We start from the raw sequence: 144,179 nt of genomic DNA, 5'->3' as shown, positions 1-144,179 counted from the left end.
AACCCAGGAGATTCTGGAACGGGGAACTGAGATGTCTAAAACCAATGGAAAGGTGCATTACAATTACAGTATATTGTTGTTTTTCTGAATCTGTTAGTCCATTTGTTTAAAAATAGTTGTATTGTTAACATAGTAATTCTTTTGCTGTAGCTACACACTTAAGTAAGTATGATACAACACCAGAAATTGCTACCTAAATATCACAGCACTCTCCAAACTATCAAGCTGCAACAAGGTCTTTTACCCTCTCATACCAACACACTCTTCATGCCAGTCCCTCTGCTGCCTTCTCCTCATCTCAACTCACCCAGGGCCCACTCTCTCTTCCCTTGCTTCTTCCTCGGCTGCTTCATTGGCTCTCAACCACTTAACAGAACCAGCCACAGCTGCACTTTATCTACATCGGCCAACCCGCCACCCCTGAAGCCAACCCACAGTTGTATATTATCAATGCTAATTAATCCAGCTTCATTCCTCTACACCTAGAGATACAGTATTTTGTACACAGTATGATTTCTAATTGCTTGAATAATACTGTACAATGGAATAATTTCTTATTCACAGCTCTGTGAGAGTTATTTCTCTCTGCCTGAGATATAATAACCTCTTGGGAAGCCAGGGAGCTGCAAACTATAATGAACTATATAGAGCATTTTTGCTCAGTCTGTACTCTTAAAATGCTCAGCATTCAGAAAAAAATGAATCAGGAGAAACTGGTAAAGTAAGTTGCAGCAGCTGAATGAGATGGCTCTTCAGAATTATATATAGAACCCTTTCTAGACGCCCACAGTCCCTATATTAAAAACAGTGATTCAGAAAATCAGCCAGCAGATTCCTGAACCGAAGTATTGTGTGTAATTTTTGCAGTCCACATTTAAAAAGATGCCTTGTTTACAAGAATGAAATGAGCATTACAAGACACTTTTTCAATAAAACTGTTTTGTAGTGTAGTCTCTTTACTTGGATAAGAGCTCTTTTGATGTTGCTATTTTTAATATACAAGTTTATTTTGTTATATGCATCCATGCATTTATAAAAACAAATTTTCTTCTCAGAAATATATATGAAACAATTCACCCACAAATGTACACAGTAATATTAAAAAGAACCCCACAGACTGAGCCTGAAAAGAGTAGCAAAGTCACATATCCAATGCCTACAGCAAAGAACCTGGAGCTGGGAAGCTATTGTGGTTAAGCCTACCCTCAAGTCAAGTATCTGCCATCCAAATCCAGAATCACCTTTTGCTTCTTAAAAGATGCATACCACACTCGCTGAGCAGGACTGAAGGGGCTGACTGCAGCCCAGACTCCATGCATCACTCTTCCAATCCTCCTTACAGGTGATGGGCCACTTGAAACATTTCAGTTTATCAGTCAAACCACAGTAGGCAAAAGTTAGTTAAACTCCCTGGAGGGACAAAGCTGGTTTTTCTCATCAGCTGAGTTTAGCTAAAGGGGAAGCCTCTCTGAAGTGATAGCAGCTACTCCCCTAGCACAGGGCATCCCAAGGCCAGGGAGGTACCTTAAGAGAGTGCCAAAGACCTCACTGGCATCAGAACCTGGTATAGGGGCAGCAGCTGCCCTGGTCCCATCCCCCAGCAAGGTTTAGGATGCAGTCCAGTATAGGAGCTGTAACAGTGTTTAGAAAGCTGCAGCTTTTCTGTATGAAGGCATTCTTGCTCTTTACTAAGCAGTGAGACAGGTCAGAGTAAGAAGTCTCTTGCTGCGATATACAGCAAACCATAATGGACAGGAGCCCCATCAGGGAAGACCCACAGATCCAGTCCTGAATGCCAGGACTCAGGCTGACACTGCTTTTTGCACAAGGAGCCAAGGAGACTGTGTGTCCTTTCCCTTTCCTTCTCCATTCATGGCAGGGTGAGAGGTTGCCAGTCCAGTACAAGCAACAGCAATAGTGGCTCTGCATGTTATGTAAGCACCTCAGTAGACTGGAAGCTAAGGCAGTCCCAGATACAAGCTAATACATTTTAAAAGGTCATGTGCTCTGAAAAAAATTTATATTGGTGGATATTGATGAGCCTAGATCTATTTTTAATAAAGTTCTTGCTGTTATTGACCCACCTGCCTAGGAACATGAGCCCAGACTGCAAAGCTCCGAGCAGACTGATAGCTCAGTACCAATGGCAGCCACTCTGCTTGCCCAGACTGAGAAGCCATTGTGCAAGAGCTGCCAGCCCTGATGGGGATGGCTCCTTGCTCAAACCCTGCTCAAAAGCCACAAAAGAGAGGAACTACCTACCACAGAAGGTTCTTCTCCACCAGAGAAGAACAGTATATGACCTTTTTGAATGCCCTTGCCCAGCTGAGTATTTAATTTTTGTTCTGAATTATAGTCTACACTCAGTACAGAGCAACACTGATGGTGGCTGTGCATATCATATAGTATGTAAGGAGACTGCAAGCTGAGTAACAATTCAAAAAAAGATCACCTTAAGAACTGTTTGGGCAATTAGGGCTACTAGCTGTACTGAAGAATGTAGCTGTTTATTCTCTTCCTGGCTTCTCTGCTCGAACAGCAGCAGAGGAACTTTCTAAAATATCAGTCAGTGTTGCAGCCACTGCTATCTATGATCTTTCTCTGGACAGAATAAGTGGTGGGAAGGGCTTTTTGTAGATGGAAACTCAGAGTAACTCCAGTACTTCAGAGAAACAACAAGCCTTTGTTTCCCTTCTAGTGTTAGCAAGGAAGAGAGGTCTGCCATATAGGATATGACATAACTAAAAATTAGCTGTCATATAGGATAAAACTATGGTCAAGAATAAGGTACATACAATAGCTTTGTTTGCTCTTTCAGACTAGAAATCAGTGCTGTGCCATCTTCTGAGTTAATGTGGAGATCAGGCTTTGCTGGACGCTAATATAAAGGGAGAAACCATAGTGCAAGGGCAATTACTGGCAGAGTTCCCACAGACGTTAAGGAAAGGCAGAACTCATACAGAAGGAATTTAAAGCAGTCAGTTATATTTTGAGTGTGGCCTCTTGTGTACTGTTTCTCCAGTGCTTTTCAAAATGAAGCTGGTGCTCACAAAGAGCTGTCTTGCAGGCCTCCACTCCTCTGCAGAACATCCCCCAGCTATGCATTAGCTTCCTACACAGTCCCCTTCTAGCCTGTCTCAGGACTGTGCTGGAGCAACCTGCTTTTAAATCGAGTGTTAGATCCAGCCAGTGCTTGACCTCTCTGCAGAAATTGTCAGCAAATGGAACAGCAGCTTAGACGATTTGTCCCAGTGGAAGTAACTCAGCGAAGATCTGAGGTGGTTGCCTGTGCATGAACAGTCCAGGGTGGTTTTAGGAGGCACTGGGTTAAGTCCACGCTGGTGATGAAGACAGGAGATGGCGAGGTTTAGTCTATTGCCATCACTTGGGGAATTAGAGCCCTTGGAGGTGGCACCAGGAAGAAATGAAGCGTCAGCCCCCAGGGAAAGCTGTGCACAAGGAGGAGATTCCCCTAATAAATCTTTCACTTGCTGTCTCTGAGATTGTGTCAGCCTGCCACAAGTCTGCGATACTTTTCTCTAAAACTCCACGTAACCCAGAGCTAGACAAATGAACAGCACTTCTACAAAATGCATGAGGTCCTATCAAGTGACAATTGTCTCATTCATCCTATAGATAATATATCAGAGGTATCCGGCCTGTGTGTTGATTTGTGGGAAGGGTTGCATTTAAAACTGAGCTCTGACTGTATTAGCTGACCGGTGTGGGGCATTGTGCAGGGTTGTATAATCTGAATGAAAGACCTTATTGTAATGAGTGCTGCTTATGGCATAGAAAATTGTTGTGAGATTTTCAGGCTGAAGTCTCCTGTTAACACTATCGCAACACTATGCTATTTGTGCAAACATTGTGCTATGTTCCCTTAAGGAGCTTTTGGAAGACAATCCAAATGAAAGATGAGTATTCTGGAAAGGAAAAAAGAAAAGAAAACCAGTGTATGGACTGTGAAAGTAGAGGTATACTGGAAACCCCACCATCTTTTACTCTAGCCTTTCGACAATGCAGGGTTACATCCACTGAGTGTAGCATTTTTCTTTCTTCTAATATACATTCTTATCCAGCAATTTTGTATTTAATAGTAAGTGTGTGAAGAATATTAATGCATACATAAATTAGGACAAAACTCCAAAGTTGATAAAGCCCATTGTAGACAGACTGGAGCATTAAAGAAGAAACCACAGGAATAAACATAAAAGATCAAGACCTGAGTTGAGCTAAATACGGTTTAAACCTATGTCTGGACTACCAAAATATCTACAGTCACGTTAGATCACTTCTCAGATATTTGGAAGCAATACAAAGTTTCCTCTGTTAGTAAATTATTCCTTTAACTGTCCACTACAGACTTTCTTTCATTTCCTCTCCCAAACATCTGGCAGTAGATGCTGCAGAAGCCCACAGTCAGCAAGATACACAAGCAGGGCCTAACTTTAGTTCATGAGTCATCTCCGTGGCTCCAGTGGGACAGTTCAGGTGGTTAAAGTTAAGTATGTACTTAAGTACTTTGCTGAAACAAAATGAATCTGTGCCAGCAAGAGGTTACTGCCTAGGTGGAGAACCGGTTGGCTGCCTAACAGCGTGTCCTTAACCATTTATAAAAGGGAGTAATTTGAAACATAATTAAAAGAGACACCTCTGCTGTGAGAGCAGCGATTCCTAAAGACTTTAAAAAAGCAGACCACTGTCAGCCTTTACAGTCCCTCGCAGGCCCCCTGTTACTATTGAGCTGTTAATTGGAAACACTTTAATCAGGTTCAGCAGAGCAGGGAGCGATTGCTCACCGTCACCTTACAGGGCTCAGTGAGCTTCGGGTCATGGGTGGAAAACCCCTGCTCCAGAAGTGGGATACCTGCTCTGTTACAAAAGTGCTGCTTTTCTGTTAATAACAGTTCAGGTACTGATCAATAACTACGTCTCTGGGCAAAAATTTCAGTCAATGGAGTCATCATTCACAAGCAGCCGTTTCCACACAGAGGTGCAAAACCAGCGCTTCCTCACTGCCACCCAAATGTTCGTGGGGTTTAAAAATCCTTACTTTCAAATGTATCCAGGCCATTGGTGAGTGCATTCTCGGAAGCCCCCATCACCACAAGGCCTGCAATTAATTCTTCTCAGGCTGTGGTCCTGTCTCCACTGCAACCGGAGTGTTTGTTTCCCCCCCAGCTCTAGTGCTACAAGCCCAACCACAGGTAACCAGTTGGTGGGTTAGTTGGGCTTTGGGCTTTGCAGTAGGCACATCTGAGCAGCGCTCGCTCAGATTACAAGACTTGTATTATCATGCCTATATAGGAGCTGTATGATGATTCCAAATAACCCTTTAAATAAAATCAGGTAATTTTTTGTAGCTGAAAGAATGGTTTCAAAACTCTTTAAGAGTATCTGTGTCACCAGAAATTCCTTTTTTTCTGAATATAAAAAAGAAATCCAACTTTTGCCAAACAGAGCAATTTTTCCTAAGCCCTTGTATCTGTATAGTGTTTCTCCTTGCACATTTTTCCCAACCTGCCAAAATCATAAGACTGAAAATTATAAAGCCAGCAGCTTTTCTAGAAAATGTCAGGCAGTCACACATTTTTCAGAACAACAGAGTCTATTTTATGCTGGGCAGCACTGTTTAAAATTGAGTTTCAAAAGTCCCCAATTTTTCATTTCCAAGACAAGGCTAATGGAGAAATTTCACTTCCAAAGGTAAGATGTGGAGCAACTGAAAACAGGGATTTAGAAGAGAACTGCCATCTCAGCAATCATTTTGAACATTAGTATCTTTTGACATTTTAATACTGGTGGCAGTGATTCACCTAGCAGAGAGACTTAACTAGGATTTGTTTATGTCTTTCAAATACTAAGTGTCAATCAGCAGTCTTTCAAGTCTCTGTTTTTACCTCCGTGGGGTCTCTATAAGCTCTCAGGGTTTCTCTCATCCATTGAATCATCATGTGGTATGGACTTTATTATTTACTCCCCATTCAGCATTAAGCAAACTTTTCCTTCCTTCAGTGGTTTTAATCTGTGCCTATCGAGCACTGCCTGAATTGGAGGCATGTTCCTGGGGTGTGGGAATACAGCTAATGCCACGTGGCGGTGTCCCCATTTCTACCTGGCTGTAAACTGCACTGCTCAGAGGCTGAGTTTGTGCACAGCCAAGGCAGATAATTGCAAATGATTTAAGAAAATTAATATGAAGGTAAGTAACAGCACTAAAGGAAACTACAGAAGGAAGTTTTGAGTTGTCATCTTTAAGAGAAATTAACTCAGGGGACTTTTTTCCATACAGTGCATGGAAAGGTTGCTCTGGCCAGATCCTGCAAGACAGCATTGTCACACACTAATGCTCTCCTGCTGTTAAGCAAATATCATGGCCTTTATTTGAATACACATGCATAATAAATCTTTGGCAAGCAACCCACAAAAACTGCCAACAGTTTCCTTGAAATTAAGAACATTCAAGTATTTCTCCCCTGCAAGAAATTTTTACTGCAATGCCTCTGCTCCAGCTGAAGAGCCTTTTCCAGCCCCACCACACAATGAATTGCCCATCTTCCTTTTAAATCACCGCTCGCAAAACCTGAGCAGCAGCTTGTCATCCTGGGCTGGAGAGCTGCCCGACTTCGTTTCAAGCCAGGCAGGGGGAACATGATTCATGCTATGGGAGAGGAGCAGCATTGAAACAGCAAATGGAAATGACCTACTATGGCAGAGGAGTGGATTGGTGGAGCCAAGAAACAAGGACATTCTCTCCATGAGATTATCATTTGCACCATTTAAATACATATATAGTCCTTGCAGGTGTGTTTCCTACTTTGTTTGGCTAAAGGAAATAAAGTAGGAGGGAATACAAAAGGGTCAGGCAAAGGACCTTTGTGAAATTGCAGCTTGTATGGCTGTCCCTACAGCAAGACTAGGCTGCCCAAAGAAGACAACAGAGGAGAGGAAGGTTAGTCTAGTAGAAGAAATTCTTCTCTCTGCTCCCTTTCCCTCAGCATCTCTTTTCTCTTCCCATACTTTTCCTCTGACTCTTCTGTCCTGCTTCTATTCCTTATATTAACTTCAATAAGGTTCCTGTAGTTTGTCACCAATCTTGTCACTCTTTCCTGAGCAACTGATTAGAGAACACACCTGAGCATGAACGCTGAGCGTGTTGCAGCACAGTCTGGAATTAGTCTTGTACATCCCTGATTTCCCCTCCTGTCCCCACCTTGCCCCCACTCAGGTGCTTCAGGCTGAATGTATCTATATCATGGTCTCACAAGCTGCTGCTGAGAGCTGTCAATGAGCTTTTCTTCTAGCAGTCATTTGTCTGTCATCCAACAGGCATATAGACTTAATAAAACTTCTTTAAGAGCAGTTTCCTTTACATTATCCAAAGTGATTGTTGAATAGTATCCTAAATTTACTCTCGTGAAATGCATACCCAAACTTCAGCATCTATCACATCTGCCACAGACAGAGTCACACCAATCTGCTGGATATCTGATCTCTGGAGACACAGTTTATCACTCCAAACACTTGAAAATGCTTCTGCGGGGCAAAGGCTTATATCAAGGCCAATTACTTATCTAATACAAAATTTTCTGAGGATTACTTCCATTTAGGGAAGAGGTCAAACCCATCCCCCCAACCCTTTCAAAAAATTCAATTTTCAATTGCACTGTGCTAAAGGAATGCAAGAGTGTTTGTTTGACACAGTAGTCATATTAATGTGCTTCGTAAGTCTGTCTGGAATAGGAAAGGAATATAAACAAATTATTTCATACAGTGTACTTCTGTCTCTGATGAAGAGGAATTGAAACTGTGCAATGGCACTGTTTAACCCTTGGAGGATCAAATATTAGCAGCCTGGCTTAAATTACAGCATTGTTTCACATGTTTTCTTGTCCCAAGCAGAGGCAAGGGGTTATGCACTCTTCTTAAGGAGAAAGAAGCTGTCAGAGTGTATACCTGCCTCCTTTCAGAAATGTTACAGGAGTGCATGTTTTTTTACAAAACCAGATAAATGTTATTAAGCCATGGCCAGTTGTGCCCCCTCATTTAAATAAAACAGCAGATGAAGGCCAAATTTAAGGGGGACAAGAACTTGTTCTTAAACATATGTTTTATGCTTACATAAGTGTCTCAAACATATTAAGAATAAATGTGATTTGAATAGACTGCATACTATTTCATAAAATAATGCAAGGGAAGTTTAGCAATCTGTGATGAAGTGTGACTGTTTAAAAAGCTCTCTGAAGAGTATTTGTTGACATGAATATGCTAAATAGCCCATCACCAATAGCCCCAGAATAAACAAGTTGAAATCAACAGTCAAAACCTTCACTGAAAGAAAGAAAATGTACAGACATCAAGGTCAAGCACAATAGGTACTACCTCTGGTACTGCAGCTGTACAAAAATCTAACCTGTGCACTCTGTTGATAAAACATCCCTATTGTGGATATTGATAAACTGACAAACCTTGGTTTCTCACTATATATATTTCTCACGCTATAGCAGAACCACCGCCCCTTGGAGGAGACGAGTGCTATCAGTGGAAGGGCTGTGTTGCTAGTGTAACTGTCTGCACAAGGGCTTGCTGCTGGCAGCAAAGAATACTTTGCCTCTTTATACCCCCAGGAGATGTAGGTGTGTTGGCAGTTTCTTGTAGCTGGTAAAACACTGTAACAGAGGCCTGGGCTTCCACGCTGAACAGTACAGTGCTATTTCTGAACAATTATCGCTTTGAGGGTTTACACAGCCCTAAATGTAGATTAATGTTCGGAATAAAAATCGAGTAGCATCTACCTTTGGCTTTAAAGGGAGCCATATAACACTTTTCTAAATAAAAAATACATCTTAAGATGCTAATAGCAAACCAAACCAAACCAAACTTCATTACAGGTGTCAAGGCTCAGCTGCAAAGAAGCAGCTGTGTGGTCAGCATCTCACTGCATAGAAGTATCTGCGTCAGTCCAGAACAAAGCTGAATTTGTGGCAATTTTCTTCTTCTTTCAAAAGCTTTTTTGTTCTTTGTCCTTCGGAGAATGGAATGCAGTCCCTTCTTTCATCACTACCTTTCCCTCCAAGTCTGATGCAATTTTTGGTTATTGCTTTGCGATGAGAATATGTTTATGATTCTGTAAACATGGAGAAATAACGTTGCTTGCATTTCCTCATCCTTCAGGTCCTGGGAGAGAAATGGTGCGATTCCTCTGGCCAAGTGTGTGCTCCAGCAAGCCACTGAAGGCTCTCTGCAGAGTCAGCTGGAAAGAAACAGGCCCTGGTAGGGCACAACTCTTTGATTTAAAAATAATTGCCTGTGGATAATTTAGCCCCTTTTAAAATTTCAGGGGAGTATTTATCACCTTTAGATGTGTGTATCTACACCAGGATAGGATGAACTGCATCCTAAAAGGGCTTGTTTTTCTCCCTTGACTCCAAAGGGAGCCTTGCCAGCTGCATCAGTGTAACTGTCTACACTGTAGAGAGAGGTCTGAAGTTAGAACAGACCAGTCTTGTCCCAAAATGTCCTTCTACCTCACCCTCCACTGTAACAGCACTGCACAGGCATGCATGCTTAGCATGTGCCTTATATTTCTGTAATTCTAGTTTAGCATCCCTGACTGCATTTGACAAGAATCCAGCTGCAGGCTGGCCTGGGCACAGAGGTCTAAGCTCTTCAGGTCTACCCCTGCAGCTAATGGGGCTCACCCGAGTAATGGGAATGCTTCCTTTAAGGCTGCAGGTAATGCTGGCCTTGAATGAGAAGGCAATTGCACAAACAGTACGACAATAAAACAGAGCAATGGCAGAAGGCCATGTTACCGCCTGTCAGGCTGCCGCTGGTAACCCATCCCACACACTCACATCGCCAGGCTCAACGGTGGCACGGTGTAACTAACTCAAGGTGTGGTTTGACATTACAGCGAAGCCTGTCTAACAACTCCGTGCAGCTGAAAAGGCAGCCCCGCTCTTCCTCTGCTGTGCCCAGCTCCCGTTGCCACCCTTCCTCCTCCTCCTCAGTGATGATGGGACTCCTCTAGCGCTGCTGGGAGTCAGCTAAAACTTGCCCTTCAGAAGAAGGGATTTTCTTTCTACCATTTTGGCTCCCTGGTCTGGCTCACATCAGCATCGCTCACATCTGGCTCACATCAAGGAGCACCGATGGGGAGGGCAGGAAGGCACAGATGAGGCCAGGAGGACGGGAAAGGGCAGGCACTGCCCTAGCTGAACCTCCAGGGAGAGTTTTTCTATCAAGGCACAATACCTTTCAGCTGAAGCAGGCTCAGAACAGGCTACCTCACCTCAGGTGATGGGAAGTAACATGTCAACTACAGTAACTTCATTGCTTACCTTGAACCTCTGCTTCCCAGCCTCCTAAAACATTAGAAAATTTCCTCTGAAGGAGGCCAGTGCTGCTCTGTAACGTGCTGGATGTGCTCCCATCAAGCATGGGAAGCCTTCTTCTCTAGGACAGAAATAACAGGTAGAGTTCAAAGCCCTGAGACTGTTACATGCTAGTCTGCTGCCTTTTCTACTTCAGAGCTTGTGCTGACAGGAGATGGATGCCTACAAACCCTGCCTGGGCCTTCATCTCATATTCCAGCTGCCTTCAAAATGGTGATTTAGTAGAGCTACCAGGTGAGCCACGACAGCATTGATGACGAGACCTTTCTTCCACCAAAACGGGTTGTGGGTTTCTGAGTGCCCTTAATGCTACTTTACCATTAATACGTAATCTTTTCAAGTAACTGTTGCTTTATCACCACTTCTGCATTCTTGGCATTATAAAAGGAGATTGTAATTTGAAACAGTCGCCAGCCTGTGGTCCCTTTTCTGTCCTGTTACTTTAGTATCTGGAACCGATAATGGACCAGCAAAGCAGCTGGTGAGAAAACTACATGCAGGAGCAAGAGCTTAATTGAGTCAAGCCTAAACCCTATTCCAGGGACCTCAACTAACATTTCAACAAAAAGGCAGGTATGGGAACAAAGACCATGCTGAGTCAGAGAGGCTTCTGTTGTCACGGTCTTTTTCATGACCATCATGACTTCTCTGCCCTGATCCAAAGAGCACTGACACCAAGCCAGGAGCTGGGGCCTTTTTTTTGTTAAATGAGGTGGCCTGATTTCTCTTGTATCTATGCACGTGATAAAGCCAGGCTGAAAGACTTTTAACCAAATTTGCTGTAGAAGTCATTTGCCAACACTTGGTTCTCTGGCAGCCCTGAGGAAAAGACCACATGGCCCTGCTCTGCTTCTCGAGGGGCTGCCCTGTCCGTGCTCAGAGCAGATGGTGGTGGGGAAGCCTTCTCAAATCTATTCTCCCTTTGGAAGGACATGAGATTAGGTAGGTCATGCCCCTCATACCAGAAGGTTCCCTCAGGTCCCAGGTTGCCTGGTAGCAGGTTCCGATCAGCTCCACTCCTAAGCAACACATTCATATCCTTCTCAGGAGCAGTTATCATCCCCAAATCCTCCAGGCTGCCCTGATTTTCCTATACCACTTATTAATGTTTATAATCACAAACTGAGTGGGCCTACTGAGTTCATAATGAAGGCACACTTTTAAACACTGTAATCAAACAGCTTTCAATTGGATTAAGACTTCAGTGTGCTAGTGTCTTAATTACAGGAACATGTAAGCACAAATAAGCTTTTGGTTTACTCCTGTCTTTCAGATAGGCCATGGCAAAGTCTTTCTGCCCATTTGTTATTGCTGAATATTTGATGCTAACGGTGAGTTGAACCCCAGTGGCCAGAACTCCTGCATGGCATCCCAGGCAATAAAAGTCAGCCCCAGGGTGACTCAGGTGCTCAGGTCCCAGGGTGAGATGGCACTAGATGCACTTAGTCAGCATGGCAAATATTAGTGATTGTGAAGAATTCCTTAGGAGGAGGCATCACGTGAAATAAAACGTTGAACTAAAGGGTGTACTGTTTGACAAACAATCCAAGTCAGCACAGCCACTGAAGGGTGTTGTTGTCCTCTCCTCTTGCCTCCAACCATCGTACTCAACCATGCTACCTCCTCCGCTCTGCTGGCAAAATGAGTTCAATATCCACATGACAAAGTAGCATCAGGAGACCGATATGGTTGAAAGCAACCTTTTTTCTTTTTTTTTCCTCCCAACTATATCAGTTCCTTGAGCAACTGCACAAATATTTACAATAGCATGAAGAAAGAGGGAGCCCAGGGACCAGGACAGGATGCTGGGGGTGAGCAGAACCACTCAGTGCGATGGGAGTGCCCAGCATCTGCCTGCCTAAATGTTGGTCAAGCTGAATCCTTGGAGAAAAGCAAGAATGACTGTCAGCAGTAGAGGTGGTTATTAGGCTCAACTCTTACAAAGACAAATTGTGCTAGAATTTGGTAAATGTTAATTGTTTCTGCACTGCAGCTCTAGAAAGGGCAATGTATTTAAACAGCATTAGAAAATGTGGTCTATCAAACTGGCTTCAACCAGTCCTTGTCAGCAAGCCTCCTAATTTGGGGCACAGTGAGACGTCACACTGCAAAGGAGGTCTGAGCAATAAGCAAAACACATTGGGACTTTAGTTTCAGTTCTGCTTTGTGTTATTTGCAGCCCAGTCCTTTTCTAGTTACAGTCTTTGAACTTCTCCCAAGCCCACAAAAGGACTGGTTGGTAGGCAGGGCGTGCTGCAGCTGTCAGAGAGATTAATTGAAAGAGAAGCGTAGATGAACACCATCAGCTGCACACACACACACACGTATCAATTTAACTACTTCAATTTAGAAAAGATTGAGATAAATTGGTACAATCTTCTTTTTGGACAAGATCAGAATGTATATGCCTTTGGCTTGTCAGATGCAAAACCAGAGAGCTTTTGAACTACACCACCATCAAGAAAAGGAAAATGCGGCTGTGGCTCTATACCAGTTATAAGACATTGTTACAATCAAATAGGTATAAAAATAGCTAGGAGCTGCCTGTATTTTTGCAGAAATTAACTCTACATATGGCATGCTAAGTCTAATTGCTGTTCATAGCATTTTTCTCATAGCAAAGCAATTGTTTTATTTTACTGTGGGGTGTTTTGCTTCATCTGTCTGGGATGTATTTGCGCTGATGCCCTAGCCCCACTGAAACTCCTAAAAAGCTGTCAATTATTTCAGGATGACCAGAAATTCACATTAAATGATTAAACACAGTGCAAAAAGATGCATTTAACAAATGCACTCTGTAGTCATTGAATTTTGTCTGTTATGTAATTCCCGAGATTTCATGGACTCATTATGTATGGACGTATTATGCATGGACGTATTACGTTTACTCAGTGTACAGGTAAGATGTAAAAACAGAAATGTGTTACTATTTCAAACAGAAAAACAAATAGCCTTAACCAAGCTGAAACATCTATGAATGCATCTAAATGCAATTTATCTTCATTATAAAGACTAGGCATTGAAACATGGGTTCTCTGCTGATGAACATACTAGAAATTATTCGAGCTCCATTTTCAGATACTGAGAATAACAATACTAAATTGTATTTTATAATTATATAGATTAATTTATGTAGTATTAGAACATATTATATTAAACATTAAAATTATAATAGAATCTTAATAGCAAACTAACAATAATAATAATGATGATGATGATGATCGTCATCTATCTTTGAAAGGGCAAATGGAATAAAAGCTAAAGGGTGAGAGTCATCCTCCAAATGTAGATGGTAGAATATGTGTTGCCTTCGGAGGGAGGCCCTGTGGAGCGCAGACAGGTGCCATGGGAGCGATTGCCCTCAGTCTAGAACAGCTCAAACAAACCTACTTTGCCACTTTCTACAGTCCTAAATGTCCACAGGGACAACACCCAATGTTTTATTTACTTAGTAAATCTGAGCAGAGGTCAGACGTTGGTCTTTCCAAGAGGAGAGAAAACCACAGTTTTGTCAAGTGTGACTGAAAATAGGAAATTATGATGGAGACAGCTACTTGGCCTGACCTCTGTAAGTGCTGCCACAGGCATCCATGGACACCTTTAGGGGAAAAGGGAAAAGCAGTGTTTGTTAAGTTGATTTATTTGTGTTAGCTATGCCATATAAAATTCCTGGCAGTCAGATCACCTCTCTTAACAGGGCGGTGAGAGTGCACATCCCCTGAGGTCCTGAACCAAAATCATCACCTTCACCAGGAGCCCCTGAGGGGAGGTGGGGAAGTTTCAAACCCATCAACAGCTGCTGGAGGGGAAGTTTAAATAAACTGTGTGCTTCCTCAGCACTAAATCCTCCTGCTCATGAAACGCTTGCAGACAATAGCAAAGCTGATTTTTCATGAGGTTAACGTCACTTGAAGGATTCATGTGAATCCTTCATGGGTTTTGCTTTCATTTTCACTATGACTGAATTTTATGGTATAATCACATCAACTCTTATTTTAAATTCATTTTCAAGTCTTGCACCAAGGGATTGTTTCTGTCACTACATCTATAGTTAGTAAAAGCCAAGTTTACCCTCTGAACTGCACAATAAACTGATCCAGCACTTCATAGATCCCATTTTCCTTTTCACCGTATTTAGTTCCTCAGTCAATAAACAAATACATTACTTGTCTAGAGAGGAGTTTCATTTCCTTTTTATGTACGTTACCTCAAGAATAAGGCTTTTTGGGCTTATTTTGCAAAATGCAATTTCTGCTTTACCCAGCAGCTCTCGGCAGCTTGTTTACAGGGTTGTGTGGTACAGAGTCAGCGCTGGCAGTGCTGCCCACCTGTGAGGATGCCCCTGCCACAGCCCAGGGCACGCAAGGAAGAAACATTCTCCTTTGCCTTTCTCAGAAGGACATGGCAGGAAAGAGGGGGCTCGGAGCTACCCTCTTTGGAAGAGCAAACAAGACACCAGCTGCTCTCTGAGGTCTCCCTGGGAAACGCACAGCTCATAGGAGCTCTGGTTATTGTGGTTCCTCTCCATAAATGCTGCTTAAAAATAGAGCTGAAATGTGACTGTTCAAGATACAGCCTTGCAGTAAACAAGGAAATTGAACAACATGCAAAGCTTTGTTTATTTTTCTATAGTGGTGTGTAAACTGAAAAAAATCTATTGATTCTGGCTTCTTATTTCAGGGCCAATTACTAGTAAGTTTAAGAAACCCTTCTGTTGTTCCGGTGGTCTAGCTTGCTGCAGATCTCATAGGCTACTTGTATGTTTACAAGCTTTTTTCCAATAGGCACTTTGATTCACTTAGCTTACAATGTAAATAAATATATTTTTAGATATATGCCAAGTAGTATAAGCATTTAGATTATGATTGCCTAAAATTGTCCATTATAACTTATTTTTCAGTTGCCTATAACTTGGGTAAACATTTTCCAGTTTTTACAGCAGATTAAAAGTAGAAGTCCATTTTCAAGGCAAAACGAACCCCAGCAAAACCAACCAAAAACCCCACAAACAGCTCAGTCATTTCAAAATACTGAAACTCAAGCAGTCTAATATTAATAATTTCCCTCTCAAAATTTCTGTTGCTTAAACATTTCTAAAGATAATAGGGAATCAGCAACTGTGGACTTAACAAAAATATCTTTTGCTTTCCAGGCAGACTTGACAGACTTAAGTCTTTGATAAGTCTTTTGTCCATGTATGATGGACTCATTCAGAACCACCAGAAACATCACACACTGGACCTGCCACAAAGAACTGAGTCTCTCAGGGAGGACATAGGCAAAATTGATGATACTTTTCCAGGCTTGCATTGACAAGGGGCAACCATGATTCTGACATTTCCAAACCCTTGAGCAGCATCTGAATTTGCAGCATGAAGAATCCTTTAGCTCAGCTTGCAGCATAGGCAAAACCTGGTGTGTTTGCATGCATGCATGCCCATAGCTGTTTGCCATCCATACCTAAAGCTTTCCTACGACATCTTGGAGAAAGGCTGCTCCGGAGGGACTGTCAAGGCAGATTCTTGAGGGCCTGGCAACAAGGGATCTATAAAGCCTAATGATTAACCTCTTTCCTTTCCCAGCCTCCTCCAGATGAGCACAGCTGTGTCTTTCTTAGGACACAGGAGTGGGAGGAGGGGTGAGCAGAGATGTGTGAGACAGTTGACCCCAGCTATCAAAAACACTGCTGCCCTCCCTTGTTTAAAGATGAACACAAGCTGAACTTGCAAGCCTTGCTTTAATGATGACTACATATCCACTGTAACCTGCTTTCCCACTTATCTATTGTATACTGTGAAAGTAGAATAGACTCAAATGCAGCTGAACCTTCTTAGCTCAACTCCGTCTGCTGTACACTCCTCCTTAGCCTCCACTTCTTGGGAGCTGGGATACTTTGTCTTTAACTCTGGTGACTGTTCCCCATGATTCACTTGTGCTCTGTCAAGCACACGCAGGTAGCTGGTCAGGAAACCATGCAGAGATTCTTTAGAGCGCATGGACGAAAGACTCCAGCGACCCGATCTTTTGCCACACCACCACAGTTCACCATTATTGTGCCATTTCTGGCACCTCTGGCTATTGGTGGGACTGTCACACTGGTAGCAGATTAAACATGTTGAGCAGCAATACTGCAAGGTGGAAGTCATAAACTGGGCTGTATTCCTTCTCTAACACCAAGGCATCACAGATAGCCCAGAAAAGATAGAAAGATGGAGACTTGATCAATGAGGATTCAGCAGTGTCTACTGTTGAAGGATTGTAAAAGGTCACGTAAGCCTTTATAGACAAGCAATGTCTTAGGCAACTGTTTTTATGGGGCTTGCATCCTGTGTCTTGCTGTCCTGCCTCGTCTCAGCACATCTGACATGTTTCCCACGTAGTGTAGTAAGTATCCTTGGTATCTTTGGTAAGTATCACCACCACTTCCCTTATGGATATCTATCAGTAGCTCAGACCCTTCCATAAAGGAGGGGTTTATTTCCTAAATCCTTCCATCTTGCTCTTGGTTTCATCTAATTTCTCCCACATTCTTGCTGTTTCTCCTCCCAGCTTGTGAAGATGATGCCCACACATTTGTCATGCAGCAGGAATGTCAGCCAGTCCATAAAGCTAACCAGGAGGGCAAACTTTGTGGGTTTTTTCCCCTGCAACTGACTCACCCTTCACCTCACCAATCTGTCTTGCTTTCATCTGTCTCTGAAAAATCCTGTTTGAGTATTACGGTGGAACTGCACACTAGCCTGAGATGCCTCTTCTTCTCCTTTCAGAAACTTCAGGGGTATTTGTCTTTAGTGTCTCACCTGGAAAAGGATCGAGGAACCCAACGTTAAAATGAAAGCCTTGCTAGGTACCACCCAAAACCTGTGATATGGACAGCCAACTTTGCTTTACGTTTTAAAAGTCATGGTGCTAAGCGCAGTAATGTTTCCAGATGTCTTTTTACTAAATTTACACCTACAGTTTTTGCACAGCCAATTTAACAAATGACAAACACAGGCCTACTAAAAATAAGCTGAAAACTGCAGAGTAACAAGGCTGGGATGGAAAGGATTTTATTGTTGCTGTTAAGGATGGCGTGAACAAGGGGAAGCAATGAAGGCACCATCTTTCATTGCTTCAGCAGGAGAGGAGCCGTGAAGGGACTTACGCTCAGTGCAACAGAAGAGAAAATGAGAGGAATGCAGATACCATGCTCTCTGACATGCAAAAGAGGAACAGAGACCACAAGAAGATGCCACAGGGAAGGAAGAAGTAAACACAGAGACAGCTGGAGAGTCCCTGGAACAGGGGAGGAGTGGGAAGGTGTGAGGCTGGGAACTCACTGGATCCTCTGTGCAGTCACTCTGGTCACAGCTTTGTCTCTCTTCTCCCTGGGGTGGACAGCAGGAAACTGGGTTATGTTCACACAACTTCTAGCTGCATGTGTACATGCCCAGGGAGAGATTGCAGCTAGGCCAGGCAGGGAACATATGGGATGATGCAATGTGGATAAATGGAAGTTCTGCCCAGTTCAAGCTGTCAGGGCAGAGGACAAGGTATGAGTGCGTAATGGGGTTAGATGTGCTCCTGACTATAGACAATATTTTGTATATTTTAAATATAGTATATTTTAAATGCCTCATTCCTAAGAGTATAACATTCTTAAAGCATGCTGTAAGGCAGGAGTCAGAACAGCTATGTCCTTTCAAACAGGCAGACTTTTTCCGTAAAGTTCCTCCCTCAGCAAGGGAGGCCAGAAGGACATGAAAAACTAAAGATCCAGGGCAGTTGAAGTGAAGAAAGGGAAACCAAAGAGAGAAAAGGCATCCCCTAAGTGAACCACATGTAGTGGAGGCAGAAGGGTGCAAGGGATGGGGCAGAGGGGAGAAAGGGAAATAAAGTCATGATGAATGGCACGGGAGATATAACTGTGTCCTTGAAGGTCAGAGGAGAAAAGGGCAAGTGCAAAAACAAGTCCACAGGACTGGAGGAGGGGGAGAAAGTGCAGGGAGATTTGGGCAATGAGCTCTCCTTGGAAAGATGAGTGGCAGTGGTGTACTGGCTTTCACAGCACTCTGGGTAGGGAAGTTTGATTTACAGCTCTATGACTTATATCCAGTGGTTGACACTGCCTTATAAGGGCAAACCTCTGTCTCCCAAGTAGCAATTATTTCTTCTGGGCAATAAAAAAGCTCAGAAGATGTTACTGTTTGTGCTTAAAATTCAGCACTGGCAGTAGTCGTTACCGTGTTCTTTTATAAAGGTCCCCATCACCAACAATACCCGAGCACGCAAGGAAGTTGATAGAGTCAAGGCAGCCAGGTGCAAACCTGCCTAAGGCATGTAATGTTCATCGCTAACAATTCTGTAGCTCATTTGAGACAGCCTCTGCCCAGTCTGCTGTATGTGATGTACTGAAAAGAAAGCTTCTGGCACACACATTTAATTCACATTCGTAATGGGAGATTATAATTTTAAAGTATTTGTCAAGAATTATCAAGAGCTATGCCAGAAATTGTTTGTACATAAAAAGCATTTATAAAGTGCAGGAGGCTGCCTGCAAAAGCTGATTTTTTTGATTGCAAATACCGTGGTATCATGACAGCTTTTCACTGAGAGTTGTAGCACGTGCGTTCGCACTTTTATTATATATCCTCATTCAGCTGCTGAAGGAGCTAAAACCATTCTTAGGTTCTCTAAAAGATCTTTTTAATTCTCAGCTCTCCCTGTGGAAGACTGGAGGCCAGCTATTCTTTCCACTTGAAGAGTAGGTACCTAGAATTCTTGACAAGTATAGCTCTTTGTAAGCAGAAAAAAAGTAGGCTAAAAGCAAAGACACTTGTAGGAGTTATTTCACTACATACAAAACCTGAGAATTGTTGGTTCTTATCCTAACTTGTCACCCTATTTCTAACATATGTTAAGGACTGTTAGTCTTTTTGTATAAGCAAAACCAATCATATTTATATTGTTCATAAGAAAGAATATAAAACATCACTAATAAAATTATTCAACAAAGCCAAATAATGTATTTAAGTGCTCACTTATGAAAATGTAAAATATTCACTCATTTTATGTGTCAGTGGATGAGAAGCAACCCTTTTAGTAACCCCTGTAAAGTTTATAAAAGTCTTTCCCTGTTCTTGTGTACAGGATGTTCTCAGGTGTGTTCTGGACGTGGCTGGTAAATGTGACGGGCAGCGTGGTCCTAATGCGGAACCCAAACCTTTATCCTCAAAACTCTACCCAAGAAGTCACATCTGCAGGCTATGACAGATCAGAGGAGTTGCAAAGAACTCCTGAAGAGCCAGTAACCTACCTCAGTCATCGTTGCAGTGCTAAGCTTCCTACAAAGATTTCCAAAACAACCAGCCTCCGCACAGAATAAAAAATATATCAGTAAAGGGGCAGAAAACAACCATTCTAAATCCTTAACACAAGCACTATTAAGCTTTTAAATACATCTGATTTTGGTTTTTAGCCAGTGTTTCTCAGTGCCTAATTTTATCTCAGGAGACTTTGTTGCCTAAATCAGTATTTACTGCAATGATTCAGTAGAACTGCTAAATAAAATGTGTCTATAGAATCACACATCTTAATTTTTTTGTTTAAAAAGAAGTCAATTCTAAGAATTGGGATGTAAGAAATATAAGGCTGAAATTTTCCACCCTAATTTATCTGTACTGGAGAAAGTTCACTACCATAATGACAGCCTGTAAAGCAACACAATCGCACTATATTTATCATTCCTTTAAATCACATTAGATTAACAACAGTTTAGGAATCATTCACCACTTGTCATCTAATAATAAGGGGTGTAGGTTATATGAAAAAGAGGAGAAATATCACCAACATCATCCACATGACATATTCTTTATGTCATCAGCTCTCCATTATCCAGGACAATCTCAGCCTGAGAGACACCATGGACAGGAAAACCTGGTGGCAGTACTGTTGCAGACCCAAGATTCACTCTGGCATCTCTGTACCACATTCCAGCTTCTGCAAATGCTCATTAGTTGAGCTGGCTTTTCACAGATAAGATATGGAAATATGGCTGTACCAGTGACAGTCTACTCATGGCTGAATAATCTTCCCACAGGCTTTGGGGAGTGAATGATCTTAGAAGTTAGACTCTCAGAAACTTAAAAAAAAGATTTTTTAAGTCTTAGTCAATGCTCTTGATACAGTGTCCTCCTTGTTAACAGAGAAAAAAGAAGCGAACCCTTTATTTTCTAATATTTTTATTTATTTTGCTGCTTTTCCCAATGTTACACTTTAAACTAGCTTTTAAGTTAAGGATGAGAAAGAGCTGCATGTATGTAACAGCCATCCTAGAGGCAATTAATGAATCCAGTGTGTGATTTTTACAATTTTAATTATTGTTTGATTCTTATTTTCATGATCTGTTTTTTGTATATTTGTTGAGGATCATTTAAATTATTGTTTGAGCTGGAAGGCACTCCTAACATGGCATAAAACCCTAAACATTTATATTTTCATACCGTAATACAATTCTCCTTTCCAAGCCAGATCCCATCAGTTAAGACAACTTAGATTTTTCTAATATACATCCACTGTCAAACCAGGATAACTGGAGACTGCTAGCCCTACCCCAGCACGAAGAGGCAATCAGCAGTTGTCTTCATGTTTTAGCATGCAATTTGTACAATAACTGGGGGAATTTATGTATTTTGATTTCCTGGGTGTTTGTGGTCTTCATCTTTAGATCCTCTACTTCACTGAGATAACCTCAGGCAGGTAGTCCTTTGGTCTCCTAAAGGGACCCCCAGGGATGCCTGCCTGGTGCCACCTGCCTGCCCTGAAGGACAGTCCTCTCCAGCATGGCCATCTCCCCACCACATAGCACTCAGATAATAAGAGGGTTGCCATGAACACCCAGAGCAATGCTTTTGTAAAATTACATCAAAAGTACACACTGTGCACCCTGAGTAAGGTCTGCTTGGATAGTGTTGGATGGTTACATGGGACTGCAGGAGCTCAGCCTGGTAGGCTCTCACTCCTCCTGCCAGAGTGCACAGCTGCTGAAACAAACTGCCCCCAAGCCCTACAGAGGTTTTCTGCTGCAGGAAGCTAGTTGTTCACCCCAGAAAGAGAGCTCCAGAGTGGACTAAGATACGTGCCACACAGGGCAGCTGTGGGAGCAGAGCCCAGGAGCATCTGTGGAGCTGCACAGCTGGATAATGCAAATGTAGCCCGTGGTCCTCACCATCACACACTCACCTCTCCCCACCACCACCAGCCCACTGCTTCACCCTAAAAAATCTGCCACTCTCCCTGGCTGCTGGCTGAGCAAGAGGAAGCCTGCAGCAGGCCTGGGTGCTAGCCATCATCAGCAACCATCTGGGCCAGGTGTGACAACCTGCTCCCCTCTCCCAGCAGGATGCTGAGCTGGTCACTTCCTTCTACCTAATCATTCATGATATCTGCAGGAACAAGATATCTTCCTGGCCTCTTTGGGCCATGGGTTTCAAACACATCTGAGGGAGCTGAGGACTAACAAAGCAATTGCGTGTACCTGAGTTCCTTAAAAAAGTCAAATAAAATTAAGCCAAAAAAGGAGGAAATCAACTTTGTGACCCTGATGTCCTAAACAAGAAAAATACAGGGCCCCCCAACTGTCTTGAAGTGCCCCTTCTCACAAAATAAAATAACACCTTAATGAAAATCTTAATAACTCATTCTTTTCTTTCTTCTAGCTTTTCCTGTGTTAGTGAGAGTCAAGGAAGTTTTACAACAAATTACTTCTTTTTTGTTTGCTTGTTTGTTATTCAGGTCCTTCCTAGTACCCTACATTTTTGATCTTTTATATTTTAAGTGAGGTAATTTTGTCATCTGCAAGTTCATCACATTAAGGCTTACATTAATAAAAAGGCAAAAGCTGACACATTTCATTTTATGGTTTTGGGGTGAATTCTCCAGGACAAAGAAACCAGCTTCTTGCTGGTTGCATTAGCAATATTTACCCTTTGCATTTGTCATTTATTATAACTTTTTCTCCTGCATTATCTCATTTCTTATTAGAAATGTGTACTTTTTTCATGTTAGATATTGTTTCTCATCACTGTGTTTTATCATGGCAAAAATACAGTGGAAGTGCAGCTGGTGGAATTTAGGGGTTTTTAAGCAAATCCTATGTTTTTCTTTCATCTTTATGTGGAAATAGCTCTTTAAAGTAATAAGCATTATCTTGAAGAGGCACTGAAGCACTGTGTGGGGAGTTCCCTTTGGTGATACACTTCTGACTGTTGCATGCCATTCTCGCCTTGTAATCTATGCAGAAAATCATTAATCCTTACATTCCATACAGGAGAAGATTTTATGTGGGAAGATGGACAGAGCTGTCCATCCTAGCCTCCATACCATTCTCCGTATGGTCTAAAGTATACCAATCATGTCTAGACTGCATCTAATCAAACAATGTAAATCTCAGCAACTCCTGTCCATCACAACTGCAGAGGAAATACCAGCTACAGCAGAATAATCCTGGATCCTATCCCTGAGTGTCCAGGAATGTAATACAGTTCATCCAGTGCATGATAGCAAGGAAAGGAAAGTAAATAACCATTGTGCCCCAGTAAAAATTCACACAAAACACCTATTGAGGAAGAAACATCTACTTGCTAGTGGGTGACTGTTTCTCGCAAAAGGGCCATTTTATCCAAATCCTTCAGTTCTGACCCTCAGGAGAAACCTCCTGAAGAAGAGCCTGGGAACTGTGAGCTCATTTATAACTGTGCACAATCTCAGAAGCCAGAGACTTGACAAAGATAAATGTCTGACTATATAAACTCTCTTCTCCACTGTTAACCTCTCTGTGCTCTACAGGTTATATAGCATGAGTGTCTCTTTTTTTACCCCAGGAGGTAGCAAACCTGAAATTTCTCCATCTCTCATGCATTTTCTCCTCTCCTACAGTATGCCACATACTTCACAGGTACCAGTCACCTTTATTTTTAAGTGATAATCTAGTTGGTGTACGACCAGCTAAACTCTGAGTTATCATTCATATTTATCTTACATACTCATGGAATCATGGAATGGTTTGGGATGGAAGGGACCTTTGAAGATCATCCAGTCAAACCCCCAGATCTTTGAAATCTGATGCTTTTATTTCAGCTTGAAGAATGGGTTTGTATGTCTGAAAGCTCTGAATTCTTCAACTGTAACAGTTGTCATGTTAAAAAAATATTTCCTCTTCCTGCAAGCCCCATAGCTGCAGCAAAATATTCTACCATCCTTATCTGATATTCCATAATCAATATATCTATGCCCTGTTAAGGTGCTAGAAAAGCCACACTGTATAATTATTTCTTAGTTTATAATTAAGCACACACAGTATGTAATCTGTTAACAATACACTACATACACATGTATGACAGGGAAGGACTTAAGACTATGTATTTTCTCTTCACATTTACTCCTGTGTGAACAGATGTGTAGTTGTACCATTGCATTATACATGTTTATATATTTATTTAATACTTCTAATAAAATTGACACTAATAACACATATTTTGATTGCCATGGGATAGATCTTTAAACTATAATTTGCTTATGTTAAATATGTTAAATACATATATGTATTTAATAAATAATAACATAAATAAAATCATAATAAATACTTATGTTAAATGCATCATGCATTTTTACTGTACAAAATAACAGAATTTATAGATTATTTCATCTTGCAGTGCTAGGGATATCTATGAAGTCAGAGAAAGTTCTCTGTATACCCGGAAGGAATAGCAAGTCAAAGCTAATTAGTATGGTAAGAGTCTGGAAGGAGGATTTGCTTACTGTTTTTTGAAATTTTCCACATCTTGGGTGAGCCGATCAAGCTGCAAGGCTGATCATAGACTTTTCTATTTGTTTTAAATGATATTTCCTTGTTGATATGCAGTAGTTTCCTAAGTGAATATGTAGTGCTTACTTAGGCAGAAATAATACTTCTTTTCCCTAGTTTTCAAGACAGTTGGTTCTAAATCTTTACATTCATAGTAACGTGCTCAAGTCTAAGTAACTTTTTGCCTGTTTGCTCTACAGTAGATTTTAGTGGGAGAAACTCCCTTAAGAGATATGTGCCACTACAAAGGAAAATGTGCTGGTGTACTACAGCTTTGTGGTAAACAGATCGATAGGTAATTGTAATGTTTATTAAACTTAAGCTTTTATAAAAACTAAAACTCTTAGCTTGTGTTTTTCTTTAATCAAATAAAGAAATGAGGGATTTAGCAAGAGTAAGAGAGCTTTCTAGCATGTTCAACATTCAGCATGTTGTGTTCTGGTGTACCAAATTGGAATGTGGGATGAGAGAACCCAAGCAACATTAATTGAAAATAGGCAACTTATTCTTCCTTTATATTTTTTGTATCCAGCCAATATGACAGTTAACATTATCAATAAGAAATTAAGATGGTCTTTCATGAACAGATGAAAGAAAAATTAGAAAGGCAACAATACATTTCCTGTTGTTTCTTTGCTTCTGTTGCTGTTCATCTGTATAATATGAAGACAGCGTGAAGGCTGTAAATGTGCTCTAAGTTAAATTCAGTAGTGTTACAATAGTAATCTTCAATTTCTGAGCTTTTTGGTCTTTAACTAGGAGATTATAGAGTTAGCAAACAATATTCCTTCCAGAAAATGAAGAAACAGAGTTTGAGAAAACCCTTTTCTAGATGGTTTTGAATTAATCAGGTACTTATCCCAGGTAGTCAGAAGTGCTAATATGACTTAAAATACTTGACACTAAATATTGCCATTGAGGGCATCTCTATGTCTTTCAAGGATGACCTTTGCTCATCATTAAAAGTAAGTGAACAAAAAAGAATCAGCCACATGTAGAAATTGAAAAAACCCCAAATATAATCTTGATGAATTCTTCACATGTACGTGACTGAGCTGGTCTGTCACATATTGGTTCTTGCAAGTACCATTGCATCTAAATTCAGCACCCTTAAGGCAACTTCAAGATGTTACACCTGAAAAATGTGCGCAGCATCATGAGCCCCACATTCCCTGAGCCCAGTTTACAACTTTAAAACAATCCTTTGAAGAACAAATTCATTTGTGACTCTCAAGAACAATTTGGACCCAAAATTTTCAATCTACACATGAAACATTGGTCATCTTGTAATTTCAGCTCCCTGATACAATGAATTAAGCCTTTCAAGGAGGGAAACAAGGAATAATGTTTGACTGAAGTTAAATAGTGAGTATCTTCATGTGCAGGACACATACTCACTTAGAAGATCAGCCGTTTCCTGAACATCTGACCAAAACTCAAATCATACAGACGTCCACGAACACTAAGCAAAGGGCATAAACATGGTTGAAACAAACAGCTGTTTGCTATTAGAGCAAGTGTTCTGAAGCACTATGTAGGTAATATTTGGACAGTGTACCCCATTGTTCAGGAGAAGTTAAAGAAACTGTTCTCTGGAAAGAATTGTTTCTGCTCAGACTCCCATTATCACATCTCCTTTCTCACCCTATCTTTCTCTCTCATTAGCTGCTGTGGCACCTCATATATGTCTGGTAAAACAGATAAGTGGTTGTCATCAACCCCACTACATGAATTACACATTATATCTGCTCTCTGAACACTTCAGATGCTTTGAGCAGCACATTTCTCTTCCTCTGGCCCAGGCAGTTTGTAATCTACTTGCTGTCTGAGTGCTGACTAAGGGAAACTGTGGTGGGTTGATGCTGGCTGGAGGCCAGGTGCCCACCGAAGCCACTGTATCACTCCCCTCCTCAGCTGGACAGGGGAGAGAAAATATAGCAAAAGGCTCATGGGTCGAGGTAAGGACAGGGAGATCACTCAGTAATTACCATCACTGGCAAAACTGTCTCAACTTGGAGAAATTAGTTTAATATATTACCAATCAAATCAGAGTAGGGTAATGAGAAACAAAAACAAAACTTAAAGCACCTTCCTCCCACCCCTCCCTTCGTCCCAGGCTCAACTTCACTCCTGATTTCTCTGCCTCCTCCCCACGGGCAGCGCAGGGCCATGGGGAATGGGGGCTGCGGTCAGTCCATCACACGCTGTCCCTGCTGCTCCTTCCTCCGCAGGGGGAGGACTCCTCTCACTCTTCCCCTGCTCCACCGTGGGGTCCCTCCTGCGGGAGCCAGGTCTCCATGAAATTCTCCAATGTGAGTCCTTCCCATGGGCTGCAGTTTTACACTGACTGCTGCAGTGTGGGTCCCTCCTGCAGGGTGCAGTCCTTCAGGACAGACTGCTCCAGCCTGGGTCACCCAGGGGGCCACAAGTCCTGCCAGCAAACCTGCTCCAACACGGGCTCCTCTCTCTATGGGGCCCCAGGGCCATAAGTCCTGCCAGGAGCCTGCTCCAGTGCAGGTTTCCCCCAAGGTCACAGCCTCCTTTGGGCATCCGCCTGCTCCAGCATGGGATCCTCCACGGGCTGCAGGTGGGTATCTGCTCCACCGCTAACCTCCACGGGCTGCAGGGGGACAGCCTGCCTCACCATGGGCTTCACCACGGGCTGCAGGGGAACCTCTGCTCTGGCTCCTGGAGCACCTCCTGCTTCTCCTTCACTGACCTGGGTGTCTGTAGAGCTGTTGCTCTCACATATTCACTCCTCCCTCTGGTTGCAAATGCTGGTTTCTTTTCCCCCTTCTTAAATATGTTATCCCAGAGGTGCTACTGCTGTCGCTGACGGGCTCAGCCTTGGCCAGCGGTGGGTCTGTCTTGGAGCCAGCTGGCACTGGCTCCACTAGGCTTAGGGGAAGCTTCCAGCAGCTGTAGCCCCCCTGCTACCAAAACCTTGCCATGCAAACCCAATACAAGGTTCTTCCTGGCCCTGACCACAGGTGCTTGCTTGTTAGAGAGCTCCTTAGTCAGCTTGCTTGCAGCTGCAAAACTTGCTTCTGGGCAGACACTCCCGTTGTTGAGAACCCAAATTTCATATCACCTAACATTGGCAGGCTGAAAGTAACGTAGCCATGCACGCTTCCTCCACGGCAACGGGAGGAAGGAAAACAGCTCTGAAGGGCAATGGTGGAGTGGGGAGAGCTATGCTCAGGGAGCGCCTGCCCTTCCTCATGGACTGCCCAGGGATGCGAGGCAGCCACATCCAACAAGCTGCCCCATTTGTAGGTGGTTACAACCCGGTGAGATGTACCCAGCTGAAACAACTATTGTTTAACATGCTAGGAGCCTCATTCTGCTTTGAAATAGAGACATACTTATGATGGATTTAGCCCACTAAGCAGGGGCTAGATCTGTGCTAAACTGCAACTGGCCGCAGTCTTTCAGCCATATGTTTTTGATACTTGTAACATTTCTTGAATTAAGGTTAAAGGAAAACTTCAAAGTCTACTATTACTCAGTGAAATGAATACTACTAATGGCATTAATCCATGGTGTTTGGTTGGACTCTCCATCTGAGAAGAGTAAGGAATTAGTCTTTTGTAATGATGTATAGTCACTAATTAAAACCCTTAAGAACTGCTGGCGTTTTGGTTCATCTACTAAAAATCTTATTCAAGGAAAAAACACATGGATGATTTAAGATTTTTTCTGTCATTTCAGAAAATAAATGAGTAACTTCTTTGTCTCTGAGAAGTTAAAATATATAATTTTGTTCATTTTTGTTTCATTTTGCATTTTCTGTTAAAAGATTTTAAGATTTTCTGTTAAAGATTTAAAAATATAGAAGTATGCCTAAACATATATTACTACATGTACATGTAAAAGTACAAACACAAGGAAAGGCAAATAATTAAAGGGACATTATGATCTGAAATTTGACTCTCATTTTAACTTAGGAAATAACTGGTAATAAGTTTAAAAGTAGAACATCTACAGAATTCTAGTAGTCAAAATTTCAAAAAGTAACTTGTTGGTATGAGATTTGTCCATTTGGTCTCAATTCGTAACTGAGAGCAATGAAAATGTGGAAGTAGTAACAGGTCAATTGGACTTTTAAAGTGTGTTTTGCTTAATATTCAAAAAAAGGCAACACACAGAAATAAACTTTTGTTTATGGCATAAACTTCAGCTTTTGTCCCTTGATGTCATTTTCATATATCTAGATCCTAAATTATATTTACCTTTCCAAAATAATGGGATAAAAATAAACAAAAAAGAATGTGTGCTGAGAAAAAGCAGATTGCCTCTGGATGATAAAGGATCTACTTATATATTGTTTCAATAGACCAACTGATATGTCTAGTAAAAACAGAAAAGCTTTGATGCATACAACCATGTTTTCAGATCTAATAAAAGATACTACCTCTCCTTACAAGTTCTGGCTTGCTTATTGCCTTATACTATTCTAGCTACAAAGACCGTGCTATTGCTCAAACATTATTACTACTACTAACCTCCCAGCTAAAATAACAGTACTACTACAGAAGTCCTGGTATGACTGACTTTGTGTTTATCAAACATATTTTTAATGTATGTAATCTCTCAGAAAGGCTATAGTGCTACAATAAAATTCAAATTGGCATGAAGTTATTCTGCATTATGTTCTGAAGTGACCTGTCACAGTGAGATAGTGGAATAGCAATATAATTACAGTCAAAACTCAGTCCTTACAAGTCAGCAATGCAAACTGACATTTGCTTACTATACTGCCTTGTGAAAAGAGGAATAATGATTTTTTAGAGAAGTTTTTGACAATGGAGTTATTTTTGCAGGTAACGGTAACAAAAATACAGATAGCCAAGAAAAACTTCTGGCAAAAAGAAAAGAATGAAGTGACAAACATGTAACTAAACGTTCCAAAATCCTACTACTCTTCATGCTGTACTGTTAAATCCCTCTTTAGACTGAAAAAAATTTCTTCAATCCCAAGAAGGAAAAAGAAAATTGGCTTTACAAAACAACCACCTTCCTTACTGTACTTATTTTTTAATTTAAGCCTTTCTGACAAGCTCATATAAAACTACTGACACAAGATCTGAACTGGATCTATGCTTTTGTTCAAATCATGTTAGCATGCTTGTTTCAAATTTTGTGGTTTACTCCTAAATAATATTTCTCTATTGTTTCTTTCTCTCTGATTCACCTCTTTTTTTTTTGATTCCAGAACTGCAGTGGTCGCCTTTCTCCTATCAGACTACACTGTTTTAAAACTTTTCATGGTTTCTTAATGATACTGGTTTCACATGATCCTGTTGTCGAGCTGTCCCTCTGCCTATCAGTTCCCCCTTGAGCCTTTCAGCCAATTTCAATAAACTTTGAACAAGGGATAAGGGCTTCCCAAAGAGACATTAATTCCTACAAATTTTAGGAAGACTGTTAGCAAGAGAAGGAAGAAAAGCCGAAGAAGTGGCCACTGTTGGAAAGACAAGTACAATTTAGTTATTACTTCCTGCTTGCTATTAGCTAATTAAGCTTCTGACTAGTCCAGCATATTTAACACAAACCAGGCACTTTAGCACATGAGGGATGTAATTCAGGGTTGGAGGGAGATCAGTGTTGGAAGGGAACAAGATGCTCAGCCACAGGAAAACAAGCTTCTTTAGTTCTACTGCACACATAGCAACTCTTGTGTTTAGAAACGCTATATAAGTGAAAATGATCACCACATAGTATGTAATGGATATAATTTTGTGAACAACAGTCTGCTTCAAGTTTATACTGGTGCAATGACAAATGCTCTCTGTGCAGAAATGCATTCAGAACAACTGAGGAAATGGCAGTAGTTCATGAATCTACAGAATTTCTTGCAGTTTTTTGACAACATTCTTGTCTAGCACACTTAGAAATAACATCAACAAGTTTTAAGAACAGTTCCCTTCTTCCCTCACTCTACTCCTAAGGCTGGAAGGAAGTCAGATATTGTAAAGGTTCATGTGGATGAAGAGGACCATATGGTTGTCAAATCAATTTATTGAACTCTGTCCAACTCCTATGAGATGGATGCTTTTCACATGGACACCACATGGTTTATCTGAGGACAGTTTGGCTAGGAACAAACCAGACAGGAAAAATAAAGTATTTAGAATTGCGTTGTCTCCAAAAGATGTACGAGATACACTTTTGGGCCCGTAAACAGACATTTTCACTACCAGCCTCTATGATATCTTCCAAGCATCTGGTCGACATATAGAGAATTTCTGCTTATGCTGTTCATTTAATCCTTACTTGAACAACTAAATAAGTAACAGGAAAATACCACACCATATTTTTCTTATTGTAAGATTTGTTCCTAACCAGACATTGTTCTTTCTTCAACATAAGAGACCACAAAATCCTTTTCTTATCAAATTTCTATGATTTCTGCCCAAGCATGCATTATTTTGTACCTGTAAGTATGGAGCATAAATTTGGTTTAACTGCTTCTGAGTCTTTTGAGAGTGACGTTATGCTCACTCCAACATCACTGTTAACATCTCCTACAACCAGAAATCAAAAGTGGAAAGAGAAGTCTTACACTGATGTGAGGAACGAGTAAAGCAGCTGTCTCATTCTAAACTAAACAAACTAAACTAAAGAAACTAAAGTGAAATGACCATACTCGACCTTCATTTGTAAGCAGCATCACTCCTGAACAGTTTTTGCAACTTCTTGATATTTTATTTCTATGGGAATTTTTTTTCCTGAATTTTGAATGTTATTTCAGTACAGTAAATTCTGTCTGATACCTTAGGGTCACACCTGCCCCTCCTCTCCCTGAGTTTATTAAAATCAGGATAGTATGGAAGGTAAAGATTACACCTGAGTTTTGAAATATATACACACTATCTAAATTTACTGCTTTTGGATTCTGGCTTTATTCCATATAGAAAAGACTAAAGATACAGCGTCTAAATACTACAATTATCTGCTAAACATTTTAAACCTGTAGAGGAATGAAGCTGGGTTAATTAGCATTGATAATACACAACTGTGGGTTGGCTTCAGGTGCCAGGGGTTGGCTTCAGGTGCGGTGGGTTGGTCGATGTAGATAAAGTGCAGCTGTGGCTGGTTCTGTTAAGTGGTTGAGAGCCAATGAAGCAGCCGAGGAAGAAGCAAGGGAAGAGAGAGTGGGCCTTGGGTGAGTTGAGATGAGAAGAAGGCAGCAGAGGGACTGGCCTGAAGAGTGTGTTGGTATGTGATGGTAAAAGACCTTGTTGCAGCTTAATAGTTTGGAGAGTGCTGTGACATAAACCCATCCTAATTATTTGTTATTAGAATAACTTTATTGTGTTTTGCTTATCAACTTCAGGGATACAGAGGGCAAAGTTCTCACTGAGCTGGTTGGCATTTTCCTGTCAGATATGCTTATCACCTGCCATGTAAGCTAGAAAATACAGATGCATTTTCAGTAACATACACTAACAGCCCCCCTTGGCAGCCTTCCCTTGGGGCCTTCCTGCACCCTTGCCCAGGACCCCATTTCAGCCCAGCCAAGCATGGAGGTACCCACTGCCCAGGACTGGGGCTGCCACGGTGGTCCCGGCCACTCCTGGCTGGGGTGGTGGGGCCAGCCTGGGCTGCTAGGGCCTGCTTGGATGCCCTGGGAAGCCCCCAGTGCTCCCAGACCCCAGGGAAAAGTTGGTCCCTGGGGTGCCCTGACAAAACCCATTTCCTTTGGGGAACATCTATGCATATCTCTGGAATCATCTTTCATTTTTGTTATGCCTTACCCAACCAATAAAATATGTCTGAAAATATCAGACACTTGCATGTTGTATTCAGGACTCATTATTCCCAGTATGAAAATATCATTTAATCATCTGTGTAATGTTCTGTGACCACTACGATATAATTACTTTACATTAGGAATGACCATTGTGAAAAATAGGACTTGTTTTCTGAAAGGGATGACATCCTGCAATTCAATAACGTACAAAATGACGTATAGATGCACATCATTACCGCCAAAATACTATCCAAAATATATGCTGCATAAACTAGACTCGGGCAAGTGCAAAGTACTCTTTCCCTTACTGGCACTCACATGCAGACTTTTAAGTCAACAAAAAATTATGTAAACCAAGAGCACTACTCATGTGCTTAAGTGATTCACTGGATTGGGCCCAAAAATAAGGAAAATGTTGCAAGATTGATCCTTGATGTGATCCCTTAGAACAAATCTTAACGTCCAGGCAGTAGGTCCTTCGATTTTCAAGCAGTAATTTATTTTCTTTTTAAAGGAGACTTTCCTTATCTGCTAGGCTGCCTATTTTGTTTTCTGAGAGTTGGTAGATACTTTATAACTCAGTGTCTAAGGGACTGAACTGGGAGGGAAAAAAGGATCTTTCATGGGTCTGTGGTAAAATTCTGCTTGCTTTCTTCTTACTGCTCTTTTATGCAACCCAGTTGCAAAGCTCCATATCCTTACTCTGCATCACCAACATTCTAAGTTTCACTCTTGTCTCTGGAGCAGCATGGCATCAATCGAAGAACTGGGGATAAATGCATCTATTAACACAGAGATTTTTCTAAATTCTGAATTATTCCCTCCCCAGAATGTTTCATTTTTCATTTCTTTTGGTTTAGGCAATGAAAAACATAACCACTTAGTTCAGTTTCCAACCGGTTTCACTTTTTGTTTGATAGGCTGACTGCAATGCGTGAGCTGGGAAGCCTGCAGGGAAAGACTTCCATTCCCCACATTTTCACACTGAATTAAAAATGTTGCAAAAGCATTTCTAATCATACCAACAGTTGTGTACTGAGGGCAATTAACCAGAATGACTACTGAGGAATAAATTGTTCTGCCATAGATCTCTGGGTTAACACTTACTTCAGAACAATTAGTGAGTTTTCTAAGTGCCTACTGACTTCTGTCTTCATACCAGGGATACTCCTTTAATCAGTGATCTATCTCACTCATACCCTTTTGTTTCCATAGTTGCTGCACAAAGATAAACTGGTAACATTTATTTGCAGTATTGGAGGGGGGGGGAGGGAAGCATCAATCTATCCTAAAAGCAAAGCAGCGTTACACAAGATGAGCCAGGGCAATACCCCCAGAGAACTCTGGAAGCCTGAGCAAAGAGGGATGGCCATAGATTTTTGCTTGGGGGGGAACAGGAAGAATTCCCCAGTTAGGAGTCTGGCGTGCAGTTTGCTTGTTCAGTAACCACAAAGTGCCATTGCTGTCCCAATATTGTCTTTTATTTGGTGCCATAAATAGCTGTCTACTTCAGCCCATCGTGACCTTTGATTAGCATGGCTATAAGCAAGTGCTGGTCTGTCAAAGCACTTCACAACATACTTTTAAAACAGGAACAAGGTCAAATATAAAAGTAAGAGAATAAACATGAAGTATCTTTTTCTCCCATACAAGTGCAAAATTCCTCTAATATCTCATTATGCTTCTGCAAACTGTACATAAAGTAGAATCCAAAATCAGAAAAATACCACCAAAGGTCCTGGAAAGCTGAAGAGGAATCAGTTCTTAGTTTGTTCCAAACCTAAGGCTTCAATTGAATTAATCAGAGCTTCTACTCTTTCTCTTGGCTGAAGGAATCCTTCTTCACAAGAGGGAATACTTGCTACAAGTTGTACCAGTATTGTTTCCGTAAGTATTGTTCAGTTTTGGTTGTTGGGTTTTTGGGTTTTTTTGACTTTTATGTGAACTGACAGTCAATTTCTCAGTGGACAATTGCCCACATTATAAAAATCCACTGATGTGTCACTGTTCAGCTCTGCCAAAAAAGCCAAAGCAGTTAGAAGGAACACAGTATTTGTCCTGTCATTAAAACAGTGGTCTACTTAATAATAAAAAGAAATGACCATCATTAAACACACAGTTTATTTTTAAGGATAAGAAGCGTCAGAAAACATACAACTACAACTGAAGTGCTGTTGTGCCTCTCTGAGTCACCATAAACAGTGCAGATCTCAAGGGAGAATACTTAGGCAGGCAAGTAAAGTTCAATGCATTATAGGTGCAGTAATTTTAAATGCTTTGCCAGGAAAACAAACTGGATAAATTGGAAATAGCAGGGAAAGCCCAAAGTAATTCATAAGGGACAAAAGGAAAAAGGAGGCCACAATGACATGCTCAGAGGCATGAAAAATCACTAAAATAAAAGGGCTGCTCTTTCTATGATTGCACATATTTCTAACCTGAGCATGAACAGGCTTACATTTACACAGATTTTCACCATGGGTATGGCTTGTTTTTATTGTTGATGAAGAAAATGCATGTAAACCTATTCTTTCAGTAAATAAACTGTTGCATTTGTACAGTGATGAAGCAGCTGCATCCTTTGTTTTGTTCACTGAGTGGTTAACGCAGACATATACTTCAGATTTCCTTCTCACATGATACAACTAGTGATTAGGAAAAAAAAAAAAAAAAGACTAACCCTTAACTTGGTTAAAATAGGAAATAGCAGCAGACATCAGCACTTGGTTTTGAGCTCTAGCTTTTTACAGAAAAACACCCACCCACAGCTCCTGCAATGAGCAAGCAGTATTTTAGTCTTTGTCACTGCATGGTCCAAAAGATAAACATTTTGCACAGGAGTTAAGGCTGTTAGCCCTAGCCTCTTGAGCAAATTCCAACCCATGCAAGCTAAATTCCTCCTGCGTTTTCACCTGGATACTGTACTTTTCACTTCCTGCTCTGAAGTTCTTGAATGATGATGTTGAAACAAGACTTTGACCCTGGAATACAGACAAACAAAATGAAACATTAAGCTCCATTTCAGGTACTCTCTTGATCAAGTTCCCCATGTCTGCCAAACTTCTGTCCTTCCACAAGATGCGCTTTGCCATTTTTCCAGATTTTAAATCCAGGTTTAATGTCTCCCAGATTGCTACATAGAGTACCTACTCAGACTAGGGCTCTACTATGATTCATAGTCACATATGTACGTAAGGAACAAGAGCAATAAAAGACCCAAGTGGCTTTTTAAGTGCCGGTGTCCCCTAAGCAGTCTCCGTTCTGCCGGAGGCAGCGCTGCGGCGAGGCACGAAGCCCTGTCCCTGTGCCCGTCGATGCCAGCTCCCAGGCCCTGCCCAAAGCCCGCTGTCCGCCGGCGGGCCCGAGGCCTACGGGGGGCCGGGGCCCGAGGAACGGCCCGGCCGCAGCAGCGCCGCCCGGTGCAACCGCCGCACGCGCGGCGGGCAACCCCGCCCCTCCCCCTGCTTGCCCAGGGCCCTGCAGACCCCGGGCCCGTCCCGGGCCGCGAGGGCGCCTCTGCCCTCCTCCCCCCGGCTTTGTCCGCCGGGCCTCCCGCACGGCAACCCGAGGGCGGCGCGGCGCCGCTCGCCACCGCTTAAAGGCCGCCGCCGGGCCCAAGGGGACGCGCCAGCGGAGCGACCCCAGCACGCCGCCCCCACCCCCACGGGGCCCAGCGCGGCGGCGGCGGAGCGGAGGGGAGGGCCGGGCCAGGCCGGACCGGACCGGGCCCAGAAGGCAGCGGCCGCGCTGACGTCATTATCCGGGCTCTCCGCGCGGTTCGCCCGGCGGGTCACAATGGAACCCGCTCGAGCCTAACCGACGTGAAACGGCCGCGCGCGCGCACACGCGCCACCATCCCCCTTCCCCCCCCCCCCCCCCAACCTTCCTCGCCGCACATATAGGGGTGGGGGCAGGCGGGCCGCGGCCTTGCCGCTGCGGCGTGAGTGACAGCCCGGGGGGACGGGGGCGGGGAGCGCGTCACGCCGTTCGGGTGGCGGAGCCGCCGCCGCTGCGCGAGGTCGGGGCCTGCGGCGCGGGCCGTGCGCGGAAGGCTCTGCCGAGGCCGCCATCTTGCCCAGGGCCCCGCCAGACGGAGGTGCGCCGCCGCCGCCGCGTCTCGCCTCGCTCCCTCCCCCCTCCCCCGCCCTCCCTTCCCCCCACACGCACAGAGCCGTCAGCGCAGAGCGCTCCAGCCTCCCGGGCCGGCCCCGCCGCTGCCACCTTCCTGCCCGCCTGCCCCCGCGCGCAGCGGCCGTTTCTCCCCAGCCGAGCCCCGGGCCCTGGCTAGAGGCGCGGGGTGCCGCTGCGCCCCCTCCCCCGCGTGCGTCCGGTCCCCGGACGGGGCGGAGCGGAGCGCGCAGGCCCCGGCCAAGCCCCAGCCGGAGCTGAAGCCCAGGGCCGCCGGGCAGGAGCTGGTGACGCAGGAAAAACGCCCCGGCGCTGCCGCCGGCGTCGGAGAGAGCGGAGCGGTCGGAGCCGGGATCTGAAGCGCGGGCAGCAGCGGCAGCTTCATCTTCCCTGTTCCCGTCGCGGTACACGGAGCCCGCCCGGGGCGGGGGGGGGAACCGGGGAAGCGGGGCCGCCCCCTCAGTCAGCCGGCTGCACGCCCGGGATCGCGGGGCCTGGCATGAGACTCTGCCCTGCTGGCTGCCTGGGATGAGGCAGTCCCCGGCCGCGCTCCTTCGGCAGCACCCAGGAGGGCACCGGGCCGTCGCAGCAGCCGCCGCGGGACAAGAGGAAGGCGTGTGGGGGTGAGTGCCGGAGCACCGTGCCCGGGCGGGGCCGGGGGCTGGAGCTGAGGCCGGGGCCGGGACGCGGCGAGGTGAAGCGGCTACGCGGGGGCCGCTGTTTGTGCTGCAGGCGGCCGCCGCCGTGCGGAGCGGAGGGCGGCTGTCCCCGGGGATGGGGCTCCCGGGGTCGGGGTGCGGGACGGCGGGGTGCGGCGGGGAGGAGGGGGCGAGCCGGGCCCCGTGAGGCGGGGAGCGGGGGTGGGGGGTTGGGGATAACGAGCGGCGGGTGGCGGCAGCGCCTCCCTCGCAGCCCCCGGCGTGTGGCCCTGCATCGCTGGTGTTTTGGAGGGCAAGGGAAAATGGCTGACGGCTCCTCATCCTCTCCCCGGCTGCCGGCGGGTGGAAGTGCTCCGCGCCCCTCGGGGGGCTCTGCCAGCCGCCGGGCGGCCCCTCCCGCCGTGCCTCTCCGGTGCCGCCGGGCGAGCAGGGCCCGGTGGCTTCCCACAGGGCTGCACCCAGCTTTGCTTCCCCTGGCTCTCGCTTCCCTTCGCACCGAACGCCATTACTGAGGTGGAGTGATTGGAGCCGTGTAGGCCAGGGCGACGCCTGGAAATAAGGCCCTGCCGAGGCGCTTTTCCTACAGTCTCAATGAAAACCACCAGCACCAGCTCGTTCACGCCCGCTGTAAACATTATTAACACGTAGGCCACTCCTCTAGCCTCGGCTTCCAGCAACCCTTTTTCGATGCACAAAAAACGTTTGTGGCTTTTAACATCTTCTCGCTGTAGTTCACCCACTCACTTCTCCTCGAAGTTATGTCTTAGGGCTTGTCTGTTGCGATTTATTTTAGGCAATATGCAGTGTGACAGGGGTAGTTGTGTATGGTTTGGCCACGATTATTCTTTCTTATTGTCCTCAAGAAGACAGAGGATTTCACCAGCTGGATGGGTTGTTGGGTGGTTGGGTTTTTTTGGTCGGTTGGCAACCACTATGTTAACAATTTGTGCACCATTGTTTGTATACAGAGAGACTGGCCTTTGAAAATTACTTGATTTGCTCTCGTAGGAGCATCCAAAAATGTTGAGATGGTTTTTAAGATGCCATATTTCATTTTCAGCTTGCTCCCTCAGAAGTCCGGTTAAGTATCTTGAAGATGTACAATAACACACAACACAACTGTACAGGAAAAAGATTGTTCTAAATAAATGTTCATGTTCAGAGGACTCCTGGTCTCACTGTAGACATACTGCATCTGTCTCGGCTGTCTTCATGTTGCCTGTACAACTTGATTTATATTCATAGTTCTGCAGTTGTATTCATATCACTGGACTTTTGTATCAGCCCAAAGACCCTCTCAAGTCGCAGGCTTAAAGCTAGCACAAGGCCCATTTGCTGACCTAGTTGCAGAACTGGGGCCTGTATTTTTAAAAAGCTGTTGAATCTAGATATATTAATATGCAGTGTTAAGTATACTAGTGGCAACACTTCTTATGATTGAAAGACTAGGTAATCTGTGTTTTTCAGCAGGCTTCTCAAATGCCTAACAAGTGAATATTGCTATGTTTAGGAAGGGACTGTTGATGGGTGTTTGGAGGATTGACCTTTATCAGTTGTGGAATTGAAATGGTGTCTTTAGTAAGAAAGGTTTAGGGATGACTGAAATCTATAGGCAGCTAACTTTATTGTGCATATTTTAAAGTTTAACTTCAAGAAATTGGTAGAACTCCCCACCATAAATGTTCTTGGTCAGGTAACTTGTAATTTCAGCAAAAATGAAGTCATACATGAGGGTTTGGGGGGGTTGTTGGTTGTTTGCTTGTTTTGTTTATTTTTAATAATGCTTCTGATTCTTTGAGTTGAAGTAATATTTCTTTGTATCAAAAAAGTACGGTTGCTAATACCAAGAATTTTGGGGAAGTATATAAAATACATGTATTGATTATTCTGTTGCCATACCCTGGACAATGGTGATGCTTAATAATAGCCTTGAATGAAAAACACAAACATAATCATAAAGCTGCAGTGGAAGAAACTGAAGTGTTAGCATGTTTTGGGTAGGGGGGAATCTAGCAAAAAACAAATTTAAGGTTGTATCATAGTTAACTTTTTCCTCTCTCTCCAATGTCTTTTGTACTTTTGTTTTGTGTAGTTTTTCTTACTGGTACTTCTTTTAGGTAGCCTCTGTCTTTCCATACTGCTACTTCACGTTTTGCAAAATCTGCCCTTGTGGTGATGCTTCTGTCCATTGAATTGACAGAAAGACTACATCTGGAGGTGGTAATCGATAAGGGTAGTGGTAGCAAAACTGTTTACTCTTCCTGTATCTGTGGAACACTGTCACCCTTACATAAACATTTTGGTTCCCACATTGTGGTGCATTTGCACTCAGAAATAGACCAGTGTGACTGCATTCTGTTATAAATCCATACTTTATGCATTTTATTAATATTCTGGAATTCTTAAAAGTGAGACTCAGGATAAACAAATATAGTGGATTGCTGTCTATTCAACAAAATTAAGCAGACTTAAGACAGTAAAGGTACTAGTAATATCTTTGTTCCGAACAGCCTTACATTTAAGATTGAAATTGGTTTATCCAGTATCAATAGAGCTTTGGGTAGAAATGGAATAGAAATTTGGTTACTTACTAGTTGAAGCAGATAACTTTTAAATGGCTTTTAAGTTACGTTTCTGTCAGGTGTTATTGAAAATAGAATTTTTTCCCATGGAATTTAATGTGTTTGTCCTGCTCCAGTTTAGAAATAAGTTCTGAACTCGTTTCAGGTATTTGAATGGCAGGCACTTTTGTGTTAGGCAGTACTCTTGAGTGTGCGTGTGTATATATTCTACTTTTTTTCTCTCCAGAAATACTGTTTTATATATCCTAAGAGGTCTCAAAACTAGGTATATTTTGAAAACATCCCGAGCAGGATGGCCTCATTTGTGAATTAAATGAACAAAGATGTCCTTTACTGTTTTTCACTTAAAGCATTATTTATTTATTTTTTTAAAAAACAAGCCAAACCCACAAAACCCCAAAAACTATTACACTTATTCTTTTCCTCGTACTCACAAACACTGTTTAATCTAACCAGTAGTCTTGCTTATCCAGCACTTGCAGACCGAGACTGGTGTGAAGTGGTTGTCTGAAGATGTAAGAAACTTTGCTGTGTGTTCTATTCACTTGAAAGTGCATGTGAAGGCTTTTGTGTCCTTCAGCAAATGGTTTCCTGGATGTTAGCATTAGTATTAATTTGAACATGTGGACATGGTTTCTCTTGTACAGGTATTGTAAGTTTTTCTTATAACATGAATGTGTCTCCTTTTGAAACTCTGTAGGTTCATCCACTTTTATTATCCATATCACCGCCCTTGTTTAAAGTAGAGTCCAAAATCTAAAGCTCTACTCGAGGGTATGTTTTAGGAACACAGACAGCTTGTTAAGGTGTATCTCTTGTAGTACCTTGCCTTTGGCAAAGCTAGTGTTGCTGTAGACTTGTCTTATCCACGATGTTTGTGCTATATAAATGTACAACTTCTTTTCCCACCCATAACTGAGCTTTGTTATGCATGTTGTCTTCCTGACACAAACCTAATTAAAAAGTGAGCTATAATGCTATACCGGCCTGTTACCATCAATGTAGAACACTTACTACAATCTTCTATTTTGTTGTGTTTTTCTGAAGAGGTTCTTATTGTACAGTATCCAGTAGTGATGAATGTCAGTTGCTTAGCAGTCTTGCCAAGCAGTTAGTTACATTTAGGAAAAGCAGTTTGGTAAACCTTTGTATTGCAGAAATGCAGTTAAAAGGAACAGTCTTTCCAGAGCAGAGGCAAGGGATGGAAAGAAAGTCTTTCATAAGCATATGCTTGCATACAGTGAGACTTGTAGCTTTCTACCTGGGAAGTTTGAGCTACTTTGGATTAATGTGTTAGAAAAATGCAGTGACATTTTTCATATATTAAATGTAGTGGTGTTCTCTGATTAATATAGGAACATCCTGAAGTTCTCACACTGTTACAATGAATTGCAGTTTCGTAATGAATAGAGATCTTTTAAAAACAGTTATGTTGTATTGGCTGTCTCTGTTACACTTCAGGCTGTAGCATGACTTGAGAATATGGTTAACAGAAGTTCCCTTTGCACTTCATGATAGAACCATGTTTTGACTTGGATCTTCTTGTTTAGGATCTTGAATAAATAGACAGTGGCAGAAAGCCATTCTGTCGTGACTTTGCACCCTCAAAATGTCAGCTACTGCATTTCTGAGACATTACAGTGTCCACTTGAGCCCATTGGTGCTTTGAGCACTTTCTGTAGAACTGGTTTGGTAAAATCATTTAAAATACTGAGTGTTGGTAGGGTTAAAGGAGAGCTGTTAATAACTTCCTACAGTAGAGGAGGAAAGAAAGTAAGATCTTAAAGTAGCCAGGTGTGACTTAGCGTAAAATCTTTTTGCCTTTTTTTTCTTTTTTTTTTCTTAAGGGAGCTTACAAGCACAGCCAGTTTCTTTTGCATTTTCTGTTTTGAGTTTTCTGATACTTGCTTCATTTTTTAAAGAAGCTGTTAGTTACTCCTTTAACTTCAGAGTTGAATTAAATCTGCTTGATTCAAAGGTTTTTGGTTGCCAGCTGTTGACGTGTTCTCAACTAAAAATTAAAGTGCTGGGAATAAAAACTATTTGGCTACATGTATGTTCACAGGCTTGCTTTCCAAAGGAAACATTACTGATGTATGGTTTTTGAAAGTTAATATTAACTGTGAGAATGATTACTTGCTTTTGGTTGACTTCTCTGTTTTAGTACACCTACAAAAGAGTTCCATGGGATGTAGGTTTAAAATCTAGTAGTGTTTTGAATGCTAGTATTTCAGCTTTTTTAATTTACTTGAAATGAAGACTGCTTATAGAAGTAACGGATAGTGATCAGGAACCTTACCATGGGAAACTTTTATTTGTAGCATCCTTGATTTGCTTACAAAACCAGTATGTAACCTTTTTTGTGATTTAGTTTTCCTTACACATGTAACTGCCCACAGAAAAATGTGATTTTTTTTTTTTCTGGCATATAGGTCTTTGCATGACATCTTGGCAATTCATAATATTTGGTAGTTAGTGTTTAGCCATGAATTCACTCATTGGAGGGGAATTCCACATTGCATCATTCCTTAAAGATGCACATCTGTGAATGGAGAGTTCTCACAGAAGAAAATTTTTTTCTAAATATGTTTTTTTACCCTGAGATTAAAGAGTATGTTGAAGGCAAGACTAAAGGATATGTTGAAGGCAAGACACAAACATGTTACTCTTTAATGTTTGCTCATACTGTCTCCTCTCTGCTCTAAACTGTAGAAGACTTCCGTAGAATTTTCTTTAATGGAAGTGTTGTTCAAATGAGTGCTGCAAAATAATGAAAAGTACATGGAGGAAATTTTGGCACTAACTTTTCATAAAGCTTTCATGCAAAATACCCAAAATTCAAGTAGTAGAAAACTGTCCTTAGAAGAGCATTTGTTTATGACAGGTAACACTTTTGTGTAACAGCTGAATGGCAACACAGAATGACACAAAAACATATGTGATAAATTCCATAGGTGTCAATCCTTAAAAGTCATGTAATTGCTGCTTAACCTTTTCTCTAGATTCAGCAGGACTAGGTGTGGGAAGAGGCAATGGTATAGCTTTGTGTTAGGGTGATCTTACCTGTAGTGCTCTGAAATAATGAAAGAAGAAAAAGAAGAGACAGAGATCTGTTCAGTAAAGAAGAAACAGCAGTTGTGTGTGCCAGGTAGGATTGACAGGCTTTTTTGGTTGGAGGGGAGTGTTCTTGATAGTACTGTGGTGTGGGATAGTGGTGACAGGCCAGTACTGGCTGTGGGTGGAACTTCAGTTTTCTTGTCCGGAAATGAAAATTGACAGTGAGGGGAAGAAAAGTCTCTTATTGTTGTAATACAAGGTGAGAATGAATGATGTTGTCAAAATATACTGGCATCTCAATAAATGAACCTTGCATCTTCTGCCGTTTAATTCTTCTGCTGTCTTAGCAATGAAGTACTTAAGTGTGATTTTGAATGTATCAACAGAACGAGTCCATGATTTTGTAAGTTAAATAAGAAAGGTGGATCTCCCTAGCTTAATTTTTAGGTGAATTTGTTGGTGAAAGATCAAAACTTTGATAAACTGAAAGCTTACATTATTATTTAACCTGTATTTTACATTAGACTTTGTGTATTTCTAAATTAGAAACAAAATGTGAATTGTTTGGTGATTTCTGATGTTTCTTTTTAATGCATTTTCCTCAATCTTTAGCAGTGAGGACTTCCATTATTTCTTTTAAATTGTGACATAAATTCTCTGGAGCTTGAAGGTGAAAATTCCAGTGACTTGTCCTGCAGTTTCAGGCTCCAGTTTTGCACAGCCCTCCGTAATATGCCTTGACCTGTCTTTCAGACAGTGCTTTATTAATCACAATGGGACCTTAAAATCCCGGGTGCTTTTCCTGACTGCTTTTAAGTGTGTGTGTGTGTACGCACACACGCACGCAATAGGACTTACTCTTTTTTTAAGATGATGTACCAGCTTTTCCTAGGCAAGGCAATAATGTCACATTTCTTAAGTGGTTTATAGCTCTCTCACAGTGTCAGAGTTTCTTCATGATAGTTCTGGTAATCAGACAGGAAGATAACCTCCGGATTGCCTGAAAATTCTTACTGTTCTTATTCTTGCAGCACTTCAGACAGGTTGCTGTGGTTGACAGTTTGTAACGTGTCTAGTGAAGATGCAACTTGAAACATGAATTTCTTTTATGGCATTCAAGAAGTCATTAATTTCTTTTCCTTTCCTTCCATGTGTTAGGAGGGGGAAACCAGATAGTTTTCTTTTCTTTTTCTTTTTTTATATTTTCCATAAAATGAAAAGCTTTTAAGTGAAACGAAAAGCTTCATTTTCATCTGTGGCAACTGTTGTGGTAAGGTTAGCATAGCGGTAGTGGGACCTTGCTGTAAGCTAAAGTGTCTTCAGCCTTGGAATAAAAAAACATCCATGTGATCAGTATCAGCCTCTGGTTAGCAGGTGTGTGTGTCCCTGAAGTTTTTTCACTTACCTGCACTGTCCTAAGATTTTTGATCAGATGAAGGAGAGGATTGGGTAGTGCACCCTGACATGAATTTTCCTTTTTGTTTGTATCACTTTCCTTATAATGGAATGAGTGTGTAGAACAACTCTGGATATGGCGCCTGGAGGCAGCTGGATGAGGATAGTGAATGACCAACATGTTAGTTTAGTTTCATTGCTGGCAGGTAGTAGCCAAAATGAGTTTGATTTGGAGATTTGAATGTACTATGTTGATTGATCCTTCGTTAGTACTTCAGGAGATTCTTTTTCTAAAATTGAAATTGTACTTGATACTTGATGTGCTGTTTGTTTATATGTTTTATATTTCCTTAGGTGTGAGGATCACACAGGAAGATTGGGATGTTGTAAAAGTTGTATACATTATTTAGACCAGCAGCAAGTAACTGACAGTTGAGAGCAGAGTAAAAATCTGTCCTGTGAGAGCTGCTTGATGCTTTTAAGGATGTGCTTATACTATACTACACCTAAAATATGTTTGAGGGGTTTTCAGTGTTGATAAGCCACTGTGGTTCTTCATGGCTCTGAAAAATATGATAAATAATAGTAGTTCACACTTAAAATGAAGACTAACCCATTAATTCTACTTCTGATTATTTGAACAGCAAAATTTTGCTTTAAAAGGAAGTTTATCGTATGTCATATAACTTCTAAACGACAGTTGTCCACTAGAATTCTTTATTCTGTATCTTCAACATAATCAGCTGCTTTAGTGTATTTGACAAACTTAAGTTCTTTTCTCAGAGCTTCTGTGCCAGAAATGATGGGGGGAGGGGGGGAAGCCTTAACAACTGTGTTGATGTTTAAATGTTGAGCTGCAATAGATGTTGCATCTGTAGGAATTAGGAAGACGTTATTTTTGGGGTGTATTTCTGTAGGTGTAAAAAACTTTGCTTCTTTCACCAGCTCTGGAAATCTTTGTTTTCTCTTAAGATACTTATGATTTTTAAGATGCTTTATCTCAATTAAAAAAACGAGGGTTTTTTGTTTAAATTTTTGTGGTTTGTTCCTACTTGCCTGCTTGGTCTGGTGTTCTTGGTCTGCTTTAAAGAAATTCTATGGTGAGACTTTATTGAACTGGTAAAATTAGTGTCTATGCATTAACCCTTTTCTTTTCCTTCCTGCATATATTCTGCTTAATGCATGCTGTGTTTTCTCATGCCATTTTTCCATGAGAATGTTACCTAAGAATTCAGAGTGCCCAATTGTTTCAGTGGATGTCTTCCTTTGGACGACTTTTTCTTCTTTTTTCCTCTCATACTTCCGGGTAGCTAATGCTTCTGGATAACTAATGTTTTCTTTCACCAAAATTGGTGAGGTTAGGTGTATACTTTGGAGAGACTTTCTTGCTGGGAAGGAGACACTTTTTTTCCCAGCAAGAACTTGTCATAGAATACACATCATCAGTTAGAAATTCAGCAAAGAAAAAAACTAAGTGTGAAGTTGATGTTAGAGGTACCTTGGTTTAGCTCAGATGCTTGATAAATGCAAGTGAAAAATTTGTTTTTCCCCAGGTATAGAACATATTTCATCAAGATTTGGGGTTTGTAGTATTTCAGAGCAGATTCCTCATCAGAACTAAAAGCTTGATTTTTAAAGTACTTCCATTCATTTTTCAGTTGTATTATGAGCTGGCTCAGTGAAGTTACTTAAAAATTGTGTGCGGTGAAAAAGTGATGCAAAGAGCCTTGGAAAAAATGCACAAGTCTTGATCTATGTAAGCATTTTGCCATTTAAGGGGGATGTTTTCACTTGAGCCATAGGTAATTTAAGAAGATTCCTCTCAGTTTACATAAAAGTGGAAAATGGGGAAATAGAAGAATGAAACTTGTCATTAAACTAGTGGGTTTTGCCTCCACCTAATTATGAACTCTTTCTCCCATTGGATCCTTGAGTCTGGAAGATGGGTTGAATTGGATTGTCATTCAGCGTTTTATCTATGGAATTTATTCTGCAAATGCATGTGTTACATCACTCTAAATCCCATACTAAGTAGAATTACTACTCTTAATAAACTTGATAAGTGCTTTTCACTTTCAGCCTATATGTTTCCCAAACATTAACGTATTATTTCTCATATCGCTCTGTAAATTAAAAAGCTTGTGTTGTCTTTTGAATTGATGCAGAGAAGGTGTAAACTTCAGAAGTACTTACTCATAACTTTTCAGCAGGTTTTTATTAGATGTTCAGGTGTTACAGACACAGTTTGTGCTGGCATAAGTTGCTGTTGTGCTCCCTTGCTCTTCCTCAGTTTTCCTTTATCTCAGTATCCAGAAAAATGAGAGGAGGGTGAAGAGGTTAATCTGAAAAAATCTGTGATTTCTGCGAGTTTTACATAGCTGCCTCATAACCCGGAGTTTGCCCTTTGACTTCTGCAGTTCTGTTTCTTTTCTTGTAAAACATCATTTAACTGTTCTGCAACGAATAAAGTATGGACAGTTTGACAGTTTTTCTTCCTGCTGCCTCAGTTGCTTACTGTTTACCCAGGGGACTTAATTTGATAGAAATTAACTTTAGTTTGATGGAAATGAAAGTACAGTGGAAACCAGATTATTCGGGAAAATCCCGAATTATGTAGGAGAAAAATGACAAGTTGAGCTTTTGACAAATTTAGAGAGTATGTTCTGTGTCTCTCACAGACACAAAATGTTATTTCTTCTATATTCTTCTATATTCTTCTATATTCAAGAAAATGAAAATTTCTTCTGCAAAATAGTAGTAAGATGTTGACTGTCATAGTGGATACACCTGTTGTACTCAGTTACTTATACTCTGAGTTCCCTTTTTTTGACCTGAATTCCCAGATAATATTTGAATTGTGCAGTCTTATTTACAGTTTCATAGCCCTGACTTTTTTTTGTCAGCAGAACTAAAACTTTTGTCAGCTTCTGTGTTTTACATCATCTGCATTACCTGCTGTAGCTTTGTCACCGATTTATGTACTTGTGGTCAGATTATTCAAAGTGTTACTGCTAAATTAATTTTCCTGACTCATTCTGATCTGTTAAGCATTCCACTGGCTTTATCATAATTTCCAGGGCAAAGACAGTTTTTTGCCTTGACCTTGTTAAACTTCTCGCGCTTAGCCTTATTTGCTCTGACTACTTAATATTTCTTTCATGACTGAACTTGTGCTGTTTGTGAACTGACACTCCTTGCATTTATTATATACTAAACAGCTTTCTCTGTGCATTTTCCTGTGATATCCATATGTTTGAGAAAAAATTTGGTTTTTATTATGATACTTCTGTGTTGTCAAGACTCATCTCTGCTCTAATGTATGTGAACCTCGGTTGTTGTTGTAGCTAAATATGTGCTAACTGATATCCTTATACTGTTTCTTTCCTTTTTCTTCCTCTTCCAGGGTGTATTTCATGATAGATTGCACTGATGCTAAAAGAGTTGGTTCTTTCCATGGTTATGTATTCTTACTATTTCTCCTGCTGTTCTTAGTGTTCGTAGGGCATGTGATGCAGCCAAAAATTGAAAAGTTTTTCATTTCTTTCCCCCAGTTACCTTTCAGCCAGATTGGCAGCTTGATCAGGCTGACTGTGTGGTGATGTGAGGGTTAATACTAGTGGTTAGAAGGTGGTTAGGATGAAAGTGAGCAAGATTGCCCTCCTTGTCTTGTGACAGTGGAGGCTGACCTGGTTTTGAACAGATTGTGAAGCTGTATGTTCAGCCAAGGTTTGTCCACATGTAGAAATACTATTAACTTCGGTTCCAAAATTTATCAGGATATAATACTCCTGCTGGTCAATAAGATTACTGTTTCTCACTGAGATTGCAACAGTGGAAACAGAGAAGATCCCTGTGCACACACTTGTGGTGGCAGAACCATCTTATGAGAGTTCTGGCATTGTCACGTTGTGGTAGCTCAAGCGCTGTCCCTAAAAAGAACAGTTATGACACTCCTGGTCTCTTTTGGCCTGTTGGTGGATTTAGCTGAAAAGTGGTATCTTTATAGTCTGGTTTTGGTGGAAGGAAGGTGTTCTTTAGCAAGGGGATTTATGGGATTTAGCAGTTAACCATTTTCAGTGGAGGGAGATTAGTAGTAATGTGTGCTTTGGCTATTTTCTTTTGTTTTTTGTGGTGGGTGTTTTTTTAATGACTCTTTGGTTTTCAGACAGAGTTGCAACTGAGCTTTTAAACCCATCCTCAATCCTCAGGATGTGGTAGTAGTTGATTATTATATCCTGCATTTCTCAGTAAAGAAGGTTATGACATGCTTTTTGATAGATTTTATAGATATAGGAATATTAAGTTTCTGGGACAGTGGAGTAACTTTTCTGGTTTTGTGGGCGAGTGGATATAGTGGAAATAATTCTCCTCTTACCCAGTCCTGCTTTGTTCTTAATATACTTTCTAAGGGCTTCCTTACTTGTTCCTATCCAACTTCCTCTACTATTTACCTTTTTTGCATTTGTATCAAACTACAGCCTTTGTTGTGTTGGCAAAAGGAGCATTAAAACAGGAGACTGTTGGGACTTCTTATTTCCCTGAAGAGAGGCCAGGATTTGTAAGGGGAGTTGTTATACAAGTTCTCTGGAGCAGGTAGATCGAATGCTCAAGAAATCACAAAAAAGTCTGCTTAGGCAGATGGCTTGTATGAATTTAGTTGGAATGGAGCACATTTAAGGCAGTCTTAAAAAAAATAGCTTTGAGCTTATAACATCTCTAGTGAGCTTGTGCAAGCTTAATTTTTCAGGTTAAGTATCTTCTGACTGAAATGGTTGTAAGGCAACAGGAAATGGCAAAATACTTGCTTGCAGTTAGCTAGCATGGAACTGTAGAAAAATCTCCAGGCAGATTTAGGCAGTTGGTACATTGAAAACTAATTGGAAGTTTGGCCAAGTTTGTTAAGAAGTTATGAAGAAGCTTACAGAAATGTGAATTTTAATGCAAATACAGAATTTCTTCTGTATTTGAGACATTTTAAATTATGTATGATGATGGTTAGTGTTTGAGTTCCTGTGCTTAGTTTGTGCTTTCTGATTGAACATTACATGAAAAGCAGAGGGTTTTTTTTTTATAAAAGGTGAAATTAAAGCTTGTACAGTAGTGGGGGTGCTTAGATTACATGTATTTAAAGCAACCTAGGTATTCCACAAAGTTATTTTTGTCATGATTCAAGAACGTAAAATGCTTCCAACTTAATACTGGGTTAGATGGTGTACCATGCTTTAATTATTTGCAGTTAACCAAGCAATAAGTTGTGTTAATTTTATACTTTGAGGGAAAATGTCTGTAATATATTGGTAATGTCACAGGATATTATGAATATAGACTAATAATTATTAGTTAATCAAACAATTATTTTCTTTAATGTAATATTTAACATAGTTTAGAGAAGCCCTTAAATTCTCCATAGAAAACATGAAGGGAGTCAGAAGGGGTTAGCCTGGTTTTTGCGGGCTAACTTTTAAACTTCATTTGTCTTAACAGAAGCTTTATGGTGTAACTGTGGTAGTGGCATTTGGTACTGCACACTATGGTGATACATCAGGTGCTGTGTATGATTTAACAAAGAATAGCACAGAAGTAAAATGTAGAAATAACATAGTAGTAATACCCATAATTCATTGGCTGGATGGTTCTAGGCAGCATTTCAAGTATTTATAGTGCTGAGTTTTGCAAAGCCTGAAGTGCAGTATACTATAAATAATTTGATGTTTTAAAGCCACGAGTGGAATGAACCTGGAAGATGCCATTATGCTTCCCTTCAAATACTTGACAAAGAATGAATGTAGCGAAAGCCATTCAGCACCGGCCAGTAGACTGGTAGAATGTACGAACCTCATCAGAAATAACAGAAGCCGTGATATATTTATGTATCTCGGGGGAAACCAAGACTAGAGATGCCACTGAATGTAAGCAATGATAATGTGGACATTTGTATGGTTTGGTGGGATCTTCCAGGGATGGGACGTTGAAGTGTTGCTTCCTTGTGAGCTGTGTTCCCCAGGAAGAATTTAAGTTATGGATAGTATTACATTGTTCTAGTATAGCAGATCAAAGGGAGCATTTTGATTTAAACTTTTTTTCATTGTATTTAATTTTTTTCTGCATTTAATATTATCTGTAATCCTTAGGCAGTTGGACTAGGTAATTCTACTCTGTTCATTGGAGGAGGAGGTGGATACTTTATAGTTTCAGCTCCGTCAATCCTGCCTACAAAATTGTGCTAAAAACTCGGATTTCTTTGTAAGCATTGCAGCACAAGAAGAGCACAACTTCCAAGGAAGTTTCAAAGGTCAGCTGAGCTAGGGTGTAAAGGTTCTTAATAGCTGTAAGGTTTTGAGCCCAGTTCCTGTCAAGAAGTGAGGTATTTTGTGAATGCATTTTGGAATTTACAAAACTCATGTTCTCTACTTAAGGGACCTGATTTAGAAGTTACAGAATCTAACGCAACCTAAAACAATGCTAATAACTTCCTGTATAAGTTGCGGAACTAAAGTTCTGTATGTGTATCAATGGTCAGATAAAAAATGCAAAGTTTTTATGAAGTTAAGAGTCCAAGGTTTTGATCATGAAAGAAGAAAGGAATATCCATTCCTAAAGACAGAATTGAAAGAGCTTCTGAAGTGGTCAAGAAACTGGAGTTTGCAGTTTGGAGGTAAAATCTGTGTAGGTACATCAACATTTTGTTTGTTTTTTGTCTATGTGATGTGAATATTGCTGACTTCTTATGGCAAATCTGAATAAAAATGGGGGAAAAACCCCACAGTCTTTGCTGTGAAACAAGGTAATATCGAAACACAAAATCAGGTAGGCTTAAGCTGTTGGGTAGTATTGATGATGCTTGTCTCAAAAAAATGAAACAAAAGAGACTGACAGTTTTTTATGAACAAAATTTTTGGCCTTGTTTTAATTTGCTTTAGTACTTTAAACATGGGTACTGCTCAACACAGAAATATAAATGTAACAGAGCTTATGTTAGCAGAGTTGTGTAAAAAGTTGTGTGTTAACAAAATCAGATTTGATTTGGTTTTAACATTACCTTGTAGAAGCTAGTAGACTTTTTGGACTGTGTGAACTGACTTTCTTGCTGAGTTCTTGGTTTCAAGAAAACTAGACTTTGGTAAAAAGTGTTTACTGCGCTTTCTCTGGTGTGATAGAACAACCTTTAAGAGCCTTTTACCTGATAGGCTTTTTTGGCTTTGTTTTTTAATACTGAAGACTTACTGGTACTTTCCTGTGCATAGCTGGTAGTAATTTTTTTACACCCTAGTATTACTGATTCTGTTTCAAACCTATTAATCCTGGACCTTCCTCTCCATTTAGTTCTGTATTTTTCCTGTATATTGTATCTGCTGTCTGCTTTAATTTCCAGTGCAAAACTATAACAGTGTCATGGTACTTAGTTCTGCATATGTTGGAAGGTAAAATTCCTAATGCCTTTCAGTGGGAGAATTGCAGTGGATGGAAGTACTACATTTTTACCTGGTGTTCTGGGAATGCATTCAGCATCCTCCCTTCTCACTTGGTACGAAGAACAGTGTTACTGAATATATTACTCTTTATCATTTATGCTTTAAAAGTTCTGTTTTAAGATAGTTTTTGTGTATGGACATAATTTGTAATTGAAAGTGTAGCTATATATAGTTAATGGTATCAGCTGGTTGTCTTAGCTCTGTGTGCTATTTCAAACAGCCAATAAATGTTTTCTTGCATGGCTAGCCAAAGATTTGCAGAACACACATTTTAGATATATTGGTTCTATTCCTGAAGTCTACAACTTAAAAGCTCTTAGCATGAAATTATATCTTACTGTATTTATAACTTTGCATTTCAGAACTGAAAAGGAAATGCTGTGTAGTGTAGAAAATTGTGTACCTCTTTTCAAAAGTTGTTGGGAAAAGGCAGGTCCTCAGTGCTCTTTCTGATTTTGTTGATGTCCTTAATGGGCAATTATTCCTTTATTTCTTTTTTGAAAAGAAAATGTCACTTAATGTAGTTCATATAGTACTTGCTGGCTGGCTTCTTGGTTCGTTCTTTCCTTTGATAGGCCCAAAAGCTGAAGGAAGTAGAAATAGCAGTCTTAAAAGGACATCTTTATTCCCTTATTGCAAGGGAGTAAGATAAATAATGGTTGGAAACCCCAGAGCAACTACGCTGCCTTGGAAGTGGATGGTCTCTGGTGTTCTGTCCTGTGGCCAGTCTTGTAATGGGTTCAGGCACTTGAGTCAGCGTGTTGCACTTGCATTGTGCTGGGGCATCTAATGGGTGTGGAGGGTATCTTTGTCGCTACTTTTTTTTTCTCCTAGATGTAAAAGGCTGTGCTTTACAAGTTTCTTATCAGTTCTTTCACCAAAATGACATGCTTCTGTTAAAAAGATAACAGTCCTGAGATTTATTCTTGCTATAAGCATGTAGTTGTGGTGTACACATGTAGTTGCTTTTCTAGAATAACCATGCTTCTAGCAGTGTTTCCCAATATCTACAGTTTTCTGTATGTCATTTTTTTCTAGGTGAATGACCTGACACTTGGCTATGTTAGTGTGCGTTTTATTGTGCCAAGCTTGTCAGATGATCCATATTACTCTTAACACGTTCTCACTGTTCATCACCCCATTAGTTTGTGTGCCGTGCAAAATTTATTAGTAGTTCTATAGTTTTATCTATGTAGTCGGTAATATTGAATAGTACAGGATTGAGAATTGATACGTGAAGGGCTTGGCTAGGAATGTTGTCCCTGTTAAAATTGTGTTAATAATTCTGGTTTCAGTCAGTGGAGATAATATTGTTAAAAACTGTTTTGTTTACTGTTTAATTAGACGAGCATGTAAAAATGCACTACAGAAATTCAGATAATCTAACATCTTTCACATTTATGATAAAGTATTAAATTTATCTTAGTTATTAGACTGTAGGAAGTTGTATTAGTGGCTGTGAGTTTCACTAAACAGGCTTATGTCCAGAGATGATTTCTTCTCTCCATTCTCCCTACTCCTCCCCTGCTTCCTTTCTGTGCTATTTTCAACTATATCCTGTTTTTCAAGATCTAGTAGATGTTATGTTGTAGATTTCTTGTGATTCTTGTTCATGTTGTAAAGTTACAGTGTAACGGTGGGTTTTAAAGTATATAGTATAGTTTTTCCAATGTAAGTATTGGAAACTTGAGTTTTCTGTGTTGACACTGATGCATCTTTTATGTTTAGCTTCAAAGCAGAAATACTACATAATGTCATGGCAGAAGAGTCTGAGATGTTTAACATTTATTTAATGATTCATGTGGTTGTTGCTGGGATATTTTAAATGTATTAATTATGAATGATAATCATGTGTGTACTAGGAAATGCATATTAGCTAAACAATAAGGATAATCAATTAGAATAAATTTGGAGACCATGTATTAAATGAGTTGCATGAAGAAAAAAAAAATATTTTGGGATACATCATTCTGTTTTGTTAATATATTGCAATATGTTTATCCAAAACAAAATTTTAAGTGCAAGAAAAATGAGGTGGTGTTTTCTACTTGCATTAGTATACAAACGCATATGTTCTCCTGAAATAGCTTTAGAGTCATTCTGCTATGAAATTGAACCTGTTGCTATCACTGTCCACTTGTTTTCTGATCCACTGATAGATATTGTTATAACCAAAAAGAAAACTTTCAGTGCCAGAACAGCAATATGGTTCATGTCTGTCTGCTCTTAGAAAAAATATTGACAAGAATTGTAGGCTGTATTGTGTGCATCCTCAAGCAAAGAAAACATGGAGATGAGTACTGCTGAGTACAAGCTTAGGTGTCTGATCTGTTGTCTCTTCAGACTTTGTAATACATCCCATTCTGTACATTCCCGAAGCTTTTCATTCCCCTTTTATAGTGTGCTTCAGCAGATAGTGCAAGCCATTGATACTCACTATTTCTTCCCTAGTTTTTTGCTATAAAATCCGTGTCTTGCTGAGAAGAGCCTTCATTACTTAAGTGAAATTAAGCCTGTATTTTTTGCTACCCTTAATACTGAGAATGTGTTTCAGTTTTTCCCATTGACTTTTGGGCATTCAATAATAATGCTCTTTGTAGCAAAAGGGCAGAGCAGTCAAGTTGAATATGAAGTAACATTAAAAGTTACTTAGTGCTTTTTAAAATGACGTAAGATTAAATCTTTTAAAGAAGATTAACTTAAAAAAATAGTGTAACATCTTGCAATCGCTAGCATTTGGATTAATGCTTTAAGGAACAAACTTTAAGGGTTCTTAAAGTGTTCTGGACAGTGAACCTTGCTATATAGCTTGGAGAGGTATACTTACTAACATCCATTTTTAGAACTGAGTGAACAGCCTGAAGTGTTTGATATGGCTGTGACCAAACTACAGATTTAATAATCAGAAATAAGGAACTAAGAGTGTTTAATCAGTCTGCGGTGCAAACTTTAGACATTCTGTTTTCTTGAAGTAGTGATGAGTAGACATGATCTAATAGTAGAGTATCAACTGCAAATGTATGTATTCCTTTTAATCTAGAACATTATTTACATGTAAACATTAAACCATGATTTATTCTTCTTACAGTGTTCTACAGCTGCATGTAAAGGACTAAGGTTGCAGTTGACCCTGTAATACCGACTCAGTCCTAATTGGCTGTATTGTCAAGAACGCATTCTTTGGGTTGTAGAAGGGCAGCCTCCTGTATAAACAAACTGTAGTGTAATCGGAAAAAGGTATAGCATTGTGTCGCTTAGCAGCATGAGATTGAATCTAACTGTCTGAAACTAATGTGTACATACTAAAGTTCTAAGATCTGATTTAAAAATTTATTTTAATTTTGAGGTTGTTTCCTGTTGTAGCTTGTTCTTTTAATACAAGTGGAAAGGAAGTCTTGCCTGCTTCTTTGCATGTTCATTGGGAATTCAAGAAAAGGGCTGCATAGTAAGTGGAAGTCATACTTCAGAACATTTAAGGAATTTTTAAAACAGATGTTAACATTTTCCAGATTGTCTTAGGTTGTAGTGGATGCATTTACCAGTGCTTTTTTATTTTATTCACTTGTATTCATTCTGTTCTTGGAAACTCTGGTATGTTTTACTGTCAGGACAAAAATTCTCAACTCCTAGCATAAACCCCCACATTATCTAGCTGCTTACCAGTGCCTTGAATGTAGTTTCTTAATCGCTGAGAAATGTTTAAAGCAAGAATTTAAATAGTAGAATTGCAGAGGCTGTAAATCTTTTGTCTCTCCTCCTTCTGTCATTGAGATATATGGAATACCATTGAGGATACAGTTTCATGCCAGTTGGGCCAGTGTTAACTCTCACTCAGAGCTCCTGAAGTGAAGGAATGGTCATACTGGGTGAGAAGCCCCGTCTTGCTGAGTGCTCTGTCCATGGCAGTGGCCTGAAATGTATGCCTACAGAAAAGCATGGCAGCAAGGCCACAGCTTACTGGAGGGGATGTGTTTAATTATTTTAACATTTGCTGTGGTTTTGTGTAAGGCATTGACTGCGTGCTTTCTTGGTGCCATATCTTGGCATTCTTCACTATTTACTGTCACATGAGCAAAACACTTCTCCTTTAGAGCAGGAACTGAAATTGACTTTTCTGGCTACCAAAAAGAACCAAGTGTATGACCTGAAGACCTGATCTCTTGTTACGTTATCTGGGAAAAAGCATCGTGTACAACTGGTTACTTAAGGTACATTACCTAACCGTGCAATGCTCCAAGAATTATTGGCAAGTGAGTGACTTTTAGAGAAAGGCAGTTGTTGCTGCTGTCCAGTTCCCTTTCAGGGCCTGACTTTCGTAGATCATTGCCTTGAAGTAAGATAGGCCTTTGAGTAATATAAAGGTTTTCCTGGTTTTTTTGTGTTGTTTTTTTTTTTTTTTTAAGTGTTTTGGAAAGTTATTCCATGTGGAAGCATCTCTGCTATGAAGACAGGCTGAAAGAGTTGGGGTTGTTCAGCCTGGAGAAGAGAGGGCTCCAGGGACACCTCACAGCAGCCTCCCAGTGCCTGAAGGGGCTACAGGAAAGCTGGGGAGGGACTTTGTACAAGGGCATGTAGTGACAGGACAAGGGGAGGTGGCTTTAAACTGGAAGAGGGTAGATTTAGATCTTTAGCCGGAGAAGCTAGAGGAGAGACTTTACTTGTGATCACCTGAAAACAGAATGTGAGAACCATAAGCTTAGGCTGCCTGTTACACCTGAAACAGTCAAATGCAGTCAGATTCTGCTCTTCATTAGTATGTCTCAAGTCCAGTTACATGAGAAACCAGTACCATTGTCCAGTATTCTGTTTGGAATCTCGTTCATATTAAGGCTTCAATCTTTGATTGTTCTCAGGATTTTAATTTTCAACCAGACCTCTGCATAAGCTCCCCAGCGCTCTAAAATATGAGCGGAAGACAATAGGGTTGGGGTGTCATACCTTGTAAGTCTATAATACAGATAACATTCATGTTTGTTGCTCAAGGAAGAGGAAACATCATTGCTTAAAACTGTCATTTTCTGCAACATTCCTCTACGGTCACTTCAGCATAGAATGCTGTATAGGTGGTACTTGAAGCTCTGAATACATTTAGAGACTCCTTTGAGACTATATTTATGGGGTTAAGAGTTGTGGTCTTTCTGCTTTGCCCTTGACCCGCTAATAAGCGGTGATGCTTTCTTTTGGAAGTTCACTTTCTGTGCTTTCACTGCTTGCTTAAATTCACGTGAATGGTAGGTGTGGGTGTATCTTGTACAAAGTGAAGTTGCATACTGTTAAATGGATGTAGCTTAGCTACACTTAGTCTCAACACTTAAGCTTTGAAGTTCAAATTAGAAAAATAAAACCTGAAAGAATGGAAGTATGTTTTAGGACATACATCTCTATTTTGTCATGTGATACTGAGGGCAAATAGAATTAAATGTTTGCATGGATGTTCCCAATGTTCCAGAAACTTACACTGCCAACTATCTTAATTTCAGATGTATGATGTGGGAGGATGAGAGAAAAAGGTTACTTGAATTAATCTGTTTTTTAGTGAGAATAGTTTTAGTTCATAACCTTTATAGTTACTCAAAATCTGTCTTGCTGTATCACTTAAAAATTTATTGCTTTGAAATAATGTGTTGGAGCCTGATGCAGTTGACTAAGTCCCATGTTACACTCACTTCTTTATGAGGAGAAGGAATCTAAACTAATTGTCTTTGTAATAGAAACTATTTGAAATAACCTTTTCTCTGTTCCTTATCGGGTATTTTTTAAACATTGACAGACACTTCTTGCTCTACTGAATAGTAGCTTAGTGACAAGTATTTCATTAATCATTGAATACATTTCGATTTTAGTGCATATTATTGTTAATGAGAAAATTGCTGGGACCACCAGTTTTCTATTCTGGTTATTTATGTAATTTCCTTCTTCCTGAAAGACATCTTCCTGCAGCATAGCACAGAGAAGAAAGAAAATGAGAGATATGTGTGGGTGTGTATAGATTGTAGCTACTGAATTAGGTTAGTGTTACGGTTTGGGGGAGGTGTTTCTAGATGAGAAGGTGTTGTGATTGAAATAAAGGAATAGGGTAGAAGATTAGATTCCTAAGTCTAGAATTTTTAGACTAGAATCACAACCTTTCTGGTGAGTCAGTATTTGTTAGGACTTTAAGGCGGCAGTTCTCAGAATCCTATATGAAACAAATTTGTGATATCTTTCAACCTACAATTTATATTGCTGTGGTTAAGCTTTTTTGCAGTAGAGCACTTATGATGAAAAACTACATCTTCTGTGAGGTCCCATTAAGATAGGAACATCATTCAATGTAGAAAAAATACTTTATTTTTTCTTAGTATAGTTGTATGGTTTTTAGAATGCTCTGTTGTTACATGTTGAGTAGACTAGTATCCTGACATACATTGTTGCCATACCAGACGGTAGATTTTTGTGGCATATAGCCTCACTTGTAGATAACCAGAAAACTTAAATAAAGGAAAAATAGGTCTGTGTTGCTAGATAGGGTTTAGATAATGCATATGAATAATGAATTGTCTTTTGAGGTCTGCTACTGTCACCTGGCACTTCTAATTTGCTTTTTTCCTGAGACTCTAAGTAGCTAATTTAGGAGAAAAGGCTGTATATATTGGGGTATTTTAGTTACTTTTGAGATGACCGAGAAACTCAGATGAAAGCTGTTCTAGAGTTCAACTCTATTAAAAATTATATATGTTCCTGGATGCAGGCCGTTTAAATTGTTGCTGTTGTGCTGCCTTTTTATACTCAAAACCAAGGTGTCACAGCATCAGTTCACATTTGTTTATAAATGAATTAATTATAAATAGGTGTAAAGGCTGTTCTTGAGCTACGCCAAAACTGTGTCTTGGTGAGTTTTAACTCTAAAAAAATTAGAAATTGAATAGTCTGAATTAAAGAAGTGATGATGAATTTGAAAATTCATGGTTAGTCAGTTATACAGAGATTAAAGCAGTAGTGTGTTCTTTATGGGCATGCAGTTTGTTTTCTCTGAAACAAATGGTTACAGCAGTGGCTGAAAACAGGACTGGTAAACTACTCCCTTCTAGTACCGTGTAAAATGCATCAATTGGATGATGATTTGTGCTTACAAAAACATGCTTGTATACTCTGTAATTAAAAGGAAAACACCTGAACAAGGGTATTCTTGCTATTCAGAATATGCAGATACTACAAGAAGCAATCAGACTGTTTGAGATGGACTGTTTTTAGTTAGCTGCAACGTAACTGTAAATTACTACTTTTTTTTGTATCTCTGAGGATGTCACACAAATTAGTGGAGAAGTGCTGAACTCACTCTAGAAGTTGGCCTTGTCTTGTTCATCCAGCTTGGCCATGTGCATGTCTCTGGAGTCCCTGAAATAGACTTTTCTGGGAATGTAATTTAAGTAATGTAAATTGAGTATCGTGATTAGGTTCTTAAGTGAGCAGCCATAAAATAAGAGGAAGAAAAAGATATGTTAGTCTTTTATGGAAGTGTTCTGAATTTGCTAGTGTCTACTAAGTTCTGTAGATTTTTGTTACACAGATTTTGTTCTACTCTGTGAGTTTACAAGTTTTTGAATGTTGATTATTTCAGTAGCAGTTTTCCTGTATCTCCTAGTTAAATTATGTCACTTGCCTTAAGAAGAAACCGATTTACAAAAATGCTTTGCCCAGACCCTTGAACTAAGCACAGAGGCAAAATTTGAGTGTAAATCTGCACTAGTGTAAGTCAGTCTCACAGGAGAGCTGCAGTTTTGTCTTGGCCTCCCTGGCTGGCGTTAGGACGAGTGTTCTCTGGCCTTGCAGTATACCAGGTAGTTTTAAGAACTGAAAAATAATCAGTCTTGGTAAGTTTGGGTGTGTTTTTGTTGTTGTTTCTTTTAGTACTCTGAACTGGCTCATTTCATGATAGTTCAGCCAAAAGCATTACAATAAGAAAAGTATGAGATTAGAATCATAGAATCATTTAGGTTGGAAAAGTCCTTTGAAATCATCAAGTCCAGCTGTTAACCCAAAACTGCCAAGTCCACCACTAAACCACATCTACGTGGTTTTCTTAAACACTTCCAGGGATTATGATTCCACCACATCCCTGGGCAGCCTGTTCTACTGCTTGACCACCCTTTCAGTGAAGAAATTTTTCCTAATATCCAATCTAAACCTCCCCTGGCGAAACTTGAGGCAGTTTCCTCTTGTCCTATTGCTTGTTATCTGGGAGAAGAGACTGACACCCACCTGTCTAAAACCTCCTTTCAGGTAGTTGTAGAGAGTGAGAAGGTCGTCCCCCCCCAGGTTTTCTCTCCAGGCAAAACCACCCCAGTTCCCACAGCCGCTCTTCATAAGACTTGTGCTTTAGACCTTTCACCAGCTTTGTTGCCCTTCAGTTTGCTTCAGCACCTCAGTGTCTGTCTTGCAGTGGAGGAGTCCAAAACTAAAGGCAGTATTTGAGGTGTAGCCTCATCGGTGCTGAGTGCAGGGGGACCATCACTCCCCTAGTCCTGCTGGCCACACTGTTTCTCATACAAGCCAGGATGCTATTGACCATCTTGGCCACCGGGGCACACTGCCAGCTCATACTGAGGTGGCTGTTGACCAACACCCTAAGTCCTTATCCACCAGGCAGTTTTCCAGCCACTCTTCCCCGGGCTTGTAGCATTGTGTGGGGTTGTTGCGACCCAAGTGCAGACCTGGCACTTCTCCTTGTTGAACCACATAAATTTGCCTCAGCACATTGGTCCATCCTGTCCACATCCCTCTGCAGAGCCTTCCTACCCTAATGCAGATCAGCATGCTCCCCCAGCTTGGTGTCATCTGCAAACTTACTGAGGGTGCACTCAATCCCCTTGTCCGGACCATTGAAAAGACATTAAACAGGATTGGCCTCAGTACTGAGCCCTAGGGAGCACCACTTGTTACTGGCTGCCAGCTGGATGTAACTCCATTTACTATCACTCTTTGGGTTTGGCCATTGAGGCTGCTTTTTATCCAATATAGAGTACACCTGTCCAAGCCATGAGTAGCCAGTTTCTCCAGGAGAATGCTTTGGGAGACTGTCAAAGGCTTTACTAAGGTCCAGGATGACAACAGCTACAGCCTTTCCCATGTCCACTCAGCAGGTCAGCTTGTAGAAGGAGATCAGATTAGTCAGGCCAAGTTATGTGTCATAAACCTGTGTTCTCTGGGCCTGATCCCCTGATTGTCCTGTATGTGCTGTGTGATGGCACTCAGGATGACCTGCTCCATAACCTTCCACAGCATCAAGGTCAGGCTGACAGGCCTGTAGTTTCCTGGGTGGTCCTTCCTGCCCTTCTTGTAGATGGGTGTCACACCGGCTAACCTCCAATCAACTGGGACCTCCCCAGTTAGCCAGGACTGCTGATAAATGATGGAGAGTGGTTTGGCAAGCTTTTCCGCCAGCTCCCTCAGTACCCTTGAGTGGATCCCATCCGGCCCCATAGACTTGTATGTGTCTAAGTGGAGCAACAGGTCACTAAACCATTTCCTCCTGGACTATGGGGATTTCATTCTGCTTCTAGTCCCAGTCTTCCGGTTTAGAGGGCTGATTACCCTGAGGGTATCTGGTCTTGCTATTAAAGACTGAAGCAAAGAAGGCATTAGGTACCTAAGACTTTTTCTCATCCTTTGTGGCAGCATCCCCCCCCGTGCCCTGCCCACGTCCAATACAGGATGGTATTATCCTTGGCTTTGTTTTGTTTCTAATGTGTTTGTTGCAGTTTGTGTTTGATGATTGAAGCAGCTTGTGTTTGATGTAAGCTATTGTAGAACCACAGCTGCCAGTGGTCACTTCTTTCTGCAGGTTAAGCTAACCTAGATGAGGATTGCTGCTGAAAGGAGCTGTTTCACCCTTTTCCTGCTTCTTTGCTCTCTCAGTCCTTCTAGCACAAGTTTTTGTGTGTGGCCATATTGTGAATCAGACCTGTTAAGGAAGAATGAGAGTGGTTAGGGAAGGTTCATTGTGGTGGTAGTTAGTTTAGGGCTGTTGAAAAGTACAGTGTTAGTTGGCAGAATCTTGATTTATTTAGTTTATGCAAGTACCTAGACCTCTCAGTCAGGTAGTGCAGGGGAACTGACTGCATTGAACTGCAGTAGACTGCAGTGTGTGTATGTATGTGTGTAGATACGTGTGTGTGTGTGTGTATATATGTGTATGGCAAGAGACTTAGTCTTGCTAATACTTTCTGCCTGGTGATCTTTCTAAACATCAATAGAAAACAACTAAATACTCAGGAGGGCATTTAAAAAAGAGCACCAATCAAAATGAGTTAATTTAAAAAAACTGATTTAAAAAATCAGTTTTTTCGTAAAGAAAATTTGGGTTGGTAATGACTTTGTTCTAAACTTAGCAGGCTTACTAAACCCTATGAATATGAATTTGAAGGGTGGGCATGGATGACATTTGGCTGTATTCAAAGAACACAGTTTTGTTCAAAAGTGAACGTTATTTTATTGACAATATTAGAGATCTCTACCTGTGGTGGTGGTGTTAATATTGGAGACGGGGCAGGAGAGGAATAGTGTATGCAGTCCAGATTTTTATTGTATGTGTAATGGCTTGCAAATTTGCACAATTTAGGAAAGGATTTTGAAGCGCCTTGCAGAAAGATAGCAGCACTGAAAATTAATTTAAGACGAGATGTCATAATAAAACACAAATATGCATAGTGTTACAGCAGAAATTTCACACTAACTTGAAGCTTTTGCTGATTGCAGTGCTAAGCTCCTGATTCAAATGAATCTTGCTGAAAGCTCATACAATTCTTTTTACCACCCTAATTGGCTTTTGAAATTTGAGTACTGTTGTTGGTTTATGTGACACTTGGAAGTCTGAGTTGCTCTGGAAAATTACCTTTCATCTTCCCATGGTTATATGTTACCCTGTGGTATAGAGTGGAATTGCTGTTAGAACTTAATGCAACTTTTTATTTAACACAGTGAAGCTAAAACACATAGGGATTATTGAATTGTTGGTATATCATGATTACATGATCAACAAATCTGATGTCAAAATGTTCTTCATAGAATCCTCTAAAATACTTGGTGAGGATGTGGTGGGCTTTGTAGTAGGCTCGAAAGGCCAGTGAACCTAGGCTTTCATAGGCACCTGCTGGAAGAGGGGAATATAGGTCAAATGCCCTGGGTAAAACCTGATGTACTTATAGAAGAGGTTTGCCTGCAGGGTTGCTGTTAGTCTTAGCTGAGGTAGAATCGGTCTTTTAACTCCCTCTGAGGCGTCTGTAGTTAGACAGTATCAGGAGAAGAGTATTGGAAAAGATGACAGATTTGGCTGTTTATGCCCATAACCAAGGTCCATGTAGAAATGACCTGATCAGCACCCTGAATTTAGATTGAAAGTCTACTGTAGCAATTCAGGCACCGCAAAGTCGCAGTAAACAGCTGCATTTTGGATGTGTGTCAGTTTCTTAGTGGTATAGAGGTAATTATCAGTGTAATTTTTGCATAGAATATTAAAATCGTGTTAAATATTTCAGACATAACCTGCTTCTGATGTCAGTTGTACTCAAGAAATCTAAGTTTAAAATAAAAGATTCTTTATAGCAGTGTATTTTTTTTGTAGTGTTCTTTTCCAGATATGGGTTCTTTTGATGTGCGTGTGTCAGTGTAGCATATTGTCTTTTGTCTTTTTTCTCCCCCCCCAGGTTATGCAATGGTCTCTGCAAGATGGCATGTTCTTGAGTTGGAGCTTTTTAAGGGAAGCATATGCTGGTACTTCAACTTTACTAAGTGGACTATAATTTCTTCTCTCACAACAACTACATAAGCAGACAAAATTGCAAAGATCTGCCCTGTGTCGAGTATGACAGCCACGACTCGTGGCTCTCCAGTAGGAGGGAATGATAGCCAGGGCCAGGCTCCTGATGGACAGTCCCAGCCTCCCCTCCAGCAGAATCAGGTATGATATTAACACTCAAGTTGCTTAAAAATAAAGGGGTTAGTTCTTTAGAAATAGTGCTTCTGAATTGAGTTTGTATATTCCTAGAGATGTCTACTTAGCTTTTGTGTGTGTGTCTGCAAGTACAAAAAGATTTTGAGGGATGAAGGCAGTGATGTTGACAAAGAAGGTAACATTAGGGAGCATTGCATTGCAAGAGAGGATCCCTTTTTAGGCAGTGTCAAGCATACGTATTTTGGATAAGAAGCCTTCTTGGAGTAATACCTGAAGCTTCCTTACAACCGCATTGTAGAGTTACCTGCCACAGACTGGTGAAACTACTCTCTGTGGGTTTGGTTTATGCTCAGTTCTGCAAAAGCACTTTTTGGATAAAGTTACGTGCCAGTATCAGTTCTTAAAGGCCAGCTTCATCTAGTTCATTGTACTAGACTTCCAGAACAACTTAGCATGTTTCTCTTGAACAGGTTATCCTGCTTTCAAAAGACAAGCAAAAACATCATAATGTGATGATTATTTGTTGGGGGGGGGGGGGGGACGGGGACACCAGAAAAGATGCTTTTAAACAGTGCAGCCAAACCCATTTAAAAGAAAAGCCACAATTTGCCATTGAATTCAGTATGAGGCTGTTGTTTGTTTAATACCGTAAGGTTTAATGGTTTTACTTCCTGAGAATGAATTATTCTTTGGAACATATGTGGTGGGTTAACCCTGGATGCTAGGTAGGTCTCCACCCCATTGCTCGCTAGTATTCAGCCACAAAGCACTGATGTGTTACCAATACCTGTTTGGCCACAAATCCAAAACTCAGCAACATACATGGTGCTGTGAAGAAAATTAACTCCATGCCAACCAGACGTGGTACAACATGTGAGTAATGTTCTTGAAGTTTTGGTCCTCCCTTGTCCTCCTAAACCTTGCTGTTCTGATTTGAGTCTTCATTACTGTCAGTTCATACTATTTCTATATACAAATAAATGTGCATCTACAAAACACATTGTATTTTGCATGATCCACCAAAATGGGCTCAACTAAGAATGTTCTTGGAGATTCGTTAGTAGCCAGCTGTAGTACTGTTACTCATTTTTAGCAAACTTTTTCAGAAAATGTTTTTTGTGATCATTTTTTGTCCGTGCTGTTGCTGAAGTTTTCTCCTTCTAAAATAATCATCTTTTGTGCAGAAGATTTGTAAAAACTGAATATTTTTATGGTCTTTATTTTCATATTCTAGATACGTGGTCTGCTGAAAATAAAAGTATGTTACAAAGAAAACCACTTCCCTCACTGGGAAAGTAGCTTAATTTTTAAACTGTTGAGATAGAAAGTGTATAGCACATTTTTGCTCAATTTTCTTATTAAAAAATCTGAAATCAAATCATTTTGTTATATTTTATGATGACGGGTACTTAAAGTGATTTTTGAAACTTACTATGAGGGAGAATGCCAAAATAAGTGGCATGCAAGTGCAGGCAATATTTAAAGTACTTTCCCTACCAATTTTAGACTTCTTCACCTGATTCTTCCAATGAGAACTCCCCAGCTACCCCGCCTGATGAGCAGGGCCAAGGAGATGCTCCACCCCAGCTTGAAGATGAGGAGCCTGCGTTTCCACATACAGACCTGGCAAAGTTGGATGACATGATCAACAGGTATTTTCAGTTTTTTCAGAGGGTATAGATTTATTTGTGCAAATATCTTGATAGTGGAATCGGGATTCTTGCATCTTTGTTTCACTGTTTTCTGTAATACTTTCTGGGTTAGAGTTGCAAAGAGAAAGAGGTTCAGATTAGAGGGTTGTGGGGTTTTGCGTGGGTTTTTTGTTTTGTTTTTAAATGGAATGCTCATCAGGGCCTTTAAAAATGTATATTCCTACCCTTTATGAAGGGGCAGTTATTCTTGATTCTTTTTAAGAAGCGCAACTGAAATACAGGTGGGGGGGGATGTTTTGTTTTTGCATATAGGCCTCGATGGGTTGTTCCTGTATTGCCGAAGGGGGAATTAGAAGTTCTTCTAGAAGCTGCTATCGACCTAAGTAAAAAAGGTAAGCTGAAAAGGTAATTAATGATTATTGGGCCAGTGTGTAAAATCTTTTCCTGTTTTTTTGAACCCCTTGTGGAGGCTGAAAAGTTCTTAATCATTTTTGTTTAAATGTTGGTCCTGAAGACTGTGTCAGAGCAGTATGCAGAACCTTCATAGATCAGAATTTTAGAAAGCCATCAGTGTAGCTGGAGATTAGGTGCCTTAGCATGAGTAGGGAAGTTCAGTAAGCTCACAGCAATAAAAATCTTGTCACTCCTGTCTTGCATGTTTTCTGTATCACTTTGGTATCAGACCTACTGGGCTTGGTCTTTGTAACAGATACTAAAATTCAGTTCTATGTTTTTAAAAATAAGTTACTAATCTAGCTTTCCAAATGTCTTGCCATAATTTTTTGTTCAAATTTAGCACATGCACACTTGTTGAGAATATTGGAGAAAAGTTAGAATTTTAAAGAGACTTAGACTTACAATTCTGAAATATTGCTTGCTGTGTCTGTCTTGCTTGGAAGTAGCAGGGTTCTGTATCAGGACTGTGTTGTATGCCTTTGCTAAATTGTACTAGTCAGATTGACAAGTTTGTTGTGTTCTGGGAAGTTCTGTTCTCCTGGAAAGTCGCTTTGGTTTCCTGTTCTGGTCAGTATTTGTTGCCCCAGTGTTTGAGTAGTACCAGAAGTTTAGATCAAAATTTTTTTCTGGAATTTCTACGCTTACCAGCTAGTTGTGTTTTAAATACAGTGACCTGTTCCTTGATTTTGCATAGCTGGACCAGGGCAACTTAAATTCCCTGTTAATAAAGGCCATTCTTAGGCAGTTGTAAGAATAAAAAGCTAGTTGTGGTCGTGATATTCTGGGTTATCTTGATAGTTTTCTGTAAGTCTTTTTTGCTTTGGAGCACTCTCTGGAGAAACACAAGTTAAGGTGCACCCTTGTGATCCAGAATAGGGTAATGACGTGTTGTTACCAACACTGACCTATCAGCCATAGTTGCAATTCGAATTGGCTGCTTTGCATGTAGCTAGGTCTGGCAGGAATCCTAAGGTGAGTAGGATTTTCAAGTGATTGCATCTGTTCAGGAGCAAAACACATGCCAACTTACAGAAAGAAAATGCAGCCATCTGTCTGTCTGGGCTATTGGAATAGTGCAGTAAAAAAGAAATTCTCTGCTTGTGATTTGTGAGACAGGACATGTATGTACTGCCAGCTGTTAAGTAATTTTTTGGAAAAAAAAACCCCAAACCCCAAACAACCCAAAAAGCTGTCACCTCAATGAAGTAATAAGAGCAGAACGAGATTTTTTTTGGCTGCTCTTAACATCAGTGTACTTCTCCAAAGCTTCAGACTTAGTTGAAAGTTCCCAGACACAGTCTTCTCTTTTTTTTTTTCCTCTTGAAATTGTGAAAACCAGTGGAAATGTATTTGTATGCTTTATGCACTTCAATTTTTATTAAGTTCTTAAAGGCCATTTTCAGAATTGGACATAGTGTTGCTATTTAATTATTCTTCCCCTTGCCCTCTAGATGAATTCCTAGGTGTACATATGCAAGGATTATTGGCTAAGGAGAAAACAAGGAAAGCTGATAAAGTAGTTGTTTAACTACTTTTAATGTTATCTTTACCATTAATCCTAGATGATTTTCTTCTTGTAGTTAGATGATTACTAAGATGGTTCTTTTTTAAATAACTTTCAGTGCTCGAGGAATATGATAGGGTGCTCACTTGGTGTAACTGACACTGGTTTGGTAGCTCAAGACTTGGCAGACACTGTTGAAGAGTTGTGTATATATAGAGAAGTAATATAAATGGTTCTGTTGTGTATCTTTCTTTAACAGGTTAAAAATGTGTTCCATTATCTCAGTAACGGCTAAGACTGGACGATTTTCAACCTGTCTATGGGCATTTTTCTTAATCTTAGGAGTTGGTTCAAAAGAGAACAACTGAAAGGAGAAATAGAAAAATAACCAGCTGTTGAATTACATAAAATTTATATTGCACTGTATAAATAATTTAGATTGTGAAGCAACCTAAAAAGAACCCACTAAATTTTTTTTTTTACCAAGCACCATTTTCTAGTGGTTGGGATTCTTAAGTAGCTTTTATTCCTTGCATTGACAGTGGTCATTGGCATTCTGGAGTGAATCTGTACTAACTGCTGTTTGTGCTGTTTGTGTCTATAAAATCAGAGTGGTTTACATCCTCTTTAAATCTTTTCAGGAATTGAAATTGAATGGGACATAATTGAACAGAATTGAAAGTACTCATAAGAATTAAATGTCATCATTACCACCTTCAAGTGCAAGGAGCAAATTTGACAGAGTAGTATGAATCCTGTCTAGACTGTGATTTGCATTAGTCCTGGCAGATGCATTTATTTATGGGAGATAATCTTTTTATGTGTAGGCATCAATGTATTAGTCTTCATTAAGCAAGCCGTGAGACTATCATTTGATAGTCTGGAGTTACTTGCTAATGAAAGAAAACCTATTTGGAAAGTAGTGTTTAATAGCAGGACTGATGTTCATCTTCACAATAATTATGGAATATTTATAAAGTGTTTTGAGTAATGAGATTTGCTCCAGAAATAAATGTCATAGTGAGTTGGATGCTATAAATTTAAAAGTTAAAAAATTGTTTATTTTAAGGTTTTGGTTTTTTATAGGCCAGAATATTCTCCACTCATTCTCTCAAAATCCTCTCAACAACTCTGCACTGTTCTGTCTTTATTGTGGATTTTATTGCTTCTAATGTTTATGCTCCATTTTTAACATGCTGCCAAAGCTTCCCAATGTGACACATGTAAGGAAGGCAACTTTTACAATTTTTTGCTTATTTAAAGTGAAATGAGATTTCACTGAACAACTTAAACTTTCAACCTTGATCTCAAATCTTTAGTTTTGATGAATTACAAAGGCTTACACAATGGGAAAGAGAGGCAGGCCCTAGAGCCTCGAAAAAAACCCTACAAAAATTTGTGTGTGCAAGCACATGTGCATCCAAAAGCTAGGCAGCCCAATAATGGAAGTTGTTTCCAACATCTTCTTAAGACCATCTCTCTCTGGATGATCCATCTGCATTTCTGTGGGACCACTCTTGAGTTCCTTTCTGAAGCTGTATCTTATGCAGTTCCTTGAAATGGTTATTTTTGCCATCTGTGTAAAGCGAAAACAGCAGATTCGTGTCCTCATGTTCCAAACTTTCTTAGCCAGATATTTGGACTAGAACCAATTCAGTGAAGTGAACTACAGCAGGATCAGTGTAGTGTCTTGGTATAGAACAGGGGTCCTCAGACTTTTTAAACAGGGGGCCGGCGTGCGGATGCAGTGGCAGGCAGTCATCTGCGGCTGCTTGGTTCCCTGCCCCAACCCCCGGCTGGGGGGGGGGGGGGGGGGGGGGGCGGGGGGTGTCTGTAAATACCGGGGGCCGGATTGAGGACTCTGGGGGGCCGTATCCAGCCCCTGGGCCATAGTTTGAGGACCCCGGGTATAGAAGGACTACTGATGATTAAGAGTTACTGAAAGTCCGCCAGAGTCTGAGTGCCATGTGTAACCATTGTGCCCATGGGCGAGTGTGGGTTTCCCCGCAGCTTATTACCTGCAGATCACTCTCTGTTCTGCAGGGTTTGAGCCAGCCCTTGCCAAGACGCTGAAAGTTTTCTGTGCTGCAGTTCTTGAGCCTCCAGGTCTGGGGTGGCTTCACTGGCACAGACCTACACTATGCCAGTGTGTGGAGGCAGCTCAGCTCTGTGCTCGCAGCTTCCAAGTTGTGCAACCCAAAGTCCTGTAGAAGAGGAGCTAGGCGATTTTTTTTGCTTGGAGCCGTGGTGTTCCAGTCCTATGCTGTTGAATACCCCTTAGACGTATCAGAGTTTGTTCATATACAGTTGCATCTGGACTGACAAGTTCTGTGGACCCAGAGTGTTTCTGCTCTTGTAGCAGGATAAGCCATGCAGAGTGCGTTAATCTGGCATGTTGAGTGCTTTGAAGCACAGGTGCAGAAATCAAATGGCCCTCTGTTCTTTCTCCAGTCCCTGATTTGCAACTGCCATATACTGTATGTTGCACATCACCTTTTCCTCTCATATTCACTTTTTTCTCACTGCATAATCAGTTTCTCCAACTTTTCTCTATAAATACTTAGCTCAGGGCCGCATGCACATCTCTTGTGTTCTTCCTTATTCTTCTCTGCCCTCAGAATTTGGACAACAGGGAGAAAAATGTCTGCTTGGGGTCTCAGCTGACAGTTCATGATACTGAATCTGATGCAGGCAGTAGATGTCAGATGTCTAGTAATTGCTGTTCTTCTTACTGTCTTTGGATTACTCTTGCTTCCTCTCCCAACTTGCTGTCTTCTAGGACTTCTGTACCCTGCTTCTATGATACTCTGGGCCTTGTAGTCATCTAGCCTTGGTTCCTTCCATAGGTACCATCTGTTGTTCTAGCAGTATACAACACTGTGGGAGAAGGTAGAAAGTGATTGTATATCCAGGAGTCACACAGTTATCTTCTAAGGTTCTGTCTTCCCTCTCTGTACTTCACTGAACTTGGAAAGAAAGGACAACAATGTATTTTGAAACATACTCTGTTTTGGTATTCCTGAACTTGGTTTGAAATGTCTTGCTGACTGGAGCTGGCCAACTAACTGTTGTGGGTAAGATGGTTCAATAAGTACTTGGATGTTTGAGAGATATTTCAATGCAATATACTGATACTCCAAGGAATGTTTAAATCACTTGAGCACCTGCTTTGAGTTTGTATTGAAGAAATAAATTTACTGTTAAATTTGGCTTCAGAAAGGAACTTTTGCCCTAGGTAAAGTTTTCCACGTTGGATGCCTTCCCTGTTGCCTGTTTTTTGTAGGGTGAAGTTGTCAGCTTTACCTCCTTGAGGAGTTAATGTCCTTCGTTTATTGCAAATGCCTAAGTTTTAGGCAGTATCCACCATCTCTCATCTCTTGTCATGTTGTCATTGCTGTAGCTTCTGGCCTTTTGTTACCGGTCTTAGCATTTACTGTATAGTGTAGGGATGTCTGTTATCCAGATGGCAAACTACATAGGGAGATAATGTGGACTTATACTTGGTCACATAGTGTATATCATGTGCCTCGTAGTGATAAAAAGAGGGAACACTGGACTAGTTCAGAAGGAGTTGCTTGAGAGCTGTACCCACTATAAGAGTATAGGCTAGCAAGCCCTGTTACAGTAGCTCAGAAAACCTTTGTGGTATGTGCTAACGTAGGGCCGGTGTTCTGTGACCATTTTGAAAGGAACCTCTGTTGCACAGGTGTTTATGACTATGAGGAACTTTAATTTGATAGTCCAAATAAGTCCTTCCCAAACCAGTGGAAGTTCTTGTCAGGATGTCTCATTAAGGAGTTTGCAGGGGGGTGGGGGTAATAATTTTTGTGAATCTGGATGCTGTAGAATTGTTGAATGCTAAGATTCCCTGAATGAAAATTAAAGTTGTTCTGTAAAGAAATGGTGCAAGCGGGTCATGCTTTTCGTTGTATGTGCCCAGTGGCTTACATTGTTTCCAGTGTGTACTGATGCATATTCAATACATTTTTCTGTTGACTTTTAGCCCTGTTTAGATTTTTTTAGCTGAACTTTTGAAGGGGAGATACAGATTTCTTGAAATACTGGGTCACTCCAGTGCTTTAAAATAGCTAAAAGAAAAATATGGAGCACTGTTCTTTAAAATTAAACTTGATGTATGGTGGCTGCTAAGTTTTACAGTAGTGTTGGGTCCTGGCAGCAGGATTACAAGAAACTGTACTTCAAATGAAGGTGAGAGACAGAAGGATTTGTGTTTATTTTTGCAGGTTAATTGTGTCTGGGAAGCTGAGCAGCTCTCACAGTTTTTCCTCTTCACTCACTGAGTTTTACTGCTAGAAACTAAATACAAGTTTATATAAATGTGTATATACCAGAAGAATGGAAAATAAAGATTGTACTTGGTGGTTGTTTTTGCTGCTATATCTTCCAAGTGTTACAGGCGTGGGAAAAAAAACCAACCCACCCTATCACATGTTTTTAAAATAAATTATCTAAATATGCATTTTTCGAGGTGGCTTTAGTAGAACATTAATCCGTCAGGTTTTTGTCCATTGAAGGTTATGTAGGTTTGTCTTCATCCAAGGCTTCTTTTTAAAATAATTCTGAGACTTTAAACACCAAATCTTTGTCCACGTCAGGGTTAACCACAGCTGGCAGATAAGCACCAAGCAGCCACTCACTCACTCCTCTCCCCAGTGGAGTGGGGGAGAGAATCAGAATGGTAAAAGTGAGAAACTTGTGGGTGGAGGTGAAGACAGTTTAATAGGTAAAGCAGAAGTCACTCATGCAAGCAAAGCAAACAAGGAATTCATTCACCAGTTCCCTTTGGCAGCCAGGTGTTCAGCCATCCCCGGGAAAGCAGGGCTCCATTGCGCTCCATAACAGTTACTTGGGAAGACAAATGCTGTAACTCTGAATATCCCTGCCTTCCTCCTCCTTCCCACAGCTTTATATACTGAGCATAATGTCACATGGTATGGGATATCCCTTTGGTCAGCTGTCCGGTTGTGTCCCTCCTGGTGCTTTGTGCATGCCGAGTACTTGCCGGTGGGGTGGAAAAGCAGAAAAGGCCTTGACGGTGTGCACATGCTGCTCAGCATTAGCTAAAACATCCTTGTGTTATCAATACTGTTTTCAGCACAAATGCAAAGCATAGCCCCATAGTGGGTACTGTGAAGAAAATTAATTCTACACTGGCCAAAACCAGCCCACCAAATCACTGCTTTCAACATTTAAAAGTCCATGTAACAACTAATGAAATTGCATGTCTAATAGTTTATTTTTTCTTTTCTGTTTTAAAATAGGCCTTGATGTCAAAAGCGAAGCATGCCAGCGATTTTTTCGAGATGGGTTAACAATATCTTTCACAAAAATCCTTACAGATGAGGCAGTGAGTGGCTGGAAGTTTGAGATTCATGTGAGTTTTTAAAGTTGTGTTTCTGAAAAAAAGTAATTCAAATGAGGAAGGAGACTGCCTTTGTGACTGAGGAGACTGCAGAGACTGAATCTCATTTTTGAAATTCATCTCAATAGAGAACTGGGGGAACTCTTGTATGCATGGCTAGGGGGTGGAGAGCGATTGTCCTTCTATGATTGTTGTATCTTACTGCTTCTGGTGTTTTTGGAAGGAGATAAAACATGAAAGATGGTATGGGGGGGGAACGGAACTTTGTATGTTCAGAAGTGTAGCTCTTGTTAGGCAGGCTGTCTTTGGCCAGATGCCTAGAGACCCGCTTATTTTTATGTGCATGCTAGGACATGAAAACTTGCTTTTTTTAGTAAAAGCTTTTAGCAGCTTGCTGATTTCTGAATGTTTGCAGCAACTGCTTGGATTTAAAAACTACCTGTTGGGCAGCTAGTCACAGGCCAAATGAGAAACTGTAAAGATCTTAAGCAAATTACAATCTGTGAGATAAATGGGAGAAAGAAGGAAAAGTTAATGGTTCAGTAGTGATTCATCAGTGTCTCAACCAAAAATATTTGTGTTATTTTCGTAAATTTAATTTTTAGCTGAAAACAGGTAGTTTAAAGTTTGTTTTAAACCCTTTCTTGGAGGAAGTACAACTTAAAATACAATATTGTAAAACTCTTACGCAACTCTGCATGCTAGGTACAATTGGTTCAGAGTTTATAGTTCATATTTATTGTTAAGTCACCTGCCATATTCTTGGCTGTTGTTTTCTTAATAGAGATGTATTATTAACAACACTCATCGACTAGTGGAACTCTGTGTGGCTAAGCTGTCCCAAGATTGGTTTCCCCTTCTTGAACTTCTTGCCATGGCCTTAAATCCTCACTGCAAATTCCATTTATACAATGGTACTCGTCCCTCAGAAACAGTTCCTGCAGGAGTCCAGCTCGCTGAAGATGAACTTCATGCCCGTCCTCCTGACCCACGATCACCAAAGGTACAAGAGTTTTCAGACCTGTATTCCTGATTTCATGCAGTGTTACCTAATAACACAGTAGCCATAAATAAGTGTTTTTAGAAGGGGGAAAAAAACCCCAACCCTTCATTCTCTGTACCACTAAGATGTTCTGCTGCTTTTGACTCTTAACTGGTAATGATATAATGTACATTTCCCCTTCTCACTCTTTCAGTCTTTGGTTCACGGTCAAACTGTGTCATGTTCTATGGTAAGGTGGCACAACTATTGAAATGTCATTCCTACTGTGTTAATTGGCTTGCTTGTATTTGCCAGCTGAGGGATTTACCTTCTCACTCAAAATGATTTTGTAGGCAACATATTCTGAGGCTATGAGTATGTGCTAAAGTAGGAATTTTCTCTCCTTTTTTCTTATAGTTCCCAGTGATGGGAGAAATCTTTTTAATCGGATGTGGGATACTAGTGTCAGTATGGTTTTAGGTTTTGGGTATTTTGTTTGTTTGTTTTTGTTTTATGTGTTCCGGTTCTTGGATCTGAATTTTTCGCGATTGTACTCCAAATGGCATTGGTACAATGTCAGGAGCTAACTAAACTATCTTTTTGTTGCTTTCTTCCTTTTTTTCTTTTTATAGGAACTGTTAGCTATTGATGTGTAAGAACCAAAGATAAAGAACTCTATGTCCTTGGCTTTCCTTGTGTTCATTGCTAACAGTGTTTAGAAGAATATTATTTTGCATTCTTACTGCTTTTATATGCAGCACTATCACATCCAGGACCAGAAAAAAAACACCAAATTGTCATGCTGCTTGTAGTAACTAGGCAGCCAAAGTTGAACCTGAAGCATAGTCCTTTTTATTACTATGTACTTGATCAATTTCTTTGAATAGCTAATGTATAGCATCTGTTCTTTGATGTGATAATTGGAATGATCTTGTTGCCTATTTTAAGCACTTCCTTAAAACTGAGTATTTTAACTATATAGGCAGGTTCACTGTCCATTCTGCTACCTTCTAACAGTTTATTTTGTAAGGACTTTTTGTAAGCAAATTTTGTTACTGACGGGTATGTGGAAGTATTTCTAGATGATAATTTGTAAATGTCAGAAAGTAACTATTTATTATATTGCAGGGTTGGTTAGTAGATCTTATCAACAAGTTTGGCACATTAAATGGATTTCAGATCTTGCATGATCGCTTCATGAGTGGATCAGCATTGAATGTTCAGATAATTGCAGCTCTCATCAAGTGAGTTTTTTTAGAAATAATAATCTACATATTTGGAAAAGTTGGACTAAGAGCGCGAAACTTAGTCTTTTCTTGAAACACTTGCTCTCAATCATGTCTCTTAACTAGTTGTGTTTACCTTCAACATTCCATGTGCTTGTAAATAGACTTGAATTGCCTTGCATGAATTGCTCCTGCTATCCTGATATTGCACAGCTACATATTATGGCATTTTGATCACTTTTTCCTTTATTTTTAGGCCATTTGGACAATGTTACGAATTTCTCACATTACATACAGTGAAGAAATATTTCCTTCCAATTATAGAAATGGTTCCACAATTTTTAGAAAATTTAACAGATGATGAACTGAAAAAAGAAGCAAAGAATGAAGCCAAAAATGATGCTCTGTCAATGATAATCAAATCTCTAAAGAACTTAGCTTCCAGAGTTCCAGGACAAGAAGAAACTGTAAAAAACTTAGAAATATTTAGGTTAAAAATGATACTTAGGTAAGATGCTACTCCTAATATGATATGCTACTGCAGACATTTTTTTTCACACATCTTACATTTATTTTCTCTTACAGGTTGTTACAAATTTCTTCTTTCAATGGTAAAATGAATGCACTAAATGAAGTTAACAAAGTAATATCCAGTGTGTCATATTATACTCATCGGCATGGTAATCCTGAAGAGGAAGAGTGGCTTACAGCTGAAAGGATGGCAGTAAGTTCTTCTCTGCACCGAAATTCTTTGAATAAGTTGCTTCCTCCTTACTACTTTAACGGTAGGAGTAGCTGTATATTGTGGATCCTGCACATGCCACTAATTTTCGTATCTGGTGTTGTAAACATTAGGTATCACATGATGGTAGTAAGTCATTTTAATAGTAGTCTTTATGTGAAAAAATGCTGTATTTGTTTCAAAGCTGCTGTTGAGAATTATTTTCAGTGCTGCCAAAAATGTGCTTTAAAAAGGGATCCTTGAATAGTATGGGTTTTATATAATGTTTAAAAAAACCCAACAAAATGAAATAAAACAACGTAAACCCTAGATAAAATGGGTGTGATTCATTTGAAACTTCAGTGCCACTGTACCTAAAAATTGAATGTTCATTTAAATAAGGATATGGTCTGGGTTCTATGCTTCAGGTAATTTTTTTCTCATCGGAGTTCTAAGTGAATACTCTGCTTTCCACTTTTCAGAAGCTGGATTCTTTGGTACAGAAAGTTCTGCATACCACTTTCTTATTTATATAATATTTACATATTTTTGAATACTGTTTCATGCTTGAGTGCATGTGTAGGGAACTGTTAAAATGAGCATTTATAAAGTTAAAATAAGGACAATTTTCTCTTCACTTTTGTGAAATTTAATTGTGTTAAGTGATTTTTGCACTGTTCTGCCTCATCTTTGTGACTGGCTACCTGTTGTGAGGTTTATAATCTGCAAAAGGACTGCTGACAAAAAAAGAACGGCTGCAGTTTGACTTTTTAAAGCAGTAGGAGGAAATAGGTCTGTCTTTTTACATACTCCCTATAGTTTGGCATCTCAGATCAGACCTCTGTTTTTAAATGAAAACTTCTAGATTTAAGTATTTCACGAGACTAGCTTGAATATTCTAAGTCTAATCAAGGACACTCTTGGAAGGTATGATGCTGTGTTATGTTTGTTTTCTTCTTCTGTGCTCAGAGCACACAGTGCTTTGTTTCAGTTGAAAAAAAAATTACATGATGCTAATCTGACTGTCAGTAACACCACTGTAAAATGCATCTTCCTAAATATGACTTGAATATTTGCCTCTAATTTGATTAGAAGCATGAAAAAAAAAAAAACCCGATAAGTAGCAATACCTCAGTAATCTAGCCTGCTTATTTTTCAGTCCTTGCTTATGCCCTTTTTATGTGATAGTCTGTAGGTCTACCGGTAAAACTTAGAAGTGTCTTAAAACAGTTTGGTTTTGATATTTAATGATTGTGAATTGGAAGAAAAAAATTTTCTTCCTTGAATAGAAGAGTTAACTGTTCTTCCCGTTGGCTTTTTATGTTTGAGTTGTTTGAACATTTTTTATGCTTTGAGTTCATGACTTTAATATGCTTGAAAAAATACTTCCTCTTAAGATATCCCAGTGACTAGTATATTGGATTATTTAAAATGCTGGGTGTTTTTTTTAAAGAATAAATTAAATTTAGAGATAAATGTCTTCCTCTTGTGCGGCATCTTTCTCACTTCACTCAATTAAAACATTATATATAAAGTTATTAGTCTGTAACAGAGTTGAAATTTTTCTTTTTGGCTTTAATATCAGTGACAGCACTTCCAGTAATTTGAGATGGCACTACTTTCTTTTTATATTAAGGAGTGGATCCAGCAGAATAATATTTTATCAATTGTATTGAGAGATAGTCTTCATCAACCTCAGTATGTAGAGAAGTTAGAGAAGATTCTCCGTTTTGTCATCAAAGAGAAAGCCCTCACTTTGCAGGATCTCGACAACATTTGGGCTGCACAGGTAAAGAATTCAACTGCTTGTCTGCTGCTGCACAGGAGGGATCTTGTTGTATGTTACGTATTGAGAAGACAACTTGTGGTTCTTTTGCTTGGTGTTAGACAAAACTAAAGAAAAATTTGAAATCAAATGGCGTTCTTTTTTGGGGTCCTGGATTTCAGAATTGCCTTCTCAGATGTCTTCAGCAGAAGTGGTCTGCTACACATGTATGCAGAGTCTAGAGGGACAACTTGGAACATGGTGTAAAGATAATCCTTTCTAAGTAGTAATGAACCCTCAACATTGAGCAAAGTCTAGATTATGAAGGCATACGATACATGATGACTTAATATTTTAAAATGCACTAAGAATTTGTATTGCTAGTCCCAGTTCACCAGGGTTGTATAAATTTTTCCTGGGCAGAGCACTGTTATTAATAGCAGTTATAATAGTGGTTGTTCTAGAAGTTGTTTAACAGCAGATTCTTCCCTTTGTAATGATTGTTTTTGAAAAATTACAAGTTTTGTGATACTGTCTTGTTTACTTAAACGATCAGTGAAGCTGGGCTTCCTAGCTCTGGGTTGCTGAAGAGACAAAATAATTGTTAATTATTGAATAGACAGAAAAGAAGAGGTTGTTTTAGGATAGAACCAAGCAGGAGTACATATATCCTTGTTCATAAGGAACAGGTAGTGAAACTCTTAATTGTGCAAGTAAGCCCTCAGGGCAGTCTTTCAAGTGTGGGAATGCTAAATGTTATTTCCAAGATAGAGGGCTGTACTGGTTTTGGCAGGGATAGAGTTAAATTTCTTCATAGTAAGTTCTGTGGGGCTATGTAAGTAGCACAGAAGATTTACCTATTAAACTCTTTATCTTAACCTGTGAGTTTTCACACTCCTACCCTTCTGATTCTCTCCTCCATTCCACTGTGGGGTGGAGAGAGAGAGCGAGGGAGCGCAAGCAGCTGTGTGGTGCTAAGTTGCTAGCTGGGGATGTATACTACAACAAGGGCAAATACAGGAATTGGGTAGTATTATATCTCTAGTTTATGTTTATGTTCTTATGAAACTCTAACAGTTTGGCTTAAGTGGACTTATCCAGGTGTCCCTATTTTTGGCCATGGTATTTTCAGGTTACATTTGAAACACTTGAGACTGCAGGTGATGTAGTGGATGGTTGACTTGAGATCTCTGGTGTTTCAACTAACTTCATAATCCCTGCACTTCAATTTCAGAATTATAGTAACTGCAGGCTGAAACTCAAGAAAGTCTTAATTTTCTCATGATCCTTAAGTCCTGTTTAGAAAATTAAACTATGTATCAGAGCAGTACACAGACTACTTGAATTAAGGTCTGTGATCGTACTGTTAGGTCTACAGACCACAAGCTGAAAACTTTCCAGACTGTAAGAAGTCTGTGGGGCAAAAAAGACTGAGAAGTTAGCTTGCTGGTGGTAGGCCTCTATTAGCTATATTAGAGCCTCACTTTTTATAAAAAAATAAAAATAAAAAAAATAATCTGAAATTTGGAGAAAAGTCTTCCAAGCAATTATATGACTTGCCTGGAAATGGGACATACAGATCAGCTAGTTTAAGCCAAACTTTTTTGGTCTTCTAGAAAAGTGTGAGCAAGTGGTGCAACCCTTAAAAGATAGGGACAGTCCACCCCAACAGCTGAAATAAAAAATTGAAAATTTTTTTTGGGAATAAATCTCCCATGCCCTCAAATACCCAGGTTACTCTGCTCGCTTCTTACACTTTCAATTAGGTAGCTGCGGTGTGAACTTGGTGTAGTTTTGCCCTGTTTGGTGAGGGGTGGGGTGGGGTGTGTGTGAGTGAAAGTTGAATTCAGTAAGTCTTATTCAGGTGCATGGTTTCACTGTGGCTTTGGCCATGGAAGTAAAATGGACTAAAAGGTAGGAATACCAAAATCTGCTAATACAGAATAATTTTTACCAACTTCACTGCTTCCTGTGTTCAGTAGTTTTTAGAAGTTCTTATTACATGACTACTTCTAAGAGCAGCTGGAGCATGAAATTCAGTAGCAAGGAGTTGATTTACTGTGTGGCTTTATATAACAGGCAGGCTATTTTAGCTCTGGCTCAGTGCAGCAACAGTGTGGTTTTGCTTTCAGGTTAGTGCCGTTGTTGCCTGGGTTTACAGGGTGAGCATGCACAAATTTACAGTTGACAGTGTAGAAGTCCCCTGAGAATCTCAGTATACAAATAGAATAAAATTAAGATTATGAAAAGTAGTATAGACAGCTGCTTTTGCCTTTAGAAGGCAACATAAGTTTTATTGACGTGTTTTTATGTCTTATAAAGCCAGCACTTACAATATCAAAGTATATTTGATTCAGGGAATAATGTTGCAAGTCTCTAAATGGAAGCATTAAGTTGCAGCTTGTTGAGTTGCAGGGAAAGATGCAGCTGGACAAGAAATCAAGTTGCAGAGGCTAGTGTTGGAGTCTCATTACTTATGTTCTGGAGCATTTAACTAGAATTTTACAGGCTCTTCCCTGTTTCTGCAGAGCGAGCTGACAGGTCACACACCAGGTTTCTTACCTCCTCCTACTGTCTTGTACAGCTTCCTCATGTCTCTTAAAAACCTCCAACAACAGGATAGTTATGTGCCTTATTCTTACTGTTCTTGCCCTGCTCCCCCAACCCCCACGCAGCTGTGCATACTGCTTTTATTTGTTGTATGCTAGATGCTCTTTTTGCCTTTTATGCTGCCAGGTTTTTTTCTGTCCAGAAAATGGTCTGGTAAGAGAAAAAAGTTAGTTGATGAGAATCAAGTGGAATAAGTGGTTTAGTAATTCTGTGTCATAATCTGACCCGTAACATGAAAATGAATGTTACTACTTAAATTCACTTTTTTTAAAAGAAAAATTTATGGCATGCTATAAAGAATTTACAGCACAGCATGTAACAGAGCTGTTAATCTCTTTTTTTTGTTTTTAAGTGAACTACCAATGCAAGCTTTTAGAAGGAAATGAATTTCAAAAACTGCTCATGTATGCATTTTTAATACTGTACAAGATTAATTACATCAGAGTTTGTTTTCTAGGTATTTGTTTAGCATTTTTTATTTTACAATTACAGGAAATTTTTCTACAGTAAATCGGCTATTGATTCACATAGTCCAGAATTGGTTTTGAATGCAGATTTAAAATATAGTATGCATTTTCCAGCCAGGGCATGTAGGAAGGAAACTTTCTTTTCATCCAGAGTTAAAATTGAGAGAGCTGTTTTTTCCTTAGTCGTCTTCCTTAAGTGTCAAAATTGTGATATAGACCAAACTCTCACTTAAAATCATGCCTAGTATATAAATCAACATCTTGCCATTAGTTGTTTGATTGTTAGACTTCATAAATTCATAAGCTGCTGGACTTTAAACTGTTGTCTGTCAACAAGTTGTTTTAATAGAAAGCTTTCATTGTCCATGGATCTACTAGCACGAAGGAAGTACTTCAGCCTGAGAAACTATGTGGAAATACTAAAAACTGTTTTACAGCTTAAAACACCTCAATGAATTTCATCGAAGAAGTGGATTTCAAGCCCTTTCTTTAAAAAAACCAAAAACCTACATTAACTTAAAATACTGATTTGTAAGTTAAAATACCCTTTTAGACTTTATCTGCTGTCCCAGCATGATTTGTTAAAAAAATAAATACTGTGACACTGCAGAGTTTATATGTTCTAAATAAATTCTTGTGTGCACACACACAGAGAGCACGCTTAAATACTTAGATGTAGTAGAAGGGAGATCTAAATACTGTGACTTCCCAGTGAAGTAAGTATTCAGTTTGCCATGTTGCTCCCTCAGCATCAGCTTTTCTTGCTGGCCACCTCAAACTGTCTTATAAAAATGATGTAGGATGTCTTGCTGCTTGACTTAATATGGATTACTACGAATGTTGGTGGATTCTTTCTCTCTCCTTGACAGGCAGGAAAACATGAAGCCATTGTAAAAAATGTACATGATCTCCTTGCAAAATTAGCTTGGGATTTCTCTCCTGAACAGCTGGATCACCTGTTTGATTGTTTTAAGGTAACTATGCATGTTTTGACTATTCAGGAAATAGATTATGAAGTTGGGAAACAGACTTGTGACTCTTTCAGCATCTACTCTCCTTATTTTAGATACAGTTTACCTGTGTTAAGACTTCTTCCTGTGTAGCAGCAGTCTGTAATACTTAATATTAGAAATGCTAGAATGCGCTATTGTTTAAAGCATTCATTGTGAGATATTTTTTTATTTACTTCCTGTCTAAAGCAAAGGCTAGTTACGTTGGTTTAATTGACAGTTCTGTTTTCTGATTTAAATGCTTCTCAGTAATCAGTGTCTGTTGAGGTCTGTAGTACTAAAGGGACATTTGGCAATCCTACAAATTCTGAATTTTTCTAATAAAATAAGTCATTTATCTTAAATACCTCTTTGCATTTGTTGCAATGTACCAACTGTTTGTGATTTAGCAAATAATGTTTTTTTCCTAGCATTAGAAAAGTTTTCATCAAGTTTACTGGCCGTTGCTACTTTTGATCTTTAAGTAGAGGACATCAAGGATCAAGGACTACTGTTCCCTGCTCCCCCAGCCTTCTCTTCATCATGTTGTAATTTCACTCTGTTTAACATAGATACAGAATGAAACAGTCTCAGGAAGATAAAGTTGAATGTTTATAAACATATCATGATATAACTGAAATCACAAACCAGATTTGTTTCTGAAAGTTTGTTATTCACTGGCTTTGAAGTGCGCTAACATTAACATTTGTAGCTTCCAGTAGTGGTGCTGTCTGACTTGTTTTACTGTTTCACTTTTAGGAGATGATCTGCTGTACTAGAAAATGCAAGCCAGCTTCGTAGACTCTGTTTTCTGTTTCTAGATAAATGTGTTATAGTCACATATTGTGTTACATGCAATTTGTGCTCTGATTAATGGTTGTCCTCTGGTTTGAATATGGGTCTAATGTTCTGTAATCCAGATAACTGAACTAAATGCTGAAAAATTCTGTGTGTGAACTGTCTCAAGCTGTGTCTGACTTTGAGAGGTGGATATGAAGTAATGTTATATTAGAAGTGTACTCAGAAAAAGGTTAACTTAATGCAGAGGACATTTGTTTCAGTTAGATTCAGAAGCACAAGTGATATTAAAATTTTATTCATTGAGTGATTATAAGCTATTTAAGAAGCCTTTTAAGTATAAGCACAGGAGTTTTAAGGAAGCATTTGCAAGAAACAGCTGAGTCCACTATTTTGACTGTTGGTGATCTTCCCAATGGTAATGTTAACTTTTGCAAGCACATCTGTGATCTTTATTTAAATAAACATCCTTTTTTTTTCCTTTAAGTCTCAAGTTGAATACACCTTAGTTGTGAACTCTAGAGGAGTTATTCAATTGTCTACCTTCTGTAATGATCAAATGTGCTGTCTATTTTTAATGAAAGAAATTAATGTGAAAGGTCTTTATATAGATGCATTCCTTTATTGTTCCATCATTCATTAATGGCGCAGGTTATGTGTGGAATTAAGAAAAATGGTTTTCATATCAAACAAAATTTTTTTAGGCAAGTTGGACAAATGCAAGCAAGAAACAGCGTGAGAAACTACTTGAGTTGATTCGTCGTCTTGCAGAGGATGACAAGGACGGTGTGATGGCACACAAAGTGCTGAACCTTTTGTGGAATTTGGCTCATAGTGATGATGTACCAGTTGATATCATGGACCAGGCTCTTAGTGCCCATATTAAAATCTTAGATTATAGCTGTTCACAGGTGAGTAATCTGGTATGTTCCATTGTGAAATCAGTCTCTTGAGAGTTTCCTTCCATCCCCCGTGAAAAATTGAAGGGATTTGGTAATTTTAACAAAGGTGTTCCTTACCATAGATTTTTATTACTTTTGTCAACATCCAGGTACTTTAAAAATGTATGGGACATATTTAAAATAACACAGTTCATGCTTTAATTAGAGTGAAATACATCAGTTTGCTTGTCTTGTTGCAGTTGGTGACATACTGTAATGATCACATTGGAGGAATTGGAAAAGAACCCTACCAAAGTGAATAGGGAGAAAGGAGAAGCAGCCCCTCTCCTCACTTCGCTTTTTTGTGAACTTGATTATGCTAATTTGTTTGTGTGGGGTTTTGTTGTTTGGGGTTTTTTTTCCCTAGTAAGTCCTCATAAGTCTTGTATAATATTAGAAAGGACCTAGCAAAGGACAGAGAAAACTATTACATGTTCTCCTTCCCCAACCAAATTTCTTTGGAAGTCTGCCAGAATAATAATTCATTATGGTTAGAAATGAATCCGTTTTCTGTCTTGACAGCCACCAGCAGGTTTTGTTTGTTAGTTGTTAAGAAACAGTTTCTCATTGTTTCTTGATATTTTATGGCAGTTTACTCTTGAGTACAAGTGAGCAGAAATAGATGAAAGAAGGGAAAGAGCAAATTATTTACACTGATTCTGTCTAGCTAGAGGTTTTCTTAAGTACCTACTGAATTGCTTGAGTGCTTGAAGGCAGAGAAATTGTAACATACCGATAGCTTCTGCCAACACATAGTGCTGCTCAGATACTTTTATTATGCTTGTATGCTTCAGAACTCAATTGATCTAGTATTTATGTGGCTTTGTGTGTTCTGTTCTGTCTTGGAAGCAGGTAAAGTTAAGGGAATAATAATAGTTTCAGCAATACACTTGATCTTGATTATAAACACTTGTTCTTTAAGGATCGAGATACACAAAAGATCCAGTGGATAGATCGTTTTATAGAAGAGCTTCGCACAAATGACAAATGGGTAATTCCTGCACTGAAACAAATTAGAGAAATTTGCAGTTTGTTTGGTGAAGCACCACAAAACTTGAGGTAAGAATGGAATAAAAAAAAAAAAAAGCTGGATGGGTTAGAATGAGGCAAATTTAATTTTTTTTTTTACAAGAGACAGGGAAAGCTTAGGTAAAATCATAACCTGTGTTTGAAGATGTTCTTGAGTTTGTTCTAATGTGTATAAATCACCTTTAAAAATTCAGACACCTGGATCAGTAAGAGAGCATTGACTCTTTCCTCAAGTTTTTATTAATTTTTGTAGTAGTACTCTGATCTGTGGAAAGTTTGGGTTTGTTTTTCTATTATCTGTGGACTTAGCTTACAAAGTATAAATATTTTACGTGCATATATATAGATGTATGCACACACATACAGACACATAAACATACCCACCCATCCCTATTCTTTGATGTTAAATTTATACAGGTTGTCTAGTTTATATACTTAAAATCAAAGGTGACTTTTTTGTCTGGGGAAAAATACTGATTCTGTCTTCCGAATGGAAGAGATTAAAAATGTGTTGGGTTTGTTTTGTTTTTTAAAGGAAGAAGAGAAGAAAAGCAATTGTCTGTTTGGCGTTGTTAAAATATACGTACTTGGCTTTATTATTTTAAATGTCTTTTCACTACAGAAATATCTGAGGTTCTGTGCCCCTAACAGTTTTTGTATCCACATCAGAATTTTTACAAACTCCAGAACAGTGTTGTTTCTATATTGGTGTCGCATACATTTTATTTCTGTTTTAATTCTTGTAAGCAGGCGAAGTATGCAAATCAATGTTGTTATTACAGTCTGCTTACAAGAAGGATGAAGGCTGGGAATGCTGAAGAAAACAAGCCTTCAGTTTTACACAATGCTGTCTCCTTATTGTGACACCGTTTTAAGGAGCTGTGATAATATTGCATTCCTGGCTTTTGGAGGTTTCTTTTATTCATTCAATTTGCAACATCTTTCTCAATTTTCATGTCATGTTAATCCTTTACAGTTTCATGTAAATAATTGAGGTTTTTCCAACAGTGTCAAAGTTACCTGTTTATTAGCAGTCAAGTCTGGTTTCTGTGTCTTGGAGTCCTTAACCTTTTTATATGCTGTAAGATCTAGGTGACCGTAGCTACCTGGTTTTCATGGTATTTGTTCAGATTGAATGCTTTTTAGCCCAATGCCTTAACAAAGAGGCTTTGCTTAAAGTAATTTTTGAAGCAGAGCTCATTGAAGGCACTGGTTAGGTTTCTGCTCTGAATTAATCTTGGGAGGAACCTAAATTCTTTTGACTGTGGAAATTGAGGTTCCCTGTATGGTATACATACAGTTAGGTGGCTTGAATATCTCTCCTTTTCTTTTTTTCTTTTTTTGTCAGACAGTCTCTTCCATTCCTCAGATTTCAAGGAAGTCTATATTGCAGTATGTAGTAATATCTTGGTTTCATGCAGAATTTGAAAACACAGGTGGCAGGAAAGTAGAATTTGAATTAACGGTTTTAATCAAGAGGCTTACAAAGACCTCTTCTGGTGGAGATGCCTTTGTTTGCAAAATAGTCTTGAGTGTGCTTTTTTAGTCAGGTAGTATTACTGCCAAGGTGACTGGGAAACGTAGTTAGTGAAAAGATTTAAGTTTGAAGTAATAGGTGACTTCCCAGTCCTCTGGTTTTCTGATAACTCTTGACGTTAATACAGTTTGGAAATCGTAATGCATGTATCTAATACCTGTTCTATCAGTTTACCGTATCTGATGTAAAACTTGAATGTGTAATATCCTTCTAGAATGTGGATCAAAACTGGATCAAAACCAGATCAAAACAGATGTTTGTGACAGTGGCCTCAAAAACATTTCACAGAGCTTTCTATGTGCAACATTAATCCCATAATCTACATACTGCTATTTTTGAGGTGGTCCAGTTGATTTGCAGTGGCAATCAGAAGTTGGGTGCAGAACAACTAAGGCTGCTGATTCTTGGCAAAACAAGTATAAATTCTCTTACGCAACTGGCACTGTGGAGATCTTTCTGAGGAGAAGGTTTTAATTGTTGCTAGTTTTTCCTGCAGTTGAGCAAAGTTGTGAATTGTTTGTACAGTTTCTTTGGCAAAATTCTACTTTCTGACCACAAAGTGATGTTAAAAGTTTTGGGAAGTTTAGCTTAATCAGAATTGTAACAGAATAAGAGAATAATTCTTATTTAGGTGCACGGAATCTTATAGGTACAAGGATACTTACAATATTAAGGAACAGTCAATTTTTATTACTCAACGTTCAGTGTACAGGTAATTAATAATCTTATTTTTCCTCTGTGTTCGCTGATGGAGGTAGAGCCTCCTGTAGACCAGTTTCAAGCACTTAAGTTTGACTTGTATCAAGCAGTAGCAGATTGGTCTCCTAAATTACTTGCCCAGAACTGAGAAGACCTGTAAGTGTTTAGGGTGTTGTTAGTGCTTTAAGGCAGCAACGATGCCAGCTTCAAGTAACTTTTTAGCCTAAATAGTAGAATTTCATAAAATCATAGAATGGTTTGAGTTTGAAGGGACCTTAATGATCATCTAGTTCCAACCCCCTGCCACAAGCAGGGACACCTTCCACCAGACCAGGTTGCTGACAGCCCCATCCAGCCTGGCCTTGAGCACTGCCAGGGATGGGGCACCCACAGCTTCTCCAAGGCACCTGTTTCAATGCCTCACCACCTTCACAGTAAAGAATTTTTTCCTAATATTTAATCTAAACCTACCCTCTTTTAATTTAAAACCCCTTGTCCTGTCACTACATGCCCTTGTACAAAGTCCCTCCCCAGCTTTCCTGTAGCCCCTTCAGGCACTGGGAGGCTGCTGTGAGGTGTCCCTGGAGCCCTCTCTTCTCCAGGCTGAACAACCCCACCTCTCTCAGCCTGCTGAATTTGCTGAATTTTTGTCACTGCTACTTGGACCTTTAATGTCTGTAGTAACGTATGTAGCATTTGTTTCTCTAGTACAACTCTTAACTTCAAAAGCTGTTATATGTGCAGTATTACATTGGGTAAGTTATATGTGCAGATAAATAATCTTTTAAAATGCATTTAAATTAAGCTGTTTAGGCATTTGCCTTTGTCACTTTGCCCTAGCAAATCAGCATACATTCTAACTATGAAATGTCCTTTGTAGTATTTTGAGAGTACTTCAGCATCCATCTCAAAATGCTAATTTTTCTTTTTATACATTGACTTTTGATACCCATTTAGTAGAAACACAATGAAAAGATGAATTTTGCTGTTAGCTTCAAATTTTCACACTTCTCAGTTATTACTGAAGGAATATGTCCCATTGGCATCATCATCATATACCCTAACCTCAGACACTTAAGGAATAATTCTGTAGCTGCATGTGGAGTTTGCTTTAATTCCAGAAAGCATGCTGGAAAGTCTTGTCAGATAAGCTTTTTTGTGTGCTCAAAGACAGTCCTCCTTGCCTTTGACTCCATGGTAGCAGATGATGAAAATAACATCTTAAATGTTGCTCACAAATACTGTGTAACAGCTCACAACTCAGGGCTCCTAACTTGAGTTATTACAATGACTGAACTTGTAGAAGTAGTTGCTAACCAATACGAACCCATGTGTCCAAAAATACTGTTTGTGCATGTGGTTGAGAAAGGAGAAAAATAAAAAAATGTCTAATGCAGAAGATTTCAGTCTTCTGCCAATAAATCTTTTTTTGCTATACTTTGTGAGATTGATGCAAATACATATTACAAATATTTAACTATACACTCCAATAGCTTGATTCTGCAAAATACCCTGTCTTGCTTCAGCTTGTTCCTTTTAGTTGTTCTGTCGTATGTATTTCCCAAATAGTCAGATGTTCTTATTTACTGTTATCCATTGTAAATGCATCTGTCAGTCTAGAGGTAACATCTTGGATAGCCACTGAAATAGAAACATCCAGTCTTTTGCTGGTTTTGCTGCTGGTTTATGTTGAACAAGGAGGGCTGGCGGAGATGGAAGGAAGTGTAATTGGAAAATTTCTCAAAACGTAAACAGAGGATGTTCTTTCAGGGTATATGAAGCCCTATGTTTTCTTCCTTCATGCTTCCATTCATCTTGTTTTCTCTCTGACAAATGTCTGGGTCTTTTTTAAACGTAATTTGTGTTTGAAGTGCCTCTTTCAAGCTGTTTTGGAAAGCTCTGCATATTATGAAACTCATTCTCCTGAAGACTTAGGTACTTAGCAGGCTGAAATCTGTTGGTTGCAGCTAACGATATTATTGGAAGGGTGTTGATGACTTCTGTCTTTCAAACCCAGATTGGCAGTCATCTTTGGCCCAGTAAATCAAGTTACCTGTTGTTGTTACATCTACAGTGAAATGTGGTTATCACCTGCAAGATCCTTATCAGCTGTTGCTGGAACTGGGATTTCTTGCTTTTCCTACTGTTCTTAAAAAAATGTGGCAATGTTTGGAGTGTTTAGGTCATGTAGTATGGAGACCATGATTCCTAGGAAGGATTAGAATGTCTACCTGCAATCTGTTCAGCTAAATCTGTGGTCTACTTTCTGAAGTGTTGAAGGAAAGAACAGTTCTGAAATGGCAGTTAAGTTTCTTCAGGGCAGCAGGCTATAGTGGCAATACAACGAGGAACACCTCTGGACGCATGCGCACCTGCACCCACAGGTGCACCCACATGGAGGAGCAGTGCAAGTTTGCATTGTTTATGCAGCAGAGATCAGTGCTCTGATCTACAGAAGTTGATGAGTTTTGAGACTATTTTGGGGACTAATAATCTCTGCAGATTCTATAATTTGATAGTGCTCATGTGGGTTTTGGACCCAAAATCTGTGGTTTGTTTTGCAGTTTACCTTTGTAATCTAAGTTTGTCTAGTATTGTTTAAGAGTAGCATTTTTGGTCAGATCTTGAGAATAGACTTAAATTATAATTAATTAAGTATTTGAGGTATTTCTTCTGTGAAATTTTCTGGTTTTTCTTAGACCGTCTGCTTGGCGTAACTATGATTTTTCATGTTTGTACCATTTTTTCGGATAGATATTGTTAGAAAAAACAGACAATGCAGACTTACACAGGTTTAAGTATTAAAAAAATTGTCATGATTACTGGCTGGTGTTCTTTCACTTGTTTTAATACCATGGGCTTCTGTTTTGAAAATTGACCTAGTTTTATGTAGTATTTTCATATTAAATTTAGAAAAGAATATCAGATGAATGTGGAATAAACTGTTATGTGTATTATAGTTATACTACAGTTGAGGGTCTCTGCCTTCACTATGCGATTTGTGGGCAGATATTTCTGTTGTTGTCTTGCTGCAGACACTCTCTCTGCAGCATACTGGGCTGCTCAGATTGCTTTGATATTTTTCATACGTACTGTAACCAAATAATACTAATAAATTAACTGGTAAGAACTGTCAATGTGTCAGAAGAAAAAAGAAAAAATACTGTCAGAGACTTAATATGCTTTCTGTTAGAGGTCTTTTAAGAGAATTTGGAATTTGCATCAAAGTAGAGTTTCTTAAATTGATTTCTGAACTTTTCAGTGCAAGATTTCTGTTTTTCTTCTAATACTTGTATTTTAATTCCAGTCAAACTCAACGAAGTCCCCATGTGTTTTACCGACATGACTTAATCAATCAACTTCAGCACAATCATGCCCTAGTTACATTGGTTGCAGAAAATCTCTCTGCCTATATGGAAAGCATGAGGCAGTATGCTAAAGGTAAGTTTTGAAATAAACATTGCCTCCTAAATAGAGTGTATAAAAACTCCAGTTGAAAAGAGAGTTTAAAGCAAATTCTCATTATGAAATGACTGCTGAATCTATTTGTTTAATTGTTGAGCATCTGTGGAGTTGATAGTCTTTGTGACGTCTGTCTGGGCAAGAAAAGCTGTAAACATTTTGTTTCATAATTGAAAATGACTTGTTTTACAGCAGAATATGGGAAGGTGGTGGCTTTTGTTTCTGTGGATTGATAAAAATCATCTTGCCCTACTTAGGCTAGGGTGGTTATTTTTGTGGAAAGTCCTAATAATAATCTTGGATTTTGACCCACTTTCAGTTTTGAGTTTTGTTAGATTCCTTTGAGAAGTTTTAAAATCTTACCTATTTGAAGCCAGTGTTTGGAATTTCTCTGTGAGAAAGACTTTAAACCACAGGGATAGTTTCTTTTTACCATGCAACTCCCATTGCTGTTCAGTTGCTTGCTTTCTGCATTTACCAGCAACATTTTGGCAGCCCATCATGTTAGTATTTATGTATTTCAAGCTAAACTCAACCTTTTGTTGATGAGTTTACACTTATTCTGGATTAGCTTTCTATCTACTGAGGTAGAAGTAGGGCAGTGAAGGAGAATGATCACCAGGAAACTCCTTGTTACACTGGACCACAGCACTTTATGTATTGAATTAAGCCAACAGAAGTGAGAGGAGATTTACACCCCCACCACTCCATCTACTTCACTGACTGGCACTAGGGGTGGTTCTACCCAGCATCATAACATCCTACTAACCTTTCAGTTACCTCTCAAAAATCTTATCTTTTGTAAGAGTTCAGTGTAGATTGTTCAGAGAGGGCAGAATTTGCACATTGTAAAGTGTGTGTGTGTGTCTTCTAATACTTGGGTGAGTTGCCTAGAGAGTTTTAATTTTGGAGTATTTTATAAGATACCCAAAACATGTCCTTGAAGACTTGCTTGAATAGTGATACCATGTGAAGATGATAGCTTCAGCCAGGTACGGCTCAATGAGAATGACATTTAAGCTATATCTGCATACTGCAGGTGTACTTTTCTATTCAGGAATATGTGAGAGGGGGTTACCCTGATTTAAGTTCCCTAATGTTAGCATTGCACTAATTAATGTTAAAACAATACTAAATGTTTTGTTCTGTTCTCAAGCCATACTGTCTTCAGCTTAGTCTTCTTCAGGAAGGTAGAATAGAAAACTATTTTTTCATGTAACTTGGTAAGTTGTTGGAATGGTCTTTAACTTTGCTGAATTGATGCAAAAATACAATTGAATTTATAACAAACTTTGCATCTTAACTATATGGATAGCTTAGAATCTATGGTTCTGTGATTCTCTGTTTCAGTTGGACTTTGGCCAGCTATGAAATCGGGGGTTTGGCCTCAGGGTTAGGAAGGAGATATAATCAACAGCTATATTCTAATGCAGTGTTGTCTTTGTCCAAAAGTAGCCTACAAATACTACTAATATAAATGATCATTCATTAATTTCAATTATTTTTGAACTTTGAAGCCAAAAGGTCAGGTTTTGACAATATTGTTTATGTATTAAATTGTTGATGACTTTGGCAGAAAAATTAGGCTGATGTCTTGCATGATTAATTCTTTTCTTGTGTCAGAAAATAGATCCTGTTGCCCTGCCCCTCTCCAATTATGACAACTCAGTAAAGCTGTAATATAAACATCTTCAGTGCAGTAGGAATTACAAGTGTGCAAAGAGTTTAAATTGAAACTAATTACGAAGCAATTAAATTGTGCTGTCTTGAGAGGAAGCTGCTGTAGAACTTCTTTTCAACAGAGCACAAAACCACATGAACAATAGTGTGGATTTTTTTTTTTGGATGCTCTATTAAATGATTAAGGGCAACCAGAAAATATCTCCTAATATTCCAGATACTGTAATACACAGTTCCTGTGCAGCTTCTCTTTCAGTTTCAGTTTTATATACTCAGTAGATCAAAACATAGAAAAAGCATTGTGAAGTTTGCCTTGCATACCTTCCTGGAGGAGGAGAGGAGATGTCAGGGACAAGGAAGGGAATAAGTGAAAGAAGGAAGATTATGATGATAGGAACAGAAAGAAAAAACTGGACAGCTGTAGAATTAAGCCTCGCTGGAGAAGGTAAATGAGACAGAGGGAGAAAATTCAAGGCAAACATCCAGACAGCTCAGGTCAAGCAAATGCCGTGGCAAAAAAAAAAACGTTACCCACAGATCTTATTGGCAGTTCATGCCGCAATTACTGTGTAATTTGTGATGATTTTTTTGAAATAAAATGTTGAATCTGCCATATCTTTATTTTCCTTGAAGGCCTCCATAGTTGTGTTCTGTGATGGAGAACAGTGTCCGTATTCTCCTGTTATTTACTAATGCATATTCTTTTCTGTCATACTCCCTTCTGTATGTTTGCCTTTTTAAGGTTAAAAAAGCGCCTAATTTGTTTCAGATTTTTTTTCTGTAATCTATGACTTTTTTTTTCTACTGAACTCACCCTTTCCTCCTAACTCTTGGTAGCCAGTTCTCCTTTATCCACTGAAGTAATAAAAAAGAAGTCCGTAGTGTCGATGAAATGTAATTATTTGTAGAAATTGTGCCAAATGATCTGCTATCTTCTATGTGTGTTTATTACTAAGTTTTCAGCCAGCCATTTTTTGATCTATAATTTCTCTGTTCGTTCTTCTCTTGTATGTAGAATTTTTAAGGAGATCACACTTGGACTTACTGTGGGATGCACAGTATAGAAAATAAATCGGGTAAATGTAGAAGGAAGCTGAGGTGGAGAATACTTAGGGAGACTGAATTTTTTTGTATATACATATTTTCTTTAATACTTTAATTGTTCTATCATTGCAACTGTTGACATTTGTGTCGGTGAATTAATCTCTATTCCCAGATAGTCCCCATAGTGAAAATAAAGAACACCCCCAAAACCAAACAAAAAAACCAACCCAACATAATCAGTTTTATCATTTCTTCTGCTAAACCCACAGCATATTTTTCACGTTTTCTACTTATATTACTTAGATAATATTTTTTCTGCTACTTTTTTTCTTCAGAATTTTTTTCACATTCCTTGTTTTGGTAATTGCTCATTTATGCTAATTTCATTAAGCTTAAATTTTTGAAAGATATCTGGTGAATATAATGTAATATAATGAGGTCTCCTGTTCTGTAGACCTCATTAACTACTAGTCTTCTGTTTTCTGTTTTTTATAAGCTAATGTACCATTTGCACTTGTATGCAGAGAGCAGTATTTATGACAATTATTTTTTCTCTTAATTTTGAAACACTGATGGTGCACTTCAGCTGTTAGACTTGTTTGTTTTGGTGTGGGGTTTTTCCCCTCTGATATAATAGGAGATACAGATTTTCAGTTCTGAAGGTAAATTTCACTAAGAGTCTGGATTTTGTCATGATAGTCTCTGACAACTGGGTCATCTTAGTTAAATGCAATCTGTTTACCTTTTCAAATAAGAAATACAGCATTAATTAGTTTATGCTGGAGCTGTCATAATGAACATGTGTCATGATGAAATATTACTAGTACAGTTCAAGGTAGTGTTAGTACAGATCTAGATTGTATCTCTTCAATACAAAAAGCAAAGCAAACACCAAACCAACCCACACCAAGTTCCTGTGACGCAAACAGCTGCTTGTTAAGCAAAATATGCTGAAACTTGATAAAATGCAGGTAAAAGTAAAAAGAAAGACTTCTTGACTGACTTTCACATTACCTTACTACTATTTCCAGCTTGTCAGTATTACGGGCATTTGTTTTTTGTACTTGGAAACTTGCAGTAAATAAAGTTGTCTTATGCTTTCCTCATCTAAGTGATGTCACGTATGCATCTACTTAGAAAAGTGTTACAGAACTAGAGTCGTGATTTCCTCTGGAGAGGAAAAAAGGGAAACTGAAATTCTGGAAAAGATACTCTGTAACAAAACTAAAGCATCCTCAGAAAAAACACTGGATAATCTGATTCATATGCTTGACATACTTTTATCCCAACTAACTTAAAACTGACAACTTTAAGGAAAAACTGATTCAAATAAGTAGGATGTTGGTTCTTAATTGTTCTGTAATGCTTTCATTGTACTGAATGATGAGCACATATATCTGCACGTGATTGTTGATTTGATGATACACCTCCAGTAGTCTTTGCCTATATCTGTTTTAATGTAGGATGAAATATTAACTGGTAGCAGGCTGCTGCTAATTACTTTCATATACCTGACTGAAAATTTATTGGTCTTTGAATAGTTTTAATGATATTCAGGCTACCAAGTCTTCAAACATGTCCTGTCCTTTGGATTCAGAATGTCTTTTCTGACTCTGTTGGCTAACAAAACTTTTTATAATTGCAGAGCATGGTGAATATGATCCTCAAACTGTAAGACCAGGAAGCAGATACAGCCATGTGCAGGAAGTACAGGAGAGACTTAACTTCTTACGGTTAGTTTTAACTTGGTCATTTGTTTGAATTCTGTGAGAATACTTTAAATACTCCAAACAAACAAACAAGTCCCCGGTCTCTTTGTTACCTACATAGCTTTAAGTTGCTGTGTGAACTTTTCAAAGCTCAGATGCAAAATACACTGAGTGTTTTCATCTGTTTCATCATCTGCAACCCCACCCCCACCCCCCAGGGTCTTCTATGCTAGTGTTTGAAAATTCAAATAAATTTTTCAGGATCTTTGCAATCCAAGGCTCTGATTCTACACTGATTTGTATGGGCTTTTTCTGTCTGCGTGCCAAACGCTATTAACTTGAATGCAATACGCATGTGGATAGTTATATACATATTGGGGTAACGTAGCTGAAAACTTAAAATATTCCACGTAGGGACATGTTCATGTGTTCTTATTTGTTGTATCACACCAGATTTAAATCCATGATCATACACTGATACTTCTGTCAGGCACTGATTAGGTTGTCAGCAGCTGAGCCTTAAAAATGAGGTTAGAGTAAAAAAAAGTTTTTGTATTACTTTTTGATCAGCTATTTGAGTAAAATAAAAAAACACTGCAGCTCTGTGATGAGCAGAGATCCTTTATGTTGATGCTTTTTAGACTATGTCTCTCAACTTTTTCTTAAGTGGTTTTAACCTTTTTTAGACAAGTAAAAATACATGAAGTGTCAAGTTCTGAATTATTTTTTTACTCATTTTCTAAGGGAGATTTTTTTACTTTTTAAAATTTTACCACAATTTTTAATGAATTAAATTGGAAGTGTTAAACAACTATTTAATGAAATTATACGGTAGCATATGGACAGCAGACTTAATTTATCACTCCTGCATGTTCAAAATTGTAACTTCCCTAAATTTAAGTTCACTTGTATTCTGAAGGACTTTGATTACCATTTGTTCTTCCTGGAACATTCTTAGTGTTAGCTCTCAGAATTGAGATTCTTGCTAAGTCTTTAATAATAATTTAACACAAATGAAAAACTTATTTCAATAAAAGGAAAAAATCCCAGTTCACGGACTTCTGCTTCTGACTGTTACATAGAATTGGTAGGTATTTTGTGATTTTGCTAATGTGAGTGCTAAAACATAGTGACTTATTGCAGAAGTAATTTAATGTCTTATGTTGTGACCTGACTTTTAAACCAAATAGTTTGTTAGATGTGCATTTGCTTGCTTGTGTAATATGTAAAGAATGCTTGGTGGTGTTGTGTAAAAGATTCTTTTGGCAAGTTTTATTCCTTATTTTATTTGGACTGTGAGGTTTTTATCCACTCAAACTTACTAAGAAATCATGGGGCTAATTGAGTGGACTGATGATGTAAATAAAGTTTTCAAAGTCATCCTTATAATGTATACTTGTATAATACGCATTTTCACCTTTTTGCCTGTACTTTTTACTGAACTGTAACTCTAGGTGTCTATTACCTGTAAAGTGCTGTTAATTGTCTCTTTGTTTTGCTCAAGATTTTTATTGAAGGATGGTCAGCTGTGGCTCTGTGCCCCTCAGGCGAAGCAAATATGGAAGTGTTTAGCTGAAAATGCGGTTTATCTTTGTGATCGTGAAGCCTGTTTTAAATGGTATTCCAAACTAATGGGGGATGAACCAGACTTAGACCCTGACATTAATAAGGACTTCTTTGAAAATAACGTGCTTCAGCTGGATCCTTCCCTATTAACAGAAAATGGAATGAAATGTTTTGAACGTTTCTTCAAAGCTGTGAACTGTCGAGAAGGAAAGCTAGTAGCAAAGAGAAGAGCCTATATGATGGATGATCTGGAATTAATAGGATTAGACTACCTTTGGAGGGTGAGTTTATTGGAGGAAACATCTGAAAGATTAACTGCTAAGTCTTTCTCAGTCTCATATTTTTAGGAATGTGTAATTCATTAGTTACAGACTGAAATTACAAAATACTGCTTTTTCAATTGGAATGTATGGATGTTGGACTCCACTGTCTTCCCCACAAGTATGCAAGTTGGTAACTTTGCAGACTAATGTTTAATGGAAGGTTATTTGAATTATCAAGTATATTTGTGTATGCACATGAGATTAAAAATTTGCCTGTACTGTTGAAGAAAAAATTCAGCTGGAATAATCCTTATCTGTAGGTTTCACACACACATTAGAATTAAACTTTGTTTTGTGCACTTAATAAGTTTGTTCTTACCTTTCATTCTAGTAGGGTGATTCTAGTGGAGTGATTTGAGATTAGACCAAGCGATCGCTTGTCTAATTCTTCATCTTAATTTCACAAATGTTTGTCTATATGGTTATAGTTTTTTCAATAGGTAGACTGTAGCTTTCTGAAGCTTGCCAAACCTGTTTGTGACAAACATCAGTATCTTAGTTGAATCTTAATTTTTTTCAGAGTATTTCTAGTTTTAAAGAGCTGCATTAGAACCCACAGTAGTGCACTGTGGCATGATTGTCATGTATAAAGTGGCAATCTTCAGTAATTTTGGCTGTGGCTTGTTGAAGGGTTAGGTTGTTTCAATTATGGTGATAATAGTTAAAACCAAAGTAGGTCACAGGTTTTATACAAATAAGTTTTCATAGTGTTTCTCTACAAAGTGCCCATGTAATGCTAGCATGTTTTAGTTGTGGGAATCAACTTACTTGGATCTGCCCTGCTGTTTGGCAGCATGACAGAACTCGTGAAGCTTCAGCTCAGTGTCCTGCAGGGACTGTCTGTAAGGGCTGTTTTCAGACCTGGTGGCTAGTAATTAAAATTTAAGTTGTTATATTAGAAACAGAACTCATTTGCCTGTTACCCTTCCACCCACTCACAGCCATTTAAATACTTTAAAATTCTGGGTTTAAGTCTTTGGTGTTCAAGCATCTGAAAAAATAGCCTTATTCTCTGAAACTAGTGTAAATGGAAATGTAATGTGAAGATGAATATATAAACACTACTTTTATTCTGTTTATAAAACATGGGCTTTTTTTGCTAATTCTGAAGTTTAAACTAGTTAATTCTTAATTTTGAGTCATAATGAACTTTAGTGTAAGTTGTGTTGGTTGTGTTTTGTAACTAAGCATTTCAGTCACTTTCACCTCATAAAATAATTAGACATACTATTACATAAAGATACTTATGTAGTTGTTTGGGGTTTTTAATTTTATACCGGAAAGTTTTAAGATGTTCTAATGCTTTTTTTTTTAAATGCCAGGTTGTGATTCAGGGAAATGATGACATCGCAAACAGAGCAATAGATCTTCTTAAAGAAATCTATACCAATCTTGGCCCAAGATTACAAGTTAATCAGGTAAAAAAAAAAAAAAAGGCAACAAGATAACTGGAATACAGTATGATAGAAGAACAGTGACAAAATTCAATTTGGTTATATGTTTATATTAGAAAGCTTTGAAAACATGTTTTCATGTTTTGTGCTTTGGGAGAGTATACTCCTGAGTCCAGCCATCAGGTTCTGATCACATGCAGAATCAAGAATGTTTTCTGGTGTTTGCAGACTGAACTCTGATATATTTTTCCTATTAAATTGATCTGTTGTTTGCTCTTTCTACTTAAAAACCAGGTCATATGTACTTAGGTAGCTTTTTGCAGAACTTCCAATTGTGATACTTAGTTGTATTAGCATGTTCACTGGATGGGTCTGTTGAGTGTTGTCACAAGCTAAGCTAAACTCTGGTGCTTATAACTAATTTAATTAGGACAATCAAGCCTGGAATTTGCTTTGCTTAAGTGAATGAAAATTTTGCTGTTGACTTAAAAGGAGCAAGATAAAATTTTAATTGAGAAACACTGTGTCTTGCTCATTATAAGAAACTGTGATGCTGAAAGTCATCTTTTTTTATGTCATGTCCCTTACAAAGGGTCACAGAGTTTCCATGTAACGGTCAAACTGAGCTCTGGCAAATCAGATATTACCTCCCTACGTTAATATTTGTTGGGAGCAGCATTTTGGTGGACATAGAGAAGAGGGAGTTTCTGAAAGGTCAGAGGAAGTGAACTGTTGGGATTTCACAAATTGGGGGTGGGTTGGGGTGGGAACAAACATTGTCCTCCAGACAATCTCCAATTGGTAGCTTGCCAGTCGTATTTCTTAAAATTCCCGTTTTCTTACTTGTCCTCAAAAACATTTTTCATAGTCTTTAGGACTGCGAGATGCAGCGCAGCAGCTCTGGTGGTGCATTTACCACCATTGAAGCTATATCTTACTGTACTGTTAGATGGGCTGTATGCTTCGTTCTTGCTATAGGTCTGGTCTTACTAAGCATGCATAGATCTGTCCATCTGCATATGGTTAGATCTGACACTTCCAGGAAGCGCTGGATTTACTTAACAGTCACACACAAAGTACTTTGTTTTATTGTGCTGGTAACTCCTCTGATCTTGAGCTACCTCTAAGAAAAGTGGCTGCTGAATTGCAGTTTACTGCCATAGCTATGACTGTTAATGTTTCTATTGCAGACTGCTCCCTGGAGACACTGCAGACTTTTTGCAGTGACACTATAGGTTATGTCTCAGTCTAGGTCAGGAGCAAGGAGATGTTAGATTTTGGGCAGAAGAAAGAAATTTGTTGCAGCTGCCACTATATACTGAATCTAGCTCAAGATCTATCTCTGAGTTTATGCAGGAAAAGGGTGTATCTGGAGTCGGGTTATTGGGGGGTGGGGGTGGGGTGGGGGGGTGGGGGGAAGAACAGTTGTTCTGGTGGTCTGTAAATGTTCTGGTTTCACTCTTAAGTGTAAGTTAAGCTAACCTGTACTAGATTGTTAAAGATCTCTAGCTGACGTAGCCTGAGGAGAGAAGACCAAGTCCAATTTAGTATTCTCGGTGCAGACTTTCACTTTTCCTATTTAAGTGCAAGTTTGCACTGTACAGTTAGAGCTACTGATGACGTGCAAGATTTTTGAAGCGCATACTAAATTAGAGCTATTTATTGATGGCAGTTTATTGTAAAGTGGAATAAAACAGCTTCATAGAGTAGCTTAGCTGGTTTAGTTTTGTTTTTTTACTTCTACCATTGGATTATCCTGCTGAAAAGATGTGTTTTAATATTTCTTCTAATTGCACTGGGTTTTTTAATGTAACTAGGTAGTGATTCATGAAGACTTCATTCAGTCCTGTTTTGATCGTCTAAAAGCCTCGTATGATACATTATGTGTGTTGGATGGAGATAAAGACAGCATCAATTGTGCAAGACAAGAAGCAATACGAATGGTGAGAGTGTTGACTGTTTTAAGAGAGTATATAAATGAATGTGACAGTGATTACCATGAAGAGAGAACTATTCTACCTATGTCAAGGTATGTGTGAAGATGCAATACTGTGATTTTTATTTCTGTTAGCTAAAATACTATCTTTATGATTTTTACATTCTAAAGGTTTTCTATTCAGGGAATGTATTTATAGTTACAAAATTCCATTTTCTGTGCTAATATGTGAAAATCTGATCTGTAGTAAAAAAAAAAAAGAATCATTTGAAACATCAGGCAGATACAGGCATATATGGAAAGAACAACAGACCTGTGAATAAATTAGTTTCTGGTGTTTTGTTCTATAACTAGCACAATTTACCTTGTGGCAAGATTGTTCTGGACATGTTTGGGGTTTTTAAGATAATTATTTACAAGCAATACCATTCTTTAAGTTAGCATGGGCAAAGTTTTTTTGTTTTTATAGTCTTGTCATACAGAAAACATGTTCATGTATAACTTCGTCTTTCAGAGTTGTTTACAGAGACGCTAATCTTACTTTGCAAGTTTAAATTTAGGTTTATCTCCAAGTGAAATATTCTGTGTAAATTCCTTATAAAAAGAGGAAGAAAAGAACAGCATTTTGCAGTATATTTATTTTCTTGTATACCTTTGCTCTTGTCCTTGAGTAAAAACTTAGCTTAAACTAAGTTTAAGCTGCTGCTTCCTTTTTCTGTGTACCAAAGAGAGTTAAAGAAGGGCTTAAATCCAGTGTTGGGTAGATGTTTTCACAAACAAAATACTTTATTTCCTGAGAGAGGAAAGCAGAACAGAAAACTGTTTAAATGTTCCAGTGTTAGTAGCTGGTTTCTGTGGGAAGGAAGTCTCAAAAATGCCCAAGAAATAGACTAAAATAGCTGCATCATAAATCCATAGCAAACATATTTTTAGATATGGTGGGGGTTTGTTGTCCCCTTATTTTAAATGTCCTTTTTGTGAAGAAAATCGAAGAGACTGCTATTTCTTTATGATACATCAGTAATTTGCAGTGCTCCTGTAGCATTTCTATTGCATATATTGATTGATTAGTTACAAGTAAGTTCTCTTGTTGATTGCAAATGCATCTTTTTTGATACAGGCTCCTTATTTGATTAGACTAACTTTTTTCACAGGTCTTGTTAGCAAGGAGCTATTTTTGCCGCCTTTTGTTGCATGGGATTACTTAGGCTTATCTGGGCATGTCTCCTAATGTGTTTCTGTCATTGCGTGAAATATGGTAACTGCTAGTGTGAAAACGTTTCTTCTTTCTTTGGCCTTTTTAAATTTTTGAAAAGCATTATGATTTTCTAATATAAAACTTTTAACAGCTTTTGAGAGAAGGCATTAAGACTTGGTGACCTGATGCTTTCTCTGATCTTGGTGTATTTGAAACAGAGTTGTTTGGCTAAGAGAGCAAAACAGAGTTGCCAGTCTGATCTCTATTTGCACATTTTCATCAGAAAATTTACAAGCCAGAGAAAAGATCTAAAACTTCATAAGATACTTACTAAAATTCTGTCAATGTCCCTAACCTGACTGTAAAATGGACCATATGTTTAATGCACTTGTGCAGAGTGTGGCGGCTTAGAAGTTTATGAAAAAGTGTTCTCTATTGTATTTGCATAATTGCTGGGGCTTTCACAAAATCTGATGTTATCACCATATGTAAAGACTTGATGTTGAAATACCTGCAATATAAAATACAGCAGGAAAAACAATTTATTTCATGAGGACAAAATAACTTTACCTGGTTTATTTACTTTCAGAGCTTTCCGTGGTAAACATATCACACTGGTAGTTCGTTTTCCAAACCAAGGCCGACAGGTGGAAGACTTGGATATTTGGTCTCATACAAATGACACAATTGGCCAAGTACGGCGTTGTATTCTCAATCGTATTAAAGCAAATAGTGCGCACACAAAAGTAGAACTGTTCATTGGTGGTGAGCTGGTGGACCCTGCAGATGATAGAAAATTAATTGGGCAGTTGAATCTCAAAGATAAAACGGTAAGTGTTGCAGGTTGATTATTATTGTCAATTCAGATGTTGCTTCCCTTTTATAAATGCTTGAAAAATACCATGCATGGGATAACTTATTCTTGTGAAATAGTTCCAGTCCTCCTCCTTGTATTATGTCTTTAACATTAAATCAGAAGATTATTTAGTAAAGAATCTTAATTTTTGCGTAATAGTAGAACTGTGGTTTTGTTTTTCAGCTAATTACGGCTAAGCTTACACAGATAAATTCTAATATGCCCTCAAGTCCAGATAGTTCTTCTGACTCCTCAACTGGTTCTCCGGGCAACCATGGCAATCACTACAGTGATGGTCCAAATCCAGAAGTTGAAAGCTGTTTGCCTGGAGTGGTAAGCATATTCTGAAATGAACAGTTTAAAAGCATTTTTTCCCTACACTTGGCTTTTAACTAATGGGATTTTTTTTAATTTGCTTATTTTAAGATAATGTCACTGCATCCTCGATACATCTCTTTTCTTTGGCAAGTTGCAGACTTGGGCAGTAGCCTAAATATGCCACCTCTTAGAGATGGAGCGCGTGTTCTTATGAAGCTCATGCCGCCAGGTAAAACTTATTTTTATCTGGTTTATCTTGTAATATCCTGTATAATAAGTTACCACCTGTTACATAAGAATGAAGATATGGGAATATTTTCTACTTTCTGTTAATTTATTGATAGTAATTGTAATTGTAAATGTATTTCCCAATGTATTTCCCAAGTAGTTAGTTCTTCTCTGTCAACAAAGTTGCGTAGATTGCAGTTGGTGCTGGAGTTTGGTGCCACAGTGCAGTGAAAATGGAGAGGATGGTATTGTGAAGTAGTTTTGTAGCATTGCTTTAATAGGATGACTTCAGTACTGACAGAAGTAGCCATTGCAAAACACTTGATAGTCTGATCTTGTCTGTCAGTTAACACTTTCTGCAACCTTTGTGATACACTTAATTTTTCAGATTTATAATTGTAAATGCTACCGACTTGTTCTGGAGTAGTTTTGTTACAAAATGTTGTGTTTTCATTGCAGATAACACTACGGTTGAGAAACTAAGAGCTATTTGTTTAGATCACGCAAAGCTTGGGGAAAGCAGCCTTAGTCCATCCCTTGATTCTCTGTTCTTTGGTCCTTCTGCCTCACAAGTGCTGTATCTAACAGAGGTTTGTGATGCTTTGCCTCTTCTTTAAAAATCTTCAATTCTTCAGAATCCTTTCTGTAACATTATGGAAGCCTAAGATTAAATTCTTAGGTTAAATTGAAATTAAATTGTTAAGTATTTTTAGTTGTTACTGGTAAACTGGTGTATGGCCAGTGCTGTCAAAGCATTGCTTAAGTAGTATTCCAGCATAGTCTCATGTTAAGTCATCTGTAGTCAAGCTAGTGCATTCCTGTTAGTTAACTCTGTGTTCTGTTCTACAGGTAGTTTATGCCTTGTTAATGCCTGCCAGCGCACCTCTGGGAGAAGATGCCAGTGACTTCCAATACAACTTCTTAAAAAGTGGTGGTTTGCCTCTTGTGTTGAGCATGCTGACTAGAAATAACTTCCTGCCAAATGCAGACATGGAAACTCGAAGGGGTGCCTACCTTAACGCTCTAAAAATAGCCAAATTATTGCTAACAGCAATTGGATATGGCCATGTTCGAGCTGTGGCAGAAGCTTGTCAGCCAGTTGTGGAAGGCACAAGTACAATTTCACCGGTAATACAAATCATCTTTGCTGCAAAATAGCATTATACTGTTTTTTATATTGTCCACAGCAACATCTTGCTACCCTCCATTGACAGTCTCTTTGAGTGACTTGCATGTCAAGAACTCATGGTACTTTCAGATAATGTTGTCTGATTCTGAAAAAATATCAACTCACTAAACAAATCCTGTTTCTTTCTGGCTGTAGAAGAGTTGGTGTGAGATCTACTTGCTCCTATATATGATTTTTAATGGTTTGCATGATTGTCAGTATTTTCCGTTTTCTTTTAACTTTTCCATTTTCAAGTACATCTATCCCAGAAGGATGTGAATTCTGGTTGTTCTGAGCTGTTGAGTCTATGGAAGGATGTGCTTTGAATTTTACATATCTCCTATTTATGATTAGAGCATAAAACAACGGAACTGATGTTGAGTCATGCCAGCCCTTTTTCTACACAAAAATAAGTCCTTGGCTTGCTAGATACCTAATTCTGTCCGTTGCTTGTATGACATTCTTGCAGAGAAATTAAGTGTTGATAGTTGAAAGGTGTCCTACCCTAAGATTTCTCAGAGTTGAGAAGGGAAGGTGTAACACAGGTGTTCTGAACTGTGATCTCACATGACTATAGTTGTAGGTTTCATGTATGTTGTGAGTAAAGATTTTATTCCTGCCCTCTTACAGTAGGCATATAGCATAGAGCCCTGAAACGGAAATTTACTGCTGTCCTTCTTGGACATTTACTTCCAGGTATTCCCATGTTTTTTGTTTTTTCCTTCGTGAGGTTCCATCTCAAATAGGGCTTGAGCTATCAACCTATACTCAAGAATAGAGGGCCCCGTTTCAGAGCACTTTCTTCCAGAATGGTTACTCAGATTCATCTCTGAAGCAGAGACCTACATTCCTCTTATGTCTGAAAAATAAATACCTGTTCTGGTTAGCTACATCTGTTGGCAGATACCAGATTCATTCTTTTTCAAGTAAATCAAAACTCTTGATGAAGAGGTGAAGATTCCTTTTCATGTCTCGTGTTAGAATATAATAGAAACATCTTAAAGCAAGCATGTTTTCCACCCTATCCATCTGTTTAAAATTAGTAAATTTTACTGCCCTGTTTTCTTCTGATGATTATTCAAAAGGCAATTTGGAAACAGATAATGTAACAGTCTTGAAGTACCGTTTGAAACAGATTTGTGCTGACCACTTAGGATGCATTACTATTTGTCCATGCCTGCTGATATACCCTGTTTAATGTTGCAAACATATAACTTTATTTTAACCAATTTGTTGGAAAAAACCAGTTATACTTGCTGTCGTCGTCATCCTATTTGAAGGACTTCGGTCTTGATGATTTTGTTGCTGCAGCACCAATAAGCTTACACCTTGGGATGGATGTGTGACTTGTAAATACCTTTCTATCTAAAGAATAAGTACGACAGCATAATTTTCTGTCTTGGCTTTCTATCAGTACGTAAGAGAATGAGGTAACCAAGGTGATGTGACTGCAGTCTTCCAGTTACCAGTCTGCTGCTGTCACTAGGACCTTTCAAATTTTTATTTTCTTCCTTGCTTTCATAGAAAGTTGAATGAGTAATGTTGTTAAATATAGTGTTCTGGTACATAAATGCTGACTTGCCCCCATACATACTGTGCTTGATCATTTACAGTCTGCTTCCGATAGCTAATTGACTGTGTAAGCTCTATTAGTCTTCAATGGGAGTTCTGTAATTTTGCTCCCCAAATCAAGTCTGTTAGTGAGGCTGACAAAGCAAAGGGATGTGACCAGTGCCAGGTTTTACAGAACAACTTCACAGTGTGTCTTTTGAGTAGTGTTTGAGACAGGTTTTTTGAATGAAATGATACTAGAAAATGAAGAAACTTCACATTTAAGAAGGTTTAATTTGTAACTGCAGCACAAAATCTTTTCAAGCAAGTTGGAGTATGAGAAGGAAACAAGCTTTTTAGATTTCAGCTGTCGAAACTAGGAAGCTCTGTGAGTCCAAGAAGGAACTCGATGCTCAAACCAATACAGTAAAGATAAAAACTAGTCTTCCTGCTGTTTCTGTTGTGAAAGCATGAGAAAGAACAGGAGGAATTAATTCAGAACAGAATTCTTCAAGAGTGCTCCAAATCAAATGTTTAAAGTGGACTTTACTATAATGAATACTGCAGCCATGTTCTGTCTGGACACTGTTAGCTATCCAGAGGGAGACCCATTATTTTGGCAAACCCTTTCTTTCCTGCCTCAATAGACAGGGTAATTCTAAACATTCTGTTAACCTGAAATAATTGATCGAAAAACAAACCCCCAAACCTAAGTAGTCTTAAGCAAGTGCCTCTGCTCTTAACTACTTGTGCTCTGTGATTGTACACTGTAGTATACAGTGTCTTCAGATGCAGTGGTGTCTATTTGAAAATGAGGGGTCTTTCTTATTTTTCTTGGTGTTTGCAGTTTCCTTCCAGGATCTTGACTACTTCTACCAAACCTTTCCAAGTAACTTTAGATTTTCGTATCTTCTTGCTTTCCTTTTTCCATGTAAAAATAAGTATAAGAAATACTTTCTTCCAGATAAACCAGGCTACGCATGACCAGGCAGTGGTGCTACAAAATGCCCTACAAAACATTCCTAATCCAACTTCAGAATGCATGCTAAGAAATGTAGCAATACGTCTTGCACAGCAAATATCTGATGAGGTTAGTGAACTCGTCTCTGTATGACCTTTATTCCTGTAGTATCTTTTTTTTTCTTTTTAAATCCTTTGTAAGACATGAATTTTCTTTCTAAAATGTCATGAAACATTTTAGGTAATGTTCATATGGTTCGTAGGCTGTTATCTAATTAGAAGTATTCAATTAATTGTTTCCATATGCAATTATGAAATTCAGTGTCTAATAGCATAAAGGGACTTAAGTGAATTAGGCAGGTTCTGTATACAAGCTCTTTAATGGGTTGTGAATATTGCTACATATACTTAAATCAGAACTTTAGAAATCTGATGTTTCTATAGAATTAATAGATTTAAAGAAATTAATGGGTATTTTGAAAACATTTTTGTGATGCTTCTTTTTTTGCTCTTTTATGTTTTGGTTTCTGAGTAGCATTCTCTTCCTGAAGAGGAACACAGAAAAGGAGAGGGAGTTCTTAAATTTTGGCTGTGATTTTTAAGTGCTGAAAGATAAAACTCGGATCATTGCCAGTGTATCTTTATATATTGAAAATGCATTAATGGTACAAGTGAAAAATTGGATTGTGGAGCTCAGTAGGGTTAAACAGCGTGCATTGCAAATATGATAGTCTTATCTGTATGGTATGAGCAAACCCCATTTGGATTTGTCAGTCATGTTAGTGAATACATCGGTGAATTCAGCAGAAGCTAAAATCTGGACTACTGCAACTTCATCTTCTATAGTGAATTGGGATCCCTTAGTTTCCAGTGCGGAAGCAGTGAATATTATCTTTCTATGCTCTGCAAAGCTATCTCCAAAACGTTTCTGAGCTATTTAAATAAAAGTAGTCTTGTATTATCATCTTAAACGTTGAAAAGTAAACTATTTCTTCTGATGATAGATCAGTGTCCAAAGAAGGCACAATGTATGAGACTGCAAGACTTGACCCATCTGCCTTCCATTAGTGGTGGCATTGCATCCATAGGTGATTGTATGTGTAAAATCAGCAAGTTGAACTCTTGATTCAGTTAAATTCCTTACACAGAAGAAATGTCTTTTGAGGTGAGGTATGAAGAAAGGGTTTTAATTGTGCCTTTGTCCTTTTTGGAGGACTTCTAATAAATAAATTCTTTCACCAGGCACATCAAAGCAAACAAAATCTGAATTTCTTCAAAAGTATTGCTATTGAAACTATTGTCTGTAATCTTCTGAAGTAGTGAAAACTGCTGTGTATCTAAATTTCACATGAATTGTAGTTTGCCTTTGAAAGATATTTTTTTCTTTTGATGGGGAAAGGCTCTTTTCAACTGACCTCACAATTTTAAAGACAATAAATCTCACACAGTTTTCCATAGGCCAGACAGAAGACTACACCACAGAAAGAAATTTCTCACCTTTTTTAAAAAAGCTTAGTACTTCAGGGTTTGAAAAAAAGGTTATTTTTCTGTGTGACTGATCTTCCTTGTGGTGCTGTTACTGTATGTAAAGTTGCTTTGCTTGTGACAAAGGTGAAATACCTATTTTTCTTGTAACTACTGTTAATATACATATCAGTAGCAAGAATGCGTATCATTCAGCTTTCCTGATACAGCTAGCTTGTAAGTTAAGCTTCTTAGAGTCTCTTTTTTTATTGTCTAAGCATTAGCAAAATGAAGTGTGAAATTTTTGGGAACTGTTTACCATCTGTTTTAAGATTGCCTGTTTTCTGGACAGTTCTACTTTGAATATGGATTCCAGATAGGTTTGGGGTTTTTTTGAAATTGATATATTAACTATAAGTAATGACAGTTGTAGTATGTTTTGAAATGTATGTGTATCAGGAGAAACTACTGTGTGTTAATTGAGACCATGCCCAAAACACTGAAATGAGTCTGCATTCATAAGATACGTGATCTGTGCTACTAATTCTAAACCCTATATAACCGGAGTATAGAACAATCCCTTTATGTATTAATTGCCTACTTGATAAGTGTTAGTTTGTCTAACAAGCTGTCAGCTAGCACAATAAATATCAGGGTGGGGACAAACCCTAAAATAAAATAACTTCAACTTTCTGCATTCCTTAAGAGGCTGTCTGCCTTCCAGATGCATGCTTGGTGGTTTATTGTTTTTTCCCTAAAAATCAAGAATGTTTTAGCACTGAAGTTGGTAGTTTCTGCTAAATACTACTCAGAATCAAAGAGTTGCTGGTTATTTATCAAAAATGCTCACTTCAATGTAATTCCTGGTTCTTGTAGCATTAAGATTTAAGGTTCTGTGATATATCTAACATATATGCTACTTTCTATTAAAAAATGAGATGTTATGTAAGTGAAGTACAAATGCTTTTTCAAGATAACAAATTTTTTTTCTGTTTAATGAAAAATTAATTGTAAATTTAATTGTAAATCTTAAACTTTCCATGAAAATAGATTTCTAGGAGTTTAGAATCCATTGTATTGTAATTTGCAACTGCATTTTAATGTTGCTTTGGTTATTTATTTTTTCTTCCTTTTTTTTTCAGGCTTCAAAATACATCCCCGATATCTGTGTTATTAGGGCAGTACAAAAAATTGTTTGGGCATCAGGTTGTGGGTCAGTTCAGTTGGTTTTCAGCTCGAATGAAGAAATCAGTAAAATCTATGAAAAGGTAAGGATTCCTAAGCAACTTCTGTTCTGTATAAACTGTTCCATTGTTTACAAAAGGTACATTGTCAGCCAGGTCAGGCTTAAAGTGCTATGAGCTTTTTCAGTAGGTGTCTTGGTGATGGTGTATTTGGAAGTCTAGTACCTGTAAATTGTCGTACCACAGTTTAATTTTCTATTCCAAATTCCTTTTCTCAGTAACTATTTGTAACTTGAATCTGGTGTCAGTTCAAAAATGCACCAGTTCTTTAAGCTGCTGTAGTATGTTTTCAGCCCATTTAGATTCTGTATCTAAATAAGGAAGAAGCATTTCTTGCAGTGCCAATTTTTCTTACCTTTAAACTTAAAAGGTCTATTATACACAAGTTTATTTAAAGCTTATGTGCAGTCTAGAATGAGAAACAAGAGCTAATTGGTCTGAAATTAGCACTGAAGCACTGGTAAAAGAAAATAATAGCTAATCCTGTATAGTTTATTTCCTTTTATTATGTAGATATGTAAAACATCCTCATGGTTTCACATATAGTTTACGCAAGTAGTTTGAAGTCGGGATTATATATTACTATGTTACTACACACTTTGTGTTTAACAAATGTTGCTTACAGTTACACGAAATAGCATGTATTTTGGCAGTGATTTAGAAAAATATTTTTTTTTGTTCTCTAAGCATCTTCTCTTGTTCATCTTACAAAATCAAGTTTAGTACTCCATCAATACTTGCCTGAGAGTGAAAGGGAAAGGATTATATAGGGAGGCTTTGTTCTTGTGTATTAGCTATTGTGCTTAAATGATCCATGAGAGGAAGAATATTTACTTTGGCAAAATGCAACACCTTTCAATTTAGTTTACATAGTGACATCTGCTTCTGTTGCTGTGAGAGTGACTTCTTAGTGGAATAAGTTGGGGGTTGGTTGGTTGGGGTTTTTTGAGGTGATAAATTGCATATAATAGGTGGTTTAGGTAGCATGCCAGTCCAAGCCCGTGAAGATACGCTCATATATACATTAGATGTTTTAAGAGCAGCGGTGCACTAGAGAAAATACACCTAAAGGAAGATATACCTAAATGATGTTCTCTGACTTCTTTTCTGGGTGAAAATCATATAGTTCTGTAAAAATACTTTCAAACTGCTGAAGTTTTAAAACAGGTGAAATTTAAGCTGTGCATTATCAGTCATGCTTCAAAGGGGTTTTTTGGGTGTTTTTTTAATTCTCACTGACACTTAGACATTTGTAATAAGTGGCAGCTGCATTTTGCTTATGGTATGCAAAAGAGAAATAAATTGAAGTGGAAAAATAGAAATAAGAAAGAGGAAGAAATTGTGGAAGTACTAAGACATGGGAATAAAAGTACACTTACTTTCCTCTCCTTTAACGTTATTTCAAGAATCACAGAAATAGAGGAATATGATGCAAGAAAACACATGCACTGAAACTAGGAGAATTGTGTTTGATTATAGATGAGAGGAAGAAATTCTTACGGCAGTTAGGAGGATGAGTGTACCAGTGTCCGGCAAACACTTGGCTTAGAGGACAAAGGATTTTGAGAAAAATGTTTTCAATTTTCTAAGTTGACCACTAAACCTTAGACTTTTAACTCATAGGTCATAGGAGCGTTCTGGTAAGTCTGTAGGGTAGAGATTTATCATTAAATGTTACCTTAAGAACAAAAGCACACTGATTCTTGTGGAATGAGGAATGACATGTCAGGGCTCCTAAAAACATCAAAGGCAGCTATGGTAAATGATCTTAAGAGGCATTTCAGAGTAGTCCCATCAAGTATGACTTCTGAAAGAATGTTGTGGGCACTTTTAAGAAGCTTCTGGTAAATTCAATCAAACTTTAAAGTCAAGATAAGTTATTTTGAGAGCATAACTTTCATGGAGTCTCTTCTGCCTCCTGCCTCAAAACGTTCTGGTATTGAAGTCCTGTCAGTGGTTGAAAACATGGCAACTTTCAGTGGTGTCAAACAGCCATTTCCTTATTAGCTCAGAGAAGGCCCATACCCACCTAGAAAACTGCAAGTATGCTGCTTGTGCAGACCCCATCAGCTCTTGGTGCCCGAGCATAGGGAAATACTTCACAAAGTATAAAATGCACTTTGCGTTTCTGTTAGATCCCTGCACCCATGCAGGAATAACTTTCTTTTCTAAAAAGGGCTTCAGTGCAGAGCAGGTGCAGTCCTGAACTTCTTGAAATTATTCTGCTTTTACTTTCGTATCTTAGATGTGTCAGAATTGCCACATCCTCCTGTTGCAGTGGTAGTGACTGTCTCTGATTTTTAGCTGTTGTGCAAGACAATACTGCGTCAGTTACAAGATTGAGATACACTTCATCCTTTTCTGCTGCTGTTCACAATTAGTTATCTCTTCTGCATAGTAATCCCTTCTTTCTGCCTACTTAACCTTGATATCTCTTCATATATAAAACAAATACTTGCTTTATGCCTCTAGTTAATGTTATTAGCCTGCAGCCATGATTACCGATGAATTAAAATTGAAACCTGCTCACCTTCAGTTTCTTCAGAACTTCAAGCTAATTAATTTTACTTGGATGGAGGAGGGGGCTTGCTTTTTATTGTCAAAGTATTTATTTTGGAAAAAATGTACCAAAATCAACTCACTTGATTCAAGTGTTTAATTGAAAGAGTAACCTATATACCAATTAAATATTGTTCTTTCCTATTTCAAAAATCACCATGGTAACTATGTTTGAAATCTGGTTTAGCTGTTACATGTTTCTGAAAAAGTGTAGTGCTGAATAAATTCTAGCATTATTAAGAAGCTTTTGGTAACAAAGATTTGTAAAACTGGATTTCTTGATGAATTATACAGCACTGTGGCTTTTCTCTGTTTAAGTAGTAACTGTTTCCAAAGCTTTAAACTCCAGGTTCTGAGTAGTAAAGGAAAATACCTTATTTAAAAAGCAAAAATGAAATCCAACAAAAAAAAAAACCAGCAGTACTAACTGATAAAACTTTTGCCTACAAGCTTCCTATTTAACTTCTGGATCCTTAAGTTCATGCTTGGAATCCTCCTTTGAGAAACAGTACTGGAAGTTCTGGCCATCCCACATAGTGCTTTGAATCACATCTGAGTGGAGTACATAAAATGCTTGGCACTGATAATCATTTGGTATATAAATCTGTGGTTTGTGTTTGTATTTGGTGTGTATACCTTGGAGCCAGTTGGGTTTCTCAGGTTTTTTTTCTATACCCACTTTATGCTCTTTTGTTTATTTTCACAGACAAATGCAGGAAATGAACCAGACATAGAAGATGAACAAGTTTGCTGTGAAGCATTGGAGGTGATGACCTTGTGTTTTGCTTTGATTCCAACGGCACTGGATGCACTCAGTAAAGAAAAGGCATGGCAGATGTTTATCATTGATTTGCTATTGCACTGTCACAGCAAGTAAGTTTTGGTGGTGGATTTTTGGGATTTTTTATCACGTTATTTTACAATTCAAAATAAATATGAAGTCTAAACAGCGCAGTAACTTGGTATTTAAATGATCTTTCTCTGCACTTGTCTTAATTTATTGTTTAGCAATATAAATCTGTAATTTGGGTACCTATCCTGAAGTGATAGCTCTGTTAGTCCCATCTTCTTTGTACTCGTAAGGGGGATATTATCAAGCCAGATGGATGCCTGATAATGTGCTACTTATATAGAATGAAATAATAGGTACTTCATGATTTTTCAGAAATTATGTGAATACTCACTACATTAGAATATTTAAAGTGATGTAGGTGTAGAACAACTTTCTTATACTTTTTCTGATGACTAAAGACAAGATACAGTACGAGAAATTTGAGGAGAGGGGGCAGTCAAGATTTATTCCTTTGGTTTTCTTGAATTGGCATCGTATGCTTGTGAGTCCTCATGTGACTCGTGTTTCACATAGCGCCGTCACCTAGTTCAGTAGTAGCATCTTGGAGGAACCATTAGCAGTGGGGACAGACAGACAGGGAAAGCCAGTGGGAGCTGCCAAGAGCGATGCAGTTCAGGCTGCCCTGCAGTCCTGCCATAGAGTACAGGGATCTCTTTGTTATCTCCAAGCTATTCCTGCAGATCTCCTTAGACAGCATCTGCACAATACAGCATTTGTATGACACTGTCCTGTGACTTTTAGCCCATCTGAAACTGGAATGTGAAGTATTGGGCTGGGGGTGGGTGGGGTGTTTTTAGACCACTGTTTTCTACTGCTATCCAGGTGGAAAGTTTTTGTATGTTATTATTAAACCTAGTTAACAGTACTTTGAACTGTTACTAAAGATTTGTTTTGTAAGATCTGTCTGCGTTAGTTCCATGAATATTTGAAGTTTGCAAAATGGCAGAGATCAGAAATTAGTGACGTTGTCTAAGCCTTTCAGTACATCTTAATGGAGTCAGATTGTGGCACTCTCAGGTGAATGGGGTCAGAATTTCAGCACCATGTTTTGGGTTTTTTACTTTTCTGGGTAAAACAGGTTGAAAAGTCTTATGTTCAGGAATATGCACCATAACAAAAGGATCAATAGCATCATCAGAGTATCACTTCACAATCAACTATCTGCACACATTGGTGAAACTGTGGTGTGGTATTATCGGAATCCCACAAACATTATTAGTTTGCAACTTGTGGTATAGGATGTTAAATTTTCAGCTTCACTGAAGCTTGTTATCACTTAGAGAAGTATAACAAAATATGCTGACAAATGTATGTTGTAGTTTTACAAACAAGCTGTCTTTCACTAGTTTCAGTAACTTTCAAGGCTGATGACTAAGAAATCACTAAATTTTATTTTTAAAACTGTCAGCAGTTGATATAGAGTTCCTTTTTTGACAGTAAGTGTATGTTGGTTATATGTCAAATTTGGAGTACCAGCACGGCTGAATAGCATGGGCAAGTGTCAGTGCTGCCCCATCCTTTGATATTTTTTTTAATGTGTGTCCAAAGACATTAGATTTGTTTTTTACATGTGAGGTTTTTTACTATGATATAAGTAACGGGTGATAATTTTTTAATACTAAATTTCACTCCAGCTATCAGACTTTTGGGCATTGTATTTGGAATTTAATTGACAATTCAAGTGTCAACCAGCATTTCTGTGTATTTCAGTTAGTGTTTGGTATCAACACTTGTTACACTCTTTCAGTCTGAAAACTGCAGATGCTCTTTGTGAGGATTTCTCTGTTCTGGTCATATTTCCTTAAGGAAGTGAACTGTTGGTTCAAATGGGGAACTTCTAAATCTGTAAATCTTAAACAGTTTAGACTCTGAATTTCATTGTGCAAGTTCTGCCAGCGCAGTTTGTGGTGGAGGTAGAATGTCTTTTTAGCAAAACCTACAGTCTTGATTTACAGGTGGGAATATTTGTCATGGTTTTGCCAGTCTCTTCTTTTCTTGCCGGTTTCAGCTTTGTTGTCTGAACATTTGGATCCCAATGATATCATATTATTATGCCTAGTCAATAGTTAACGGTTGTACTTTTCTTCATAAAATATTAGAAGAAAAAAGATATGTCCCCAGGCTGGGGCTTTTCTTTCCAAATTTTGTTGGCATGTCAGTCCAAGTCGGAGCAGCAGTGTATTGATTCCGCATGTATGTTAGGTTTTTGCCCTTTAAAATAAAGAATAGCATTAATGGATAGGGTGTTTATGTGGGTTTTTTGTCAGAGGGGATAAAATTTTTAAGAGCTTCTCTTACCCAAGGGAACTGCTGCTCAGCTCCTTATCTCTGCTTTATTACTCCACCAGAATGGGAAATGAGCTGAATTTATTGTATGGGAAAACAGTTCATACTGTCAGTACAGGAGCTCTCTCTCATGCTTATAAAACTTCTGATATATAGGATAATCTCACTTAGAATGCAACTGTTCATTATTACATGATGAACATGTTCTCATTCTAATATGATGAGCATGTTAGAATAGCATAAATATGAGTAGAAAAGGAAGACCATTTTGAAAATTAAGGCAGTGAAGTTGAAGTAAGCTAAAAAGAAAGTTCTTCTTCTGAATGAGTGTGGAAACAGATTAGTGTTTGCAGTGCAGAGAGTTTAGCAAATACCAGCCAAAATTCTGAATATCCTCAATTTTCAGCTATTGTTTTCTAATCTCCTATCCTCAATCAGAGAACAATGTGAGCAAAAATATGCAAGTGAGAAAATGTTTTTGGTGCACCATAAAAGTCAATGATGATCAAGATCTGATCTTATAAATATGATCTTTCTGGAAGAGATCAGATGTTTTTTGGGGTTTTTTTGTTTCTTTCAGTGGTTGAGATTGTATGGGACTTCTGCTGTTTTCTCATAGCAGAACTATGCTACGTATAAATGGAGAAACAGAATGCAAAATGCTTAATACTAAATACTAGAGCAGTTCTTACTCTCCAAGCTAATTGATTTTATAGTGGTGACTCCTGAATACAGGACTGGTTAGTCAACAGTAGATAGCTGAACAGTTAATCCAAAATGATCCTGGAACCCAGAAGTATTCTGCTGATGGCTGCAAAGTATTTGGTAATCACACGTATGTGGCCCAAATAAATAAAAGTTCTTACTGCCTGCGTAAAGCAGTGGCACTTAGGCCCATTGAAGAGTCTGACTTCTGTTAACTAAACAGAAATCTGTATCCCGGAGCTATCAGTAGGATGGGATTCAGGTTGCCTTGCCTTAGTTGGAGGCCAGATGCCTCCGTTTCACCAGGCGAGTGGGAGTTCATCGTGCCATTTGTATCCTATCTGACCGCTTTATGCTATTGTCATGGTGTCTAACATGGCACCTAAATGCCTGCATTTAGGCAGCTGCATCCCTGCCATGGTTCCTCAAGAGCTCTTAGATTGTTACAGCGTCATGAAAATATAGTACTTGTGTTCAAATACTGCATACTCCTTAGAGACATAACAGTATGAAGTATGTGGTTCTTCGGTCATTTCTCACTTTCGGAAAACACCATCTTTATTTCATTCTGCCTTTAACTGCATGGACCTGAGGAGTGTGTATGTGATGTTGAAGGGTTGCATCTTAAAAGAAATTTCTATGAGAAGTTTTAGGAAACATCAGCTCAGCAATTGGGTCCCATAAAATGTCAAGTGTTACTAAGAACAAAACAGACCCTCTCCACCCTGTGGTCTTCTGTAACTCAAAGCAACTTGCAAAGATCAGAGAAGGGTGATGAGGGAGATCAGAGCTCTGAAATGACTTCCATCTGAGGAACAGCTGAATAGCTTGGGGCACTTCATATTGGAGAAGAGATAGATGGTGGGAGGAGAATACCACAGAGACCTTTAAAATCAGTAGCGAAGGGAGAACAACTAGAGAATAGTGTTCCTTTGTATAAGAATTTCTTGAGCATAACATTTAAGCAGTGTAAACGTTCAGTTTCAAAATAGTTTGAGGGGTTCTTTCATGAATTTGTCCAGTGAGGGCTATGAAATACTGATTTTGGTAGTCTTTCTGAACCACAAATTCATAGAAGCTGAGAGAATATTCTGGAGCAGTGTTACTGCATGCTTCCAGTCTTGTGCAGTTTTCAAGGTGTATCCCAGAGACAGGGTGCTCAGCTAGGTGTGTCTTGGCTCTGACCTCATGGTCATTCTTGCAAGTGTTTGAAGCACAGTTAACTGCACATGAAAGAACTCTGAAGGAAATAGGGTTCTTTCATGAGCTTTCCACAGTGACTTCTTGGGCAGAAAATGATGACAGCTGCACCAAAAATACACTGTAAATCTCAGGGGTTTGTATGTTGAGATGCTTTCATAAAGTTCAATATTGATTTGTACTCTCTCCCCACCCAAGTGGAATTGTTTGTAACAGTTTTTTACAAGATACAAAGCTCAGACTGTTTTACAAATTGAATTAATAAGGTTTGCCTTAAGTATTTTTTTCCTCTTCAGCTTATCCATTCCCACATTATTCCAGTGGTTAGATTAAGTTCTTAGATGAAAAATTTCCTTTAATTCTAGCCACTTGAATTGTCAGAGGGTCATCTTTTCTCATTTCTAGTTACTAGTGATAAATTTTGATCACAGATGCTTACAAAACTGCTGTAGCGATACATAAGAGCAGTTTTACTAGGGTGGCTCTATTTTGTCTTTCAGACACAGCTAGTGCTTGATTAGAAAAAATGTAGGGTTGCACACTGCTTGTGTTATGCAATATTTGCTGGCAGTTGCAAAGGTTTAGTGGCTGTGTGCTGATAAGTTTCTTTTGCCTTTAAATATTTGATGTGTGGAATGGGTTTTGTAATAGTGACTCGTGTCTTAAAATTTCACTGCAAGGAGAAACAATATGATAAGTAGCGAATAATTAAAAGTATTCTCATTCCTTATATTATGTCCAGTTTCAGAAGATGGCATTGAGCAGATAAGCACAAATTTAATTGTTTTTTTAATGCCCTGTTTGGATAAGGAGATTGAATTTAATGTTTCTATTAAATGATTTCCAGAACTGTTCGTCAGATGGCACAGGAGCAATTCTTTTTAATGGCTACCAGGTGTTGCATGGGACAGAGACCTCTCCTTTTCTTCATTACCCTGCTGTTTACTGTTCTAGGGGTAAGTTTTTAGAGGTAAAGGCTTCAGCACAAAATGAATTTCTGTAAAAAGTATTAAGACAAAATACTGCAAGAAAAGACGAATCGCTGTTAACAAGTCATTAAAGTATAGGCTCCTTTTTGAACCTACAGGCAAGCAGCACAGTCAGTTTCCATTTGAGTTAGGTGAGGGGGAAAGGGACTTCTGCATTTTCTGATAAGAACATGAACAATAAGCTTTCGTTTATGCAATTGATCTCCAGTGAATTCTAACCTTCAAGTAAAAATCATTAGCAGATTAGATAGATGCTTAGTGCCACCTATTACTGGGCCTGCCAGGGCTTTTCAATTCTGTGTGCTTGTGTTTCTTGAACATTTGATTACTTCTCTGTTCGTTTCCCATTCATGTATAGAAATTTCTACTAAAATAGTTCAGAAGTCATTCATTAACAGTTAGATATGACTGTAAACTTACAAAAAGTTAAAAATTGCCTTACACTTCTCTTCTTTCGTATTTACATCCAGCTTTAGGGAAAATGTTAGTGTTGCATTATAAGTAGAATCGTGTATGAATTCTATATCATTTGTTTTTGGTTTACGTAGAGTACTGCAAGAGAGAGAGCTAAGCATTCTGGAGACTACTTCACTCTCTTACGACACCTTCTTAATTATGCTTACAACAGCAATATTAACGTACCCAATGCTGAAGTTCTTCTCAATAATGAAATTGACTGGCTTAAGAGAATTAGGGTAAGTTTTAGGATCAATTTATTTCTTACAATCAGCTTTTTGCTGCTTTGTTTTTAAGTCCAGTTCTAAGCTTGGTAAATATATATTATTTCAAGTATCCTAATTTTCTTCTAAATGGCAGGATGAAGTAAAAAGAACAGGGGAAACAGGTGTCGAAGAAACTATTTTAGAGGGTCATCTTGGAGTAACAAAAGAGTTGTTAGCATTCCAGACACCTGAGAAGAAATACCATATTGGTTGTGAAAAAGGAGGTGCTAATCTCATTAAAGTAAGTTCCAGTTTTTGACCTGTGCAGTTTTTTAAACTTTAAAATATTTTACTATACATAGTTAAAAGAAGCTTTGCATCTTGTGGATTGTGGACACTGTAAAAGGTCCCAATTTAACTGTTTGACATGGGCTTCTAATTGAAGTTTAATGTTTCCTTTAAAATAATTTAAAATGAAACCACATACTTCATTTGTAAGAGTGTTGAACTTGTTCTTCGGAACCACTGCATATGGAGTTACTGTGACCTCGTGAGCTGTTATTCCAAGACTCAGCAAACATCACACAAGGATAGTAAGCTAGATACAGGATAGTCCTGTACAGGACTGTTTTCTTACGTTACCTGTGTGTAGTGGTTTTTCCATGTGTTCTTAATTAGTGCTATTAATGTTTATGGCAGGTTTGAACAAATGTGTGAACATCTGAGTGTCTCTTTAATCAGATGTGTTTTCTTTGTACTTCTGATGTTATACAGCAGGAATGTTGGGGTTTTTCAGCACAAGCTGATAAAAGAACTTTGTAGATGGTAGTGGTTTGGTAAAAGAAAACTTTACCTATCAATGATAATACAGAATTATTTTTAACTTGCAGCGAGGGAGGGGGTAGGCTTGCAGGGAACCACTATAAAGTGGAGTTACTCCATTTTAAATTTAAAAGCTCTTTATGGTACTGGTCTCAGTTTTTACTTTTTTCTTTTTTTAAGTAATCCTCTGGTTCTGGGACATTCATTTGTGTAATAACTCTTATTCTGTTATAAAATAGTGTGTGTGTTTCAATGGTAACAGGTGATTTATTTTCTTCTTTCTTGTTTTCCACCCCCCAGGAGTTGATAGATGATTTCATCTTTCCAGCATCCAATGTTTATCTACAATACATGAGAAATGGAGAATTGCCTGCTGAGCAGGCCATACCAGTCTGTAGTTCACCAGCTACTATTAATGCTGGCTTTGAGCTACTGGTTGCACTAGCAGTTGGATGTGTGCGAAATCTCAAACAGATAGTAGACACGTTGACTGAAATGTATTACATAGGTACAGCAATCACTAGTATGTAATATTTTTAATTATCTATTTTCTACTTTTTAATGTATATAATATGTATAGGTTTTGTTTATATTATCAACTGAACTAGATGCTGAGTTTCTTGGTTTGTGGCTGCTTTTAATGCTGCAAAATCAGGCTGTCAAAATCTAGGAAAGTTTGGCAGTGTAGCCTTTATTTGTTCCTCTTTATGCAGTAAATCTTGCGTTATATTGTTACATCCAAGTTCCAGCCCCAGTCACTTACATGGTTTTGACCCTTCCTCTCTGCTTTCTGGCTACTCCCCTTTGTCCATACCAGCTCCCAGGAACCTCATTCTGTCTGTATCTTCTATTTTTGTCTCATTGTTTCAGGCTCTGCCTAACCAATCCCAGAACCTCATCAGGTATCTTCGACTTAGTTCTAGTGCCAGTCTCTTGGTTGCTCACCTAATTTTTCATTGTTGTCCACACACAGACACAGGTCCACTGTCCTGTTTCTCTTTTTAGTTCTGTACTCATTCTGTGCTTGTCATAGTCCTTTCTCAAATGGTTGTTCTCTCCGTTTTGGCCTTGTCTCAGCACAAATCTGCACTTAAATAACTTTTTCCTTCACACTGGAGAAAGATCATAGCAATTGCAGTGTGAAAAAAACAAAAAAACAAAACCAACAAACAAAAAAAACCCAAACCAGCCACCTTGCAAATGTTAATATTTCAAAAGTTGGTGAAACTTGGGCTAACTTTCACAAGAATGGCAAAAGGCTCATATTTAATATAAATGTTGTTATCAATAAAAAACTTGTTAAGACTTTCTTAAAAATGAACAAACAGGACCATATTTTCTGCAGCCCTAAATGGGATAGCTAAACCATTTTGGCTGTAACATTAACAGGGAAAGGAGGGTGGGGGAGAAAAAACAACCACCAAACCGAGTAAACCCAATCTTGTATGGGAAGAAAGGCTGGGAAGTTGTTCTGCCTGGTGGTGTCTGGGGAGGGCCTTATTTGTGGCCTTTCATGCTTAAAGGGGGCTTACAGGAAAGATGGGGAGGGACTTTTTATCAGGGCCTGTAGTGACAGGACAAGGGGCAATAACTTTAAACTGAAAGAGGGTAGATTTACTTTCAACACAAGGAAGAAATTCTTCACTCTGAGGGTGGTGAGACAGGGGCACAGGTTGCCCAGAGCAGCTGTGGGTGCCCCATCCCTGGCAGTGCTCAAGGGCAGGCTGGATGGGGCTGTCAGCAACCTGGTCTGGTGGAAAGTGTCCCTGCCCATGGCAGGGGGGTGGACTAGATGGTCTTTAAAGGTCCTTTTTTAGCCCAAACCATTCTGTGATTTAACAGAACGTTTAAACTTGTAGACTTCCGCAAAACTGTAAGCAACTAGAAATAGTATCCTGTAGTAGGAATTGTCCACTGTCTTGGAATGGCAGTGCTACTTGCCCAGTGGTGGTATCAGTGAGTCATTTGACATTTTTCAATCTCTTCCTGTTTGGTTCCATCTCAGTAGAACAAATGAAAAGGGCAGCTTTATGGTTCCCCCCCCTGCACCATCCTTTTTTCTTCACCCTTTTCTATTGGGAAGTAGTGTGTTTCTTACCACCTCACAATAAGAAGGATTTCATGACATTTCCTTCCACTCGAGTATTTGATAAGCACAATAGAACACTGGATCTCCATGGTGTTTCAGATAGAAGAGAGAACACGTGTATGAACTGTGCATGCTGTGTGTTTCATATACCAAGTAAAACTTGCTTGTAAACATGCATGCTTTCTTACTTCCTTTTACATCAGAATTTTTTGCGTTAAAGCCACAGAACAGCAGGTTAGTGTAGGAAGCCTGTGATTGTAAATGTACTCTGAAGAGATGAAAGATCTGAGGGAGAAGACTTGGGAGAAGAAAAAAATCTGTCACAAGTCATATAGATATCATTATCTAAAACTGTTTCCCATCATGCTAAGGAAAAGTGAGGCACAAGTGAAATCCTGTAGTTTTAAAAGGACTGGAAATGCGTGAAAGGCTTGTAAATTGGCTATATGTTCTAGGTTCATTCAGCTGATTTCTTAAATTAAGAAACTTGCTGGTATTGAGGGAAGACTTTTTGTTTGATACATAGACTGAATTTTCAGGCCACCTCTTTAGCTATGCAGTAGAAGAAAATGGTGCAATGTTAAAATATCATTCATAGAAGTTGTGTTCATTTTAGCAGTTAGGTTTTCTGGTGGAACATTTGTTTTACTAAACTGCAGTGTGATACAGACTAATACTAATTCTATGCAACTGCCCTTCATGCTGCACTGATGGTGTAATTCTTTTATAACAAAATAATTTCCTAATCACATTCTGCTATTTTCTTTTAGCTTGTGAAGCGCTTACAGAATGGGAATATCTGCCACCTGTTGGGCCTCGGCCGCCAAAGGGATTTGTAGGACTAAAAAATGCTGGTGCCACTTGTTACATGAATTCTGTCATTCAGCAGCTGTACATGATTCCAGCCATCAGGAATGGGATTCTTGCAATTGAAGGCACAGGCAGTGATGTAGATGATGACATGTCTGGGGATGAAAAGCAGGACAATGAGGTAAACTTAATTGTGTAGAACTTCTTTAATAGAAAAGGCTTGTACTTTAAAGATAAAAGGCTTATAACAATTTTAGGTTGCCAATCACGTCACTTTCTACTGTGAACAGTGGGGACAATAACGTAATGTTTCTTAATTGACTGTTTTGTTAACTTCCCTCTACGTGGTTTTGTGCTTGAAAGCACTGTATACCACTTCTGCCACCAGAACTGCGTTAATGCACACAAAGACATTTCCTACTTCAGATGAGAATATGAAACGCCTTAGATTGTTAAACATGGGATACAGCTAGCTATGAGGCTGCTCGATATCCAAGTTAATTGCACAAATTTTCTTTTTTTCAGAGCAATGTTGACCCACGAGATGATGTGTTTGGCTATCCACACCAGTATGAAGACAAACCAGCACTGAGTAAAACAGAAGATAGAAAAGAATACAATATTGGTGTTCTGAGGCATCTCCAAGTAATTTTTGGTCATTTAGCAGCTTCCAGGCTACAGTACTATGTACCAAGAGGGTTTTGGAAACAATTTAGGTAAATAGGAAATTTAGTATTGATGTCTGTTCACTGGGCCACTGTGATAGGCAACAAAACTAATCATAGTAGAAGAAATTATACTGAAGTTAAGTGTAAATTAGCAGAAGTTCTGTAGCATTGTATCCATTATCTTACCTTTTCACCATTCTGTAGAAATCTGCTAATAAACCAAAGTTTACAGCATAATGGTTATTTTGAATTCTAGCAGTTCTTGACCTTGATATTGAGACTTTGAATTAAGTATGAATTTATACACAAAATTTGTTTTTACTCACCAGTAAGTGTCAGGGAAAGAGTAACAGGTGGTATATTACATCACAAAGCAACGAATAGTTTTGGTCAGTAAGAAAGGGATTAATAGCTTGAATAATATTTTTTTAGAGAAGAAATCATTAGAGAACAAACCAAAACATTTGACAAGAATGTGCTTTTGTTTTCAGACTTTGGGGTGAACCTGTAAATCTACGTGAGCAACATGATGCTTTAGAATTTTTTAATTCCTTGGTGGACAGTTTAGATGAAGCTTTAAAAGCTTTGGGCCATCCAGCAATGTTAAGTAAAGTTCTAGGAGGGTCCTTTGCTGATCAGAAGATTTGTCAAGGATGCCCACATCGGTGAGTGTTTTAAGGTTCTTCTTTCTTCCAGAAAACCCACCTGTGTTTGTATCTTTATAAAAGTAACTAAAGATTCAGAGTGGGGTTTTGTGTGGTTTTGGTGAGGGGCAGTTTAAAGCTAATGGAATTTGCTACCTTATCTTTTCTACAGTCTACTCTTAATATTAATTCATCTTCAGGTGCCTTGAAATGCTTGAGTATTATTATTTCTGCTTAGCAGATTGTATGTGAAGCATCATGTATTGATCAGGGGAGGAAAAGATACAGCTTTTTCATGTTAAAATAAGAACAACTTGGGGACCAAATGCAATGTATAAAATCTTAATACATGGCCAACATGTGTTGCTGTCTTCTGTCTTTCATGGTGTGTGGACACAGCTGACAGAAGTATGAATCTTTTAATTCCCACGAGCAAAACTCCATTCATACTCACTATGTAAGCTGTAATAAAGGGGAATGGTGTAGAAAGTTTATATTTTTCTTAAGATTTCTGCATATTTAATTAACTTAAAATGTGAATATTGAAGTTCAGCTTCATATAGGGTATGTAAAAAAATCCCCACCCACACCAAGTCAGACTGAAAGTCTGTAACCCACTGGTCTTGATGGTGGTGTTCAATGACAAATGCTTAGTGAAGGAATAGAACTAGACATTGTACAGTTGTACTTCTCTAGACTTTTTCTTTTATATCTCTTTTGAGGTGGATGATTAAAATCGTGTGCAAGATTCAAGATGACCTAATGATGGACTTTGTTCTTCTTCAACAATTGGCATTTTTATTATCATGTTAAATTTTATATGACTAACAGTTGGCCTTCTTACTGTTCACTACATCTTTCAGATCGTGTGCAATTCTTAAACAATATAGATTTTTCTGCACATTAAAATTGCAAATTATCTTTATTGTGAAAGTTGACCATTTACTGTTACCCTTCTGTTAGCAATTAAAATACAGGGAAAAACACTGATACAAACTTGATTGTGGTAATCTTTCAACTTCAGTTGAGCTCATGTGTGAATTAGAAGAACTTGTAAGTGGAACATCATAAGTTTCATGGGTTAAAATGTGTGACCAGAAGTAAGTTGAAATAGTGCAAGATAAAAGGAAAGCACTGGTTTTATTTGATATGCAATGGGTAATTAAATGGAAGATACAGATGTGAAGCAATGTGAGTTAACTTTCATTCCTGATATTATGTACTATCCTGAAGTATCACCTGTCTCTTTGGAACTCTACTGGATTTGCATAATGTACTTAATAAAAATGTTACTCTGATTATAGTTTAGAGAGGAGAAAACTGATGATAAACTATTGGATTGGGGTGTGACAGATTAACAGCCTTTCTAAATTTGTAAGTTACATAATAGATGAATGAATATTACTGTCTTGGTTGAAGTGTTTCTAAATATTAATTTATTCACTTTTATAAAACCCTTTGTATGCTTGATTGCATATCAGAGAAACAAACCCTGCAGGGTTATGTGGGAATAGATGCAACTTTTTAAATTTATTCATTACTTTATCTTTTAAAAAAAAAAAAATAATTGTTTCCAAGATGTCTTAACTGGTTGTTTCTTCAGCATTGCTGGTTCATTGCTAGGAATTTGTTTGAAGGTTATATCAGAACACAGTAAGTCAGTCAGTCATAAATATGCAAAGTGATTTTATGAAGACAGCTATTCAGATTTTTTTAGACAGAAAAATAAAAAGGCTTTTGTGTTTGGTTTTTTTTTTTTAGTTGGAATGTTTTGAACTGTTGTCTTTAGGTATGATAACAATATTTGTGTTTCAGTCTAATACCTGACAATAAAGGAAAAAGTACACTCACTACTCTGCTATCTGTGTTTCTCTACCAGCTTGAGTTAGCCAAGTCTGTTAGCTGCTTTAAAAACAAGATGTGCTAAAAGATTCAACTTCCACGATCTTTTCAGTGAACTTGAGACATACAAGTCGTTTCTATGATCTTCATAAAATAACTATAGTTAGTGCAGATCAAAAAATACAGTATGCTGACACTGTAACGTAATTGTAGGAAGACTGCAATATAAAAGAGTTCAGTTCTTTTTTTTACTGCTTAAGCCCTTTTGCCGGAAGTTGACATGAAATGCTGAGTAAAACTTTTGCCGTAGGGTGCTATGTAGCACCTGTGAAACAAGTTAAATATGTTCCTACCTTTCTTTTACATCTGTCTGTTCATTGGTAGGTACGAATGCGAGGAATCCTTCACAACTCTGAATGTAGATATAAGAAATCACCAAAACCTCCTTGATTCTTTGGAACAGTATGTCAAAGGAGACTTATTGGAAGGTGCAAATGCATATCATTGTGAAAAATGCAACAAAAAGGTAATGATTCCTTATATATAAATTTGTGTACAACTGTGATGTTATAGCCGTATTAAGTTCAGTCTTAGTTCATGTTCAGGGAGGCAAGTTACTCTTTTAATTACTGAATATGCTTTTTGGTAGGAGTGCATGAATGGAAACTGAATAGCTGATGACTGTTCATGTCTTCTTTCAGGTTGATACAGTGAAACGCTTGTTGATAAAGAAGTTGCCTCCAGTTCTTGCAATCCAGTTGAAACGATTTGACTATGACTGGGAAAGGGAATGTGCAATCAAGTTCAATGATTATTTTGAATTTCCACGAGAGCTGGACATGGAACCATACACGGTGGCAGGTGTAGCTAAATTGGAAGGAGATGATGTAAATCCGGAAAATCAGATAATACAAAATGAACAGTCTGAAAACGAACACTCTGGGAGCACAAAATACAGGCTTGTTGGTGTACTTGTACACAGTGGCCAGGCCAGTGGTGGACACTATTACTCTTATATTATCCAGAGGAATGGTGGAGATGGTGAGAAGAATCGATGGTACAAATTTGATGATGGGGATGTGACAGAGTGTAAAATGGATGATGATGAAGAAATGAAAAATCAGTGTTTTGGTGGAGAATACATGGGAGAAGTATTTGATCACATGATGAAGCGTATGTCCTACAGGCGCCAGAAGAGGTGGTGGAATGCCTATATTCTTTTTTATGAACGTATGGACACAATAGACAAAGATAATGAACTAATAAAATATATTTCAGAACTTGCTATCACCACTAAACCCCATCAGATTAAAATGCCATCAGCCATTGAACGAAGCGTACGGAAGCAGAACGTGCAGTTCATGCATAATCGTATGCAGTACAGCCTAGAATATTTCCAGTTCATAAAGAAGTTGCTTACTTGTAATAGTGTCTACTTAAATCCTCCTCCAGGTTAGTATGTTACTAAAATAATTACGGATTAGTTTCTTGCAAGAAGAGCTCTGATTTGTGTTGTCAAGTATTTGTCTAGCCAGTGAAAATTATGTGTACTCTGCTTTGAATACTCTTGTCTTTCTGGAATTCTGTGGTTAAACATCTCTTGTTGAGTTGTTCAGCAGTGATAACATGCCAGAATATTTGGCAAAAAATACTTTGATAATCAAATTATCAACGGTTATTCAACATATGTACTAAGTCATATTAAAATACTGAAGTTTGTGGGTTGTTCTGCTGAAGACAGTTCACAAAGGTAAGATGCTATATTTCTAAAAATCAAACATACGTTAGTCTCAGTGTACCTGTCTTAAAGCTTATATTTTTGAATGACACGTTGTAGAAGCTAGAGGCTGTTTTGATCAAGTTTCTTGTTAAAATTGGAACACAATGTCAAGACAAAACAGTAATCTGGAATAAGTTAAATTTTTGAAAGTAAATTGCTTTTACTTTGTCTACATATGAGTATTTTGATTTTTCTTTAGGACAAGATCATCTGTTGCCTGAAGCAGAAGAAATAACTATGATTAGTATTCAGCTTGCTGCTAGATTTCTCTTCACCACAGGATTTCATACAAAGAAAATAGTCCGTGGCCCTGCTAGTGATTGGTATCTTGTCTTTTATCAACAGTTACAGTTTTGGAAGTTTGTCTGTCAAAAGATCCCAGTTATATACATATGACAGTAAAAGGTGGTAGTGGTCTGTCCTTTTTTTCCTCCTTCCTCCAAATACGTGGTCAAGGCGCACATGAAAGCGGGGGGAAATTTGAACAGAAAATACTGGGAAGAAACTGAGCCTTAAAATAAGCTAGTGAGCTGAACAGCTTCAAAGTTCATTTTCAAACAGACCTTAAATCTACCTTTTGTCTGTCTTTTAAAAAGAACAAAGGAGTAGAATCTATTGCTAGTGCAAAACTAATAGGTTATGTATTACAAGTAATTCAGAATGGTTTGTTCGTGGTTTGAGTAGTTTTAAACAAAGGTTCTTTCAACCTGTTTTTGCAGCTTATATTTGTATTCTGTTTCTGAAATACATATATATAGTCATCTAGACTCTTAGCAGAGCTTTATGTACATTGCTGTGAGGCCTGTAATTCAAATCTGTAGTATAACAACAACACAATCTTACTCATAGCACCACAGCATTTTAGTCTTTAAGCTAGGTTATTCTGTTTTGGGGAGGGGAGTGTGGGTACCTGCTGGTAGAACTAGAGAGAAAATACAGCATTCATGATGACCAGTAGTTTACCAGCTACTTGTGAGTAGTTGTGTAATACATGGCAGGTACGTACAAGTTTTTCTCCAACAGCAGCTTTCAGAGTAGCCAAGTTACTCCTGTTATTTTAAGAGATCAAGAGGAGTTCAAATATTGCTGTGGGAAGGAGGACAGAGTCACATAAGACCCTCTCCGGAACAGATATTTTACTGTTTGGATGGTTGGTTTGTGGATTTTTTTTTTTAGATCTGTAAGTGGGAATGTAAATTCCTGATAGGTTACATACTTAGTTACTTGTCTTAGACACAGCTCGTGAAATCCACCTCACTGCTCCACTCCCCCCAAGTCCCAGTACAAAGGGAATGATAGCTGCCACTTTAGGACCTGCTTTGGGTAGTAAGTTTGAGAATTAGGGGATGTAATCCTGTCTTAGTTCTTACAGGTGATAGAAGTAAAAAGCTACAGTTAAATGTTAAATTTTAAATCAAAGTATCTTTTTTATATGTGATTGCTAGTAACAGAGAGTATTGCTCTAGAAACTGCCCACGGTAGAGGGGTTGGAACTTGATGATCTTTAAGGCCCCTTCAAATGCTAACCACTCTGTGATTCTACTGTGTAACTACACTTTATCTGATTTGTAAGCATTTTATGAGCAAAAATGTTTGGGGGGATCACCTTTAACATGTATTTTCTTCAAATTCTGTAAAAGAATGTGTCTGCCAGAATTCATTAATGTCTGCGTTTGGTCATAATTTCTCAGTTGTATCATTTTCTGTTTCAGGTATGATGCATTATGCATCCTTCTTCGTCACAGCAAGAATGTACGCTTTTGGTTTGCACACAATGTCCTTTTTAATGTTTCAAACCGTTTCTCTGAATATCTTTTGGAATGCCCTAGTGCAGAAGTGAGGGGTGCATTTGCAAAACTTATAGTATTTATTGCACATTTTTCATTGCAAGATGGACCATGTCCTTCACCTTTTGCCTCTCCTGGACCTTCCAGTCAGGTATTTAATTTTCTAACAAAATCCTTTTGAAACTTATTCTTACTTATTCATTGTAAGTATTTAATGTAAAGTAAATTCTGGAGTAGGTGCATCAGTGTTGACAGGAAAGCTGTACAGTTCATTTTGCGCTACATAACATGATGTAACTCAACCAGTTTTTGTGAGGAGTTAGTGGTTCGGTTTCCCCTCGCTTCTAAGTCTTTGTGAAGACTGAGTTGAGCTGTGAGTGAGATCTGCAAAATAAAAGCAGTGGCTTATTATAAAGTAACTGTGTAGGGGAATGGGACCCTTAGTTTTCCATTTGGAATTTAAAAAATAGACAAAAAGCCATACAAAAAGCATGAAAGCATGCAAGAGTTACCCGTGATTTCTTCCCCTATATCCTGCAACATTGATGTTGTCAAAAATGTAACTTTTGCACAGAAGTACACAATGAATTGCCTAGTTTTATACACCTAGAACTGACAAACAAAAAAGGCAAAATCTTAATGTCATATTTATCATAACAAATGTGGGTTTGGACTGTATTAAAATTTAAAAGATCAACTTTTTTGAACCTTTGCTTTGTCGTGTTTTTTATGTCTGCAGTAAGATACTTTTAGTTTGTATGGTTTCACTTCTCAGAATCTTTTCACTACTGTATCCAGTCAAAGAACTTGTATTTAGTTAGTTACATATGTTTTGACAGTGTATTTTTCATGAGGTGTTTGAGATACACCTGTAGAGGTGATTTGGTTGTCTGTCTTAGTCTATGAAGCTCACAGCAGAACTGCATGTGCTTTTCTGAGCATTTAAGCCTAGCCGCTGTTGGAGAAAAAATAGAGTTAAAAACTTCTAGATTTGCATAATTTCTTGTACTTGCGTGGTATTTAGTGATGGGAGGCTTACTCCCTATATGTCTGTCTGTGTCTTTCTGTGAGATACAGAAGACTAACCAGCTGCTGGTATTTTGAAGCTTGTATGAATCCTATACCTTTTAGCTAGTTCTGTTTTCTGCCATAGTAGAAAGTATAAACTAAATAAAGATTTGATAGTTCAACCACTAATATTAGAACTTTTTTTTATAGGCTTATGATAACTTAAGTTTAAGTGATCACTTGCTGAGAGCGGTACTAAATCTTCTAAGAAGGGAAGTATCTGAACATGGACGCCATTTGCAGCAGTATTTCAATCTGTTTGTGATGTATGCTAATCTAGGTAAGAAAATTACACTTTTACTGGTGACACTAATGAACTGGGTTTTAACAGCTGTCCAGTTACACAGGTAACCGTAGGAGAATCCCGGTTTTTAGCCTTAGACAGATTATTATCATTAAATATATAAATGCTCTATAGAGCATCTGTATTCCTTCAGTTCGGAGTCTGAGGCTTTAGTCTTCCATCCTTGGAAGATCAACACAAGGAGCTTGAAGCAGTAAGACTGTGTCCTTCTGGGAGGCTGTGGGGGTGGAAAAATGGCAAGAGAGATGATGCTTTGTTCAGGGCTCATTTGCAGGGAGGTCATGAGACCAAAGAAGCATGTGGGGTTGTTAACTGGTTTGAGCCTGAAAAAGTTGATGAAGATAAAAGTTCAAAAATGAGAGAGGTGCATGATTTTCCTTTATGGAAATGTTGATATAGTTGTGCTTTGTCTGTATACTCTGACTATGCGCTTTCAGTATTAATTTCTCTTAAGTTCACTTTTGAAGTTCATAGCTATGAATGCAAAACACTGGTTCTGTATCTGTCTTCCCTTGAAAGACTCTGCGAGGCTGAGGAAATAGCTCAGTCTGTATGTATTCTGAGACATCACTGCTTGCCAGAGTGCTTTCACCATAGACATCATATGAGGTAAAAAGAATGCAAGAATTTGGAAATTAGACTATAAATTTAATCAGATGTTGTAGTTCCTCCAAGATAAACAGGCAAAAAAGCCAGTGTTTTTGCAGTATAGGAAGGCTTAAGTAAAGTTATCCCAGGTTTGAGACGGCGATTCTTGTCATAAAGATCGGTCCCCTAAATTTTCTGATGAAAGATTAAATTTGAGATTGTGATCACAAATGAACGTTTATTTTTAGCATCCTACTAGTCTTGCATTCAACATCTACGTGTATTTGCAGGTGTTATGCTTAAGACACATTATACGTATGCTATAATGTAAGATTGAGGTGGTGGTGGACATGAAATACTGGCTGTGGCACTTCCAGCATCACCACTTTCTCTTCAGCATCTTATTTGTATTCAGCATTTTGAAAATAGAAATAAGTATAGATTTATAAAAATCTATATAATCTATATAAAAACTTGTATTAAATTCTGGATTATGTATCTCTCCATAGAAGGTCACTAGCCTGTATACTAAGAATAGAATAAAACAGTGCTAATAGTATCTGAAGCAAGTATTCCAAACAAAAATCATTTTTGCAATTAATGGGAACAGGACTGATCTCAGGTTCAAATGAACAGCTGTAATCATGCTTTCTCTTAATATTACCAGCATGTTGAAAATCAATTGATGTTTGATTGAATAAACTGTTTCTCAGGTAGGTTAATCCATTGCTGCTTTATATATTTGCCCTGGGGAAGAGCAATTAAGAGTAATAAAATGCAAGTCAAGTGAATAAAGGTTTATTTTTACACTCTCAGATTGATGAGGGTAGTCACAGGTCTGTATCTAGTTTGTATCTACATTTTTACAGTTATTAGGGTCATCTTCTTCTGTTGGGGGACCATTTCTATTTCACATGTGGTAGCCTACGTGACAAAGCATCTATCTCTACAGCAAGTTCTAAACCAGATACAATATTCTTCCGTAGTGGTAGTCTATTACACTCTCCCTTTTACTGTAATACAAGATATTTTCATCCTTTTATGTAAAGTAGTGTTAAGTTAGGAGATCCAGTTCCCTTGGAATTTTTACAAAATGCCCATAATACCGAGCAGCTCAGTGATAGCTGGTTATCAGCTCATGCAGGCAAGTTATAAATGTGAGCTTCTGTTAAGGTCTTTGTGGCTAAAATGTTAAGCAAACGTATCAGTCCAAATGGAGTTATTTCACTATTTCCACATAGAACACACACACAGAGTTCTGGAAGCTTTCATGTGGGTAGGCAGTTTTAAAGGAATGTAATGTCCTATCTGTAAAACTAATTTAGGCAGTTGTGTTAATTTAATTTCACCTGTAACGTATGTTGCTTTCATGTACTTTGTCTATGAAATCATTATCTGTCAGGCAGGGTTCTGTCATGACCCCCAGAGTGGACTTAATTTCATTATAGAGAGATGCAATTCTCCTGCTCTAACTTACCTCTTCTTCTTTACTACCTTTTTGTAGTCAGTCAGTGCAGTTGAAGCCTCTGACTAGGAAAGCACTCAGAAGTCAGATGGGAAAGCGTAACTAAAGTTTATTTGTGGGTCTGACCATTACCAGTCTACCCTGCAAAGATAAACATGGAAATATTAAGCAGTTGTGCTTGTCGTTGCTGTTACCTGAAGGCTTCTGCATGCATGTAGTCATTCAGCAAAAGCCACAGTACGTCATTCCTGCAGCACCCCAAGTTCTGTGAGAAAGATTAAACTGTCTGATATTTTGAGAAATCATATTGTTCGCATCAAAGCAAGTGAGAAATCAGTTCTACAAAGGATGTAACTACAAAACTATCTGATATAATGAGAAAGATACTATAAAGAGCTCTAATAAGGTGCTATCTGGATTCCACCTTATCAGGACGATGGTAGGTAAGGTCCAGTTTGTATTTCCAAATCAGAAAAAACTTAGAAATAAATGAAAAATCATGACTTTTAACCAAACTGAGAAGAAGAGTAGAAGATCAAAAGGGGCATACCAAATTTTTACTGGTAAGTACTTGTACAGTATTTGCAAGGTATTCTTGCAGTGAAACTAGCTGTGTGTTTGGATTTTTTGTTTGGGTTTGGAGACTTTCTCATTTTGCTTGTTGGGGTTTTTTTTAATTGATTTTATCACTCTTACTAAGCTTATTTCATAGTATGGCACAGTTGGAAATGTCTTAAATTTGTAATTTGTATATCTAGGATGTAGTGGGAAAAAAATGAAATACACTGTGGGGGTGTTCATCCTGTCCTGGGCATGACAATGAAAAGATTAATTCTTTGTCCAAAAGACTTCTCTGAGGCTTTGCTGTTAACACAGATGTTAGTTACTTAAGTGCTAATGAGCGCTGTTAAGAAATTGTAGTCATTTATAACTCCGCTTCAATGTGATTTTTCAACTGAACATAATTTTCTTCTGCATCGTTACTGATTTGATTATTCTTTTTCCTCAGAAAGTATAAATGATGGTTTTAATAAAACCCAGCAACTGAAAAGTTATCAATCATGTAAACAGTAGTTATTTTTCTTTTTTTTTTTCCTTCCTGCCCTGCCACCCATGAAGGTGTAGCAGAGAAGACACAACTTCTGAAACTAAATGTTCCTGCAACCTTCATGCTTGTGGCTCTGGATGAGGGTCCAGGTCCTCCAATTAAATACCAGTATGCTGAACTGGGGAAGCTATACACTGTTGTGTCGCAACTGATCCGTTGTTGCAATGTGTCATCGCGGATGCAGTCTTCTATCAATGGTATCGTGAATTTTAAGTTTTCCTTTGGTTGGTTGAATATACCAGTAAATGTCTCTTGTGCATATTTAGCTTTATGTGTGAAATGGATTAGCTGGAAAAATGTTTCTTTTATGTTTAGCAGCTCCTTTTGTTTAAAAGACGGAAATCTTGGTCATAAGCAAAGTTGGTTTGCTATACTGAAAAGCACCAGACAGAAATCTGTTCTGTATTTTATGTGTCTTGGCTTATTCCTTAAAACAACTGAGTAGTAAAGTAGTAGTTTGTTGATCACAGAATAGTAATGATTTTGGAAAGTCTAAAGCTCATTGTAAAGAGTTGCATAAAGATCTTTTGATTCAGAGTAGGCAATAAAAGATTACTTTCATGTTACAAGTACAGAAGTAATCTGTACAGGAAACAAAAGCAGGCTTTGAAATAGCTAATACTGCTTATCAGTAAAGAGGTCTTGCATTGTTGTGGATAGCTCTTGAAAACGATTTGGTGCTTGTTCACAGTCAGGATGACAAACAGAAGCCAGCACTTTATAAAAGAACCAGTTAGAAATCGGTGAACCACAGAGTAAATAATTAATATCTCCAGTAGTTCAATACAGTGCAGTTATTTTTGAGAAATAGTGTCAGAATATTGGGCTACATGGACTTCGTAGCCTGTATATGTACACGTTCTGTTAAGCGTATTTTAGCACACCTAATCGGGAATCTGTAGAGAAGCTATTTAATGGCAGACTCACTACAGCTTGATGATATAGCCAGGCTATAAAGTCAATAGGCTAAATGTGCTATAGTAAGATTAATGAACTGAAAATTTTACTGTGCTGTAATAAGCTTCAGAACCATTTGGCCATTTTGATTTTGTTTTGTTTCCAGCTCATTATTACATGCTTAGACTGAAAATTTTTTCTGCCTATGAAAAATAATTGTATATTCACCGCATTCATAATGTACTAAAAAAAAATTACTGTGTACAAACATTACTTTTGACTACTAATTACGATTACTATTTGCAGAGTAAAGTTGTTTCTTGCTTTAGCATATTAAACTAGGAAGGTTGTCCCTTGGACTTCTGGGCATCTTCAGACAACTCAAAACACTGCTAAATTTAGAAACGTCAGGAGAAAATCAACAATCTTTCCATATACAAAATGAAGCTTAATAAATAAGAGACATTAGTTTTTATTCTTTCAAGAGTTACTTCTGTCTGCACTCTAGAGGTTCAGACATGATTGTTCTGACATAGTTATTCCTCTGAACCCTTTCCAGTTGCCTGGTGAAGTAAATAGACCTTGTGTCCCAAAACTTTATATAGATTTGGGCTGTGTTACGCAAGCAGTGAAGCAGACAGATTCAGGAGATGAAGAGGATTTCACTGAATAAACTCTCAGTAATTTCTTTTCTTGCATATGAATGTGTCTCCAGCTGTTCAGCTTTGATTGTCACTGCATCATCTGAGAGGGAGAAGTAGCTCTCTCAGGCAACCAACCGTCAGGCTTCATACAACTTCAGAAAGCTTAGTTATTTCATACCATAGTGTTTTTCAAAGAAAATCAGCTGTTGGGGTTGGGTTTTTCTCCATCTAGTGTTTCTTGATGTTACACCAATTTATGTTTTGTTCTGTCTGCACTGAAAGTACTTCAGTACCTTTTCATCTGTAATAACTGTTTGTTCTAGGTAATCCCCCGCTTGCCAACCCTTATGGTGATCCTAATTTATCTCAGCCTATAATGGCACTTCAGCAGAACGTAGCAGACATTTTGTTTGTGAGAACTAGTTATGTGAAGAAAATTATTGAAGATTGCAGCAACTCTGAAGAGACCATCAAGTTGCTTCGTTTCTGCTGTTGGGAGAATCCTCAGTTTTCTTCCACTGTCCTCAGTGAACTTCTTTGGCAGGTAAAAATAAAAAGTGAGGAGAAAGATGGGAATATAAATGTGTATGATGTAAGATTATATATGTATATATAGGAATGTTGTATTAAATACTGAACAGGTGTCTGATAGACTTTCCTTAAGATGGCATTCTCTGTCAGTATTTATGTTCACAGGTCTATACATCGTGTTGAGTACTATGAGAAGTCCTTTTATGAGTTTAGGAAAGCAGTCAACCTTTTATGAGTTAGAAACAGTATGTTAAGGATGGAAAATAAGACTGAGGTGGTCTTTATGTATTGCAGGAGCATTCCTAAAGCTTTTCTGTCATTATCCATAAAAGAGCTGCTTGTGTTGCATGGAAGGCTAGAATCATTTCCCAGGATCTCCCCTGTATTTCTTTTGAATATGTTCATAAGGTTCTTTTTTACAAGTCTGCAGAACGTACTTGGCTTCAGGCTCAGGAAAGAATCTTTGGGACTGTCTTGTTTTTCCTTTCTAATTTCTGTAAGGTTAGTCTAATTTCTGTAAGGTTTTTCCAGTCCAAATAATTTTTTTTACTTCCATTATCTCATCTTTATATTCACCCTTTTGGGTATTTTTCCATGTAAACATAACATATTTCTGTGTCCTTTTGTTTGGCGCTTGAAAGAGAATCATAATAAAAATCACTTTAGCCGTGTATTTTACACTTAAGGATAACCTTTGAAAATAAACTTTGAACATATTGCCTAAAAGTAGCAATATCAGTGAAAAATATCATTTTGTAGTTTTGCTTTTCTAAACACATTTTTTAAGGTAGCTTCTTTAGCATCTCATGCTTATGGCTTCGGATGAGTTGTGTTAGAAAATCATGAGGAGACACTTTGCCCTTTACAAAATCTACTATATTTAAAAATAAAACAAAAACCCAAAAAACCCACACACACCCCAAAAACCCTGAGACAATCAGCTTGTTTGTTTTAAAGTATGCATTTTATCTTGAAATATCCTAGAAATTACGGTAAACTTCGCTTCAGATGAATTGTGTTCTTGCACTGCACCATCTAATCTGCATGCTTCAAGGAATGCTTTCTTACATTCTCTGCTTTTTTACTTTTTAAGGTTGCTTATTCATACACGTATGAGCTTCGACCTTATTTGGATCTGCTTCTGCAGATCCTGTTAATTGAGGACTCTTGGCAAACTCACAGGTTAGTATTTACCTGTCTTTTTATAATTCAAGATTATTGTGCTTTGTACAGCTTGTTTCTGCAGTGGATCTGTTGCTAATCCTTTCAAGAGGTTTGTTTTAAATATATATTAAATCAAAATACAGAAATAAAGCCCTTCCCCCCCCCCCTTTTATCTCAATTTTTGTGATAAATTAAAATTTCTTCACCTTGAATTTCCTTTTTATGGAGAAATTTGTTACTTAGTCCTAAACCCCAAAGGTATTTCACATAGAAGAGAATGTGCCATTTAGCTAAACTCATTGATACTTGTTGTGAGATGCATTCATTCTTGGAAACATCTCATTCAAGAGGGTCCAGCAATAGTCTGGTCTTACTAAAAAGCATGTCAGTCATAGTGATGCCAAGACATGCATGAAGTGTAAACTTGGGAGAAAAACATACTTCATACATAAATACTCTCTACATCTTCACATTTGAAGATAATTTTAACTTTAATATATTAAAACATTAAGTTTCAAACCTAATTTTGGTATGTCTAAAGAATAAGGCTTTTGAAGCAGAGATTAAAAAAATGTAATTATTGCAATTACTGTTTGCAAGAATAGTCAATCTTTCAGAAGTTTTGTATAGAAGTAGTAGTAGGTGAGGTAACAGAAAGGTTGTCAGCGTGCTACCTGTCAGTATTTCAAAATCTCAGTTTCATAAGTGAATATAGGTAGTATCAGATTTACTAAAAAATTTGTGACCATGTGTCATACAACATTGAAAATACTTTCAGTAAGAGCACAGTTGCCATGTGCAGCAAAGGTATTGGAGTGAACTCGTGTACTTAACCTGTAGAAGTAGACTGCGCTCTTAGGATTTTATCAGTTGGCTAGCCTTACTTTAGAAGATGACTCTTAAAAGAAGATGGTGGTTTGGCTTAACTGTGCTGCAAAACACGAAGACTGAGTTGGAGGGATTTCTTCATTTTCTTTACAGAAATTACAGCTTAGGTAAGGGACGAGAATACCCTTTATACATAGGCTTTTCGGTTTTGCATATATATGTATATGTAACACACATGTAATGCAGTTTGTTTGTATTTTCTTCCTGATAAACAAATACTTCCAGAAGATGTCTTTAAGTCCACAGAACACTGGAGGATGGGCATACATTACTAGATGTAAAGTAATAAGTTTTAGGGTGGAAGCGCAGGTGAGACATAATAGAAGTGGTTGTTTGCGATGGTGCTATGTTGGGAAAAATGGGTGTGAAGGAGGCTGAATGTTGTAGTATGGCTTTCACTGTAACTGGAGACGTACATCACTGCATATTCAAGATTGCAGTCTCAGGAATAGCAGTGTTTGTTGGAGTTGTGTTGGGCTTCAGCAGAGGGGTATTAAGTAGCAGCTGTCATCCGCTGATTTCTTGCTGCCAGTTCCGGCAGTAGCTTGAAGTACTGGTCTCTGTCCTGTTCTTGTTTGCTGTGATAAACATAAGAGGTTTAGTGATCTTTGTTGTCTCGTTCAAAAAAACCCACTGAAAAAACCAAACCAAACAAAAAAAGAAAACAAACAACAAATAACGTAACTGTCCATAGTAAATGATATTATCTTCTAACTCTTAGAAAACAAACACCTGGTCTTAGGCAGCATGCATCCTTCAGTGCTCCTTGTATTCTTGTACTGTGAGATGGCTGCTGCTGTTCCTTGACATCAGACCTGCTCTCAGAAACGTCTCTTGATTTGACAAGTTCCAATGCCAAGTTTGGGATAATAGTGTACAAGTACTATTAAGTTAAATCAGCTGAAGTAAAAGCTCATCATCACTTTACAGATGGAGTCTAGGTTGCTGGTGGCCTGGAGTCTATTCACTGACCGTTGCCAGGGCTACGAGGAAAGAGGGCAGCTGCTTTTCTTACAGCGAGTGTAGCTCTTCAAGTGTAGGTTCTGGGCTGCCCTCTGACTTTTTTTCAAAGCCAAAAGTATGTCAGTTCTCAATCCTTGCACAGTTTCAGGGTGACAGTTAATTCCTCTACTCCTTGTTCAAGAGCAGAAGGCACAGAAAGTAGGCTTAGTTCCAGGGAGTGCCCAAGTCCCTTAGGCCCATGCACAAATACGTACTATTTGTGCCTCTTCAGAGGAACTGCATCTAAAAGACACTATCTTTGAGAAGCATAACTGTAACGTAAGTAACCCTTCTGCTGAGGATTTAACTGTTATGGTTCTGTAAGGACCTGTTGGGCTGACAGGTCTGTTTTGTAAATGCAGCTGATTTTTAAAAATCAGTAACAAAAATTGACCAGTTGAAGTTGATTGCTGTGATTAGAATAATCATACTTGTATGTTATGTATCTTGTTCAGAGTTTAAATATTACCATTGTTTAAATATTTTAATGTTAATACTTAAATACTTACAATATTTAAATATTATGTTATATATGTGATGTGTAAAGTTAGCTTTGTGATTTTAAAAAACCCTCTTTACTAAAACCAGAAGTCAGAATATGAGCTATCCCTTTTATAATTACATTGTAAGTGAAGCCCTAATTCAGATACTAAAACTTGTAACACAGAGTTTTGGGTTGTGTGTTTTTTGGGGTTTGTTTGTTTGTTTGTTTTTTAGGATTCACAATGCACTTAAGGGAATCCCGGATGACAGGGATGGACTTTTTGACACCATTCAGCGCTCTAAGAATCATTATCAGAAGAGAGCTTACCAGTGTATAAAGTGCATGGTAGCTCTCTTCAGCAACTGTCCTGTAGCCTACCAGATCCTTCAGGTGATAATGTTAATTCTGTTTCTTGTTGCTTTTTTACCCAGTTCTGTGTTGCAAAAACAAAACAAAACCACAACACAAAAAACCAAAACACACAAAAAAACCCACAACACAAAAGACCCCACACCTTTATTCAGTTTTCGTCATCTAGATGAAATTACAGCTTCCACATACAACTCATTTGAACCTTCCTTTATCAGAAGGTCAGTGTATGGGACTGAGAGAGCAATTTGGTTAAACTTGTACTCATGATTCTGTGATACAGCTGCAAATCCACAGACTTAATTTCAAATCTGAAGTTTTATTTCTGCAAAAAAGGATATGTTGTAGAGTCTTTTAAGCATCAGCATGTGTTATTGTTTGTTCACTGATAGCTGATGCATAGGAAGGGAAAAGTATTTCTATTTTGAAGAATAAAGAAAATAATTTTGAATTGTTAATTTTCCATCTGCAGAGCAATGGAGATTTGAAAAGAAAATGGACCTGGGCAGTAGAATGGCTTGGAGACGAGCTTGAGCGTAGACCATACACTGGCAATCCCCAGTACACCTATAATAATTGGTCTCCACCAATACAAAGCAATGAAACATCAAATGGCTACTTCCTAGAGAGATCACACAGTGCTAGAATGACTCTTGCAAAAGCTTGTGAACTCTGCCCAGAGGAGGTACAGTATTAATACGTATGGTAAAAAATGGAGTAAAGTGCTTCTGTGATTAACCTTAGCAATAGTCTCTGGTCATTATAGAGGTAACACGTTTTGTAAGTATTTTATAAATACAGATTTCTATTTTTGTTGGCTTCAGTTACATACTCCTGTGCATTTTTCCACTTTATTACTGTTTCTGTAGACATCTCTTCACTGAAAGAATTAGCAGTATAGAATTGAAACTGACCATTTAAAGTAGATTATGAATGGGTCTGCTTTTCCAGTAATACGTTGATAGTGGGAATTTTTATGTAGTACAGTACAAGCTGTGGGTGACATGATGGGGTGGGATTTTTCTCCAAGCATGTCTGAAACAATCACTTGCATGTAGGATTGGTTCTAGATAGAATCATCATAATATGTTTTACCTAAGTAAATTAAATGTTTTTTCAAACTTCAGGAACCAGATGATCCTGATGCCCCAGATGAGCACGAGTCTTCTCCACCTGAAGATGCTCCACTATATCCCCATTCGCCTGGTTCCCAGTACCAACAGGTAAAAGCTTAGAGATGAACCGTTTATTCAGGTTAGCTTTTGGGCTTTTTAGCAGTTATGGTAACTTAAATTATAGGCATTTAGCCAGAAGCATGTTACTATCAAATATCATACTTGGAGGAATAAAGGTAAACCTGCATTTTGCCAGGAACAGTTTCACCATCCGTTTCAGGTGAGAATTTTAATGTTTCCAGATCAGGAATTAATCATCCACAGAAAGAGTAGGGGACAGATGTCATCAGTCTAGTGCATACTGAATTTGATTCTGTCATATTTGTTGACATTGATAATATTTTTTTGGATTTCTAGTTTTTAAATACAGAATCAAGCCTCGAGGCCTGGATTTTAGTCTGAGTAACTGGAAGGTTTTCAGAAAAACGCAGATAGCTTTGTTACATCTGATTTGTGCTATGAACACTTACCTTTAAAGCTGAAGTATATGTAAAATCTAAATCTGTTTTTATGTTATGTGGCCGCTTTTGGAAATATTTTTCAGTGGAAAAGCCATTTCTGAAAGAAATCATAACCAGTTTTTTTATTGAATGGAGTAAATTAGTAGATCCCCCACTTAGTTGCCATTTTTTGTTCCAATTAATTTTATATATTCCAAATCGGCTAATTTAATTTCCTTTCCTGCCCAAACCCATTTTCCCCTCCATTTTGCTTTCCTTACTTGCCGTTCTCAGCAGAGCAGTTGGTAAGTCATGCAGATTTTCCCACTCCTTTCTGAGCTCCTGAGTTCAGACACATACTGTAACCTCACCGTTATCCGTGTGATGTGTTCACTTTCTTGCAAGAGATGGCATTTCTCACTAACACACACAATCGTCATATTCCTAGTTTCTCCACAGTTGGTTAAGCTCTGCAAAACTACAGCTAAATGAGATGTTTTCATTTGCCAGGTGACTTTTTAAATAGGGGCAGAGCACCTGCAGAAAACTACTGGTCTAGATTTCATTCAGTTCTGTAATATTAAAGTTTTCTCTCTTAAAAATTGAAGTATGCTTCATTAATACAGGTATGCTTTTTACATCATCTTGGGGAAAAAAAATTCACGCTAGTTGAATCTTGACAGTAACGTGCACAGTTTAATGTCCGCAGCACACAGGCAGCCTCTTTTGTCTCCTTTTTTTCTTTCTTGCTGCTTTTGCTTTGCATGTAACTGTTTTTCTAAAGCTGAGATTACGATTTCGTCTAATCCTTTTATCCTTACAACTTGAAAGTTTATTTACCTTCTGTTTAAATTAAAAAGGTAAGTGCAAGATTTGATTCGGAGGAATGAAGAAACTGTGATGTGTGTTCATATGGATGTTACTACACGAGAGGTTCACTGTACTTGAGGATGCTTTTTTCGATAGTCTGAATGTAAAGGAGGGGGAAAACAAGTCAGGAAACAGCCCCCAGGTTTAACGTCCCTGTAAAATGTTTATGCTTTATTACAGAATAACCACGTGCATGGACAGCCATATACAGGCCCAGCAGCACATCATATGAACAACCCTCAGCGAACTGGCCAACGAGCACAAGAAAATTATGAAGGCAGTGAAGAAGTTTCCCCGCCTCAGACAAAAGATTAGTGAAATGCACATAATCAATTAACTTGCTCCATCAAGACTGTGCACCCAGGCCTTACAGTCCAACCTTTCTCTGTGTCTGGCTAATATTTAAAACTAGAAAAACTATTCCTAATCAACATGGAGTGGAGAGTCTATTCACTGTCTTATCTGCAGAAAATTGCTGTCAATATATAACCCGCCTGCAGTGGAAAGTGTATAGTGTTTTGTAATAAATGGCCTGATGCTAATGTGTAAATGGCAAAGGTGTATATAGTATATTAATGTTTGACTGTTAATTCTTGAGCAAGAAACATTTTTTTTGTCTTGATGAGACTCACAGATCTACAAAAACAAAAAAATAATTTCTTGATATATCTGCTGCGCTCTGCAACCAGTGTTGCCTGCCTCATGGCAGTCGGATCAACTCCTTTATGAAAAAGCCTGTCCATGTCAACCACAAAAATAGTTTCATGTTAATTCTTTGCCACTGGAGTCGATTTTACTATGAGCAACGTAATGGCTGGTAACCTTTTAATTATTTGGTTGATGTGGAAAATTGGTGATGTAACATTGTTTCTAGATCTTTTTTCATTGCCTTTTTCATTCTGGTATTAGGTTAATCACTTTGAAGCTATAGTTATGCTGTAACATTTAGCATGGCTTCACACCAAGTTAGTGTAGCCAATGAGGGGGAAAAAAAAACCACCAACAACCAAGGTAACAGCAGTTGTCCCAATGTGACAACTGTCTTGCTCAGAACTTTTTCTTCTTACACCTAGACTATAAAATGGGGAGGGAAAATGTGACAAACAAGTGGGTTTCAGTTTCACATATGTTCCTCACTTCTGATGTTTGACAGTTCTGTCTCTGGGTGGGGTAAAGAACACTTAGTTTTCAGTAATAGGAATTAAAAAGATTTAAAACAAATATGCAAAAATTTGCTATGCCAGGATGCCTGGAGCATAATAGACTGTATTTGGTGTGCTTGTTTTGTTTCTTTGGTAGAGCTTATTAGATAAACTTCTAACACTTTCCTTCTACTGCATCCCAGTGAAGTGGAAGTCAACAAAATCACAGAGTACTTGTGAGTGCCACTGCACCAAGTTAACTTGCTGGTTTTCTGCTCGTTCACAGTTCTACTTGAAAGCGAGAATTGTCTTAGCTCTTTATCCATTATACAGGAAATCTTAACATTAGAAGCAGGGTTTAATTATAAAAGAAACTACTGGTTAGTCAAATACAATTCTGAGGTATCTCTATTCCAGAATAAACATTTGTTTAAAGACTTAAAGAAACGCATCAGTAAATACTGTATTTAAATGAAAATTGGTAACTTGAATGTGTGTAATTTTTTTGGAACCTGTTTAAAAACCAAATACCCCTGCAAAACAGATACAGCCCACCCTATACTATTTAAATATTTTGCTGTTTTATTTTATAGAAATTATTTTGCTGAATTCACAAATAGAATTTGATTTAAGAAGAATGTTTTGTCCTGTGGTGTGTGTTGTTTTTTGGTTCTTTTTGTTTTTGTTTTTTGGTGGTTTTTTTTTTTAACGGACTGCACAGAAAGGTGAATTCTGTGCAGTGGCACTATGCTGAATTCTGGAACAACAGTCACATTGAGATTCTGTGCACAAAAAAATTTGGCCCTTAAGAATAAAATAATCAGGACAATTACACTGTAAAAGTTTCTTAATGTGATTTATCTTGTACTTTTTGTATGTTTTTATATATATATATTTAATGAGCACAAGCTTGATGGTGTTTTTTACAAATGAGTTGATAGAAACAAAGCTGCTTATCAAAGGTCTGTAATTTTGAAATTAACAAAGGAAAATTTGGTCATAAATGCATTCTTACTCATTTCGTGTATTAAGGAAGGGACGCAGAAGATTTTTGAATATGCTGTGTAGTAGTGATCAACTTCTATGCTTCCACATTTTCCCTAGTGCTCAAGTTCAATTCAGACTTTTTCATATTTTTTTAGTAATACCATTTTACCTGGACTTAGTAATTTTGGATAAAGTGTTCCCATTTACGTTTGGGAATGCCTGTTGGCGGTTTTAACTCAAAAGGTCTATCCTGAGTAGTGAAGTTGAAATACTTCTTATTTGAGATAGCTTGTTTATCAATTACTGGTCCAGAGGCGATTATTACATATTTTTTACTCTATAGGTAAAATATACGATGTGCTAGTTCAGCCTTGCCAAATGTGTTTGCTTTTCATTGTGCAATGATTGTAGAGACATGTCAAACCTGTGACACTTAGGGCTGTGACCCTTCAGTCATGCACACCCGTATCCCTGAGCTGAGGATGGCTGCAGTGGCGGCGGTTTTTCAGGTGGCAGGTTGAGAATATTGTGCATCTTTGTGACTTTGGAGAAGGGCAGCCTCTATTGTGTGTTGCAGCTGCTGCTTTTAAACGAATAGCTACCATAAAAGGTGCAATGCTTTCTTCACTCTGGGCAAAACATTTTTGAATTGTACTTAAATATGGTACAAGCAAGAAGTTTAATACGCATGTTGCAGTCACAGCATTTTGGCAGTGGTCGTTTTCAGGCGATACACAGTACCTCATTGTTGATGGCACACTTTAAAATAGTAGTTCTCAAAGTGCCTAAAGATTTATTTCCCCCATCGCTAATTTCAGTCCTGTTTTCTGTTCAGAAGTTACTAGGGAATCTCTGGTCTTCCGTAAAGTGAGCTAATAAATAGTAAAGCAATTACTCGTGTTCCTGAGAACATCAGGATCTAATGTCAAATAGAAACTGGAAATTCACAGGTGATGTTACAGGGTGGTTAATGTGCAGTTTGACCTAGGGGGAAATCCATAACCTTGCTACACAATTTCCCCCATTGTACATTTGGATTGTGGTTGTTTAGTGACTAAAATAAGTTTTTTAACACTTGCTACTGTTAGTGTTAAAAAAATCAGTACAGCCATATATAAAAGGAATTCAGTTACTACTTGTACCGGTAAATGTACTAAGTTGCAGTCACAGAGTTGTCAGAGTTGGTCGCCATTGACAACAATGGGATTGCACAGGGTTCAGTCTGAGCTTGCTTGCCATGCAGCACCTGATTTTGTGGGGATGCACAAGC

The 144,179-nt window shown here is 38.5% G+C and overlaps 2 protein-coding genes across 5 annotated transcripts; one reads left to right on the top strand and one right to left on the bottom strand.

The window, feature by feature from the left end:
• Window positions 1-33,465: 33,465 nt before the first annotated feature.
• LOC114017795 (uncharacterized) lies at window positions 33,466-36,155 on the bottom strand. Of its 3 annotated transcripts, none has more exons than XM_055702286.1 (3): window positions 35,899-36,155; window positions 34,915-34,983; window positions 33,466-34,016 (listed from the first exon to the last, which is right to left on the bottom strand). In XM_055702286.1, exons 1-3 carry the CDS (start codon window positions 36,070-36,072, stop codon window positions 34,011-34,013), a joined length of 249 nt encoding a protein of 82 aa, XP_055558261.1. In that variant the 5' UTR covers window positions 36,073-36,155; the 3' UTR covers window positions 33,466-34,010. The 3 variants fall into 3 exon arrangements, 2 of the variants coding, with proteins under 2 accessions (XP_055558261.1, XP_055558260.1); XM_055702285.1 differs by having other exon boundaries at window positions 33,466-34,647; window positions 35,899-36,154; XR_008730924.1 differs by lacking the exon at window positions 35,899-36,155 and having other exon boundaries at window positions 33,466-34,647; window positions 34,765-35,875.
• A 26-nt stretch (window positions 36,156-36,181) lies between these two features.
• On the top strand, window positions 36,182-142,560 carry USP9X (ubiquitin specific peptidase 9 X-linked). 2 transcript variants are annotated; one of them, XM_055702283.1, is made up of 45 exons: window positions 36,182-36,753; window positions 62,980-63,233; window positions 64,734-64,879; window positions 65,192-65,271; window positions 72,122-72,234; window positions 73,007-73,225; window positions 74,333-74,448; window positions 74,687-74,938; window positions 75,016-75,154; window positions 76,788-76,940; window positions 80,863-80,967; window positions 82,485-82,691; window positions 83,644-83,780; window positions 89,294-89,427; window positions 93,818-93,905; window positions 95,386-95,728; window positions 97,093-97,188; window positions 98,982-99,193; window positions 100,888-101,128; window positions 101,338-101,487; window positions 101,581-101,701; window positions 102,160-102,290; window positions 102,550-102,828; window positions 105,384-105,509; window positions 107,986-108,111; window positions 111,353-111,519; window positions 116,538-116,646; window positions 117,228-117,374; window positions 117,496-117,642; window positions 118,464-118,671; window positions 121,023-121,243; window positions 121,588-121,778; window positions 122,222-122,395; window positions 124,601-124,742; window positions 124,918-125,668; window positions 126,196-126,319; window positions 127,709-127,934; window positions 129,002-129,131; window positions 132,328-132,513; window positions 134,181-134,401; window positions 135,482-135,570; window positions 138,160-138,316; window positions 138,768-138,980; window positions 139,423-139,518; window positions 140,961-142,560. In XM_055702283.1, the coding sequence occupies exons 2-45, from the start codon at window positions 63,138-63,140 to the stop codon at window positions 141,093-141,095; spliced, it is 7,644 nt and encodes a 2,547-aa protein (XP_055558258.1). In that variant the 5' UTR covers window positions 36,182-36,753; window positions 62,980-63,137; the 3' UTR covers window positions 141,096-142,560. The 2 variants fall into 2 exon arrangements, with proteins under 2 accessions (XP_055558258.1, XP_055558257.1); XM_055702282.1 differs by having other exon boundaries at window positions 118,464-118,686.
• Window positions 142,561-144,179: the final 1,619 nt, after the last annotated feature.

The sequence above is a fragment of the Falco cherrug genome, chromosome 2, assembly GCF_023634085.1.
Source record: "Falco cherrug isolate bFalChe1 chromosome 2, bFalChe1.pri, whole genome shotgun sequence".
Taxonomy (NCBI): Eukaryota; Metazoa; Chordata; class Aves; order Falconiformes; family Falconidae; genus Falco; species Falco cherrug.
This window is presented reverse-complemented; position numbering and strand designations above follow the sequence as displayed.

Excerpts from the sequence above, each read along its gene's own strand:
- LOC114017795 (XM_055702285.1), bottom strand. The coding sequence starts at position 36,072 with ATGGCGGCCTCGGCAGAGCCTTCCGCGCACGGCCCGCGCCGCAGGCCC. Across the intron at positions 34,984-35,898 it reads GCCTGCCCCCACCCCTATAT|GGTCAAAGTCTTGTTTCAAC; the intron begins GTGCGGCGAGGA and ends TCTGTATTCCAG. Across the intron at positions 34,648-34,914 it reads GTGAAAAGTACAGTATCCAG|TTGTATCATGTGAGAAGGAA; the intron begins GTGAAAACGCAG and ends CCTAATCACTAG.
- USP9X (XM_055702282.1), top strand. The coding sequence starts at position 63,138 with ATGACAGCCACGACTCGTGGCTCTCCAGTAGGAGGGAATGATAGCCAG. Across the intron at positions 124,743-124,917 it reads GTGAAAAATGCAACAAAAAG|GTTGATACAGTGAAACGCTT; the intron begins GTAATGATTCCT and ends GTCTTCTTTCAG. Across the intron at positions 138,981-139,422 it reads GTGAACTCTGCCCAGAGGAG|GAACCAGATGATCCTGATGC; the intron begins GTACAGTATTAA and ends TTCAAACTTCAG.